Genomic DNA, 144,179 nt, shown 5'->3' with positions numbered 1-144,179 from the left:
TCCAAACCAAAGATTCAGTGCCCCGTTTGCAAGTAGTTTAGTATCCTATATAACCTATATATATATATATATATATACACACACATATATCTAGATCCAAATATACATTCCAGCAAAGACACTGCAAATGAAACTCATTCAAAAGTTAATTAAGGCTTTTCTACACATGGAACTGTTCCTGATTAATTCCATATGGGGCCATTCTTACTACAGAAGTGCCTCATTCCATTTTAGTTAAAATAAACTGGTTTGTTCAGGAATGAGAGTTGCCCATACATGGAATTAATCAGACTAGTTTGTAGACTATTTTAATTTCTTGTGACCAAATGGGATTAAAAAACATAAAAAAAAAATCATTAGGCTTTAATTCACAAGAAGGTTTGTGCTGGCCTAGTGGTCTCTCTTAGGGGATCTCCTTGTAAGAGCATTTAAAAGTAAATATCTGATAAAAAAATATTAATTAGTATGGCGTAATATTTTGACCTTTTTCAATAGGTATAGGAAAAAATTAAAGCAAATACACTGTAGTGGAAATACACACAATTCTGAAGTTTCTGAAGGTCTTTTAGGCTTCAGGCCTTGTAGCTGTTTCACTTCATAAACAACCTAATGTTATTTGAGGCTCGGGACTGTTTTATAGTCCACAATAACTGCATAACAAAGATTACATCAGAAGAAGGCACATGGGATTGGAACCTCTCTCTCTTCCTCTGTCTTGTGCAATAAAGGAATTTGTCTGACAGAGCAGCAGCCTCCCCGGTTTGCTACACACGCATATCACCTTGGCTTTGTCCTGACACAAAGGGTGGAATGAGGTGCTTCAACACTTTGACATTGAAGTGGAATGGGAAAGCAAGAAGATGAAAATGCCCATACAGAACTTTTCCAGGAAGGATTTCAGAGAGCCAGGCCACAGGACTAGTATTGCAAATAACATAATAGTATCATCACCTAGCATTTTTGGCATATGTTTGACTGATAATACATTTCTAAGACTTGTACATAGCCCACTCTCAACACCTGCCATTCCTCTTGTTTCCTTTGATTCAAATGTTTTTGAATGCTGGAAAAGTAACAATTTTGGCTGCCTGTTCAGATGATCAATCATGAAAGGATATTGTAATCCTGGGAAGGAAATAAGAAAAAAAAGAAGTGCACTTTGTTTTTTATAACCCTATGTGAATCAGCTTTGTGAGAGACACACTACAATGATAACCCTTAAGTAGTCAGTACCTTATATATTTCTTATTCATGATTTGAATGTATTATTTTCACCTGACAGATAAAAGATTATGAAAGATTTGGAAAACCACACCTCTCTAACATCAAGTGCAATTTGCAGGCAGTTAATGACTTCCGGCTTAGTGAGTACCGACCTCTGCAAGCCACAAAAAGTGGTGTAACACCAGAAACTATCTGAACATATTTGTTGGCTCCCCTCGGCAAAAGCATGTTTAGGAAGCTACTGTCCATCCTAAAGAATTCCAGATGCTTTAGAAAACAGGCTGAGGTACAAAATTTGCAAAAGATTTTGTAGGATTTACTTACACAACAAGAATTTTTGGCGTAACGTGCTTGCTATAGAGACTGAATAAACTTTTTCTCAGTATATACATGCAACTACGAGTTCTACTGCAAATGCAGTTACACAAAACAAGTAACTTGGATAATATACCCTATTTCTCCTCTAGTGGAACACAGCCGCTTTCAGAAAACGGGCCTTTCTGCCCATTTGTCATGTAGATATGAATTGTGTTTACATCATTAGACTTTGTTGATATGACCAGTACAAGGGCAGCTTTACCAGTAAGCCTGTCAATTGTAGATAGTCATATGTAAATAATCCTCAGCTATTCAGCACTGGGTCTGTAAAAGGTCTGTAGTTACTGGTCTAATAGCTGTTAAAGAGCTCACTCAACCTGCTATTAACTCTCAAATAACCAACGACAACTCAAATATCCTACTGTTGACTGTTTAACTCTTTGTGTAAGAAAGGAGAACACAAGCTAGAAATGCAGTGTTTCCTGTAAATATTTAATTCTGATACTGAAACCAGCAGGTGATCAATAGCAGTCATTGTCCTCTTCCTTCTCACTTCAGTCAGGAAGATGTCAGTCTAATGGCATCCGTAAATAAATCCAAGCAGCCAAATGCTGCTGTTTGGGGACCTGAGAAAGGTTTTGGGTGACTCATTATGTGCCAGGTGGGAGATCATCTTAAGCAAAAGAGAAGCTTTAACCCCTGTTCCAGCTCCTGTAACGAGCTGATGGGGCAATGTTACAAACCCTTTTAGCTTAAGTATGGATCAGCTATTTTTTTTCCAAAAACCATAGTGTGGGTTCTAACCGGCTGTCTGCAAATGCAGCAGTCAGCACAGCTGTGAGGAACTCAGCGTCAGGTATTTGCATCGAGATGCAGTTTTCCTTACATGAGCAAAACCGGCAAAGATCCACTGGTGCTTTCCCATCTTCTTCATAGTGTCAGCACATAGGATGAAAACTTTCAGGGAAGGTAGAATGCAGTTTGCTTGAATTTAAGAGAATAATAAACCCAGCAAGTAGAATTCAGTGCAAGAGGAAGTTAAAACTAGAAATCAGTATCAAGAAATCTGAGACATCACAAGATACAGAAGCCTGTGGACTTTAAGCCATAGATGAAACCAGCCCAAAATCAGAAAGATTTGTCCAAGATTCAAAATAAAAGCAAACATCTGCAGATTCAGTGTACCACGTTTTCTTTTTAGGGTTTCCCAATTCTATACACTAGTGTACGAGAGTCTGGATACACACATAAGACTGCAACCAACTATTTCAATCATGACAAATGCCTATGTGATTTTTAATCTGTTGTCAGAAACAAGCTTAAGAAGCTCAGAGTGTTTATAACATCTACTGTAAATAGCAGTTTTAATTAGAATTTTGTACAACAGAAGGCTTACAAGTACTGTTATCCCTCTCTCGGCTCTATACTTTCTAGTAAACAATTGTTATAAAAATAAAAAATTATAAAAACCAAACTGTCGGGTTTATTTCATCAAATGCAAAATGCACACTTTGTAGAAGTAATTTCTTTGCTGAGGTCTCTCTTGGTTGAAATTTAGGCCATAAAGAATGGGCCCAAATGGTATATGCAAAAAGGTATCTTTAGACTCAGAGGCATAAGAGGAAAAACATTTCAGTTCTCAGAATCACTGAATTGCAGGGGGATTTTTAGTGTTTCTCCAGAAAGAACTATTCACAGTATGCAGTGCACCATGTGAGCACCCATTAGGCTCAGAAGCACACTGAAATCTTTCAGAAGCCAACAGCTGGGCAAAAGATGTGGTACATCAGGGCCAAGGCAGACAGTTGAGAGGGTTCTCTGAGCCCTGGGTGTATGTTTCCGTAAAGGCTGGCATCCCACTATAAAGTATATAGAAAAGCATTAAAGGATGCTGCTTTTCCTCCTCCTCTTTCTTCTACAGCAGATGGAAGAGTGATTCTCTGCAAGGAAGCTACAAGATTACATTAGCAATGCCATCATGCAGTGAAACCTGTGTGACAGACAGTATTTGTTCTATTTGTCTGTTCTAGCTTCTACATCCTGTTCTTCCAACACAAGAGGCACTACAGTGAAACTCCCTGAAAGATGGGACACAGCTCCTGTCATTGTAAGCAACTTGTGCTCCTTACCATGCTCAGGGAAGAAAAGTTTTGAGAGTCTCTAGGGTCAGAGTAAAGGTAGAAGAACGTGCAGCACACCCAAGAAACATTATAATGAGATAAGCAGACATTTCCAAACTCCCCTTGCAACGAAAAAACTTCCTAGAAATTAGAGGCATACAATATGTAACGATTCAGAGCAGCCCTTGCCTATCTACTCTGTTTCAGTGGCTTCTCAGCTCTTAACAAAGTTGATTCTTTATACACAATTTTTATTTCTATTCCATCTTATTTAGTGTTTTTTTTTTCTTTCACTGAAAAAAAAAAACAATGATAATGATAATAATTATATATACATATATATCTTGTCCTGTTTAACTACCAGTGCAAATAAAGTCAACCTTTTGGTGTTTAAGCCTTTTTCACCTTAGGATAACTCATTTCAAGGACAAGACCTAGGGAAACACGCTTCCAAACTCCAGCTCAGTGGTCTCACCACACGTAGGTAATAGTGTTCTGGATTTCTGTTTGGAGGGCAGCACAACACCTTGGGCCTGAAGTGGCCGATCTGTCCTGAGCGTGGCTCCTGCTGCAGCTGAGGCCTTGAGTCAGTGACACAGGCAGGCAAAGCAGATTAAACAAACGCAGGAGCTGCTGCCCTGGGAGAGGCTGAGCAAGCCAAGGCAGCTGCCCACTCACCCATTCTGAAAGCTGTTAACCTGGGAAGAGGGAATATTGTTAAGCCTCTTCAGTCTGAAAGCTAACACAACTGAGGGGTAGCTACTACAGAGGCCTATAAAGTCATGAACGGCATCAAAATGTGACAAAAGCACAAACGTTGGCTTTTAAGACATAAAATAAATGGCTTTAATGAAATTATCAGGAGAAAAGCCAACAAGTACTTTTTCCAAACATCTATTTGCCTTGCAGCACTCAGTGCCAAACTCTGGTGTGCAGGCCTAAGTCTAAGTCGAGTTCGAAAAGTTACCAGATAAATATCCAGGAAAAATCACCAAGTATTATTGAATACATTACCAAAGGGGCCTCAAGGGATGCTTTTGAGGTTGCCAAACACAAGGAGGAAACACAAGCAAGAAAAATCACTCGACATCTGTCCTGTCTTCACATCCTTTCCCTCAGCACTCCTGCTGGCAACTGCGAACAGATCCTGACCCAGAGGGTCTGATCTGAACCACATAGAGCCGTTTTCACATGTTCCTACATACTTGTACAACTCATTCTTGTAAAATGTTTGGATGAAGAATATTACATATCTGGACAATATATTAATTTTTTTTTAATTTTTTTTAATATATTAATTTTTTTCTTTCAGTCATGCCACAGTACAAACTAAAGCTTTCCCACAGTTATTCAGGTAAAGTTATTCAGGTTAAAATTCAATGAATTAGTCAGAATTTCAATGCCTAAGGGCTAATCACAATTAATTGGTAGTGTTAAATATAACTTTGACCACAAAACAATCTCATACAATGATTTCAGCATTGTCCTGGCTTAGATTATAGGTAACTCAAGTAAGTTCAGTTTAGGTGTTAAGTTTTCACTGAATTATTGCCTGTATATTGCATTGAGTTAAATTTATTATCAGAGGAATTAAAGTGTTCTAAAGTAATGCAGTTCCTAGACTAATAAGCTCCCAAAGGAATTCCACTCCTGAAAATCAAGACAGTGGATTAATGTTCAAAATAATACTTATGCAAGTCAAGATAAAAAACAAGTAATTTTATTGGAATTTTATACATGCAGAAATTCACTGTGTCTTTTTAAAATAATTTGTGTTCCATTACTTCTTACAGAGATAGGGGGAAAAATATTTTTTAAAAATCAGTCAGCAAATGATCTACTACATTTCCAAGGATTTCACCATGCCATTAAGAACATTGATTCTGTTTTGCTTACTGAAGTAAATGGAAACTCTGCTAGTGATTTCAATGTGAATTAGAACAGCATGTACGATTTTTTTTGAAGTACAGGTGTTCATAACAAAATCATGGTGTATCCCCTTAAATAGCTCTCCCAATGCAAACAGCAGTAAAGGAAATGTCCAAAATTTAAGTAGATCCAGCATGATCCCTTAAAGCTGACTGCTGTGAAACGCATGTGGCATTTGCTCTTCAGAACGAAATAGGAAACTCAGAAAACACATTCAAATTCTGTCTGGTAACTCAGCATCTTTTTCTTAAGCAAGTTTGCCCAGGTGTCTGAAAACTTCAAACCTTCTGTTGTTCTTAACCTAATAGCTTTTATGTCCCTCTTCATGTCCACATTATTTCCTAAGAGCAATTGGCTCCTTTAGCTTCACAGATTCAACCTGATTCTCAAGAAAAGGTTTCAAAACGGCAGAAGAGTTCCAAGAAATGCCACTAAAATTCAGATACTGTATGATATTTTTGCTATCCAGTTTTACTTCTACATCTAGGAAGACTAACTTGATCTTTAAAGTATGTACTTCTGACTATTAAATTATAAGATGTAGCCACCATTGTTTGTATCATATTGATAAGTTTTCACCAGACTTTTTGTGGAATCCTCACCCTCTGCAGCCTCTGACATCCCAAACCAGAGACACCCCCTGAATTATTTTGATTTACCAGTAACCCTAATGAAAAAAAAAAAAAAGGCAAACAACCTAAAGGCAGAAAGCCAAGCCTTGATTCGCCTTGATTCATCTTTATGGTAACATTGAGACAATCACACTAACTGATCATAGCTCCTGGATTACTTAAAATCATAAGATTCCGGGACAACACAAGTCAGCTAAGATACTCAGTTTTTATTTTCAATGTGTGTTAAAGGGAACTAAATGATATAGAAGATTATAAAATCCGTTTCTTCTTTTGCTACTTAGTGCATTGAACAAATAAAGTTATTTTGCAATAACCCTTCCAGTAGCAATACTAATAAAAGAAACCAAGACAATAATTTCCTGCTCCACTCCTCCTACCTCCTTTGAGATTCGTATATTCACAGCGGAAAATAAATTACTCTCTCCTTTGCTGTAAGCAACAGATGTTCTCCAATTTTAGAAGCTAATACTGAGTTTAGAAAAAAACAGGACAGAATCCCAACCCAAACCCAGTCCACAGCTCAGGATACCATCACAAAACTAGAATCTATAACGCCTTGGTAAGGGTGACTTTTTATAGCAACTACACTGCTCTGCTATTACAATGTAATCATACTAGTTTTGGTAGAAAAGGACAATACTCACCATTTCCATGATAAAAGGTAAAGAATTCTTTTTCTTGGAACAGTATTTGTTTTATCACTTCCAGGACAGTTATTCTCCACTTCACAGCACACAGGGGCTCCTTCTAATTAGGGACATAGAAAGGTAAGGAAGGTAAAAAACCACCCACATCTCACCCTCAGTCTGGCTTCTGCTCTATTTTGGAGTATTAAGACTAGCTTTAGTTTCAAGAGACATTAAAAGGAGAATTACTCTTTTTGCACTTAAAAACCAGTGGTACTAACCTACTGCCACTCTTAAAGCCAAATATGAACTCATTTTATTGAAGAAGATATTATGTAATATTTTCCCTAAATTGTTGGACAATATTTTCAAGGCCTCAGCTATTTTAAATAAAAATGAAAAACTTCTGATATGGTATTGTAGAACATCTATTTTAGTTAAGTAAATGGGCATTAGTTGCATGAAAGCTCACACATACACTTACCTTTAGATAATACAGCAACCCCACTAGCTTTAACAAAACCCCTCGTGCAATTAACACAAATACATCTTCCGTGATGAAAGCTTTGTTATTGCTAATACCTAAACCTGCTCTGGGTCCAGGTATAGTTAGAGCAGCAGTCTACTTTTGACTATTAATATCAGCATCTGAAAAAAGATGAATACTCGGTACATTGTTAAAAAAAACCCAAACAAACCTATGTGTTAAAAGAAATAAAATCTCACAGGAAAAAATAGCTTACTTCTTATATGCACTTCAGTTTATCAATGTAGCTTTGTACTTCCATTTTTCGTCCTAAACAAGCATCATTCGTAGGCCTTTGCCATTCAAAACGAACAAAGAAAAACAACAAAATAAACTCACTGCCCCCAAAACAAAACACAAACCATAAACCAAAAATCTAGTACAGTCGAAGGCTCGGTTTATTTTGGTGAGGCATCATAAAATCATTTAAGTTGGAAAAGACCTTTAAGATCAAATCCAACTGTACATTTCCCCTCTCCTTGAAACTTGTGAAAATCTGTATTTGCTCTGAACATTTGATACCAGTGGCAAGCAACTACTTAAAACTAATTTGCAAAACCCTTTAGAAGCATGTTATTACTGTAGAACCAGAAGGTCTTCCGGAGAGGTTTCCTTCTAGAAAATTCTTGGGAACTGGTGAAGGGAGAGCAGGTTGGTTTCCAGTGCAGGCAGCAGATATGGTGGCAGCAGCTTGCTCCAGAACAGCTGTGTAACAGTGGTTCATGAAAACACTGATGAAAAAGCTTCAGCTTTTGTCTCAAGGTGAGTGAAAGCCTCTTCAACAAAACACCTCTCAAACCTCAACAGAGTGCTAGCTCTCGTCAAAATGACAAGCATGTGCTGCTACCACACAGCACTCAACAGCAAGGCCACAATAATAACAGTCCCACCTAATCTCTTAACAAAGAGAAAAGGCACGGAGCCGTCCAGCCTTTGTCTGCAGACACTGCCAAAACACAGACAGGAGCTGAGCTGAGCGGGGCACAGGCCGGGAGGTGACGAGCCCTCGGAGAGCCCCTCAGGCCGCGCCGGTGCCGGCTGTGAGGGGGCGGGTGTGGCCTCTCCCCGCCCCTTCCACTTGGGGCTACTTAAGGAGACGAGCGGTACCCCACAGCAGCCGCCTTTCTCTAACATAAAAAAAAAAAAAGAAAAAAAAAAAAGAGAAAAACCATAGAGGCCTGTACGGTGTTTATCTTCTCTGAAAAGTTCGTATTGTTTTTGTTTTAAAGGCCTCGTTTATTTTTAAGTGTGTGGGCGCTGCCTCAGCTTCGGTGAATGATGGTGAGTGGAGAAGAGGGGAGGGAAGGGGCGCCGTGGCCGGCCCGGGCGGGGGCAGGGGGGCGCTTGGACGCTGCGTGTGGGGCGGCTTTTGGCTGGGGGCTGCAGTGCTTTGCTCGGGCCCTCCCGCGGAGAGCGGAGGCGAGGGCTGGGCATTAACTTTTTTTGGTTGCTCTCCAGGTGAGGAAGGGGGGGTCCCCACAGCCGCCGTAGTGCCGCTGCCTGTGTTGAACCCCTGAAGGTTTCTGTCGTTTTTAATATCTTGAAAGTTTTAAAGTCTTAAGAGGAGGTGAGGGATTAAGGTCACAGAGGGGATACGGCAAGTAAAAAGCCTAAGGTTTGTGTGAGGGCAGGTGTCACGGCTCGCAGCCATCGGCTCCATGGCCTGGTGCGGACTTGGCGACGGGAAGCGCTTCACACCACGAGCGGCCATTTTGTGGCGGCCCTGCCACATGGCGCCGCTCCGATGGCCGCTTGCTGCCGGCAGGCCGAGGCTGCGCTGGCGCCGGGCGGCGCCGTCTGCCCCCAGCTTGCACTCCCATCCCCACTTGTCGTTAGGCTCTGGCTGTAGAACCCTTGCCCCCGGCGTCGGGGGCTTTCAAACAGCTTCTATTGTTCTCAGAGGGACGCCTTCCCTCGCCCCCGCGTCCCCTCTGGTAACGACGCTGTTACGTTAATGGCGACGTGCGAAGCCCGCATGGACGGGAGGCCGTTAAATGGCTGCGGGGCGGCGGCTCCGTGACGCGCTCGCCTCGAGTTCTCTGTTTTATTTCCACCTGCCAAAAAAAAAAGGCGGCTTCGTGTAGTGCGTTGTGGACTCCATGCGGCAGTGGGAATTACTGCCTGAACCCGCACGTTGCTCCTGCACCATGCGACTTGCTGTTTCTTCAGGATTTTATTTATTTTTTTACCTGAAAAATTTGCGACTGTAACCTAAACTCTTCAACACAAGAGTAGGGTGTTCTCTAAACCAACAGAACAACAAAAGTTAAGCTTTGCCAGTCGCAGGCGTTCCCGTGTTACAGCACTTGCCGATGGCTCCACCTGCTGCCGAGCGGGCAGGCGACGCTGCGCTCCCCCGGCGGGAGTCGTGTTGTGTGGGGAGCGCGCTGCCATGGAAACCGGCTCCTGCGCACAGAAACTGCGCAGCAGGACACATATCGGGGGGTTTAGATGTTTACATTTAAAGGAAGTTTAATACCTGCTTTAAACAAAAGATGTGTGAGGTCGGGGAAAGAGAGGCAGATGCCTGAGAAAGCAGGGACTTGTGTGGCTAAGGGAAAAGTAAAGGTTTTCATCTAATGGTGCGTCAGACTGTGATGTTTGTAACCCACTTGAGTAGCTGGGTGTTCCCACCGTCTGGCCCGAACGGTGACCTTTTCCACTTTTTATTTTTTTTGGTCAAAAGTAACTAGCTTCATTACTGCTGTAATTAAAAGGTTACTCCAGTTTCCTGGCATCAGCTCAGACTTGATGCTGGAATAACGCAAAGAGCAAACTGATGAAATTTATCTCCTGTTAAGAGGAGATAAAGAGGAGTTTTTTCAGTAAACTGAAAAAAAAAAGTAAGCCCTAAGTTCCCTGACATCTAGGAATTTGATTTTGGAGATACTGCATGAGATGGATAGACAAATGAAGCTCACTTCAGGTGTTTTTGAATGGCTGTGTCACTTAGGCTGATGGTAAAATTTCAGTGTAGCAAACTGATAAACTTCAGGACTTTCTGTGTTTTGAAAACTTGTGAGGGGCTTAGGCTTTGTACACTGATTCAGTAGCAGTGTGAGTTCTTTGCTTGTACGGTGCAGAATTACAGTTGTTTACATGATACTACATTAGGTATTACAATTACAGTTTGCACTGGTAAAATAACTTGGTTTTAGATAGGGAAGTACTTTGTTTGAATTGGCAGAAGTTTTGCATTGTAGTACTGAAGACTTGAAAAGTAACTTTCGAAGGAGGAGATTTTGTTTCCTGTCTTTGTACCACAAGACTTTTCCACTGTGCTTTTTTTCAACAACCGTTCCCTTTGAAGTTATAAATACATGTATTAAAAAATCTTAAAGCTTATTTTTTATGTTGACCAGTTCTTAGAATGCCTAAGCAGCCTGTTTACATTGTATTTTAGATATTTGATATGTTAAAGCATTTAATAAAGGTGTTTTTTTTGCATCGTTAGTGTAAGAATCAAGTGCTACACTTCCGTGGCAGCCAGGGCCACCTGCGACTTGTGTGCCAGCAGTATGTCTGCCCACTGTCTTGTGCTGGTTCTGGCACTTGCTGGGTGTTTCTGCTGTGAGCTGTTTAACTTTCCAGGTTGCCGGAGAAATTGTCCAGCAAAGTGGATACTTACGTTTTAGTCTGGTTCACTGAAACAGATCCAGAAGGAGCAGAAGGCAACAGTTAGGTCAGCCTGAGGTTGCTCTGGCGCTGCAGTCTCAAACTTCAGGTGCCCTTCAGCTGGGGGTACAGCCACAGAAGTGGTCTCCTGCTCAGCTCTTGCATCACTTTTGCCCTTGTTGTGTTCTTACTTTAGCACAAGTGTTTATGTAACTGCAGAATGAGGTGGGATCTAAAGTGGATGTGTCTGAAAAGGACTACAAAATTTTTCTCTTGTGAAATGTAGGACTGATTACCTTGTGTGGTGATGTCCTTGTACAATAGGAAAGAAGGGTGATAACTGCCCTTGTGTTTACAGCAGAAATGTTCTATTACACAATTTTTTACCACCATGGAACAATGGAAGTTGTGGTGTCCAGCTTCACTGGGGGATAGAGAGAGTTCTTAAAACATAAAGGGAAAGCAATTACGTGTAACTTTTATTGAAAATTTGCAATAGGAAGCATAGTAATTGAGTAAATTGAGCATAGGCAACAGTATCTGGTGTGATGGAACCTGATTCTAACATGAAGTGGTTTTGAACTGATAACTTAGTGCTTCTCAGAAGAGGCTCAGCCTCCTTCATTTCCTCTTCTGCATCCACTGATCCTGAGGTGGATCCTGCTGCTTGGCTGTTAGCATAGTAAGCTGATACAGTTCTCTACAACAGAAGAATACTAATTGGGTGAAAAACTTCTTTGTGTTAATCTGCCTGCCAAATTGAGTTCAGGCAGTTTAATTTGAACTGATAGGTGTTAAAACTTGTGCAGAGGAGGTGCAGGAGGAGGAAGAGATGGGGCAAACCTTCTCTAACTTTTAGTAATGGTGTGTTGTAAATTAGGTTCAGTCACACTGATACCGTATTTGGAGGGCTGAATTCTAGTTTTGGCTTTGTTTAATTGCTGGGCAAATTGTGCCGCGTGTGTAGTTTGATTCCTGTAGTTTTCACATTCTGTTACTTGGTGTTGAGTTTGAGTGCTCATCGCTCAGAGCTGTGGTTTGAATGTGTATTGAAGATGAAAACTTAAATTGAAAAATTGGATGCCACCTATTGCAAATTATTAGATTTCAAAATACCAACTAAATGACTAAATCAAAGTTTGGGGTGTCTGAAGTAGAGATAAAGCCACATCAGATGAATCAGAAGGAAAAACTTGTTAGTGTTTTGAAGTGCATTAATGTAGAGGCATGAGTAACACTGAACTGGTCAGAGTAGTTCTTACAGCCAGGCAAAGCATGGCACATAGCTAGAACTGTTCATTCAGGAGAAAGAAAGAAGGGATTGAGTTTGTGATGCATGTGTTGCTTATGTTGTGTTTTAGTTCTTGTAATTAACTTTGTTAAACACACTTTGAGCCTTATGGAGAGTATGGAACACATTTTTTTCTACCATCAGTTGCAAGAAAAGGAATTGCGTGTGGTCTGTTCATCTGAACAAAATACTGAATTATTGCTTGTTTATGGAGCATTGTATCTTCCCTGCACTGAATGAATCTATAATCCCTAGATTGTGACAAAAATTTAGAAGGGTGCATCTGCAGCCTGGATGTGCAAAGCACATTGTGACTATAGTTGCTCTATAATCTTAACATTCTTTGCAGTTCTTGTATGTGCAGTGCATGTTTGAGAACCTACTATGGTGCAGACAACTCAGGTCTTCAGTCATTTGTATTCCTGTTGTAGTTAATATGAGTTTTTTTTCCTGAGGAAATGAACGGCATTAATATTCCATCAAGGTCTGATTTTTCCCTTCTTACAACTAACTTGCAGTGTAACCCTGTTACCTGGGCTCTGAGGCTATTTGTAAGCTTACACACATCTCACATATTTAAAGCTTTTGGCCAGGAAGATGATGGAGTTTATTCTGTTGGATAATCAATTTACAGTATCTTTAATGTTATTTATTGATTAAATCTGAAAGGAGTTTGGTAAAGTTCTGAAATTACTTATTTTGGTGTTCTCACTGTGTGTTTAGTAGTAGCAACAATGGTCATGGAGCTTTACGTGGTCAGACAGGGCTACTTAAAGTAGCCTAGGTAGGTTTAATTTTTTTTTTTAAAGCTTCTTAGAATAATCACTTCAACTTTTCTTCCAATGAATGGTCTATTTGCAGCAAGTACTTCCGTTAAGTAGTTGGAAAGGTGCTATTGAAATTCGTTGTCGTATACTATATCGATATGAAGGTGCAGGCACTCTGGTATCTTAAAGTGTACTATAATAATTTTACTGAAATGTCTATATCTGTTTAAATTTTTCAGTCTGCAAATGCAGAGGCCCAGTGTGCAGGTGTCTCCGAGGACAATACCCGTTTGTCAACAACCAGTCAAGGATATGTTTTACCAGAAGGAAAAATCATGCCAAACACAGTCTTTGTTGGTGGAATTGATATAAGGGTATTTATATCTTTTTAATTTTTTTACGTAGGTATATGGCCCTTCAGTGGGAAGGAGATGGGAATTCAACTACTGGGGGTGTGTGGTGTGTCTCTTCTTTCTTTTTTAGTCAAATTACTGATCTTAAGGTATTGCAGTGTCATGAAGGAGTTATGAAACAGTTGAGTAATTTTAGTTCTTACGGTAGAAGATGGGTTTAAAAAATGATATTGGCTGCTTTAAATTAGTTCTGAACAGTTGGAGGTGTTTGAAGACATTGAAGCCTTTGTTTCTTTCAGATGAATGAAGCAGAAATTCGCAGTTTCTTTGAACGATATGGTACTGTGAAAGAGGTGAAAATAATCACTGACAGAACTGGTGTTTCCAAAGGGTAAGTAGAATATAAATAATTCTTTTAAGTTGCTGCTTACATGGATACAATTCTGTCATGAGTAGCTGCTTAGCAACATCCTTGACATGCTTAGGTCTTAACACTAGGTTCAGTTTTCTGTTGTGGTGAATTAACATTGTGAAACCTGTAAATGAAAATTGCTCTTAAATCTGTATAATCTTATTTAAAAAAAGCTTTTTTTTTTTTCTTTTCTGACTTCAGTCTACCTGTTCAGGGAAAAGAGAGTTATTCTCGCTTAGCTGGTGGAAAGAAAGTTTGAAAAGTGTGTGATACTTATGCAGACAGTTTTTCCGTAGAACTTTTCTGATGGCCAGAGTAGTTGTCAGCAATCTGGAGAGAGTTCAGGATGGTTTATTCAGGGCAATGGGACTGCATTCTTCTGGCACTGAGATAAATTACAGAAAAAACAACTAAACTTGTTTGGGTGAAGAGTGAAACTAAGTGAACAAATTCCAAACAAAGGAAATATATAAAAATTCTGAATTGTCTGTGGTGAAGCGTGTAAATTAGGATGTGTAGGACCTCAGCTTGTTGAGTTCTGAGGAAGCTTTCCCAGTTTAAGTTATCCATGCTTTGAGAAGGAGTCTTCACCCTCTGGAGGTTCCTTCTACCCTATTTTTTTTCTAAGATTCCATGAATGGATCGTAAAAAGTCATGTTTTTTACTTTGGGCATATGCAGTAACACATGAGCTGGAAATCTGTTTCCTCATATACCTTGCTGGTCTTCATGGTGAATTTTGATGTGCAATTAGCCAGTGTATATTCTGAGTACCGATAACAAATTGGGATAGTCTATTGATTGATACAACTGCTCTGCTTCATTTTATAGACTAGATAAACTAGGGGGGCGCAGTGAAATAAATTGAAAAACTTCAAGGATCCCTTCCCCCACTAGTGTCAGTGTTCCTGTAATGCATGCTTTGATCAACCTTTGTGGTAAATACAAAATTAGATGATAATTCAGATCTTAACACTTAGAGATTGTTGTTTTCTTAGTAGTATCAACAAAAGTGCTCATTTTGAGTAGCTCAAATAGAAGAATAGCCCTTACTTCTATTTCAAATTATTCTAAAATCTGGCATTCAGTTCTTTTCATGTGGCCCAGTAGTATATGCTGCTGGTTAGCAGTAAATACATTTTCATGCTGAATTCGAAACTAATGCTCTACTTGATACTTTTGACATGCAATATAATGTACCTGGTATATATGCTGTTAACTGGTCTTGTTCAAAATAATTTAGCTAACAAATAAAAATCTGTTTACTGAATAACCTGTTTTTTCTTTTCAGGTATGGATTTGTATCTTTCCTGGACAATGTGGATGTTCAGAAAATAGTAGAAGTAAGCTCTTTGTCTTAAGTTATCTGAAGAAGTTGATATGTGAAGGCTGAAAACCATGTTCAGGGGAAACCAAGTCATGTACCCTGTAGAGTAAATTAAGACAAGGGAATTCTAGGGCTGCCCAGAAAGTAAACTTGCTAAAATCTCTACTGGTGGTAGAATCTCTATATTTCTGTAAGAAACAAAATTAGTATTAGCCTTGGTGTGCTTGAATGTTTCATGTCGTTGAATTTCTGGTTATTGTCACTCATTTGTGTGCTTGAAAGCCTTGTGGGTTTTTTGGCAGCTTGCTTTCTGTATTGGATGATTGTCATAGAACCCTTGTGCTTATGGCAGACACACAGGTCTGTCAGTGTTACTATTGGGAATAACAGTGATATAGAAAACAGCATTTGTTTCTTGCTTAAGTCTCAGCAGTTTAAACGTGGGTTTTTTTCTTGCTATATTTATGCATTTGGATGTCACCTGGAGTGCAAGTATTTTTTTAAGCCTCTTTGACTTTAAGATGCAGCTGTTCACATGTCACTTGGTTTTCCTGTAGTTCACACAGGAGATAAAGGGGCAGAACTGTTTACGGCACTTCTGCTTTTAGAGTTCAGTATCAGAGAAATTTTAAGTCTTTCAAATCTCAACACTTAGAACCAAATCTGTTTGGTTTTGATAGCTAGTCATACAGATGAAACTTTATTGTCCCTTTTTCATGCAAAACTGTCTGCAATGACTGTGAAAATAGCATGTATTGAAATACATTCCTCTGTTAAGTCTTTGTCTCAGAAAATTCCCATGTCTTTGGAAGATGAACACTCTCTGTTGCTTCTGAAGCTCTCAGATAGGGAAGTAGATCTGAAAGACAATTACAGATAAACATGCCATGCACAAATTTAGTGTTCTGTGGTGTGTTCAGATGTGTTCACTGGCTGTCCAGCTCCTTAAGGGGGAAGAGAACATGTTTGAACAAAGTGGAGGGCATGGAAACTGCAGCAGGAGACTCTTGATTCTCACCAAAAGGCTTCAGAAGCTTGCTGTTCTTTTAAGTCTTGTGGTATGCTGACAAAAATACTGCTGTATTGAGCAACAGACTTTATCTGAGAATACTTCTTTTACCATGGGTTGCATTTATTGTACTAGATCAGTGTGGAATACCCACTCTGAGGTGACAATCTCATGTAGAGAGCTCTTGAGTAGCATTGTCATTTGAGCCATGTATGTTGCTGGTTTTCTGTGAGCATTTCTTCAAAACTAAAAGTCTTCAGTATATGTCTATTAATACAGTATTTACTGATGTGGCTTTGTATACCAGAGGTCTTGGAAGACCCAGAAGTACATGGCAGATTATCTTTTTAGTGCAAGTTTCAGGTGTAGAAGCAGTACAAATTACTGTCTTGGTGGGAGGAAGCATCTTCAGATAAAAATCAACTTACAAAGCTGTTGTCTTCAGGAGGGAGTGGAAACAGGGGAATAATTAATATCTGCATTTTAGAACTGGAGTCATAAGCAGAGATACCTCATTAAACCATTTAAGTCATTATCTGTATTGAGTGGTCACAGTGTTTTATGTAAATAAACAAGATAAAGCTTCTCCATTATTAGAATCACTCTTGAAGTCTCTGTTTATCTGCCTATCTCTGTGCAACCTGAAAGTATTTTTCTTCTGATCTAGGTCTGATTCTATTTATAACTGCACTCTGGTCCAGAGTAAATCTGTTTGCAGTTCAGAACAGATATCTACTTTCTGCTTTGAGGGGAGGCCTATCTTCCAAGTGCTCTTGTTGCTCAAGTAGGAGGTGTAGTTGTGGTTCTGGACACAACAGGATTGCAGGATCAATTGAAAAAAGCACCTGTCAAACTCTTGAGGTGTTCTTTTCCACCTGTGTCATACTTTATTTTTATCAGTATATGAAGGTGATGAAATAACGTTACTATTATTCTACTTATTTTTAAAGTTAAGTTGCTGTTACATGTTCAAAGCACTTTCCTTAGCAGAAACAGGAGAAAAAGCTTAGTGAGGTGTCTGCTATAGCTGCAAATTGCATATTTTCTTCTGAAGCAGGCAAGTTTTTAGAGTTGCATGAGGTAGGAACTCTAGATAGACTATGCATCTAATACTTATTTTAATACTTGGTAGTAAATTTGTGTTAATTGGGGTAAGACAAATCTTGCACTTGGGATGTATAAAGTATTTGTAAGCCTCAGGTGTAGCCCTCTGCACTGTAAAACAGAGTACCTACTTTGAGTAGTGTTGTGTGTGCTGAGCCCACCTTCATAGGTAGGGAAACATGTTTCTTGTTACCATCTTGGCAGAGTGCAAGATCAGACCCAAAGGTAAATTCCCTTTATAGAACTTCATGTGGAGAATTTCGTAAGTCCCGAAGTAAACATACCTGCTTAAACGTATTAAAGCAACATTCTATATTCTAGGCTTAAACTGTAATCTTGCAGAGACAAAAATCTTACAGGTAGTCTTCTATAGTCAGTCCAAATAGATCTTGAGGTGTAAGGACATTGTGGTGCCATTTTAGGCTACATCTGTTGGTGAAACTGAGCAGTTTTTGTAAAGAACACAGAATCCAGCTTCTGCAGGGAGGGAGAATGCTTGAAATTTTTCTTCAGTAATTGATCCTTGGAAGTCTGAAATCCTGCCTTCTGTGTGAACAAGCATTTGGGTGGAACTTGAAGAATGAGAAGATACATATGTCTTGAGCATTTGCCGACTGCTGAGGAGTGCTTCCAGCCCTGTTCTGCGAGTCTTTCAGATGCTTGCATTCCTGGGTTTGAGTATTGTAGGAACGTGTGAACCATATTTGAGTTTCATTCTTTCTGGATTAGTCTGTGTGCTGCATAAATGCTTTGGCCAAAGTAGTCAAATACGAGCACATTTCTTGGATGTTCTGAAGGAATGCACATGAATTTCACTAGAGAGAATACAGTAACATGCAGGTAACGGTAGTGCTTATACAGCCTTCTGTTTCCTTTAATATCAGGTGGACAGCTTTAACATGTTATATGAAGCCTGTTAGGAAGTTTGTGGGAAGGAAGGTGAGTTGTGTTGTAATGGGTTTGCCTGGGAATCTAGGCTGTGGTTACTTCACATTAACATTAACAGCCTTCCTGAGGCAAGAACAGCTAAAATCTGTGTGTATAGAACCAAAAGACTGGCAGTCACTGATAGGGTAGTTGCAAACTACTAGTAGTGCTTGTTGCCATTGAGGCAAGTGATACAGAATAGGTTTGTAGAGTTGGTGAGTAGGCAAATGGCTGTAAAGATAAAAGGCATAAGGTGTTGAGGTGGGACAGAAGAATGGTGGCGGCTGAGCCTATGTGTGAGTTGATGATACGTAGTGTAGAAGCAGAGTATGGTTTCTTTAAAATTACGCCACCCACCTCACCGGTTGTCCAGCTTACAGAAAATCTGTCTTTCAGTCACAAATCAACTTCCATGGCAAAAGGCTGAAGCTGGGACCAGCAATTAGGAAGCAACAAAACTTGTGTGAGTAGATATAAACAAATTTGTTCATAGTACAAATATGTATTACATTTTTTCTTAATTATGGGCTAATATCCTCGCTAATCCTTTTTATCTGATGTAATATGTATATTACATGTCTGTATGTTAAACTTTGGTTCTGAATTTTATGACCTCACTACTTGTCTGATGTTGTACAGTTTTGATAATAAAACTGGTGTCAGTAGCACAATCCAATACAGTCGATGTTGAGTTAAACCAGAGTCAAAACACTTCAGTTTTTTTGCAGCTTGAATTCAGATTACTAATGAAATGCATAATGCAAATGCTTTAATACTTTGTTTCTTTGCTTTAAAACAAGGTTCTTATGTGCATCCCAGACCACTAGTCTTCAATCCTCCTGCACCACAGTTCCATAGTGTATGGGGTAATCAAAATACGGAGACATACATGCAACCTCCAGCTGTAATGAGCCCGGTAACGCAGTATGTTCAGGTAAAGCTGTTCCTGCCACTGATTTTTTGAATCATAATTAATTATTTTTGAAGGTGCGAGTACATAAAACATCAGGAATATGTATTGAGATTAGTCTTCTCTTATCTGCTTGTTTTCATGTTACCTTTCCCAATAAGAAGTGCCCAACTTCAAACCACTTAAAAAATGCTGGCAACTTCGAAAAATTACTCAGTGATGTGTACCGTCTTTATAAAACAAAAGACAGGGAGATACTTTTTATTTTGAGAATGAGAACTGTTAGAAGGTGGAGCTAAGATTAAGTTTTATAACAGTTCTTAAGTGATCTTGTTACATTTTGCAGATGCACTTCACATAGCAAATGCATCCAGATATTTAATGTACTGGTGCCCTGTCTCAGAAAAAAAACTCAGAAAAAAATGTGGTGGTTTTGTGTTGTGATGATGCTGTGGTTTGTTAGCTTTCTTTTTCTTGTTAAATCGTGGAAACAGAAGTTGACGGTGGTACTCTTTCTTGTTTCTGAGCTGCTGTTGTGTCCTTTTAAGAGCACCGTGTTACGACACCTGCTGTTAACAGCTGTGACCAGTACAGTATGCCTACAGGATATGACTTTATTGGTACTTCAGATAAGCATTCTTACTGAGGTGTGGGCAGAGTACTTTTGACCTTGTTATGAGTATTACACTGTGAATAGAAGGCTTTCCAGATTACAGCCTCTTCCTGTGTTAACCCTATCTGATATGGCAATACAACAGGGCAATATTAATTGCAAACTGATTCTGTTTTGTATATTTTCTTAAGCAAATGAACAAACTGCAGTGACTTGCAGAAATATTTATTTTTCTAAGGCAGATAGCTTGATAGTATCACTTCTATTGGAAAGTTAAATTGTGTAGGAGAGAGAAACTAATTATCTTAAATGCTGGAATGTACCTTTAAATATTCTCTGAAGAGGCTGAGAAGGTTCCAGGTTAACATGGTGTCAAAATACTTGCAGTGAAGAAATGCTAGGAAATTGTCTAAGCTATAATACTTAGCTTGCTGTTAGCTCCAAGAAACTGGTCTTCAGGCTGTAGTCTGTAATTTCATGGTAGTTGGTCTGTTTCAGATCTACTCTAGAAAGCTTGTGGGATGAGTTGTACTTCTGAAATGACTTAAAAGATCAGCTACAAGCAAATGTTGGATTTTTAGATATGTAATACACATTAGAATCCAAATTGCTAGAGTTTTACCGTGCCTGAAGTGCTGAAGCCCCATGGGAAATCTGTAAGGGTTCTTGAATAATGATGCTGCTTTGAAACAAATTCAAGTAAGAATGTGATTGTATGCTTCTAGAAGTGTGCTCCTGGCTTGATAAATACATCTACAAATATCGTATTTTTATCTTGCTTCAAACTTGAATTTTTAAGAGTTTTCTCTTGCAGACATATCCATACAGTTCACCGGCTTTATTGATACAGCAACAAGTTCCTGTAGGATATCAGCCAGCCTACAACTATCAGGTATGTAATTCTTTAGTAGTAGCAGAAAGGTTGTTTGATACCTGATAAATACTGGAATTAAATGGACAATGTTACCTGGAGTCTGATCTTTCTGTGTTTTGTTTTCTGTGATTTCTATTTCCCTTCAGCTCCTGATTCACAGAAATCAAAAGTAGAAACAAAATTACTGAGGCTTTTGTCCTAATGTGATTAAAACTGTTAAATAAGTTAGCATACTTTTTTTTTTTTGTTAAACACAGGATGCTAAACAACTTCCAAGTTAGCAAAAAGTACATGGATCTGTAGTACTTTTTCTCATGGGAAGGAGCTTAAGTTTTGCATTTCTGCACGCTATACAGTGCAGGTAGTTGATGCTAGTTACCTAGAGTTGCTGAGTCTTGTCAGACTACATGAGCTCTGTATAGAGCTAAAAATGTCTGGGAAGGTGCTTAGCTGATATAGTGACTTTTGAAGTAAAAAATCTGTGGGTAAGTTGTTTTATTGAAACGGAAGTAGAAGTAGTTTAGTAATGGGAGGTTTTTAGTGTGGATGCTCTGATTAGAAATATTTAGAAATATTAATTAAAAAAAAAAACTTGGAATGAGAAGAGGAAGGAGGAGGTAGTTGAATCTGGTGAGGGTGATCTTGTGCTAAACACTACATGAGGTACATGTGAAAAAGCCATGTTGCTGGACAGAAGACTGTAAACTATGGTTTAGTGAAAAATCCAGACATGAAATATTATATAAATGGTGGCTCTTAAAGAGCCGTTGCTTATTTGTATTGGAAATGAATGAGTAAATGCTGATTCTTGTCCAATTATTGTTTAAGGTTCAACCACAGTGGCTTGCTGGGGAGCAAAGAAATTATGTTATGCCTCCGGTAAGTCTACAAAGTTTAACTTACAGAACTTTGTCTTCTCTATTAACTCACTGTTTTGACAGCTTGATATGTAAAAAATATAAAACTGATTGTTGTTGACTGGATCTGCATGTAATCTGATCACGGAATCCTGGAATTTTAACATGAACAGAATTGGTTTTTCATGAACTGTTGAAGGAAAAACAAGTGGTGACCTGATGTACAGTCCTGACTTAAAGGATCTGTATAATATTACTGCTTATTGTTCCACATTTTTCTAAAGCCTAGAAGACCTCAAAATACCTGCTTTGTTAAATAAATACTGATTTTTTTTTTTTTTTTTTTGCTCCTTTCAACAGCTTTTTTTAACTTATTTATCAGGCTGTCACAGGCTGTAGATGGTGTTGATGGCTTCTAAAGAAATTGCTTTCTTTCTGTGACTTTACATAAGTGACATCCACAAAAGAGGAAAAAACATTGTGTACTTCTTTAACAGTGTTGGAACTTAAACTTGTGTCTTAGATATTTTTGTTGTTCGTTGGGTATAATCTTGTATTTGAGTACAATTTCTATTAAGTGTTCAAAAACTGTAATACATAATTTTCTTAAGGATATTTCAGGCTAATTCCAAGCAGATGTCTGTAGAATGTCTGGAAGGTAATTGGGGGAAAAATGAAGAAAATTGTGCATATATATTGCTGCCTGCGCACATCTGACAATTGTCTCTGATCATATTAGAAGAATACTTAATGTGTACTAAGCTTTGCTTTCAGCTTCTCATCAGAGAAGCAGCCTTTTTCTTTTCATGGCAAGTCTGTATTTCTGTTAGTGAGAATTACCTTTGCTTTAAAGGGAGCTGAAACATACTGGAGTTCAGAAGTCGCTGGAATACTGATTACCCTGTAGGCTTGAAATAAGTTTTGTTGAATGATGTCCATGAACATGATACAGCTGCAGTATATCTCTTAAATGGTAGCAAACCAGAGTTTTTTTACTAGGGGTACATGGTGGTTTGAATTAGTGTTGTAAGCTTGATTATATGAACAGACAACTTTTTTACAACTGTCTCAGTTAAGCAACTTAATCTTTACAGACTTAAGAGGACAGGCAGGTAAGGAGATAGGGGACTTCATTGTTCAGTCTGCTGCTTTATACCTGTCTGTTTGTTTGGTGGATAGTCATAATTTCCATTCATAAATGGAATACCTTGGTTGTCATGAGGTCAGATATGATACACCTTTTGATTGTTAGGGATGGTGTTCAGAAAGGAATAGTCTTGCTCACACTTTAGCCTTCTGTATCTCCCGGTATCATCAGCTTGAAATTACAGTTTTGATGTTGAAGGGCTTTTTGGGAGTGTCTTACAGTTGCTGTGTATAATTGCAAATAACATTTTTAAGAATGATGTTGCAGGAAGTTGAAAACTACTGTCAATTCTGGGTGAATATATGACTAATTTGCAGGGGGAGTGTGTCAAGTTTGCCCCCTGAAATTGCTTAACCCTGCCACTGAGATCCTGGGAAAAGTGCTTTTCTAGACTTTTTTTTACATTTTTGGAAAAAAAGTATATTGGCATGAAGGAAAGGAACTGCATAGAGAGAAGTGACTCTAGGAAGGTCAGTGGTAGTAAATGTTTTGCTGCTTCTTCCATTTGACTTTAGTGCTTAATCTCTTGAAGTTCCTTGCTGGTAGTTTCATTCTTACTGAATGCCTTCATTGCTCAATACACTTGATGGCAAAACCCATACATGGAGGAAGTAGGTTGAGGAGCTAACTCTCAAGGGTGATTAGTGGGGAGAGAAGACATTTATTAGAATGTATCCTTCACAGAAGGAAGTTGAACTCTCTTAAACAGGACACAGTATTTACCCCACTCATGAAACTTTTGATGAAGTGTGAAGATAAAGCTGGCATAGCTTATGGGTCAGTGAGGACCAATGACAGCAAAATTGTGCATGTTTTCAGTGTTACTGGAACGGCAATATTTTAAACTCTACAGGTTTATACTTCAGTAAGCTATCACTGCACTGAGGATCCAGAATTTATACAGACAGAATGTGCTGTTCCAGAGCCTACACAGTCATCTACCAACAGTCCACAAAAGGTAAGCACTGTCTCAACATTTTAATGATTACTTTTCTTGTCATACATCCTATTCCCAGAAACTTGCACATGAGTGTTATGTGGTTTGGTGAAGAGGGCTTCTGACCAGTATAATAGAAATTGAGGTTATAGTTGCCACTTTAGCCAGTTGCTCAATCCACTGTATCTGATTTCTGTGTACAACTTCAGAAGGCTCACATGTTTCCTTGAAACTATTAGTGTTTGTCTGGAGTGCTGAGGACTGTTAAAATGTTGTACTTAATGAAGTAGAACACACAAGGATTTTAAGTGTCAGGGCTTTACTTAATCTGCTGAGAATTACGGGGGAAATTGCAGTCACTAAGAAAGCAGGTTTGGGAGTACTGCCTACTGTTTTATGAAGATTTACTTTAAGCTTCAAACACCTGAATTGGTAGTGTTTTACTCCCTTCTGCGCTTTCTTTTGTGGAAGGTCACCCCTGTTTAGAAAACTGAACTCAGAGTTAGATGTTGGCCAAAGGAGACTTCATTTTTGCAGCTCTCAGCCTGTTCCACAACTGAACTGGTATGTCACTGGTCAGAACTGTTATGTTTTTCAAGATTAAGAGACCAAAAGCTCAGGAAACATAATGCAGCTGAGAGGCATACTGAATGCAAAGTAAATCTGTGACACACCCACATTGCTAGTAGCGGGCTAAGAAAATGAGTATTGTTGTAGATGCACCTATAACTGTATTTCAGAAGTCTGTGGACAGGAGCATACAAACAGTTGTATCCTGTCTGTTTAACCCTGAGAACCGGCTGAGGAACACCTTTGTATCACAAGAAGACTACTTCAAGGTACGTTGCGAAAGCAAAATCCCTAAAACACACCTTCATGTTGTTCACTTACAGGCTACCATAAAGATGAAGGGATTCGTATGTGGAATGCCATTTTAATTTCTTTCTTGTGCATGCACTGAGATAATATGTATTTATTTCTCAGTTGCTTAATGCTGGAAACAAGTGCTGAAATTGGATTCAGTGGATTTAATGCAAGACTGCATAAAAATATTGTTGAACAGTCAATTTGCAGACACTTAGAGCATAAGACTGGCTAATAGTTTCTCAATGGCAAATTGCTGAAAGGGCAGTGGGTTATTCCCTAGTTTGGACAGAGGGTGTGTTGAGTTTGAGCCTTGATAATTTTTGTACCAGTTAAGCGCTCAATGTGAGTAGTGGCTCTTTATACCTGTGTAAAATCTCTACTCTTTAAACAGTGAACTGTAGTCCAGGTTGGTAGCTGGTCATCATATTTTTGTTGAATGTCTTCAGTCTTTAGTTAACTGATTACATTTGAAACGGTGTATAACTTGTATTGTTTATTGATGCTATATATGACTTTGCTTGCTTTATTTTTAAAAGGATAGACAGGTGAATTAGGTGCATGTACTTTGAAACCAGAATACAGAAACTGTATTTATCAGTTTTGGAGGGGGGTGGTTAGAGCACAGAATGTCTCAAGATACTTTTCACAAAACTTCAGTTGCTTTATTGTGATAATTATATGTACACACACATATATATAAAAATCCTGTATTTTCTCCTATCCCGTTCCAGGAGAGGAAGGCACATCACTTCAGAAAAGGAAGAGCAGTGCTCAAAAGTGTTTGACCAACAAGGACTTTCTTTAAAATATCTAAATTCATTAACTTGATGTTACTACAGTTCAGTTTAGCGATATATGCAGTATAACCTTGTTCAAGAAGTTGCTTCAAGTTGAAGTTTGTGTTCCTATTCTACCTGTTCCAATACAGTTGTTTTTTTGCTAGAGTAGTTTGAAGTTTAAAGTTGCAAGAGTTGACAGACCTCCAGGTTTTATTAGTCATTTGCATGCTTTCTGTGATAACTAACTGGAATGTTGAAGAGTTTGTTTGCATGGGAGAAACTGTTTGCATGTGGATTTTATTTTGAGCTTTAAGGTACAGTTTGCATGTTACACTTAATTTTTCTTACACCACAATTTAAGTAACTAATACTGACCAGTTACCTCTTGCAGTTAAAAAATGGAAGCAGTTATTTGCCCAAGAAGTTGTATTTTAAAACTGAGCTCTTAATCAGTGGAACAGAAGATGTCAAGTTGTAACTCAACTGAAGCCCTTTAAGTCCTGGTTTTCTTTAGACTACATAATCAATGTGGTTATGTTCATTAATGACAGTTTATGTACCTGCAGTCTTGAGCATCACTATTAGTTTTGGGAAAGTAATGAAGAGAATCCTAAAATTCCTACATGTAACTTAAAATGCAAGAATGTAATTAGCTGTATTGGCTACTCAGTAGAGTATGCTTTTTTTACTTGGAAAAATTTTAGCAATACCTGTATGTTAAAATTGTGAGAAAATACTGCATTTAAAATACAGCTTTGTTATGTGATGCAAACTGTTAATCAAAGAATATCTGTAAGCCTATTTTAATAATTATGTAGATTTTAGTCATACGTTTTGAAATAATTAAAATAAATTTTTATTTTGACTTGGCTTTCCAAACTTCTAATGACATGCTAATACAAGACTAGAGCTAATTTTAAGCTACCTTGAGAAAGACCACATAATGAAGATTTGTTAAAGCTATTGATATTTATTTCCCTGTATGAGAATTCCAGTTACAGTGAATCTGTTGTGACAAACTTAATTTTGTAGTAGTTACTAGCTGCAGTTTTGAAGGAGTGGAACTGAGAACTGCATTCAGTCTCGTGTGTATGTTGGACCCTAGTCTACTTTTCTCCTGCTCAAAGACCTCAGTCTCTCCAGACTAAAAAGGAAATTATGCCTCTTTGAGAATGTATACATACATTCAAACAGCATTGCATGTCGTGCTTTGAATTTCCAAAAGGTTTAGGGCAGAGACTTAACCAGAAAGTAGGTATTAGTGAAACATGTAATGGCAAGGAAACTGAGTTGCTGCAGACCTGGACATGTAAGAGAATATGGTTGCAGCATGAAAAACATCCAAGGGCTGCTTCTCAGGAGTGTTCTGGATGGAATCCTGTTAACCAAGGCGGGTGGTGAGGGAGTAGATTTTGGAGCAACTTTATGCAGAGTTGTTCCAGTGTTCTGACAGCATGAGTTGATCTGAAAAGGCAGAGCTGTTAACCTCTTCTCTGCTTAGGCTGTTACATGTCACTAAAGATACTATGTCAAGTGTTCCCATAAGTTTGCCATGTTTTTCTCAGAATACTGTTGTAAAGATAATAGCTTGATTATACTTCACTTCTGTGTTAGCAGCAGCTTTATGAAGTTTTAAAATCTTACACAGTTAAACTCAGTATTTATTAATAAAATGAATAAACCTAGAGTTTTTTGAATATCAGGACCCTTTCCTTTGCAACTTAAGTACCTAAACAGCCTATTCAGGCTGTTAAAGCTGTGATGTCAGTTTATTGATAAAGGAATTGTTCCTTTGCAAATGCACATTTCATTTTCGATTTGTGTTCTAGTTGGCTTGATTGCCCTGGGATGTATTCCAGGCTTTATGCTGTAGCTGTAAGAAAGCAAAGTGCCTGTGTATTGTTCTCATTCAAAAGTCTCAACACCAAAGGAAGAAATAAAACAGAAGATATCTACATAGAGTGCATATTTTGTTTATTTGTCCAAGTGTTAGCCGTAGGACCATCTGGTGAGCTAGTTGATTGTTCACTATGTTTGAAATGGTGATGTTAGATACGAACTGTTCTTACAAGCATGCTGAGAAGGCTCATCACAGCAAAATGCATAGCCCAGGCCTTATGAGTGCCATTTATTTTCTCTTCCATTAGAGCATGTTGTACTAGTTTTGTTAGCCATTTCTCACCCATAGGAAACTCAATTTTTTTTTTCCCATCTGGGAATTGTGCATTTTGTAGCATATGCCAGTAAAAGTAACAAGTTATAACAAAGAACATGGATTTTTAATGTTCTTTAGGAGTACCCTATAAGCATAATGCGAAAACAGTAGGTAAATCTCTTTTGTGTGCATTCAGAAAGTTGAAACATCTGTTTAATATGACTGTAGCTGAAGGCCTTTCCAAAATAGGTGCACAATTGGAACTTTTTGCAAATTTGTGCCTCTTTATATTATCAAATCCAGTGGCCTATGTTGTTAACTAGTAGGCAGTAGTGAGTTTCTGTGGATCTGTCTGCTTGCAGAGGGCAGGTACATACACATTCTGTGTGGGACAGCTTTTTGTCAGAAGAAACAATTGTTTAGACAAGATAGAAAAATACAGTGCTTGTATGTACTTGGTGTTACAGAACTATGACACTTGTTTTGAGGTGCTTACCTGATGTGTCCCAGTGAGCTGCTTGGTGCTGTGGCCTTTTCATGCTCTTTTTACAAGCTTTGCCACCTGACAGAATTATTCTTGGAATGAGCCAGCCAGCCAGATGGTATTCTTGGATCTCCATTAGAATGATTGTCTGGCACAGACATTAATTCCTTGTCAAAATAGAAATATTTTATCCTTCTAGGTATTTGTGTTCTAAACCAAGATGCTGAATTCTGACTTGCATTAAGATGATTTCATGCTACAAAGAAACAAAAGAATTTTCCCTTGTATTTCACAGGGTTTTTTTCTGCATACCTTAATGGAACAGATACCTGAAGTCCTCTAACAGGTATACAGTCCATATTCTTACCAGGAATGACTTGATAGGCTGGTATTTTAGGACAGACATATAATTTAAAAGCTTTCATGTCTACTTCCAGTGTAGCTGAGAAAATAAAAATTAAGATGATACAGGCTATAAAAAAGTAAGTAGCGGGGTTCTTCAGATGAAACATGCATCTCAAGAAAAAGCTTAAGTAGTTTTGCAACCTAGAATGGATTCTTACTTCAGATTTTTTCATTTATACTCTGAAGTTTGTGAACTTCAAACTTTCTTCTAGGGGGAGTAAAATACACTTTCACTGTGAGTTTTTAAGAATGAAGGTGCTAGCTGAGTTTACAGAGGCCTTTGTATTATCCCAGTGACTGTTCTGGCTTCAGCTACTGTAAATTAATTTGAAGTTTTTTTCCAGTAGTGTGAACGTCTATGTACTTGGTGCTCAAGGCAAAATGAAAAAGGATTTTTCATTCTTTTAGCTTAATGTTGGCAGGCTCTAGTAAGAGTAATGAGGACAAGTTTTTAAATTTAAAAATATGTAACTGTAGAATACGTTGTTGGAGCTGAAAATAAGGAATTATCCATATGGTAACTGGTTTAGGACTAGCAGCATAGTTCAGTTCACAATAACTGTCTGAGGACCCCTGGATACATAGTCCAGTAAAGATGGATGCTGCAGTCAGTGACTATATTTCTGAGATGGTGGAATATTAGAGGTACTGCTTGTGAGACAGTACTCTGCCTATGGGTCTGCAGCACTCCTTTTCTCTTGGGGTGTGTGTTTGTAATTGTGCCCTCAAAGCTTCCAGCTGTTAACCTGTTCCTACTGGTACTTCTGTAAGTCAGGTGTTCAAATTTCAATGTATTGTTTGAACTATGGAGGAGGCTGGTCTCCTTTTCCCCTACCCCATTCAAGATGCATAAATCTGGCTGTATCCTCTGCTTTCTGTCTTGAATTTAGAGGAATAATGTTTGGTGAGTGATGCCTTTTTTGGATAGAGGAATCTTAACCAAATAATTTTCTCCTTTATGTTTTGTTGGTTCCTTCAATACACTATGAATTCAAGGAATTCTTAAACTTCATGTAAAGTCTTCCTAGAACAATTTAGGACTGAACCCATCAGTTAATAGAGGTTGTTCCCTCATTTCCCTGGGGAAAAAACTGGTGCTTAGAAGTGTAAAATGTTTTGGCCTGTAGCAGTTCATAGAGTCATACATGGCTGAGCTGTGCAGCCATCCAGTTTTTGCCATAAGCTGGCTCTGAACTAAATGTAGAGACCAGTTAAATGTTTTAAACAGGATTAATGGCTCCTGTGCATCATAGCAAGCCAAGATGAATGATGCCTTTCTTAAAACATGCAAAGGGAATCCTACAGACACCATGGTAGTCTTTTAGGAATACGCCTGTATCTGGGATGGCTGCACACTTTGGCTTTTAGAAGGGTATTAAGGCAGGTAATGGAATATGAGTTGGTCAGAGGTCAATATACTAAAGCTTTGTGACATACCCTTACTAAAGTATCTTCCTTTCACACACCTCTTAGGATGGAAATCTCTGAAGGTCGTATCTGTAGTTACTGAGAGAAAATCCTCTGCAGACCTGTGGGGGTAGACCCCCTGTGCTGAGCTGCTGCCCTGTGGGCTGTAGGTTGGTTTCCAGGCTGCTGCAGATGGTGTTTCCGCTGCAGCCATTAGAGGGCTCTCACACTCGGTGCTACATACAGAGATCATATGGTAGTTAAGAGATGTCAAACAGTAATTAAGCTGAAAACATTTGTCAAGATATGTATGCATAGCATATAGACAAAACCTTATATTGTGAATACAATTTTCCTTAAACTCTCTTAAGACTGTTAACTACCTTTATTTTGAGCAAACGTGTAATTGATTGCTTACAATACCAGAGTAAATTTTTTAAAAGGAAAAAGCAGAAGGTCTCTGTTAGATGTTTCACTTGAACAGATAAAAGTTGCTGATAGAGCACTAAATGTTAGGAGTGATAATTGAGGTCGCTTGCTTCTGATTCTGCTTTCACTGGAATAGAGATCTTTCTAAATAGCTAACTGACTTATTTGCTCAATCTCTTGTAGGGAAGTGTTGCCTCAACAGATCTTTATTGATGAGACACTTCTGGTTTTGACAGGGAAATACGGCTGTGTGGTCTTTCTACTTGAATGTTACAATAGCTTTCATGTAACTGAACCTGTCAGTTTGGCTTAATCACTGCAACAGTGAGATATTCCCTGACATAGGAGACAGCCAGATACAGAAACTTTGTTTTCTTCAGTGGTCTGTGGTAGTTTCATTAATTAAAAGTGCAGTTCTTTTAGCAGGTTTTAAAACTAGTTGGTGTTTTTTTTTTTTGTTTTTTTTAAGAAGTTTCAGAAGTGATGTTTCAGTGCTGTGTTGCCTGTTAGTAAATAGTGAAATCTGGGTTGATGAGTTTTGTTTTACTGTGTTTTCTGGGGACTTGGTAAGGCGCACAACACTTAAGAATGCTGGGCTACTAGATGATGGGGAGCTGCTGTGCTGTGTGACAGTTCACACCGAGGCATCCTTTCTAATACTGGGGCAATACTAAACATGTCTGCTGGGGAGAAGGAAGCCTGAATATGGATTTCTGACTTCTCTTGATACATGTAACATGATTATATTTGTTCAGGTTTTAATAAGATTTTGCAGTTGATTATATGTGGGAATATCTGCAGTAGGTCCAGGAGGCCTGAACTGTGGAGTTAGTGGATTGAAATAGAAGGTAATCCTTGACTGACGCCTCAGCAAATCCTTGTATCTCCAGGGAAAGAACGTTTTATAGGATGCTGTGGAAGTTCAGAGCCACTGCAGAAACATGTCATGTCTCCCCATAGCTGTTCTTTTGCCTTTTATGAGCTGAATAAGTGTCCATTGACTCCATTTGCCTGAGCTGGGTGGGGTGGGGGGGTGGACATGACAGGCAAGACACATCTGCTTCTGAAAGGTCCCTTATTTACGCATTTTCACATTATTAAGCAGGTCCTGAATTTGGGCCAACACAAACTGCAAGCAGAGCTCCTTCAACGAAGCGAGGTTTGGTTACTAAGTGAGCAGCAGGCAGTACTCATTCTTTAAAATAAGCTAAGCTTTAAAATTGTTATTTCAAACAGCATTCTCAAAAACAAATGAGACTGAAATATTTTTACATTATAAACCTTGACTTTAGTCTCTTCTCCTAGACTCTGATCCATTTTTGAGAAACTGTACCTGAATATGACACAGTCCAGTGTAGTGACTGAGCTAAAGATACATGAGGACTTCACAGGCCTTGCAGTATTTCTTAGGTTCTGTGTTCTAATACTTAAGGGTGATCAGTCTGGATGGATATTAAAACTCTTAGACTAACGTCTGCTTTATAACCATCTAGGTTCTGTGCCTGTATTTTAATCTTCATGCTGTGGTGAACCCAGCTGTGCAGTCCATCTTCTACATAGACTTGTACCAGTTGCCATGACAGCGTAGAGCTACCTACTGGTGACAGAATAATAGGCATGTGACTTCTTTGATGATTTGTCACAATGTAATTTAGTCATCAGCCAGCAGGTGGGGCATTAAGCTAACAAAAACCTACCAAACTGTCATTTAAAAAGTGTTTCTCTTGTGAAATGCTGCAGTCTGTCCTTTTTACAATAAAAACTGGCTGTTGCAGAATGTAGCACTTCTTATTAGGCTAATTAATTTATCCATTTAAAAAGATACAGCTGTAAGAAATGCAATGAAAACAATTACCAAATATTGTTACAGTGTGTGATGGGTTCGGCAGAAAGGCAAGGTTTGCTGGCGGGTTTGGGGCTGATTCTGAATATATTTTCAGGACAATGCTGGGCACTCCATAGGGAAGCAGGACAGAGAAGTTTAAACCACTGATTGTATTCTGTAGCTGAAAAATTCCCGTCAGCTTATTCATAACTCTTTTCAGTTCCTCTCTTCATTTGTACAGTGCTTACAAATCAAGTCCTTAAATGAACTCAACAGGATTTCAAAGGGGTGTAAAGTCAGAAAAGGCTTTGGTTTTCCTTTCTGCTTTCAGCTAAATCTAGTTTATTTTACAGTCGCAAGAATTTGAGAAGTGTCAAAATAGTAAATAAAGCCTATAGTGATACTTAAATCTCAGAATATACTTTCTGAACACACTCATTAGCTGCCTTTCCTATTCCCTTTTTTAGAGGCAGGGTTGAAATGAATAGGAACATGGACCACTTCTTTAAACTCAATGCTTGCTTTGGATCTCTCTGTTCTTGTAAGTGAAACACCATAATTGCCAGTGGATGGGAACTCAGCTATGTGGTTTACTTTTGCTACCAGTACTTAGTGTTACCTGCTGTTTTCAGTGTTTCTTAGGACCAGATTCTTCTGGGTTGGTTGGAGGAGGGGAGTAGGTTATCTGGCAGAAATTGTGGATGACTTAATTTCCAGTTGCTGTGTTTGCTTCCCCATGGGAATTACGAGCTCTTCGAAATGTTTGCTTTCTTAGGTGACATTTTTCCAATATAAAGCGCAATTCATTACAGGATATTATGAAGCCAACAGTGAACAGACTAATAAAAAAGAAAATTATTAATATTCACTTACATATTCACTTACCTTGCTACTACAGGAGCACCACCAAAGAAGCAGAAAATAAAGTATTATTTTGCTGACTTTCTACATTTGGTAACCCTTGAACAATCCTATTTAAGAACTACTATACTTGTCCAGATCAAGGATTGTCTGGTTCAGTATTGTAGCTCATTATTGAAAACCTATCTGTAAATGGTAAAGTAAAAAAAAAAAAAAAGAAGGAAATAGATCCTCAAGAACATGTTCAGCTTCTAGCAGCTTGTGACTCAGGATTTCTGAGCTAGATCCAGGTTGTCTTTATTCGTTCTTTTGGTATTTATTGAATGGAGTAGCTAGACAGAATGCAGTTATAAATAAAAGGGAATTATATTTGCTGATGGATGCAATATGTTTTCATCCTTGTCTTTACAGACTCGATAGTAATTTAACTGGAATATAACAATCCATTAACTTACAACAAAGCTGCTACTTAAAAAAAATGAAACTATGAAGCAAACTTCTTTCGTAGGATTCTTGGAAGACTTTTTCTGTCATCCTCAGTGTTCTGAAAATCATGTAAGTTTTATATTAAAAAAAAAAAAAAAATCAGTGGCTGGTCTTGTTATAGCTACTACAGTGATCTCTTAATCCAAGTGGCCAGGGTCTGTTTTGGCAACAGATGATGTGCTACCTCAGACCTTTTTAGCTTGTAATGTGCAGCTTCAGAAACTACAAAATCCATGTTTCTGTTCCCTCACATACGTGCAAGCTAAGAATGGAACAGGAATTCTGTTATAGTACTGTTAATTATTTTGGAAAGAATGGTTTTCAACTTGCAAAGCAGAGATTTCAAATCTAATTGAAGGCAGAACCGTGTCTTTAAGAGTAGTTAGGAGATTGAAAGAGGTTTGGAGGGTTGTTGGCTGAAATATCTTAAATGCCCCTTGCGAGGGGCACTGGGCTAGAATATGGGTAACAAACATCATCTTTGTATTTATTCAAGAGTAACGTTAACTTTATTTTGCTCTGAATTAAATAACATGGAGGGTTAAACTTAAGTCTCTTTGCCCTGGTAGGTGGTTTAAGTTTGGAAACATTGTTTTTGTGGTATTTACTTCTAAGAATCCTATGACCTGCTCTTTCATCTGCAGAAATTACAGCTTTTTCTCTGACAGTAAGTTATCAACTGAAATATTTGTTTACTGGTGTTAAGTGTACAGATTACATCATACAGGTTACATCCGACAAGCATATGTTTTATTGTGTCTGTATGGAAATGCTGATGAGTATAGAGTCCACATCTACCTTGCTAGTCACTTTAATTTGGTGCGTGTTCAAGCAGCTTCTCTTCAACACTGGCTCTGTCATCACAGATGATTGTTTAAAGTTCTTCATGCTAAAATCACTTTCATGACAGAACTGCCTAGATCAGTATGGTTTTATAGTTTTCAAAATTTGAAACTAATTCATAGCCCCCCCTTACTTCTAATGGGCTCTAGTATAGAAAGCACTTTTTGATAGTCCTTTTTATACTGCTTCTTAAGAGTTTAGGTTAGATGCTGTACTGGTTTTCTCACTAACCAATGGCCCTTGTTCACATTATTTTATAAAGCTTTTATTGGTTATACCTGATCCAGGTAGGCACAAAGATAACTGAAGAGGCTTGTACATTTTGCTGTGGAGGGTAAAGCACTGTTTGAAGACTTTTAGGTCTGGGTAGATTAAAGAAAACTTAGAGGTTGGTAGTTCAGGCCAAGGTGACGCTTCTGTTGTATAAAACCTGCAAATGCACTTAGAATACACAGTTCATGTACAAATGGTGTGAGATTTTAGGTCTGGGAAAAGGATTAATTCATTAAACTTATTTTCTTATTCAGTAAGTGTTGTACCACTTTTTTTTTCTCTCCTCAAACTAGCTTGGAGATGCATCTACTGTGTACGCATGAGTTCAGTTCTCTGTATTCAGCATTGATTTCCTTAGGTGTGGTGTAAGTTAGTTTTCACCTGCAGATCAGGAATCTGTATGTAGTATTTTTTCTTCTGAGCAGGTGAATTTCTAATTTTTGGAGCACTGGCTGTGTATTTAACTGTGGTGCAGCACATACAAAATTTTTCCTCATACTTACTGATTAAATTAATGACTTTAGAAGAGAATTTCTGAAGTTTCTGTGTTTAGATTCTCTTTTGCTACAAATTGATAAATAGTTGCTTGAGATTCTTTAGCCTTTCATCCTGATTGCATTACCTGTGCAGGTAAGGTATTTCTGAGGGTGCTGAATATCAGGGGTGTAGACCGGGGCTGTCAAACTCATTTTCACTGGGGGCCACATCAGCCCTGTAGTTGCCATCAAGGGGCTGAATGTAATGTGGAAATCAAACTACTACATGTATACACTCCTAAAATTACACTTCTTCAAAGCTTGCTCAAATGTCTCAGCAGTACTGCATTTCTGAGATACTAATTCTACTGTAACCAGACTCTACACACTACAGTGTCTTGTGTGGTGTTTTTCATTTTCTTGTAATGCATTCCTTGGGAAATAAGGTTGGATGATCCTACTCATCCATTGAAACTGCTACACATTTCACCTGTTTGTGTCTGAGAAGCCTTTAAGTGTCTTCAGTTAACTTGCAGAAAAGTTGCTGATAACATATGAGAAACTGCCTAGAATTTGATGTCATCCTCCTTTACCACAGCACAGTGAGGCCTGAGGGCCATGTAAAGGATCACTTGCTGTCATGGGATGTATTTTTTTTCAAGGGTCTTAACACTTTTCTTTTAAACTAGTAAAGTGATTTTTTTGAGTTGGGATAACTGTTCCTTGACTAGAAACTCTTGGATTGTGATACTGTTCTTAACTTAATCAACTGGGTCTACTTGACTGATGCAGATTCCACTTTAAGTTCCTACATGAAGCTGCTGTTGCTTCTCCCCATCCACTACCCAGAAATATATTTTTCTGTAGGTGGGGGAAACTGTGCTTACCACCTCTACCAATTTTCAGATCACTGCATTAAGTACTGCATTTTTTGAGACTGTATCTATGTAGTGTTTATTCTGATGGACATGAAGCAAACTCTTTCTACAAGTTATCAACAGGGCTTAGAATTAAGTGCTCGTAAGCTGAAGATAGTGACCTGTTTGGATCTTATACCTGGTCTAGTCACTGTTTCTGCCATTGCAACAGCTGGGTGGCTACAAATTTTTGGAATAGTTTTTCTGGGGTGTAGCTTACCTGTCTATCTACTATAAAGGTAATAGACTGTTTAACACCTAGTAAAAATTTTGTGAATATTTTTGCATTATTTAAAGTGCCTGGTTGTCTAGTCCTTTTTCATATTAGTGAAACGTGTTCAAATGAGAATCTCAGTTGACCTCATTAGTACAGTTGGGCACCAGATACCTGGTGGGTGGAAATCTAAAACATCAAAAGTTCTGAGACTTTTCCTTAGATGTAAATCAGTTAATGCAATTGAGAAAATGAAAAATGCATTGACTGGTTGTAGTGTTCTGTTAAGTTACTGGAATGTTCAAGGAACAGAAATATGTGTGAGTACATACATAATTCCTTACTGATGGTACTGAGTAGTGTTTAGTCTGGATATACAAAGAAAAGAAGCAGCAGATACTCCAGCTCCTTCAGTAACTCAGTGTTTCTTGTTAACATTAAGTTTTACTTGGCCTTCTGCACTGGCTTATTACTAGTTGGACTTCTTATACAGCATTTTCACTTGAAGGCTTTTGAAGCATCTGACAGAAATTAATATAACTTTTTTTTACTTCTGAGAACAGCGATGCAAGAGAAACAACTTGTGTAATGTCCTCTGCAATAGGTCATAGCATCTCTAATGCTTGGTTAGACTGTCCCTTCAGGCAGGGAAAAATTTGGCTGCTGTTTTGATCACCCTGAGCAAGAGCTGCTTTTACTGCCAACTTGATACAGGAGTAAATGTCGCTCTCTGGCCAACAGGCTTTTATATGCAGCCATGTTGGGGCATATCTCTCTTGTTTCTGAAGGTTCTCTTACAACTTGGATGTAACTGAAATTATTAATGAAATGAGAACATGAAATCTGTTTCTCACAGATGTGCACTGACACATGAAAGAAAGCTAAAATAGTGATGAATTTAATAAATTGTCATAATTTTCAAATGTAGCCACAGCTTTCCTCGTACTCTTACAGGGGCATATCCTATCAGATACTGATAAAGTCAGTTATGGGCACATGATGTTCTGTATCTGTAGTTTTCAGAAATCTATGGCTGCAAGAGTATTTTAACTTTAAAGACTATAGAAAGCAGCTTTCAGAAAGAGCTTCCAAAACAAAAAATTGATCCTTAATTATACCTGGCCTCTGCAGCTGAGTAGTTGCCCACAGATGAGCAATAGAAGTACTTAAATAATGAAAAATAAAAAACCTAAAAGTTGTCCTGTGCCACTAAAATACTAATAGTGGTAGGACTCATGTTTAACTTATTCTTCTTTAGGAATAAAATGCGAGCTATTTTTAATAACTAATTGGTCTAAAAGCACGTAAGTGTGCATTAGCTGCTGGCCCACTTTCCCCGTTCTGGAATCCCAGAAAGGCAAAAGTAGCTGCTGCTTCTGAGCCAGAGGTCAGACTGTGTGTTGCTGGCTGAAAGGGTTATACCACCACCACCAAAACCAGCGATGGGTGACTGGTCTGATTAGCAGCAGTAGAGGTCTGATTTCTCTGTAGCTTTCTATTCAGTCTTGGTTCCTTCTGTGATTTGGAAGCGGTTTCCCTGGTATCTCTGAGAAGCTGTGCCTTAGTTCTGAATAACACCCTATGACATAATTTCTTTGCAATAAGAAAAAGAGTTCATCGAAAATTAAAACTTTTAATTTCCACTCAAGCTTATCACTTCTGCATCTTGAGAACTTCAGCCTGTCCATGACTCAGACCTGTTGAGAAACTGCAAGACATTCCAGATCTTGAGAGTGCAAGAGCCTTGGAAGAACAAATCAGAACCAGATGTGGGTCAGACAGCTACAGATCCTTTCTTCGGAGCTGCCATGGTGGCAGATTGTTTGGCGCTAAGGAACTGCGCAGAACTAAAGCCACATTTTTCCCTAGCAATTGTACCAATTTGTACCAACTGAGTTGGAAACAGAAGTGAGTACAGGGGGAATGATAGAAGATTTGGCATTGCTAAGACAGGGGTGCCTTCTACACTGCCCAAAATACAAACTAGAAATCAAAAAGGTGGTTTATCTACACATGGGAAGAATATCTGATTCTTGAAGAGTAATTAAGATGTTTCATAGCAGTTTGCACTGGTAACCTGAAACTAATGGTAACAATAAATGAAAATATGCTGGATGACTTGTCTAGCTCAAATGGAGTCTAGCTTTTCTCATTTTGGCTTTTCTTTCATATTTTTTCTTGTTAATAAAAATCTCAGATGTTAAACATGCTGTTGCAGAGTGGTAGGTAAATAACAAAACTAATTTACTGATATTTTTGTATCTATTTCTGATTAAGTTAATCAGAAGTAATGAAGTTTTGCGTAATCCTGTCCAATATGATGCTGCAGATGTCTGCTTTTTGACAGAGGAAACATTTTATTTTAAATTATCTTTAAATATTTTTCATACTACTGTAAAAACTAAGAAAATGGGATGTGGGATGTGGTTAACTTGAATGCTGGAGTCCACATTTGCGGTGAAAATAACATTAACTGCCATTACACTGAGTTCCATATAAAAAAACCAAAACAAAACAAACTTACATGGATTTTTTCCAATTAGTTGTTCAAATAAGGCTTGAAATAACCGAACGAGGTTACCTAGTGGCATCATTAGAAACACCTTGTATGAGAGAGAAGTGCTGTGCATGGGGTTTCTCGCTGCTTTTCATGATCTGTGATCTTTTCTACCTATGCCAAAATCAGTGCAGATATTTGGCAGAGCAGAACTCATCAATGCCCTACCAGTAGCAATTTACACCTACTTTGAACTTGCCTTACCCGACTGTGCCCAGCACTGTGAAGTGCAAATGGAAAACGTGATCACTCCTGCTTGTGACACAGGAGGTTGTAGAGCCCTGCACAGCCAGATCTGTGGACTGACTAGAGAGATTACACTTCCTAGAAACAGAAATGAAATGTATCAAAGCACTTTTTAACTCCTAAGGTAAACTAATATTCCATAATGGAGTGTCTAGGGGCAATATCTTGCTGTTGATTAAAGTGATAAGGTCCTTCAGTTGTTTATAGTTTAAATAGTAAAATACTGCTTTAACAACCATTTATTACCAAGTCACTTGTGTTTTGCAGTAGTTCATTTTCTGAGGGGGTGTGTGTGTATGTGTATATGTATATATAAGACATCTGAAATGTCTAGGATTTGTGTTCAGACTTTTTAAAGTTCATCAGATTTCTCATGGGAAGAATGTTGCTGATTCTTACAGTACCACATGAAATACCTGTTAAGTCAGAATAAGTTCTAGACCTCACCTTATTAAATCAAAATATGTATAAAAAAATGGTTCTGAAAGAGGCAAATCTCAAAATATAGGAATAGCAGATCTTTTTTTAAAGAATATATGGACACTAACTAGTGAGGCAGTGGGGAGTTCTGGAATTACAGTGGTAGCTCAGAAACAATAGTTCAGATGTGCAGCATCAATGTAGATTGTGAGCTGTGCTTCAACTTGCGTGCCTTGATACTAGGCACTTGAACCATCTTTGTTTTCTTGAATTTCAATGTGGACACACCTAAACAGGTAATAGAGGTATCTTGTCCTGGCAATTAAACTGCTGCTTCTGTAATAGACTCTTGTAGTCGGGGAAAGCACCTGCAAGCCAAAAATCCCATGGAGTAAAATTTTAATTCGAAGTAATCTCTTAAGAAATGCAGAAATGTTTTAATAGGTTGTATATTTAACACTGGAGTAGAGGAACTCCAGGTTGAAATTGGGGCATTAAAACACCTTCTGTCTGGTGGCTCTAGGGTTGCAGACAGTTCCTGACTCTGAAGTGGGCAGTGGAAAGGTGGTTTGTAGTGCTTGCGCCTGTGCTATGTGACCCACTGTAAAAAATTTGAAACACTTTTTATCTATACAGGACTTACTTCATAGCAATCTGTGTTTATCCCAGAATGTTTTCTTCATGTTGATGTCTCTTTCTGTATCCCAGAAGACTTTGCACCACAAAAGTCTTCAATGTTGTCAGACATCCTACCCCTGATCTGCAAATCCAGTGGTGTTGGCAAGGTCTGGTGCCCAGGATGCTCGTTCTGGAGCGGTCTATGACCTGTTGTGTTTATACACAGAGAAAGCTGCACTTCTTCCCATCACACTTGGCAATCATTCCCCATCTGCTTTAACAGTAGTATCAGAAAAACAGCTCAATTACATGGCACCCTGATGAGACTGCGTGCTGCTTTCTCACATAGTTGGAAAGCCGGAGAAACTAATGAGGGAAGAAAAAATGAGGAAGGACAAGGAAAGAGGGAAAAGGGTAAATAATTAAAAGTGGAGAGCAAAAAAACAAAAATACACAAAAGGAAATGGGTAAAGTCACCACACAACATGCACTGCTGGTGTTTGCTTCATAGTTCAGTACTGGTAATTTCATTTCACCGCTGCCCATGTCTTGATGTTATTATGCTTTTGGTTACTGATGACTAGCCAGTGCTGATAGTTGTGCTTTAAGAGAACTTGAATGTGGACAGAGGCCACTCTGGGGAAATCTTCTTGTTCCCTGAGAGCACTCAAGGGAAAAGTGGAGGTAGTACTTTCAAATAGGTTTCATCCATCACAATACCAGCCCTAAGTGCAGAGATATCCTGCAGTTAGGAAGGAACTGAGGTGCTAATGTAGTGCTTGCTTATATGTTTTTACATAATATAATTTGGTTTATGCATCCACACAGTAGGGAGGGGAGATTTGTAAGTGGACAAAGTATAGCAAATATAGTTGTGTCTGGGCGCAAGTGCTTCAAGCAGTTTCAGTATTAATCAAGGGTGTTTTAGGAGTTGCTGAACAGGTTTCTGGCTTAATAAGGGGAAGTACAATGAAGGTGACAGGCAAAGTTCCAAGACTTGGTCCACAGGCGCGGCATTTGGGATGGATACATGTTATTCTGGAGAGACGGGGAAGATGAGGCTGGAGGATTGTCCCTTCTGTAAGAAGAGTAGCTGGAATGTATAGAGCTCCTGGATGGATGACAGGCTGGTTGAGAATGCTGAGGATCAAAGGAGAAGCTACTGAGGGTGAAATGCTGGTGGATTACAGGTTAGCTACTCATGATGAAGGTTGATTTAATTTGCAATTCAATCACATTGTGCATCACAGATCCTGATGCTTTAAGAGGAGTCAATCTTCCTGACAGCTGGAAGGGTAAAATTCTGGGGCGCAAGCAATACAGCAGATTTCATGAAGATTTCTTGGTATGTATACTGAATGGGCCAACTAGGATGTTGCACAAAGGGATGATGGCTAACAAGCGGAATTACAACAACCCTGGCTGTAGTCATGATCATACACTGGGGCTCAAAATCCTGAAGGGAAGGAGGAAGGCAAGTCTTTAGATGTCCAAGAGCAAACTTTGGCTTATTTGGGGAACTGGGAAATGGGATGCCTTGGGATGCAGCTTGGAAAGGTGAAGGCAGCATAGGGAAGCTGGCAGGTTTCTAAGAGGAACCTTTTCCCTATGCAAGAGTAGCACATCTAAATAGCAAAACAAGTCAGTGAATTGGGAATTATTAGAAATGCTGCTAAGGCATGTAGGGATGGTGTTGATGTTGGGCTTGTAGAATCTCATGTTGCTCCCAAAAACTACGAGAGCAGTAAGAGGCTGAACAGGAAACATGTTGGCATGTTGTTGAATGTTTGCACAGGTAAAGACAATGTACTCAGAGCTGCCTTTGCCTCAGTCTTTCTGACCTGTGTGCTTGGAGGTGAGGTTCAAGCAGGTGAAGAACTACCAGCACTGGATAAGGAACAAGACAGGGATTCTTCTGAGAACTTGACCTGTACAAATCTGAGACCAGCTGAGCTGTATCTGAGGGTGCTGGGAAGAGCTGACTGATGCCTTGAGAACAGCTGCTCTCTGTAGTGGGGTGAGGAGGCTCCACAACAACTACAGTAAGGCAAATGTTGCACCCATTCTCAGAAAAGGCCAGGAGGACAATTTGGGGAACAAGGAGGAAATCGGTCCCTGGGAAAATAGAGACCTCTTGGAATAGACTTTCTTATGTGTACTTGGTGTGTCTAGAAAGGGTGCCATAGTGCCTCACCAATTGTTTGCCTTCTATGAAAAAATGGCTGCATTTGTAGGCGTTGGGATGGCAGAGGATGCCATGGCAACTTCAGTAGGGTGGTTGGCACTGGCTTCTGTGCTATTTTTATGTGTGGTTAAAATTCTGTAGTCTGGGTGGGTGGGTGGACAGCTAGATGGCTTAAAAGCTTATTGTGTGGTTGGGCTCAGACAGTTGCAGTTTCATGGGTCATGCTTTGCCTGGAGGGCACTAGCATGTGGAGACTTGTTGTATTTAACATAATTTTTCAAGGACCTGGAGAAGATGACAGGATCCACTGTTGCCATGTTTGCACATGACTCTGTACTGGGGTTGCAGTTGACAAGCTTCAGGGCTGGGCTGCTTTCCAAGAGAACCTGGGCAAGCTCAAGGAAAAGACCAGCATCAAGTCTTGAAATTTAACAAGGAAATTCAACATCCTGCCTCTGGAAAGGGAGGCCAGCTTGCACAGATCCAAATCTCTGCCTGCTTGTCTGGGTAGCAGCTCTGTTGCGAAGGTGTTGGTGGGCAGCAAGCTGACCATAGCCAACAACAGTGTGCCAGTAGCTTGGAAAAGAGTTTATCTTTTATTTGGCACCCAGTAGGGCTCTTGTAGGCTGCCTACTCTGTCCAGGTGTGTCATTCCTGTGACAAGAACGTTGTTGATAGGTTGGGAGTGCTGCCACGGCTGGAGTATGTGTCTTGCCAGGGGAAGCTGAAGGAGCTGGACTTGGTTGACCTATACAAGTCTTGCCACTATCTGAGAATGAGAGAAGAGGCACATTGAAGGGAGAGGTTCAGGCTCTGGGTGTAAGGAGGACGGTTCTATTGTGGTGAGCCCAGGTCTGGCTTGATGGTGTGGGCCTGAAAGCAACTAGCAGAGTCTACCCCGGCCAGGGACGGAGGGGAAGGGGGCGCAGCTGTGCCCGGGGCTGTGCGGGTGGGGTGGGGGCAGTGAGTGAGGGGCTTCCAGCCCTGGCCGGCGGGCGGAGTAGTTCCCGCTTCGAGCCGTGTCAGTGGCGCAGGCGGGAGGCGCCGCTGCCCGTGTCCCTGCCTCGCCGCGGCTGTCGCTGGGCGCGGGGCTCGACCCCGCAGCTCGGAGGAAGAGGAAGTGGCCGCGGCCCCAGGCAGCGGGGCTCGGCTCGGCGCGGAGCGGAGCTGCCCGGCCCGGCCCCGCGGAGGCACCTCCCCGCGCCGTGCCGCCGCCCCCAGGCTGCGCGGCACAAACTTTCTGTCGGGCAGCGGGGCGGTGTGGCGGCGCGGCGCTGCCCCGGCACCACACTGTCGCGGAGCCCACCAGGGGAGCGGCCCCGGAGCGAGGCGGGCGGGCACGGGCGGCAGCCGGAGGAGGAGGAGGAAGCACTGTCAGCGGGGCCGGCCGTCTCCGCCCGCCGGGCATCCTTCAGCACTGCCAGGCTGCGCTTTGCCCGCCGGCTGTCCCAGGTACCGCTCGCCCGGCCCGGCGGGTGAACTTGCTGAGGGGGCAGGAGAGGGGTACGAGGCCGGTCGGGGGTCGGCGCCGGGCAGGGTCGGCGCGGCAGAGCGGGGAAAGCGGCTCCGCGGCTCCGACTCGTCTTGATCCTCTGGCTCCCGAAGTTCGGAGCGGGGCCGGTCTGGCCGGCGTGCCCGGCTTTGGAGGGGCTGCCTGAGGCTTTCCCGGGGCGGGGGGCGGCACTCCCTCCCGCCCTCTCCCCGTGGTGATTTCGGTGTGTGCAGCGCCGGTAAACCGCTGCTCCGGAGGGGGCGGCGGACCCGCCGTTTGCCGAGGGGCCGGTGCGGAGCTCTGCGCTCTCGCTGGCCGTTAGGCCCGGGAAGGCGGCGGGGCAGGCGGGCGGTGCCGCCCTGTCAGGCGGTGAGGAGACCCCCGGGCTCCGCCGGGGCGCTTGCGGGGACCGGAGGCGGCGTTGCTGAAAATCTCTTCCAGCCAGCGCGGTTGTTCGCGTCCGGCCGCCGCCGCGGTGAGGCAGAGCCGGGCAGGGCAGAGAGGTGTGAGGGGAGCCGGGGTGGGTGCCCGCCCGCCTGCGCCCTGCCCGGCGCCGCTCCTCACACGCCGGGCACCTGGAAGCGGCGGTACCGCGACGTGCCATCGTGTGGCTGTGCTGGGGCTTGCGATTGTACAGTTATTTTCAAAGGCTGGGCTGGATCTTGTCTTTTTTAAGTACATGACACCGTTTCATCACGTTTTTGTTATAAAATAAGGAGAGGTAGCGCGACCATGGGTCAGCAGTTGTATATCTGAGCATGAAATACACCTCTTCTCTTGTTTATCTAAATTCTTGTCAGAACACCTACTTCTCACAGCCTCTGTATTTCTGGAAGCGGGGGATACAGCTGGGTGGACTTTCAGAGCTCTTCTATGACTCTTCCAACTCGGACAAGTAATTAATGGGAGGCAATTTGTTCTCTGTCCCGACCGAGCGCACTGGAGCCTCCCCGGGGCTCGGGAGGGGTGGCTGCTGTGCTGCACTCATCGGCAGATGTAAAATAATAAGAAATTAACCATAGCTGACAATACGTTCTTTAACGTCTTCGGCCAAAGTTTGGAAGCTCTGGTATGATTGTGTGCCGCTTCTATTTTTATTCCCATAAACACCCCCCTTTTTTCTTTTCTTTTAAAATTTAGTACGAGAATAACATTGTCAAGACACAACCGATCTCTAGTTTACAAGGAGAAATCTTTCTGTACATCTGCTTTTAGGTTTTATTTTTAATGAATCCAACCCATTTCAGCTTCTGGTATTGAATAACAAGTTATTGGCAATAACCCTCTTTTTCACAACGCTAGTGGTCACACTTGTGTATTTAATTTCTGTTTTTTCTAAGGAAAAAAAAAAGTCTCAGAATGAAGGGTTATTTTAGGAATCTAGCTTAACCTCAAGTTAGTTACATTAGACAAGGGGCTTTCCACTGCTTGAATGCTGGCATTCCCCTGGTCCGAGAGTGAGAATGTAGCATGCAATGAGTATATACAGCTGTGATTAAATGCCTAGGGGAGTTCTGAGCTGTGGTACCAGGAAACACAGATAACATATAGGGCATAATGAATTGGTAATGAAGAGACTTTATAATCTGTGGTGTAAAAGCTGGAGCCACAGCCTTTTGAAGAATAAAAACCAAAATTGATGAAGTGTTTATTTTAAATAAATAAATGATCACCTAACTATTATTCCATCCTCCTACTTCATGGGAGATCCCATAGCTTCATACCTCACTCCAATGCACCACTTTACCTTTTACCCCAAATTGGTTGGCCAGGGTTTTACTCCATGGCAAACTGGCAAAAGACAATAAGCATAGGACTGTCAGGTCTGCCTAGCTTTGTGTTTTGACATGGTTTTACTCACTGTCCTTGAAGCTACTGGGCAGGCATACGTTGCAGTATGCATCTGTTTTTCATGTCTGTTTTCTGTGGGTTCAGAGTGGTGTGAGATGAACTTTAAAGGAAAGTTGGATTCCTGTTTGTGATTCCTATGCATGCGTCTGTCGGGTCTACTCAGTCTTTAATTTGCCAGATAATAAATGTTAGCTCCTGTATTTTACCCTTAAGTTCTTGAGAGGAGTTCTCTAGTCCTTCTTAGCATCTCAGTACTGGCCTGTCTTCACTTGGAGGCACCTTGCTTGAACGTTTGCAGCCATGGTATTTCAGCAGAAATTTTACCAGTACTTTGTCTAGTGATATTAACACTTCTTTATCTTGACCACGTACCTGCCTAAGAGTATTTTGTAGAAATGTGTGTTACCATCTGAATCTTTTTCAGTACCAAAAGACAGCATCATGGTACTACTAAGTATTACATCTTTAGGATGAGCATTATAGGGTGATGTTGGTGGGCTAAAGAGCGAGGGTCTCTCACCAACCCAAGGGTTCCTGAGGTTGCTCCCCAGCACTAGCACAACAGAACTTAGTCCTCCACCAGTTCTCTGGTCCTCTTTGCTTTTCTTCCTCCCACCCTCTTTCCCACGTGCACACACATGCGAAACAGCTTTTTTTCCCCAGAGAGATTTGTGTGCAGCTGGTGGCAGCTCCTGCTCCTGGGCAGGGAGGCCACAGAAGTAGCTCCCCAACCAGGGACAGCACAGAGGAAAGTGTATGCTATGCAGGGCAGCAGAGTTGAGCCCAAGGCTAGTGTTGTGAACACAATAGTAAAAACAATAGCACCTAATAATATTTTGCTGAAATCACGTTATCACCGTGTCGCATTATTTGACCTGCTGCGTTCTAGGGCTCTGTTTTCTTTGTGGCTCGTGAATAAGACCTATCAAGGTAGCCTGTTCCAATTTTGTTGAATCCGTATAATATTTATCTATGTATTATTTAGTTTTCTTCCTAAAGCTTAGCAAACTCTTGAGGCTAGACTTGCAATTGTCTTAATTTGCCAAATTATATTTTCCTCCTTTTTTCACGTAGGCGGTACATTTTCTTGTCTCCCAGGGAGATGGTACCAGAGCCGGTGCAGTTGTTTATTTTTTAATTCTAGGAACTGGGTCTGCAGTTCATCATGACAGGTCTTCCAGAGTTATTGGTGTGTGTCCAAATTAGTCCCCCTGATTTGTGTTCTGCTTCTGTTTGGTTGTGGTATCTTTGGCCTCTCTAACTGGGCTTGACTTCTGGCACATTTCATTTCATGCTGGTGTTTCTTGATCTGAGCCTGTAGTTTCCTCCGCTGAGCTTTTTTTTCCCCCTGTCCCCTGAAAGCTCTCTGCTTGTTCTACCTTTCCTTCTTTATTAGGTAATTCATCTCGCTGCATCTGGAAACCTTCTTATGAATTCTCTTGTCACTTCCTTGGGTTACAAATTCTGCAGATATTCATATTGTAGTTTAAACATGTTCCAGACCTCCCCTGTGCTCACGTCCTCCAACTTTTCATTCCCGTTCATCTCACTAATGAGTTCCCTTAGTTTTTGAGATTTGCCTTTTGAAATTGAAAACCTTAATTGCAGATTTACTTGGGTTGCTCTACCGTTTAATTTAAATAAAATCAATCATAAATAATAAATCCGGGGTTATTCTTTCACCAACCTTTCTATAAGCAGTGATTCAGTTATCAGCTGCAAGTCTAAAATCCTGATAGTTCTAGTCAAATTGGCAAGTATATGGTGAAAAAATTGGTCAGTTGTGACATCCAGCAATAGATAGGACTGATTTACTGTAATTGTTCTTTGTATTTTCAAAATATGTATTTCAGAATCTTTCAAATTATTTGGCTAATTAGTTACAAAACATTAGTTGCTTAAACAACTGATCCCTCCCCACAAATAAAAATTATTAGGGTATTTATTGAATATGTGCTTCCATAGTTACCTGTATGGTGATACTCTTGAAAGACCAAGTAGGTATCTCTTGCTAAGAGTTTCCCTCTTAATGGTGTAATCTCACAAAAAGTCATCGTAGTGGTGAGCCAGGGTGCGAAAAATGGGGATATGTCAGGAGCATGGCGCTTTTCCGGGAACTTCTATTCTGGGATCATCCTAGCACACTATTCTCCTTTTTTTGTTTACCTGTAAACCCACTTTGTCAGGTCTGGTGTTTTTAATCCTTTGCTTTGGTTATGCTGCTCTGCCTGATGGGTTTTTTTTGCATTGTTATGCTGCTTCTGCTTCATTGCATTAACTATGCTAGGAAAGGGACTGGACTGCAATTTACAAGCTCTCTCAGGTCTTGTTTAGAGCTGAATGGGGGACTAAGCACTCTGGTGTTTTGTAGGCTGGGAAGGATGGAAGAATTAAGTGACCACATGCCAGCAAGTGAACTGAGCTGAGCCTGAAGTGCTTATTATTTTGAAAATGGAAAGGTCAGGATTGCAGGAGTGATGGTTTAAGAAAATAAGTGCGTCTCATTACTGCACAACAAACGTGAAGTCCTGTAATTATTTGTAAAAGCCTTCTAGCATCCCTGTGAGGTAGCTAAGTATTACCCAGGGAAGGAAGAACTAGGATGAAAGGACTTAACCAAAATAGAGAGGAAAACCTATTAGTGCATTGCAGTTATCTCGTTTTGCTGCTGCACTTCCCAGTAAGAACACTGTATTCTATAAGTGAGAGGAGCTTTAAGAGTGACTTATGATATGTATTTTAAAAAATAAATTTATTCATGGTAAAGCTCATGAAATGAGGTCACTATTTCTGGACAAGAAAGATTTTAAATGAGTTAATGCAAGCAGGTTTATTCTCACTAGTTACGCTTAAAAACAAGCTGACAGTAACATAATCTGCCTGTACAGCACGTTTTCTCTGGATGCCATTATAAATATTAAAATTACCTTGTTTCTATTTCAGGTGGTAGTGTATTGCACTGACGTGTGTATTAGATGATATTTGAATATTCAGTCCAATGCTATATATTTAGCAATTGGCTCCAATACTATATGTATTTTAAAGAATGGTTTAGGAAGCCTTTTCAGATTATTCCTGTAAGTAGTCATTGACACAACGTTTTCCATAATATTGATATGGTTGAAATAAACTGTTTAGCCAATATATACTTGGTTGATAAACATCCCTTAAATTACTTAGTTGGATAATCTATTCAAGCTTCCATTAGCCATGGGGTTCTGTTACATTTCAGTGTAATTTCCATTATTATTCCTTGGAGATAAATTATTATGGAGTTCCATGAAAGGAGGGGGTGATACATCAGAAAATTAGCTCCGCTTATTCCCAAAAAGAGCCCCAAACAAAAAATTAGATAGAAGGCAGTTTCTTTTTCTTCTCTTTTTGTGCCCTTTTCTTGCTAAAAAGGAATCCTTGGGCCTGAGCCACTATTATCAAGAAAATAAGTTGGTAGGTACATGATGCTATTTTGTGCTTGTTCTTTGCTAATTCTGAACTTGTATTTCATCTATTTTGAACACAAGTTAGTCAAGTGAGAAAGCAAACCAAGCTGCAGGAAGTATTTTAACAAAGCTTAGGTTCAGAGATGATGAGTTGAAAACTTGGCAGATATCTAAAAGACCTATAAAAATTCCTGTATTTTATTCAAGATATGCTCATTTTCGTGGATCATGTTGGTGTTTAAAAATGGAAATCCTGGGGTTTTTTTGTTTGCTGAGTACAATTTGTTGTAACTTTTTGTTTTTCATGGCAGAGGATGGTACCAGTTCCAGTAAAACTTGCGTTGAGGAATGTTCAAGGGCAGGTCATTTGCCCTGCAGGGGTGGCTCTCTTTCCCGTTTCTCCAGATGCTCCTCTACTCTTAAAATATATAACGAAGGACAGTAATGGGAAGGAGGAAGTGGCAGCAAGGCACTTATTCTGTGGCTTGCAAGCTGGGTGTTTGTTTGGGGTGTACAAAACCCAGGTTAAATTTTTGGGCTCAGTTTACAGGAGAAGACTGCGTGTTTCCTAACCAGTCAGGACCTTTGCTGAACTTAGGAACTAGTTGGCTGTAGGCTTTACTGTTCTGCAACTCATCACAGCTTCTATTTTCCGTGTTTCGCAAAATTAAAATGAGATATAGACTAAAAAAAATAATCTGTTGTTAGATCTGGGTTTCAGTTCTAGTTTTATCATCACATGGCTGAACACAAGAACAGTTTTAGAGATTATCAAGATCATAGAGCACGCATAAGATTAATTTGTGATCTAAGTGAGTTTGTGGACAGAATTAGTTTTTCCAGCATGTGTAGCTGTAAGAGCCCATAGCTAAATCTTAATTTTAGTGGTTAATATTCTCCATTAGATATTACTTCTGTCATTCAAAAGGGTGGAACTAGCGAGTTGATAATGAATTTTTACATTAATGAAAAAGTAAAAGTTTGACTTAGAACACACTGCAGAGCAAGACATATTTGAAATATTTGCAATGTTTTTAAGAATAGTTTCTTGATTTATTCTCTACTAAAAAATGAACATTAGTTGTCGTATTTTGGTTTAATACTGAATAAAAAAAGTAGCATTCACATGTGGGTATAGAAAGCCAAGATAAGTATCTGTAGTACAGTAACCTTAAGCATCCCTTATAGCAAAACAATATAGCTGCTGAAAAGGGAGATTGAAGTGGGTTTAGATTACTTTGAATGCATCAGTGATGAACATTTCCTACAGAATTCTTTGATAACTTCAACGTAGAAAATTAAGAAGGTGAATAATGTCCTGTTGACAGCTAGATTAGTAACTGAAAAGCAAGGAGATGTTTTCAGATGAGGATGGAAGGACTTTGAACAGCTGAACTTTGCTGCATAGGAAAGGGAGGAAGAGGGTAATAACTAACGTTAAAAATCCTTGGAAGGTTATAAAGCAAGCTGTCCCAGTGGGAAGTTTGTGGGATAACATTGAGCAGAATCTGGTGATTCAGTGATTACTTGTCATACACACATCATTGGTATATTTGAGAAAACGTTAAGTTTTCATACATCCCTGGATTTTTTTTAATGCTTAGACTCCTGTATTAAAGTAGGAACTTTATTTCTTAAGATTTATTTTATACTGCTGCAGTGCTTGCATCCTAATTGCTGTGGAAAAGATTGTGATGTTGTGAAACTTGTTTTTTCTACTGACACCTCATTTTTATTCAAGTGAAAGCATCATTCTCCATATGTGTGCTTTAGTAACATAAATATAATTGTCTATAATTAACGAAATATTAGGAAGTATTTATCCTCAAGGACACTAATTGTTTAGCCAAGCATGAGGAAGGTGAAAATCAATCTTCTGGTAAGCAGTCACTCATTGAATTGATGCAAAAAATGTATGTTTTCAGGCCAGTCTCGAGTGGGCAGGAATCTCCATGCTGAATGGCTTGTGAGTTGGTGCTGTTCACAGAGATCGCTACTTGTGTGGACGATGAAGGTGAACTGGTTTTCTCAAAGGGAAATGTTTGCTGGAGAAGCACAGGAGAGTGTCCGTGGCTGCCACTGGAAGAGCAGGCTTGTATTTTCTAGCACTTTCACCCCGATTTAGGAAAGAATGCAAAACTCTCCATGATGTGAAATACTGAGTCCCTAGGGCCTCCTTCTGCAACCCTCGCTGTCTGAAGAGTCCTGTGGATTTCAGACTCTTTGTCTAACTAAGGGTTGCAGGCACTGCTGCTTAATGACCTCTGAAATGGAATTTTTTTCCTTACAAAGTGCCATAACATACACTTAAGATGTGTAAGAGTTACTGGGCCATCACTGAGACATGAAATTTGATACACTCTCTACGGTTGCTGTCTGAATTCCTTATTCCACAGTGTGTTCAAGCACAAGTCTACTGCTGGATGTGTTCAATTGCAGACCATGGAAATACTCATTGTATCTTGTTAGGCACATTAATATACAATTTACCTTTATATATTAAAGTAAATAACATTTTAGACTTAAGCAAAAGAAAGAAACTGCTGTATTTATGAAAGAACAATCCCCTTTTTTTTACTTAATAGGAGTAGTTGTCATTTCAAAAAAAAGAAAAAAAAAAAAAGTAGAAAATATTATTTTGGGGAAGAGGAAAAAATCTTCAGGATTTTTAACCTTACATGTAAAAAAAATTCCCAACCTCCTAGCTTTCATTTACAGAAATGGTTAAAATAATGTAGTTTTTACTTTTCTGCCGAAATAAGCAGGGAAGGTTGTTATCTGTTTCATTAATCCCCAAATATTTAAAATCAGGAGTATGTTTGAAACATCATCTATTCTTGATGCTGAAGGTCTTTTTAGTAAATGTTCTTTCTGCTTCCAGCTTCCATGTGATCAAATATTTACTATGGCATTTTTTTTTAAGGTTTAATGTGTTGGTCAGTCCTATTTTGATGTATTTACTAGTGACTTTGTAATAAGCTGTACCTGTTCACTTATGGACTCTGCAGGTGATGTGAAGTTGGGCTCCATTGTTAAGCCCAAAATGAATTCCAGCTCTTACACAGTTGCAGAAGCATGGGATGAGATTGTAACCGAGTAGTGGAAAGGCAATGGAATAGAGCAAAGCTATGGGGTGAGCGAAGACCTGTGTTATAGGTTGGGAACTCCTCAATTAGCTGTGTTACATAAAAATAAAGAGAAATGGGTTCTTTGGCTACTGAGAAGCTGACAGTAAACTCAATGTGTTTCAGCTGTGACTGATTTTAGGTGCACTGGTCATGTTATTTGCAGTAGAGCCAGAGAAGCATTAATGTTGTTTTAATTGGCTTTGTTAAGATCTCATTTTGAGCATATGGTCACCTGTGTTCATGTAGTGAAATGAAACCAGGAGTAATGCAAACGAGAGTGAGTGGGTTGGTGAAGGGAGCAGAGATCTTGTCTTCCAAGTGATGGGAAAGGTCTTGGGCACGTTTATCCTAGCGGAACACTGTGAGGGACAGGGCAAATTCAAAAAAATGACTTCACAAGGAAATATGAGGGAGGGACAAAAATTACAAAAGTTAAAGCACAATAGAAGTATAAATAAATTTCTACAGGTAGATTCCAAATACGTTTGGGCTGGAAATTTTACTGATTTCCGAACCCTTTTGGGGATGAAGTTGCAGCATAAGCTTATAAGTGCATCTTTGTAGACAGAGAACATAGTTTTTCATTCTTCGCTTTAGGTTTATTAACTGCCAAGGTAAAAGCAGCCCTGGTTTGTGACTGACATTTTTCAGGTGCTTGTTGCTGCCTGTTGAAGGTTGCACGGAGGCTGAACAAAAGGTCTTTATGATGCTTCATGCAGCGCATTTACACTGAATGGATCCCATGCCTACAGGACCCCATCTTTGTCACTGGGTGTTTATTTGGTTCTGCGTGTTCTTCTCCGTCCCTGAAGTGAGAGTTTCTCTGTGTAGGCAGACGCAGGATGTTGGGTGGGTTGTGATGAAAAGCCTCAGGTGCCAGCTGGTGTGTCTTTTTATCTTCTTATGCTCACTGCTGGTTGAAATAATTTGCGTCAATCTGACCAACATTGTTGAAGAGGAATGAGAGGATTTGGATCATCTGAGTATTTTCACCATGCAGTTCTTCCATTCTTTCATACTCAGATGAGCTGTAATGTGCAGGATATTGAGAAACATTAAATGTGTAGCAGAAATGGTTGTCAGGAGTAATCCTTTAAAACGCTGTAGGCTGGCAGCTTATTAAAGAGACCTAGATTTATCTAGTCCAGTTCTGCCTCTCCTGGTTTGAAGATGAATTCTGCAAAGTGCTATTATTTCCTGTGGCTTACCTGAAAAAATGAGGTGGAAGGAAGTCAGGTAGTTTTTAGTTCTCTGCAAGCTTGCTTTTTCCATTGAATTACAAGTCTACATATTGATTTGAATGTTACAGAGATCTTTGTAAAAGATAGTACTATCTGCTCTCATAGTAACTGCAAATGTACAAATTGTTATTAAGTTGTCAACCCTTATATTAGCAAGTTATTTTGCATTTTCTGGCACTTTTTATCATGGAATATGTGTCTTCTGGAGTATACTACTGAATACATGTGAAAGATGTAAAACACTTACATTTAACTGTCAGTTTTCCAGTAAAATAAAAGTATGCCTGATGGTTGATATGAGTGGTATATACTTCAGTTACTATCTGAGCATTTAATTATACAATTACATATAGTTTGTAGGTAGCTTGTATCTAAAAATCACCATAATGTACCATTGTGTTGCAAGAAAACAGAAAGAAAAAACCCAAAGTGAGTGGTTTTAATACTTGTTCCTTTTTTCCTTTCCCTACCTTTTTTGTATCAGGAGCTGCTGAAATGGGTTGTGGATTGAACAAACTAGAGAAGCATGATGAAAAACGACCTGGTAATATCTATTCAACTTTGAAGAGGCCCCAGGTAGAAACCAAGATAGATGTTTGCTATGAGTATCGATTCCTGGACTTCACGACACTAAATGATAGTAAGTACACAATATTTTTCTTTAAATTTTTTTTTCCTATCCAATTTAACATGTTAATTGCTCCATAGTGGTTTTCTAATAGTGTGTGTAATAGTTAACCTTTTAAAATATCTTTAGTTTCTTTAAATAAATGCCTTCTTTTCAGTCATAATGCTGACATGCAGAGATCTTACAGAGATCTTATTGAGAATTTTCTGTAAATTTTTGGTCCTTTACACCCTTATCCTCACCCCGCCCCCCCCTTTTTTTTTTTGCTTGCTCTAATGTACATTTTTTTCCCTTCATGTGCATTTTATCCAGGTTTTATATGGTAAAGCAATTCAGGCCTGCCAGGTTGTATACTTTACTGCGCTTTTTCCTTCCTCCCCTTCTGCTCCCTGTGCTCCTTCAGGAGTATTTTGAGAGGTTAAAGTGAGTGTTTTCAGTTTTGATAACTTACCTTAAATAACTCTGATGTGGTTACAAATATTTATAGGTTCACCCATGTGAGTGGTAACAGGATAGTGGAAGACATTGAAGATATAAAACACCAAAGGGGTGAAGGTCCAGTCTCATGCAATTTTTACCTTTTTTTTTTTTTCTATCTGAAATAGTTTTGCTTTAATTCACATAACAGTCCATAGATATTTCTTTGCCTCCTGATTGACATCAGGCATCTCTGCCAGTATCGCTCACACCATCACCTGTGCCCTCTTTCACTTCAAAATTAGCCTGTTCTACAAGCAATTACTCCTCACACCATTTGGAAATCTGAAGCCTGAGCAGAAGGCTGGGACCTGCTCCTTGCTATATATAAAACAACATGGTACCAAAATCTGTTGTAGCTCGTGGGCAGGATGCCAGGTAGAGCCTCTGTGCTTTTTGCCCTGCAGCGCGCTGCTGCTTCTCTTGTTCTGCAAGTTGGGTCAAAGGAAAAGCCAAAGCGGTACGTACATCTCTCACTGTGCGAGACAAAGAGCTGCTGGTGCGTCACTTGATGTGGCACCTCTAGTGCAGTTCAGTATGTTCAGCCCAGACTAATGTGAATTTGTTGGTTTTTAAAACTTGCTGCAAGTGAGTTTGAATTTGGAAAAAGGCGGAGGTTTGGCGTAGGTGGTTGGACAAGGGTGCGCTTTTGTAGGCAATGTGGGAGCTGAGAAATTTTGGCTTTGCAGACTTTTCTTGGTGTTTATCCTCCGTACTCACAGATTCCTATGGGTTTTGTTGCACTAATTGGGATGCACTGCAGTTATTAAGAATATCAGACAAATGGAAGAGGAATTTTTTCATGTTTATGTATTGCAGTTTATACATGTATGTGTTTTTTTTTTAATTCATATGTCCATTGATAGTTTGACAACCTTTACTGAGATGTACTGCACATCATGTCATTAGTGAAAATGAATTGAGGACACACTTCTATGGGTTTTTCTGGGATGCTTGTCACTATTCTGTCTGACTGCCTTACAAGCTTTAGCATGTGCATTCTGGTACCTCATGAAGTCTCATCTTTGTCACCATATGGAGAAAGGACCAGTACATGCAATAGCAACATGACTTGCCTCAGGCACAGAGGCTGTCTGGCACAGAGCAAAAAAGTTAAACCCAGAATTTCCAGGTCTGATTAAATGATAGGTTTATTGTAAAGCACACTCATACGTTTTTCTTACTCATCATAGATCATTTTATTATGGTTTTAGGAGGCATGGTTTTAAAGAGACTGTGAGTAGAACTATTTTTATCAATTTATTTGCCTTATGAAAGGGTGTAAATTATCCAGCTTCCACTGAGTTCTGCTTTGGCATGTTGTATACCCATCACTCCAGTCTCTGATGATGCCAGTGGGTAGGCACACAAGGATGGGATGGAGCTACTGTTCCTGCTCTTTATCCTCAGTATCACCCGTGACTGTGTGCTCTCAGGATTCACAGGGCAACAGCTTGTGGTGATGCAGCTCCCTCCCTGCTCATGTCGTTGGCTGTATGAAGGTGCACATCCCACTGCATAGTGTTACAACATTTCAGGTTTTTCTCAATGGTGACAGCATCCCTGCTTCATGTATTTTTTTGCTCAGAAATAACCTCTGCAGATAACCAAAGTTAAGGATGAGTGTTTCACCTGTGCCTGTGAGGATTCAAAGGCTACTAAAAATGAAATGCTCACAGCTGTGTAAAAAGTAGATTTGGATTGTGAAGTCTGTCTTCTGTGAATCTACTTTAGCCCTTTGACTGTGTCTGTATATCCTGACATATTTTTTTTCCATGGGTTTTCTGTTTCATTAGATTTTTAGAATAAGCCATGCTAAATTATGAGCTGTTGCAGAGTATTTTACGGTATCCTTATTCTAGACCTTATTTACAAGACTAGTGAGCCTGGCTCTGAAGACTTATTTTTCTCTGAGGCTTTTCTGTAACATTTATTGCTCTGAAAACTGTATCTCTCACAAGTGTTTAATCTTAATGGTGAAAAGCATGTGATTATCTCCATGTTGCAAGTGGGAGCTAATACACAGATTACTGCCAGAAGTTTTCCAAGTCCTTAACGTTTCTCCACCTGTTCCAAAAGCAGGTCTCATTGACTTCAGGTGTAAATATGGATGCTGGCCACACTTGCAGTTTGGAACTGCAAGTATTCTCAGATCTGATATGCAGATAATCAGAGATCGCGTCCAGAATGTAGTATATCTTTTTAACTGCAGCTTTACAGGCAGCTAGGTGGACATAAGTTTTCTGCAGCTCTATGTGGGGAGATACTGCTCCCCTCTCTTGCCTCGTATCAGCTCTGTGAATTGATTCACCTCATGGATCTGGCAGAAGGCTATGCAGTCTTTTTGTTTGGTTATTTTCTGCCAAATCAGTGTCTTGTGGAAGGGTCTGAAGAATGCTGGAGCTGGTAGAAGTGGTTGGAGTGTGCAGTCAGGAAAAGGGAAAGGACCTTCTTTAAATCAGCTCACACTGTTACAAACTCATTCCCTTAGCATCACTGTAACAACAGAGATAAAATTCTGTCCTGCTGGTCATTTCTCTACTATGTCAGCCAAAAACTTAACTTTTCTTGTTTACGGTCTTTGGTTACTGTTTACCTTCTGACATACACAGCTTAAGGAATGTATGCTCCTTTATTAAACATTTTTATTCATTTCCAAACTTGTGTCTTGCTCTGCACCGATGTGGATGTCCAACGGAAAGTAGTGTTTCATCACTTATTTCAGTACTGTGTAAATAATGCATAGATGCAAAGCACAGAATCAAGGTTGCAAGTGTAACCTTCATTCTGATGTTTCCCAGTGTTACAGAGTTGATGTTCTTGGAAGTGAAGTGTCTAGAGAAAGATTTCCCAAGCTTTCAAGGAAAGCAGACTGCGAAGAACCCATCAGTTTCCATCGTGTGCCACAAAACTGACAATCTGCATGGTTTTTCAGAACTAAAATGGTTAGATTTGGCACTGCCCTTTACTTTTTGAGCAAGTGTGATAATTGACAGTAGCAAAGGGTTATCATTTAGTGTAGGTTGGCACTTGAGGAATAAGGAGCACTTTGATAAGGCACCTCGAAACCTTGAGGTGTGTATGTTCCTTTTGAGTTGCTGGCTTTATAATGTCTGTTTATGAGCCCTGTCTGTCTTGTTTCAGCTAAGGTGGCCTCTTCCAAGAAATCACAGTCTGTCTTCAGTGCTGTCGCTTGACAGTGTCATCCTATGCTCTGTTCTTTAGTCATCTGTGCTGTCCAAAGCTTGTGGACTGCTGCTCTCCCTCAAGCGAAATCACACCAGATTTCACCTGAATTAAATTGATAAAATAAACACATTTTTTACTTGTCAAGAAGACATGAATAGGTTTGTCAATTGGATGACTCGTTGCTGGGTCAGCAAAACTCCAGGGACAGGATCTTGCCCCTGCTAGCGGCAGTGTGCTGTAAGGTTGCCCTGACTGTAGCTTGTAGCTTCATTCCTGGTTGCTCATCCAGCTCCTGAGCTCAACCTGCCTTGCTGGCCCCTTGTGAGGCTCTTTCCTACACTGTGCAGGTGATGCCTTGGAAAGGGTGCACGTTTTTTTTAACAACTTACTCTCAATAGCTTTATCTGCAGTTTGAGTGCTGTTCTAGCTCTCTGCTGGGTAATCCTCACTTCAGAGTTGCTCAACTGGCTGCCTTCTCACTGACTTTGAGGCAATGCTACTGCTAAGTGGAAATGATTGAATTTTGTAACAGTAAAAATTTTGAGGACAGTAAAACACATTAGATTGATGCTGAAGCAAAGCTTTACGAAGCCAGAAGAGGCAAATCAGGGTCTATATGTATATACTTCAGACCTTTACTGGTCAAAAACCACAAGAAGATTGTGTCACCCCCACTAAAAGGAAAAAATCATTGTTTATTTTGCAACCCTCTCTGTATCAATAAAAAGAGATGGATAATGATCTTGTATCTCTCTTATCTCCAAGTTTTATTGGAAATAAGAGGTAAATGGTGAGCAAACCTGAGGAGGACGTGCGGACAAATGGAATAGTCTTAGTTTAATGCAGCCATGTTTTCAACAATGACTCTATGGGGTAAGCTGGTTTGTTTTGTTTCGGTATTTTGTTTGAAAGAGAAATATTTCAGTAATCTGCAGTTCTTTCCTGCTTTTATCTGATCTACTTATTTTGGAAAACTTCACTTGTGATGACAGGTCATACAAAAACTGAGCTCTCCTTCTTTATTCTTTATTTCTTTTCTTTCACCCCTTTTCAGTTACAATGACCTTCTGAGAGAAACCAGCAATCTGATAGTTATTTATCTCTTCCCTTCTCAGAATACCATAGACTTTTTTGGTGTTTTGGAGTTGTGATGGGGTTTGGTTTTTTTTTTACTGACTTGATTGCAAATTTATTTTTTTCTTTGCTTTACATTCCTATAGTAATTATTTGGCCTGATGAGTTGCAACAAGTTTTGGCCTTGAATAAAGTTGGCATGAAACATATGCTAGCCATGTGATGAAAATGAAATGGGGGTATAATTTTTTTTTAAATGGGGAAAGGCTATACTCTGAACAAGCCATTTGTGCTATAAAACCACTAAAATCCAGATGTTTTGACTGATGGAATGAAAAATAGCAATGCTTCACATTTCCCAAAGAAGTTCTTAAGTTATAATGTGAATACAAGGGCGTATGGTTTTTATCTTTATTGTCAAGAATTTGTTTCTTTAGTTAAAAAAGGTCAAAATGAAGAAAATTATTCTAAAAAGAAGGTTGTTAGTTACATTTCAACGTTTCCACAATTTTTTGCTGAAGTGTTGTAAGTGTCTAAGGACATGTATTTCACCAGGACAATACTTTCAGTATAACAATAGTATAACAAATTTACTACACTCATAAAACCTTCTGATTTGAGGCATTTTGGTATGTGTATGTGTATATATTTATATGTATGCATATATAGATAAAATTTGAAAGTGTATCTATCTTTCGAGTTCTGACAGTCTTCTGGATACTATACAATAATGTTTTGGAACCAGTTATACTGCTCAAAAAACATTTGTGTCTTATTACAGCTGCTATGGCTGGGCTTTTGGTTGATTTTAATTGTTTTTTTTTCCTAATAAAGACACAAATAAAGTGTTAATGAACCTTCATAAAAGACATAATTGTCATATTAAAATTGATAGTCAAACATCTCAGTATGGACATATTCTTAATTTATAATTAAATTTCAGTTGTGTGTAGGCTTACATTAATAAAAACCCCTCAGAGAGGGGAAAGAAGTCATCTAATTGGAACTTGGAAGTGACATACACTGGGAAGTGTGTGAGTTGAGTGTAGAGAAAGCATTTTTCCTTACAGAATATGTGTGCATTGTTTGTCAGGAAGTTCTGTTTGCTGCAGAATGTAATATTTGTTTGTGACTTCAGTGCTTACTGTCTCTTCCTATAGGTATTTTTTATATTATGTTAAACATTTGTGCCTGGCTTCTGCTTTCTGTTCTCTTCACCCTTCACTTAAAAAAATAATTGAAAACAAACAAAAGCCCCTGATTCTCAGAGCAAGTGGCTGTACATCTGAAAAAGAAACAAACCTTGCAACCCTGCATTTGCAGGTGTTATTATTTGATTTAACAGTAGTAAAAGCAATTGTTTCCCCATTGGTGAAGTTATTTAATTTCCTGTTTTCATTTCTGTAAGCAAAAGAACATTAATGAAATTAGCATTTGACTTTTGTATTTCCAGTTGGCCAGGTCTGTTACCACCATTTGGTCCTCTGGAGTCATGAAATTAAGTTAGCAAGGCAAAATATTGTTAGGTTATTAATGTCATGTGATAGCTTGAACCAGACTATGTATAGATCATGTACAACAGACTAAACCATTGCTTCAGAGGGGCTGGATGGGTAACAGGTTCAGAGCAGTGGGCAGAACAGGCCAGTGGGTTACTTCTGTGTAGCCCAGATTCTGCTAATGCTTCCCCTTTGTTTAAACTTTGTCTGTGTCCGTATCCTATTCAACTTCGTTTGATTATATGCACTAAATAATATGCACATGATAAAAAGAGTCAGCATAAGGGATTTGCTGGATCTGGACTTCAGTCCTCTCCGTTAATGCAGACCCAAAGAACTGAAATTTTTTGGCTCCTCTTGGTATTTTGTTTTAAGTGAATTACAGTCTGTAGTAATATGTAACCCTTCAGGACTTGTCACTGGAAGTCACAGCAAAACGAAACGTTCTTGCTGTAGCAGTTTACACAACTTATTTGTGTGTCTTGGGAAACCTGCAGTTGGACATAAAAGGAATGTTCCATATGTTAGTAGTTTAATAAATGCAATAAATTACATCATAAATGTAATTGCTTTAAAGAATATTTAGGAATAATTTGAACTTCTTTACCATGGTTGGCTTTTTAATAAGGATGCATGACTCCAGTAAAATCTGTTAGACATATTCTAGTTTCTAAATACAAGCTTTGCTTTCCATAATTATTGTATATAGATCCTTGTTATGGTAGACTTTATGCACACATTCTCTCTTCTGTATTTATAAGCATATCTGTATCTGTACATCAGTAATATGGGTGTGATGCATATGCACACATATGTATTGTGTATGCATTTATATTATTGAGAGGGTAATTAATGAGAATATGAATATTCAGTCTTTTAGTTTTTGCTTTCTGGCTACACTGTACACAGAACGTGAAAAGAGCTTTATCTAAAGTTGTATCATGACTCTGACAGAACTGGGAAGAGGTCCTGGGCAGTCCAGTGCTCTAGTGGCTGGATCATGGCCTTCAAAACACCCCTCTCGCTGAATCTTAAGCAAGAAGCTGGTCAATATTATGAATTAAGTTTCCTAGCCCATGTCTTAACAGTTATATACCTGCAAAAAAGCTGTATCTTTCACATACTTTCAAATGTATCTTTCACATACTTTCAAGTTGCTGGTATTGTCTGTCTCCTTAACATCCAGCTGAACTGTGGCACTGCTGTTTTGTGTTAGTATAATACATTATAGGCAAGATGGAAGCTTAGATAAACTATGGTATGTGTATTAGAAGTCTCAAATATGTTAAAAACAATGTGTATGGTGTGTTTTGGAATGGTGTTTTCAACTGTGATTGGAAACATAGCTTTCTTTTAGATGCTTTTATGGAATCTCACCCTAAATACATTTAGCAATGTAACAGCCACTTTTACACCTGGATTCTGTATTCTATATATGTTGTTGGACAATGGGTGCATGCAGATGGAAAATGGACTAGGGAGAGAAGGACCATTTGTGGGATGTTTTCTATTTATGTATGTTCCATATTGGGAAAAAATACAGGTGCTGCAATAGTCATATTTATGCTGTCTTTCCTGGCCTGTACCCATTCTTAAACTGAAGACGGGTGGCTGTAATACTCCAGTCTCACCAGGTGGTCATTGATTTGTATCTACTGTGTTAGCTGAAGCTTCTTCTTAACATAGTTATTGAATTCTTCTTACAAGAGATGCATACCATACATCACACATACATGAACATTGCAATTCACTCACATAATGGAAAAATAGTTACAGGTCTGTCTAAAAAGAGGTCTGAACTTCCCAGAAACTTTTTCTTTCTATCAGCAACTCAAGAATTGCACATGATCTTTCTGAGTGACCCTGTATTTTCTTTTGCCTCTGGCTTTGCACGTTTTTCCAATCTTCCTGTGGTTTTCATCCTCCTGATGCTGTTCAGGAGCCAGGGAGCTGGACTTGGCAGTCTACAGGGCTGGTAGACAGGAATTTCTGGTGGAATGGTGAAATTCTTCAATCCACAGAGTCCCAATCCTATTTTCTCAGGAACAAAACTTCCCCTGTGTTTAACTGGAACAGGAGGTCACACAGTGGCCTGTAACTTTGAATAATAAAGGCTTCATGGTTTCATTATGGGAGAGGAGTGATTAGGAGTCACCTCTGTAGTAATCTGCTTAGACCTTTTATGACTTGTTAGTACAAATTACTTGACATCAGCCAGATAAAAAATTATTTACAAAATCTGTGCAATATTTTAATGGAGTTCTTAATAATTTACTTTGTAAATAAGTATTGTTGTTTGGCTAAAATCTCATGCAAATGAAAGGTTTAGAACTGGTTAATCCTGAGAGGAGGATACCACCTTTGAGATAAAAAACCAAATTGTTGGTATCAGCTGCTTGTGACTGTGAGAAGTTGCTTTTCTTAACCATACTGAAAAGAAAATGCTGAGTAGATGTACCTGGACTGTGTGGAATTTTTTTCTGTTTGCATATATTTTTCTGATCTTCATGTACAAAGAATAAAGAGTCTCTATTGTGGTGGAAAGAGTGTGGACATTAAGCTATTTCCCATAACCTAATAACAGTGTCTTGGTGGGTCAGACCAAGGGTCCACATAGCTCAGCGCTGGCTGGTATTGGGCTGTGCGTATCTTGTGTGGTGCAAGAGGATCAGCCAGCTGGACTGGAGGAATTGCTTCTGGGGAGCTTACACTACATTAAATGTATTTTGAGGGTTTTACTTTGAACAAGAGTCAGCGTCTTCTTGTATACTGAACATCCCACTGCATGTGAATCAAAGCAACCTGAAGGAAAAGTATCTGATGAGTGTTTGCTTTCCGGCTTGTGAGCCCTTCTGGGAACCACTTTAGGAGGTGCCATTTTGTCCCCATGCTTGTCTCAGACAAATGACTGTAGCTTGTCATTGTCTCTGCCAGTGATGCTTGTAAAGGGATTTCATATGCAGAAACAAATCTAATTTCTGTTCCTGCTTCTGTTCCTAGTTTGTTTTCTGTTCCTGCTTTTTCATACATGCTACCATTGCACCTGCTGCCTGACAACTTCTCTTGACTTTTTTGTCATGGGCAAAACAAAGATGGAGTTTGGGATGTAATCATAGAATCATATGATGCTTTGGCTTGGAAAGGACCTTCAAAGGTCATCTAGTGCGATAAGCAGTGACATCTTCAACTAGATCAGGTTGCTCAGAGCCTCGTCCAGCCTGGCCTGGAATATCTGGGACATCTACCACCTCTCTGGGCAACCCGTTCTAGACCCCCTCTAGCTGTGGCACTTAACATGTGAGCACATCCCAGGTGAGCCGACTCCCTCCTGTTTCCTCCCTACTTTTGTCTGAGCAGGAGGGCATGGACTGTGCTTTCTCGACATTTCACTCCTCTGTGTGCTCTGCCCTAGATCGCTGGAGTGTACTGTGGGTGTGGGACACAATGTTGGACCGATAGGACTAGTGATTGTCTCTCTGCACTGAGGATAGTGTGGTGGGTTGGAACTTGCTGCTGTTTTTGCTTTGCCATCACTGGATGAAATGTTGGGAGTTAAAACCTGCTCTCATAGGTGTGGCTGTCACCCTGTGGAGTCCCATGATTGCAGTACCTGTTAGTCAGTGGCTAATCAGTTGAGGGAGGGAGGGCAGTATTTGCAGTGGGCAGTCATGATCAAGGTCTCTAACACCATCCTCCAAATGCTTTTTCGAACATTGCTCTTGCAGAGAGGCACAGCAGAGCTGAGTGTCCAGAAGTGAGGAGATTCAGACATTCACTCTTCTCCTGGTGGCATATGGCCATTTATCGTTTTTAGGTGGGCATAGTTATTTTGTCGCTTACCTGGCCTTCAATGCCTGTTTTGACTTTTTCTTTCTGTTGGCAGATGCCTCTGGCTGCTGGATCAGTGGCCCTCAGGAAGCCTAACTGACTTGGGACTGAGTTGCTCGCTAACGAAAAGCAGAGCTGAAAAGTAGCAGCAGCACATCGTGCAGGAGAAGGGAGGGTTGAGGGTGAATCTTGTGTCACTTCTCTTCTGAGAAGTGACTAAGGAGGGAGAACTGACAAAGGGAAGAGTGATAAAGTCTGTTCTTCTGCTCTTCTGGCTTTGAGAGGACAGACTTTTAAGGACAAGGAATGGGAGTAGTACAGGCTGATAAAGGCCTGTAGTATGGAGTTCAGCTCTCCCCTATTATCAACAAGGAAATATGCATCTCTCCTTGGGAAGCATCTGTTCCTTCCCTGTTTTCCTTTCAGCTTGCAGAGGAAATGGCCTGCCAGTCCCGTTCCTTGGCTTTTGGCTGAAGCACCTTGTTCAGAGCAGGACCATGCCCTGTCAGCTGCTTGACAGGCTGTCAACACTCATCTGACATGTCAGCTCATATGAAGCTCCAAAGGGTCTTCATAGCCAGAATCTTTCAATCCTAAAAACTGCCTCCACACTTTCCCACAAAAAAATGCAGCAATCGAGATGTCTGTCAGCCTTGTGATGAGCTATAACATCCCTAGCCCAGGCTTCCTGCCACAGCTTTCCTGCTGCTGCACCCCAGAAAACACGGGTGCTTTAGGCTTCTTGCCTGAAAAAGCAGAGTGGAAGGCACAGATGCAGCTGAACAGCAATGGATCAGCAGAAGAGTTCAAGTAATACCTTTCCCAGCTTTATTCTCAAAGGAGACCAACATGGCCCAGAAGTTATAAGGAAGTGAAAAGGAAAGGAAAGAAAGTGAGATCTGGAGCTTCTGGGGCAGGGACAAAGGGAAAAAGGGTGATTGGGTGCTGATATGGCCTGTACCAGAAACATTCCCCAGTGGACCAGCGTGTCCAGAGGATTAACTGGAGCAAAAACCAAACAGCAGAGCTCAGATGGGGCATCAGGCACTGCACCTACAGTCATGGGGAGAACACGAGAGGTATGTACCCTGTCTGCAGGCTGCATGCCAAAATGGAGAAAAAAAGAAAGTGTGAACCCAACATCATCCCAGTGAACAATCTCCTCCCCCACAATACAATGTGACTTCTCCATGCTCTGGGCTCTACAGAGGATCACCCATGCAGCTGAGAGGACTTCCAGGAGATGCAGGAAGGGTGGGTGTCAAGAGGATGGGACCAGACTCCTTTTAGTGGTGCCCAATGATAGGATGAGGGGCAGTGGGCACAGATTGAAGCACAGGAGGTTCCATCTGAATATGAGGAAAAACTTCTTTACCTTGAGGGTGACAGGGAACTGGAACAGGCTGCCCAGACAGGTTGTGGAGTCTCCTTCTCTGGAGACATTCAAGACCCACCTGCACAAATTCCTGTGTGATCTACTCTAGGTGAACCTGCTTTAGCAGGTGGGTTGGAGTACATGATCTCCAAAGGTCCCTTCCAACCCCAACCATTCTGTGATTCTGTGAGCTGGACCAAGTTGCTGCTGTTGCTCCTCAAAGGGGATATATGACCGGGTCGCTTTTGATGAGTGTGAAAGGGAAGGGCACTGCCCTGACAGCCTTTGCCACCTATTGCTGTCTTCTAGAGAGGCAGAACCACCATGGCCTGGACCAGTGCTGTTGCAGGTCACGGGCATGAAAACCCCAAATGTGCTTAATGCCATTGTTGTGATGTTGGTCACTGTGCTCCTCTGCTCCTCTGTGTTTGGACAGGGAAGGGGCTTCACAGCAGGATCTTTTTGTGTCTGGAGGCCTAAAGGGACTGTCATTGTGACACTTGATATGCTCTACTCACTTTGTTGCCAGGATAGATGTGGGCACTCATGCAAAGTGAGGAGACAAGGTCTTCAGAAATGAGGGGCTATCAAGAGAGAGCAGATAAAATAGGGAACAAATATCAAGGGACAGAAGGAGCTGAGAACACAAACTGAAAAACCTTGAGGGTGATGGCTGACAGTAAAAATGGAGGACAGGTGTCATTTGGCTCGTTAAGTAGGAAGAGAAGACATGGCATTGCATGAGTTTTCAGTGTTTTGGGAGCCTTCCATTGCTGGAGGTGTGCCTTTTTGTTGGGTTGATATCCATGAAGCCCAACTGGGACTGCGGCTGTCATTCTGACAAGATTTTCTATCAATTTCTGCCCAAATAAAACCCGTGATATTGTGCATGGACAGGTACTGAAGAAGACAATTTACATTTCTGGGTTCAGATCCCTTTTGGGTCTTTCATGACAGCATGTTTTGTTTCTTGAATCTGAAAGTGGCATGAAAAACCTCCCCTGAGTGTGTTAGACTTATTTCATTACTGAACAGGAAAAGGTTACTTTAAACCTTAAAATGCTGTCATTTCTAGGAAAGATCAACATTTCATTTAAATTTTATCTTAAAAATAACCTTAGAACATTTACTAGTTTGAATCTATCATGTCTATTGTGCATGGAATCTGAAGGATTTCTCATTTTCTTTGCCCAGTTCTCTAAATAGATAGAATTGTTGCTTTAGCAACAAGCATAATTGTGACTGCAATTTAAATTAAGGTTATGAATATTGTACTCAGCAAAATAATGTAGTTTGCAAACCTTAATGATTGTGTCTCAAGTGTTAACTGTTAGTCTTCAGGCTAGTCTTATGGCATTTGCATAGGTTTGGTGTGCGAATGCCTGACCTGTGTTTTCTTTACCTTGACTTCGGATAGAGGCAGGTGTTGATCCTATGTCTGTGGCAGTGCATTATCTACGTGAGACTTTTGTTTCTGTTTTGTTTTTCAGCGCCTGTATGTATGTGCACAAGTGACATGTAGCTTACTAAGTGTTCTGTTTGTACTAGCTGTAAATGTACTGCCGAGGAAAATCTCAAACTGAGCCTGGTATAATGCACCTTTTTGCATTAGGTCTCAGTTTAATACTGCATTCCAGGTGCTTCAGACACCTGCTTGCTAGTTCATGGCCAGCCAGCAGCAATTTCAGAATTCTTCAATGTAATTTTGTATTGAAATACTGTTTGAACATGACTGTCTTACAGCTATAACATATTTTAAAGCTGATAATGATTGATCCAGGCCTCCAGATTGTGGCCTTCTCTGTAAGTCCTGAGGCAGTCTGGAAAAATGTTCATGGCTTATGTGGAGGGAGAAGAACTTGCATGTGTTGAGCTCTGTGCCAGTCTTGCTTCCAGTTCTCAAGCTTGCGCCTTTGGCACTTGTTCAGGTATCTTGGCAAAACCCTGCTATGTGTTGTATATTTTTGCCCTGTATTTTAAACACTAAACAGAAGACTCAGTGTCTTGGTTTCATCTTATTGCAGTCATACAAATATGTGATATCCTGGATTAAGAGGAGGCCAGGTGACACAATTACTGCATGAAATTGCGACTTGCTTTCTGTGATGTAACTTGCCCACCCAGCAAACTCTTGGTTTGTGTGCAGCTTTTGCAAATGATTTGATACTTGTGGCACACTGTGCTATATGATAATCTTAGGATCAGCAGCAGCGTGAGGGGGTTTCCATATATGAGGTGGCATATGAGAAATATAAGCTGAGTCTGATGCTTATTCAGCTGCTGTAGCTAACTGGTATGGCTCTTACTGGTAAGTGGTAACCCATGCATTGTGATAAGGTCTTGTACAGGAACTGCAACTCTAAGGCTTTCCGGCCAACTGGTTTTAGCAAACCCTGCCGCTTATTTCACATAAATGGAGCTCTATTTAGTTGGAATTGTAAAGAACTCTCAGCATCCTTCCTTTCCTTCTCCTCTCAAATAATCATCCTCTCAACTTGAGGCTTGCACTGATTAGCTACAGATTCTTCTTGAAAGGAACAGTCCTTTCAAGGGGAAAGGAATCTCATTAAGCCTTTGCTGTGAGCTGCAGCTCTTGATCAACACGCAAAAGACAAGCTTGGCAGTCATCAGGTGAGTTAAGAACTGCAAAAATATTACCTGTCTCTGTTAAACAGTCATCAGTTGAAAGAGTTCATCTCGTTCTGATAGTACAGAGGCTTTCGCGTGCTATGTGGCACATAAAAAATTAAAGCCATCAAGGATGTGAGAAGTCTTAAAGTTGCCATGTGTTTCCAAATGAATTGATAAAAGGCCTTAAAGCTGAAAGAGAATGAGGTATGAGGTTTACAAATAAATAGATGGAATTTTGAGAAAGAGATAAGCCAAGACATGGTTACTGGTGAAATATAAATAAACAGCAGTCTACTGCTATGGTTCCTTGGTTGCTAAGCCCTTTATTGGTGTTCTTTTGTTTCAGCAATTGTTTCCTGAATTTCTTAACAACAACTGATATAAGAATTGACAAATAGTGCTAAATTGCATGGGTTAATTCACCAGTAATTATTGTACAGATTATTAGTAAGCAAAAAAAAATTAGCATCTAGTTTTATCTCAAATCACAAAACAAAAGAACAAAAAGAGTGACAGAATAAATGGTCTTTTGTTAAGTTATTGTCTCATAAAGTTTGGAACTGTGTCAGAATTGCTTTTTTGTTTTGTTTTGATTTTGTTGTTTATTTACTAAGGAATGCTCAGCTCAGATGCAGCATCTGTCTTTCTCTGCAGTCCTTCTTCCACCCGATTTTTCCAGCTGGGTTGAATGCCTTGATGAAGCCTTTCAAATGATCAAATAGATAAAATTGTACATATTCTGTGGGATTATTTTCATTGTTCTTCACCACATGTTCACTGAATAAAATACTTCATAATTGTAAGACTTTGTTGTCAAGCTGCACTTTTGCACCTTGCACTACTTGTTGGCTTTGTTGTTTGTTTAGTTTTTTTATTATAGTAAATTTTGGGGAAAAATTGGTCTCCCATCAACAGATACTTCCAGGGAACCCTTCCAGAACCATTGGTGGAAACTCGGGACTATTTTATAAGTGATATTTCATTATTAGCCAGTAGCAGGTCTGGCCCTTCTTGACCTGAAAGGGCGTAGAAATGGTTTTCTGTTTTGCATAATATGCTTGGGAATAGGAAGAAGCAGAAGTGTCTTGAACGTGGGCTGTCATATGATTAGAAGTTAGAGCCACGTGAGGCTGCTTGTGACCTCTCTTTGGGTTGCATTATTAAGAGCGGTGAGAAAACACTATTTGCCAAGGCACAGAGGCGCTGGGCTTCGCACACTTTTCATGGGTTTGCTCCAGAGGTTTTGCCTGTGCCAGCGGTAGCTGACGAGAATAACGGTGAACAGTTCTGTTGTTGTGTGCTGGTTTTGAATACATATCCTCATCATCCACCACTGTGCCACCTATAAGTTGATTTTATATTCCTCGAAAAGGAAACTAAGAAATAGGCTTATTTGCTTCTGTATTTTATTATTTAATCAGAAAGAACATGCATTTATGAAACTATTTTTTTGATGTCACTAACCTGAAAGGGATCCTGTCCAGGGGATAAGGAAAGGCTTAGATATTAAGATCGTCTGCATAATGCTTTTTAATTACCACCTCCCTACCATGAAGGAATTCTGTCCCTGTTGGACAGAACATCTGTTACATCTTTATTGCATATACCTACTACTTTGGGATCAGATTATAATAACTTCATTAACTCATTCTGTGACAGCTTTGAACGTAAGGTGTCTCTGCTTCTTGCCTTTTAATTTCTGATAAATGTTGTAGATGCAGTACTTTTTCTGTCAGAACTACACTGAGAAATAAAGGTAAAATAATGTCTTCTCGTAAATATTTGTAGAAATACTCTACTGGTTTTGCAAACAAAATTGCAACAACAACCATCTTATTGCAAAATAAAAATTAAAAAAAATTAGTCATTCCATTCTAATGATGGTTGAATTTGTGGCCATTTTCCCATGACCCATATTAAACAATATATTTGCATGCTATCAGGATTACTGTGTGGGAATTCTTCACTGGAAAACAGAAACTGGCCACATTTTTCTGAAACTGAGGGAGTAGGAGTTCAAATTCTAAAGAGTGACAGGAAAACTTGCTCTAAGCAAAAAAAAAGCAGGGTTTTTTGCCAAGAAAAGCTTTTTTCTTTAGTAAATCCATCACCCATGCTCTAGCAGACTTGCTTAAAAAAACAAAACAGTACTTTTGGGAAGTGCTTTGTTAACTTCTAACAGCCTTTTCCACTACTCTCTGGCTTTCTATCAAGCGTTCCTGCCAAGTCGAAGTGATGTGGTGTGTTTGGCAATGACATACTTCTTTTAGGTGCCAGTGGTGAACTATTGCTTGCTAGTCGTCTGCAATATTCCGTGAAAGCCTTATCACTGTTAAATACACCGTTAGAGGTGTTGTAGAAGGCAATATCTCATAGTACCTTTTGCAGGATTTTCTTTGCAGGTCCTTATTTTTGTAGGATTTTTTTGTTTTCTTTCAGAGGGTTTGGAGGTTGGTAGTGAGATGGGTTTTTCTGTTTTGTTTCTGAGCCGGTTTCCTAGGGAAACGAGAGTTAAAAAAGGCTCACAGTCTGTCTGTCTCGTTCCTCCAAATAATTATAACCGGACGATTTCAGACCAATTTGCTAGAAATTTTTGAAGGTGATCAGGCTGCTCCTAATTTGGTGAGAGCTGGCGGTTGGGTAGGAGACAGAGACCTGTGTTGCTCAGGGAGAGGTGAGGAGAATTAAGCCACACACCCTCTCCTTGGTGACAGCTCGCTGGCCAGTGAGCCCCTCCATTGCTCCAGCCGAGCCACAGAATCACTGTTTCTCATCAGTTTGAGAAATCCAAAGGGTGGGAAGGAAAGAGAAGAAGGGAAATTTGAGGCTGTGGCAGCAGCGTGGTTGGAGAACAAAAGCCTCATTGGTGGGAATCACTCTTCATTAGCTACGCTAATGGAAAAAGACTTGAGTAGGAATTTGTATAATAGCATTATATTTAGTGATAGAGGTAGCAAAAAGTCAGCAAAAAGTGGTTTATGTAGTACTGGTTTTAATCAGATCTTTAACCACCTTTGTGTACCAATGGAGGTGGCAAATGCAATAATGTATTGACTGTGAAGCAGGTCCTCTGCAGTAGAGCTTTAACTCTCTTGTATCTCATTTCTGAAGGACATAATTGCTCAGTTCTTTGCAAAGTAACTGATCCATTTGGTGGTTCTAGCTTTATATCTTCCAGAATTAGTTTTAGTTTATGTGGTCATTCTAAAAATCATAGATGGGGTAATACATGGCTCTTCCACAAGTCAAATGAATCGGGAACCACTGGAGAAGTTGCTTGGTAGGGATTCCTGCCACCCAGTATTTTCATACATTCCCATGCAAATCTTTGCACTTGTATCATTGGAGAGAGTGTTTCCTGTGACAATTTTAAACCGTGAGGATTTGAATCACAGGATCTTTGTCTTCAGTTCTGTTTTGCAGCGAATATCAGAACAGCTTTAGTTCCAACCGGATCGCTCCCTTCAGTGCTGTGGGGTAGATCTAAGTATAGCTCAATGGTGACATTGAGAGCAAATCTTGGGTGATATGAGTTCTGCTGTGACAGTAAAATTAAATCCTGCTTGTGTACAGACACGGACTCTTCACGTGGAATTCACACTCCCAAACAGAGGTATTCTTACAGTTTGCAGTGATGGGAAAATATTCCTGTTATCAATACAGCAGAACAAAAAGTAGAAGTATGGGGCAGGAGAGCTGAGAGGGATGGTAAATATAATACTTTCTGGAGAATGTTTTGCATTTGGTTTTTCATTGCATTTCCCCAAGCAGGCCTAACATTTGTAAACCAAGACAGATCTAATTTACTTTGTATTCTTTTTTAAAATTTGGAGTTTTCTTGGAAAGTTGGGTGGAGTCAGACGGATCCGTTTTGGTTCTGTTTATAATCCAACAGCTGTTGTGTGTTCTGGGTCTTGTATAAGTGCCCATGGAAGTGTTTGTCTTAGGATCACTGCAGGGTAATGTGTTTAAAAAAAATCCAAACTCGTTATATCTCCCTTTTCTCTGACTTTAATTTACCTGCCACTGAATATCTCCTGTTTATATTGAATTTCATCATGTAGCATTCTCTTACCGAACTTTGTTTTCCAAACAGAACCAAACCTGGGGCCAAAATCTAATTGAGAATGTACCTTCAAGTAACACTGCTTAGTTATACAATCCATGTTACATTTTTGGCTGCTTTAACATTTGTTTAGTTTTGCCAGTAAAGCTGAAAACAATTTAAGAGACATTTATGAAAAATTACAGCATTTCCCAAATAGGGGAACTGGATTTAAAGGAGCACCGAAATAACACCGAAAAGTTACACTTCGTTATCTTCCAAATGAAAAACACACACAATTTGGAAATGTCTTCTCTTTATCTAAAAAGTAAAATATGTCAAGCAGGGAAAAAGATAAAAAGGTGAAAGTCACTATGTTATTTTGCTTATTCTAATCTAAAATATTAAGTGTTTAGTATGTATCACTGCTTTTTTTAAGAAAATAAATAGTATTGGTTGATGCAGTCAAGAAATGAGAACATTTGAAATAGAGTAATATATGGATTTCAGTGACAGGATTGGACAAAAATCCATTTCTAGATTTTAAAAAAATCGAACAAACTTGGCGCATGGTATCATCCTAAATAAGATTTTACAAGAAAGATTGAAAACACCTATTACAACAGAAGGGGAAAATGCATGTGAAACACTGTGGATTTAAAGTGAAAAGAAACAGAAACCAGCAGGTAATATTTGAATAAAGCCTTCAAGCATTTATAAAACTGTGTGTCCTTTTCTATATATACAGTGCGAAGTGCTATGCATGAAATATATACAGGCATGACCTGCCAAGAAGATTTTAGCTTCCCTGGAGACTTCCAGTTCTCTGTTGCACAGGTTGGCTTGGGGAATAAGAGCAATCTTGATAAATCCAAACCTTTCTTCCTGAGGTTATTAGAGACGTCAGTGAATTTTTATGTTGAAGGCTGGATTTATGAAATGCAAACTTTTAAGTGTTCTTTCTAATTTCCCTTTATTTCTCCTGATGTATACTTATGATATGCAGCAATTATCTTGTGAATTGAGGAAAAAAACCCCTTTATTGTAATACTTTGGCAATTTAATCTTCTTGTTTGTCTGAGTTGCGCTGAGTCTTTGATTTTAATAATGGTTTTCAGTGTATCATGAAAAATGTACATCAGATCATAGTGCACGTATTCACCCACAGTTACTACTGTTGACTTCTTTTTCCTCCCTTTTCCTTAAAAGTTTTGAAATCCTCTTCATGTTTTTCAGTTTGGAAACTAGACTTCAGTCAGATTTATATAATACTTATTAACTATCTTGTGAATATGGAAAAAATCCTAATATAATGCCTGCAACCTACTTTGTTCATCTGTGCTTGATTAAGAATAAAACCAGTAATTTTAAGGTCGTTCACAGTTGGTTTGGATGGAAATGTGTAGAATGATGATGTATGAACCTTTCTGCTTTTTAACTCCTTGAAGAGTCAGCACATGCAGTGTTTTATTGACAATAGGATATAACGGTTTGGAAAGCTTAGAAATGCTCCAAATGAAGTTTCAGAGGAGATTTTTATTATCTAGCAAAGTATACCATGAAATGAATAAATTCTGTATAATTTGGAACTTATTAAAGTAGGCAATTTTTTGTACTCTTCTGAGGATATTATCTGTGCGTTTTACAGTACCCTTGCTGCAGTCCAAGTTTGCTTATTGTAAAATTTGCAAAGAACCCAGTGTGGCTTCTTTGTTATATTCTGCAGTTCTAAAATCTGAAATGAAAATTTGGCAGAAATATGGAAAGAACATCAAGGTGAAGGATAAAACAGAGAGGAGCATAGCAAAGGGAAGAGGAATTGATTATGCAAGGAAGAAAAGACATGTAAGTATTAAAAAGTATGAGAGGGAGAGAATGAGAAGATTCTGGAGGCTGCTGGGTTAACTGGGAAACTTGCTGGTGTTCCTGCTAAGAAGAATGGTGAGCACATTAGCTGGAGAAGGGTCAAAGCAAAAAAGGTGCATCAACCCTCCAAATTTCATGATGCCGCCAACTTCTCCGATATCAGAATGTCTCTTCATTAAGTGTTACTTGTTGTTGTCGTCGTGGTTGTGGTTTTTTGGTTGGTTGGTTGGGTTTTGTTTTGTTTTTTCCTTTTCTTTCTCCTTGAGTAGCTCTTCCTTCCCTCCTTTTTAAAGCATTTGATTACTGGCTACTTGCTGTGAGAGGACAGAACTTGCTGCACCACTGGTAGGAGTGATTCGAAGTCCAATTTCACTTGTTCTTAAGCTGTTGAAATGAAGGGCATCCTGTGTTTGACTCTGGCAGCAAAGTATTGCTGTCAGGAGATTAACTTGGTGTCTGAAGGCTTTAGGGCAGGGAACCAGTACTTTTTCTGAGGTTGGAAATAGGTGTGAATTAATATGCTGGCTCTTCCTGTAGTTCAGAATTAACCCCTTCTCTCCTCTGTAATTCAATGTAATAGTCGCCTTTTGGAGTTTACACAGATAACAATTCTGTATGAGTAAAATATTGCAACTTTGAACACTTTTTCCTGTTCGTTAGACATGATTAGAGTTTCTTGGATTTGTGAAATGTAAATTATCTGTCTTTGTTGCCTGTGTTTGTTCTGCATCAATTAAGGAAGTAGAACCAAACAGGAGGGAGGGACAAAAAAGTATCATTTCAAAAAGTTGCTCAAGTACGGAAGGGATAGGATTTGGTTCTTTTTTCTGTGCACAGTTTAAATGAGAAGTCCCTCCCCTTTTCACCTTCTTTTATTTTGCTTTTTGCACTGTCATTAACCCTTCTTGCGTCTAGTAGGTGGTCTTAATTTTGCCCACTTTGCATAGTTCTGCTCATAAGCTAATATATAATATGTAAGCTGTGCGTCATTTAAAAGTGCTTGTCAATTTATTTAGGTAACTAAACTTGTGCTTAGTGGTTGTTTTTCCACTTAGTGGAGGTGATATCCCAGGTGTTCCTTTTTTCTGGAACACGAAAAATGAAACCAACCCATGTATAATCGCATCATGTTTGTGGCAAATGTACCTGGTTCTTAAGATATTTATCTTTATGCTTGCAAGTTACAGAAATTAAACTTTGACTGGACAACGAAGAAGATAACTCAAAGATGCAATGAGATTAGACAACACAATTAGATTCTCTAATTGCATTGCATCTTTGAGTTATCTTAGTACTTTCTTGATTTGACTGATGCATGTATCTACTATTGCCTTAAGGAAAGAAAAGGATGTTGGTGTGTGTCTGTGTGTGTGTACATATACACGTAGGCACAAATACATGTATACACACATACATCTACACTTATCTATATACCACACTTCTATATACACATATTTATATGCATATGTACTTTGAAAGTGGGTAAATGAGGTTTCACAGTCTTTGGTTTTCCCTGCTCTACCTTCTTAAGATACATGACTTTGCTTTTGAATATTTCTAAGTTCCATTATTACATTTTCACTAAAAGTAAACACTAGGAGCTTATTGAACAGTCATCCTTCATTAAAAGTCCGGATTTCTCTGGCATATTCATTTTTTCTTTCTTTGATGGGGACACTTACTGTATTTGCCTTGAAAATTGAAAGAAAAACCATGGAGAACGTCATTTAGCATAAGCAAAAAACCAATGTGATATATTAACAGCCAGTGTCTTGCCTCTGCCGACAGTGTGAATGGTAATGGACCTCAAGTGTGTCTCTTCTTTGAAATTCAGGGACCTCTACACATACCTCATGGAAGCTCTATTAGAAAGGAAAAGAGACTACAGTACAGCTTATATAGTTTTTACTCCAAAAACTTGAGGTTTTAACTCATCTAATTCTAGCATTAGTGTGCTCCAGGTACTTAAGGCTGTGTCATAGTGTCAGAAACACCATATATAATCTGTCACGTTAGTCATACTGGTTTAGCATTTCATTCTGGTAGGTTTTACTTCAGAAATAATTATTTGGCATTCTTTACAGGACTCGCCAGAAATCTGTTTACTGCTTTGTGTTCTCTAAGTTACATTATTAGTGGTTTTACCATTATTTTCATTGGAACTGCTCTGATTCTCTTATGCATTTTTATTGTTGTTGACAAGAAACTATTTGTGGGTTGAACGAGGAAAGAATAGTTGTAGTTAAGCAAGAGTAACGTGACTGCATTGCTTTGCCATGCAAACAATGTGTGCTGCGTAAAACAGAGTTTCCTTAGTGTTTGTAACAAAAATTTGCAATAGATGCCTTTCTGTCCTTTAGTTTGAGACCGACACTGTCTGGAAATAACCATATTCTACCAGGATTGGTCAATAAGTGTTTTAATAATGTTCAAGTAACAGTTTGCTTTCTGTTCTCCAGAGTAACACATTGGCCTTACTGAGCCTTAATAGTTGGAAAGGGTGATGATCTGGATTCCTTCAGCTGTTCCAAACAAACTGCTAAATAAGTCAGTTAAAAGTGACTAAATTTTTCTTTCTTATTTATAGTACAAAGGGAGGATCTTTTCAAGTCTCTGCTTCCTCGTTAGACAAATGCCAACACTTCCCAATAGATTTATACTCTGCACCTTCCTCAGGTGAATTCTGATGTTCACCCCCCTCTCTGCAAGGTGTTGGGGTTCCATTCAGCCCTCAGGGCCTGCACAGATAAACCCAAGGACTTTGGCAAACCAAAAAGAGACCTCAGAAGAAGGTTCTTCATTTGGCAGAAACCAGCTGCTCGGAGTGGCGCTGGTTTGTGTGTGTATACTAATTGTTGTGAGTGTGCACCTTCTGTCACTGCAGTTGTGCCTTCCAAAAAGAAATCGCAGTTCCAGTAATGCAGGTAGTTCAAAAGTTTCAACTGGAGTGGAAATTCACAGAACCACTGAAAAAATGCTGCTTTTGTAATGTAAAACATTAATGCATTGCTTTTATTTAAACTTCTGACTGTTATCAGAATGAAAGAACTTTGTTGCATTTGACACGTTCCTACAAAATATTTTAATGTAGATGAAACTGCATCTTCTGGTGGTGAACTTTCTAGTTAACATTTTTGACTGGCTCTAATGCAAAGACAGTGTTTTGCTCTACTAGAACTTAGTCTGCTGTAGATTTGATTTCTTTAAATTAAATTAAAGTTGCTGGAAAGGAATTAAATTAAGGAACAGCAATCCTCATACTAAGCAGAGGGAGTGTGCTTGCTTTGGTATTCTACAAAATGATCGAGGCTGTTATAAACAGTCATAAACATGCTCTGGAAGTGCCCTGTGTGAAAGCATGGGAAGATTTATGCATTCGCTCACACACGTGCCCAGTGGTATTACTCTCTTCCCACATTATTGTCTTCATTCATTGTTGCTATTTAGTTTCCTGCCAGCAGACATGCAATTACGACCACTGGGGTGGGATGCATGAGGCACAACAGAGCAGGCTAATGCCGTTTTCCACAAGGTGGTCACTAAAGGTGGGAGGGTAAATAGCCAGATCTATTATAAGGCCCTGCAGGATGTCAGTGGGTGGTGTATGGTTACCATACAACCATAATTTTGCTTGTACCTTGTTTTTATCTTGCATGCTCATTGCTAGATCCATTAAGGATCATAGGTACTAACATCTGGCCACTATTCAGTTCCTTTAAAGTGGTCTCTTATGTGCCCTGCATAGTGAGCAAGGGAGACTGAGGTGCTTTAGAAGGACAGCAGTAAAATATCCATGCTGGGTAATGAGCTCCGAGGAAGTAATGAGTAGGAGCAACCAAGTGTGTAGTGTGCTTGAATATTTGCTCCTCTCTAGCTCGCAGGCACAACCCTGCTCAGAGGTGCCTACCTGCCTTTGAGCCCAAACTGGGGGGAGGGAGCTGCACTGTGGTTGCCCTTGCAGCCTTTCTGTCAGCTGCCTCCCTCTTGTTGGAGAATCATAATGTCCTGAGTTGGAAGGGACCCACTAGGATCATAGAGTCCAACTCCTTTCCCTGCATATGACAACCTCAAAATTCACACCATGTGTCTGAGGGTGTTGTTCAGTCTCTTCTTGAACACTGTCAGGCCTGGGGCCGTGACACCTCCCTGGGGAGCCTGTTCCAGTGCTCCACCACCCTCTGGGTGAAGAACCTTTTCCTAATGTCTAACTTAACCTTCCCTGGCACATCTTCCTGGCACTCCCTTGAGTTCTGTCATTGATCCCTACAGAGAAGAGTTCGGCACCTATCCTTCCTCCGCCCCTTGTGAGGAAACTTTAGACCACAATCAGGTCTCCCCTCATTCTCCTCCAGGCTGAACAAACTGAGTGACTTTAGCTGCTCCTCATACGGCTTCCCCTCCAAACCCTTCACCAACTTTGTGGCCTCTCAGGAGGGTTCCATAAGCCCTGAGCTCTCCTGGCAGGGAGACGTGAGGACATTGTCCTTCCCATGAGGAGCTGTAGCTTTGCAGAAGGGCCTGCAAGGTTTGTGGTGCTGATAGGAGGAGGAGCATGAGTGACGCCATAGCTTTGGCTCTGGGCGCCTGGAATGGGAATGGCCCACAGGAACACGCACAGGCCTGGGCACAGCCTCATCCTGCCCTTTGAGAAAGAAAACAGTTATGACTGTATTTCTTGAGGAGTCTGAGCTTGCTGATGAGTGCTAGTCCTGGTCAAATAGTATTGTGCTTGTGGCTACCAGGGAGCTGAGCTGTTCCGTCACTTAATAGTCTGGGTCTGGTGAATTTGTGGTCTTCCTTTTTTTTTGTTTCAGATCCACTATATATTGTATTTTGGGCATGTATTGGTGCAAAGTGCTTTCTGCTATTCCCAGTATAGACAGAGCGTGTATGATCTACATGCATACCAATTTGATCTTTCGTTGTTTTCATGCAAAGGAAAAATACTTATTTAATGTTTCATAATAAATTCAGGAACATTAGTTTGAAAATACAGCTGAACATGAAAAGTTTAAAAAGAAACAGAAACTAGTTAAAAGGAGTCCAAGATTTTTGTGGAACATTTTAATGTGTAATGTGAACTCTTATTAAGGGCTACGAGAGCATTAAAACCTAATCAGGAAAACATGCTAAAAAATGAAGCCCATAAAATACCAAAGTTTAATTTGTTTTGTTTCAATAAGCAAACTAAATAAACACCTAACACAGGATAATACAAATTTAGAGTAGAACAGTGTGTTTGTCCTTTTAAATAAAGTATTACACTAAGGGTAAGCACCAAGAAACTAAAACCTAAATTTGACCCTGAATTTGACCATTTCAGTAAAGAGAAATTAAATAAATGCCATTTTAGCATTTAACATTTTATTTGTGCTGGAGCATAGCTATCATTCAAGTAGAAAGAAATTAAAAACCAATAAAGTTTGTTTTAGGTTTGTCATAAATGTCACTAGCAGGAAGGGAAAACTGCTGCTTATCAAATAGAGTTGAAAGCATCTGATTCTATTGAGTATATACATTATGTAAAGATGTGGTGGATGATTGTCTTTATTGAGCATGGTCTAATAGATGAATCTATGCTTTATTTTATAAAGCGTAATATACCTTTCTTATTTAAAAGTGTTGGGTTGTAGCATCCCGAAGGTATCTATTGTTTTGATCTATTATTATTGTTTAATCTATTGTTTTAATGTAGAAAAATTAGCCTGTTTGTTGTAGACAGTTGCTGTAACTGTCTTTTCTCTTAATTGGGTTACATCTACCTTTTTAGCATGGACCATAGTGCAAATGTCAGAGGTTGTATGAGGTGCTTCAGTTTGAAGCTAGTTGGTGGCTGTTGGATCTCTGTGGTTGCAGCCCCAGATGATCCATCAGGAGGGACCGAGGGACCCCTTAACACAGAAGGAGGAACCAGTTCTTAACACCTGTGTCCCCAGCCATGTTTCTCAGTCTGCCCTCATTCCCTTAGGATGCCAGTGACAGACTGCACCGCCTTCCTCTGTTTCCCATAAATTGCTTTTTGGAGCTGCAGAGATGACTCCTTCAAATATACATGACTCAACCTGTAGAATTTTATGTTAAGTCAATCCTTTTATTGATTTTTTCGGTAGCAAGATGGGGACAGTGTGAGTGTTTGGTCAGGTTTTTCCATTAGCAGCAAAGAAAGCACAAATCCCTAGACTCAGGAAAGTCACCTTATGGATGTCAGTTGTGTAGCACAAACTTTCTTTTCTTTTTGAAGGATGTCTAAACTGTGGTTTTCTGTATGCATCTGAGCATTGCTGAAAGTGTTTTCAGCTTCAATTATCAGTCAGGCAACAAACTAATTTGCCTGGTAATCTGTTCCAAAAGCAGCCAGCACTTGTATTTCCACTTTCAGCCTTTGCAAAATTGAAAAACACAGCATCTGTCATTTACAAGTTTCTTACACACTCATCCAGATGCGGACAGAATAAACAAAGGTGTCTTTTGAGGTCAGGTTATGAAGTGCAACAATAAATAAGGAAACGTGGAGCAGAATATAAAACTTAGAGCTAACTGCATTTCAGGAGCAATATTGTGGCTGCTAAAAGGATTCGGCTTTATCTTTTGGCAAAATAGAGGCTTATAATAAACATTGGAATTATACAGGATTTTATTTGAATTTTCATTTGCTTCTTTATACAAGTCGCTGTTGTACACAATTTTGGTTTTCCTTTTTCTTTTGTAAGTGGCATGATTAGAATTCTCTTTAACAACCAAAACAAAAGTTTTAATGGATTTTATTGGAGGTTGTGTAAAGTTTTCTGAAAATATTAACATCTTCCTAAGGTAAAGTAAGGAAAGACTAGATCAACAACTTGTTTTATAAATGGGCAATTTCAAGTAGGTTGAAACTACAGGTATGCACCTTAGAAGAATTAGCTGAAGAAATAGTTGAGATCTTATCATTTAAGTTTGAAGACTGTTGAAGGGTGAATGACTCTCCAGGAAGGTGTGATATCCTTTTTCAATCTACTTTTAAAGTGAACTGCATCATTGTTAGCCTAACCTGAAGCCCAGAAGGATACTGGAACAAATAACTTACCTGTAAAATATCCAGAGGATGATGAGTAGCAGGGATTTCTGGGGCGGAATCTGCATCACACAAACCCGTCTGTCTTTGGGAGGGTAACATGAACGCACCACACAGGTCTGTAGACCTCGGAAACTCATGTAGGCCTTGTGGGCGACAGAAACTGTCCTTTCTGAAGGGTGTCTACTCCAAGGGGAAATTAATAGTAGTTCAGCATCAAATGAAAAAGATGTATTGACTGTAAGGCTTAAAATTATTCTGTCCAGAGTCTGTTAAAATTCACCCTTTTCGTTAAGTATTCCAGCAAGACACTGCTGAACGTGCTTATTGAGGTTTGCCCATCTGAGAGGTGCCATTTGCTCTGTGGAGGTCAGAATCCAGAATGGCCCTTGAAAAGTGAAAGAAAAAGACCCTAAAACACAGTAAGGCCAAGGACATTTGGCCGCTGTTGGTTGTGGGGAAAAGAATTTCATTTTTTTCCCCACATGATGACATGGGATATATAATAAGCATGAAGGAGCTTTTCTGTTCTACAGAGCAGTGGTGGGGCTCGTGCTGGATCACTGTGGTGGGGCATAGGTGCTATACTTGAAGAAAGCCAGAGGACCCATTGAAGACAATCAGGAGAGAACCATAAAAAATTAGTTAGAAAACACAAGGGAAGAAGAAACATTGAAAGGACAGAGTTTGTAGAGTCTAAACAACGTGAAATTAAGGCATGATGGCTAGTATGAATTGTAAAATGCTAATGCAGAAAATAATTATTGAGCGAGGAAGTAGCAGTCTTGAATTTCAGAGTGGAAAATTTCAGTCAGGTGCTAGGAAAAGGTTGTGAATAGTAAGAACGGAGAAGTACTGAAACATGACTTCTGGGGCTTGTGGAATCTCCATTACTAAAGTTTTAAAAGTAGATGAGAAAAACTCTGAGAATTAGCTAAACTAGAACTGATCCTGCCTCTAGGTGAAAGTATGGACTAGCTGGATGATCCTTCCCCTCTCTGTTTTCTATTACCTTTCTTTTTTAATCAGCAAGTGTACATCCCAAAGCTCCAATTACATCCATTTTCACACTTTCCCCTTGTGTTTAGCTTGAAGGAGGAAGCAATCACTCTCCCATGTTAATGACTAGACTTTCTGCAAGTTTTGCCCAGGCATCCTCAGAATAATCCAGATACTTGGTTCATATGCTAGGCAGGCATCACTTTTCATAGAGGAGTGTTAAAAATGGAAGCACCATTACCAGAATTAACATTACTGAATAGTGTTTAGTCATTCCATTGTTGGGTACAACAATAAATATAGTTGAATAGTAAAACCCTCATTTAGAAATGTATTCTAGCTTTCAAATTCTTTTAATTAATTAAATTATTTGCAGCGTAGTCTCTGAGCCACAAGAGGTAAAAAGTAGTTCGGACTTCTGGGTTTCTTTCCCCATTTTGATCCAAGTAGGGTCCAGTAAGTAACAGTTGGTTTTATTATTTATTATGCATTATTCATTGTGGCATCTCTTTTTATGACTCCGAAGTGATTTGTACGGCATTGTAGAAGGTAGAGCCCTATTGTCTGTCAATGTACATGTTGCTTGGATTTCTCATTTTATTTGCAAAAGTAAAAAAATTCTACAACTTACAGTTCTTGGTCAAAAAGTTCCATTATCCTTTTCTGGAACATGGTCTTATTTGAAGAAAATAATACCAAGCACAGATATTCCATTATTATTTAAATTATTCCTCTTTATTATTGGTTTTGAATATTTATTAGTTTTTTGATAACCTCTTTCATTATTCATAAAGGGTAGCCACACATTTTGATGAAAAAAAGTGGTACAATGAAACCTTATTTTGCATAGCTGGCGTCTTTCATAAAAACTGTTCTCTGGTGCTTGCTTTCGTTTTTACCAAAGGCCTGAAAGGTGCTGGGAATCTCCGTGGTGTTTCTTGCAACTTCCTCTCCCTGCTGGTTTCAGTGGGAGGGGAAACCACCCAGCACCTCAGCACCCTGTATGTTCTGGCGTAGTTGGGGATGAAATAATAAATAGTTCCCAATAGAGATGGCAATGAGGAGGCAAAGGTCAGGGAAGAAAGATGCCTTTTCAAATAAGATGTGAAAAACATATGAAGAATTACTGATGCAGAGAAAGAGAATGGAAGGTTGTTATTTATGGGATTTTCTTTTGAAGCGCACTAGACTCCAAGGAAATAGGGGCAATTGCTGTACTAGCCACAGTGTCTGTGTGGATGCTTCACAGAAAGGCAGAAAACCCCACATTGAGTAGATTGAGGAAGGATTATTTTCATGTGCTAGGTCTCCTCCTCATCTGTAAAGCATATAAGTTTGTTTAAATCCTGAGGTATAAGGTTTAGTGTCTGTTCTAAAAGGTTTCTCATCACTACAGGTGTGAATTGATCTTAGCGTTCTTGTTTACAATATACATACAAAGTACCCTTCAGAAGTATTGGTAAATATTTCGTCTCAACAGAGTTTACCATCAGTGATCTTAGTCTGATAATGCAGCTTTTGTGCAGATGGATGCTTCTGTTTGTTGCTTTCAAATTTAAAATGTTCTACCTTCATTGACTATCCCCTTGCTATCATTTTATATTTTTGACTCATGGCTTGCTCTCCTTAACTTGGATTACTATGACAAGAACTAAAACTTAGAATATCTTTTGACAAACTACCTTGTTTTTGTTAAAACCTCCGCTTCTTCTCTCCCAGAGTATGTAGTGAATTTGGCATTTTAACGTGTCTGACTGCTTCTTTAATTGCACCAGTCTCTTGTGTGATACAAGTCCTTTGCCAAGACAGACTGCTTAAAATCAGAAATACAAAATGGGCCTCAGGAAAGGTCAATTTTTGTGTTAATTTTATAGATCAGTGTGAAGCTTGCTTGACGCTGAAGAGCCTGGATTTTAAAAAACATGATAGTCTGGTGTAGGATTATTGACCAATTTCTTTTTGTTTCCAGCTGAGTTGCCAGGATCATCAGCAATCAAGCTCTCCTCCTTGCACGATCTTCCAGCTCAGCTGCAAGAATTGTACCAGCAGGGCTTCGTCTTGGCTGCTGTCCACCCTTTCGTGCAACCAACTGATGAAAAAGAGAAAACTCCCCAGGAACAAATCTTCAGGGCTGTGCTTATCAAGAAAACAGAAAGGTAAAGCACTTCCAGTGAACTGGGATAAAAATAGACAATGTGATTTCCTGCTGAGTTTTGACCTACATCAGGAAATTATAGCAGAGTTTACTGTGCAAGACTTGGTTTGTTTTTTTTTTTTCCTTTTGTGGGCTTGAATAGGCTTAACATGTTCTTCATGTTTATAATTCATCTGCAGTTTGGCAGATAACTCGGAGAATAACGAGTTGAAATACGCTCTGCATTTCGGGACGTGTTGTCATGAGAGGCAAACAAACAAGCCCTATGCCTGACAATTTGTGAGGATAGTCCCGTTGGTACCCTTTAAGAATTTATTAGATTAAATTAAGAGAGAAGAAGCGTTTGCTTAGAAAAGGCATATTTTGTGTTTAGATGGTTACAGTTAATGCAATTAATTTGAGAACTGTAGTACTAATGCATACTTCTTAAATTTATCTGTAGAGTTTACATCCTTCTTTCCTCTAAACAATACAAGTTATTTTAATTTCTAAATCAGTGCAAACTTTAAATAAAAAGATGACTCTCCTGCATTGTTCGCTCTCTTAAAATGTATTAAGAATGTTTTATGTAATAATAAGTCTGAGGATGAGTAAACAAACAGGAATACTGTTCTTCTGTGTTTTAATCTGATTTAAAAGAATTGGTAGAATGTACTCACAAATAGTCCAGATGAAAATTAAAACGTGAATATTTAAAACACATAGTTATGATTTTTAGTGGTTTAAATGATTTAAAACATAATTTAACATTACCTGACTGCCCACAACTCTGCAGCTGCCTCTGCTGTTGCAGTAATTTTGTGCAGTTTTCCTACATTAGTTGCATTCCTCAGTCTGCCCCTTTTTTGCAGTGACCTGTACTGAAACCTGGGGGATAATCAGGCCTCCATTTGCCAATCCTATGCTCTCTCTTTGTGCTTATGCTTGAAAGAAAGGATGTAACTGTTTTAGATACCTCTTCAAACTAAAGTAATGCACCATTCAGTTTGCTATAGGTTGGTAATCAATGGGTAGCAATTATTATGGGAGTTGAAGTTCAGTGTGTGACCTAAGGAAAAGTTTTGCATTTCATTTATGGCATTAGGTGTCGCAGGCAATTTTAGCTTTGAAAAGAATTCTCAGTTTACCTTGACTTTATTTTACTTCTCTTAGTACAAAACTTCCTGCGGTCTTCCTGATACTATTGTTTAAAGTGTTTCCAGTTTCATGGTCAAAACTGGCTGAACGGTGGCCTTCTTGAGTAATATTGGGCTGAGTTTGCCTGATTTTTGGGCAAGCTTGTTTTCCCTGCCTACAAAATACTCTGCTGCAAATAATCCAAGTATTTACATTCATGAGTTTGCAATGCTGAGTGCTTAAGCACTTCTGCTGGATCTGTGTCCAAGGATTCAGCATCTTCCAGGACTGAGCTGTGAAGACACACGAGGGGAAAGCAGCATCCTTCTCAGCAGAGCTACAGGGTCTTCAAGCCAGAGTGCTCAGCGTTTCGCTGCTGCCTCGTACCGTATCCAGTAGTTTACATCTGTGCAGAGTGATTGTGAAAGAGCACAAAATCTTAATTGCCTGCTCACTCACTTGGATGCCAGTGTTTCACACACTTTAGACAGCTGTAAATGACTGTACAAAATTGAAGACAGTAGAGAGTCTTGAACCAATTATATTTCCTTTTACATTCACACTCCATTTCTTTCCATTGCCTTATCTGTCATTTCTCACTGCCTGGGGAAGCGGAAGAGACTTCGTGCAGCGGGGAAAAAACAGACAAGTACCAGCAAGGGAAATGACATCAGTTTGGTGTTTCATGTAGTTTAAATGTTCCCGAGTTTGCCTGAGAGGATGGGAGAAGCTGCTTGTACAGTGTGTGGGTGCAATGAACATTTGCACTGCCAAACCCGGTGAAGAGAGACAGGTGTTGCACAGATTTCAGGTGACCTTGGCCTGCATGGAGACCAGCTGTGTGTGGATTCCACTAGCAACTTGGAGAGGATGAAATTGGTGACAGTAGGGAAAAAAAAAACCAGACATACTGTTAATTTTTAAAATTAACCATTCTTATTACACTGCTGCTAAAGAATAAATTATCCTTTTTTCACTAAGGACTGTCAGGTCCCTGGCATCTGTAGGCTGTCTATAAAACAGTTGAACTCTTGGGTAGAAGTTAAGTTCTGCTTGGGATATTTATTGACCAGACGAGTGTTAATTTCTGTTGTAAGGTTTTCAGAATGTAAGTAGTCTAGCTAGAGTTGTAGGATCACTAGTAACTTCACGTATGCTCTGAAGTACAAAGTGGTCCCCTGCTGTTTTCTCTAGTGGTGGTACCAGGCATTCACAGGGAGCCAAGGAGTCATAAAAAGCTCTGTACCTTGGTGTGGGGCCCATCTTTGGGCTTCCCAGACATTTTCTGCAAAACACCTGAGGCTGTAGCTCCTTTCTTACTGCAGGTGTTGCACCATGGATGGCTCCAACATCTGCTTCAAGCTGTCAGTTCTACAGCAGATACCAGGTGCTGTTTTTTCACCTTTCTATTTATGTTGCCTGAATGGAAGAGGAAAGAAATTGTTGTATTAGTGCCTTTTTGGTGTGGTAAGGTTAATTCTGTGTATACAGAGATAGAAATTAATATGTTCATCTTTAACCTCTAATACGTTAGTCTTTAGCCAGCGTTGCACCTTTATAAGTTGGTTTTATGTTTAAAAATGAATACTGTTGGCTCACATTTTGAGGCCTGTGTTTGATAGCACTGCCTCTCCAAAGCTAAGAACTGCTGGCAGCAGCTGTTGTGCATCAGGATCTACACACTGCTGCTACCACTGCGATTGGCAGTGCCTTAATTTGTTCAAGAATAAAATGGAAAAGTAATGCTTAGATATGTCTATGCATTAAAACTTATGAAGGAAGTACCTGTCAGCATTACTTCTCCTATTTTGCCACTGTCCCAGGGTTTTAAAACACTCAGTGTGAATTTGCAATGCCATTGTACATTTAAAGTGACTTTTAAGGTTGCTAGGATAGTTTTGTGTTTAATCTGTACTGGTATCTCTGTGACTTCATTATCGTAGCTATCTAATCAGTTCTGATAATTAAGGAAGTAAGAGTCATTCCTGCTCTGGGACATCGGAGGAAATGCATTCTTAACATATACGGAAGCCATAAATGTTCAAAAGCAAAGTTGTTCTCTTGGAAATGTTAGGGAGAATATGAAAGTAAAGGACAGATTTATTTTTTCAAGTCAGCAATATAATTGTTTGCATTGCAAAAAGCGTCATGTTCAATTAAAGTAAATGAAGTAAATATAGGTGCGTATAAGTCTGTAGAGGCACTGGACGTGAAGTAGTCTTACCAAGCAGCTGAAGAACTCTGCCATTGCTCTCATTAAATTTAATACAATAAATATAAATATTTCTGTAGCACTTAATTGTATTGTGCACACTAACCAGTTGGTTGGAAGTGGTTTGTAAGTTCAGTTGTCAGATAGAGGACTAGTAACTTTAATGCTCCTCTGAATACTTTCTCTTGCTAAATTTCAATGGGCTTCTTAATTAAAAAGTAATTGACTGTTTATTGACTGTGCTGAGTTCTGAGATACTTTGGTTTCTTGGAGAATGCATCTCATAAAAAATTTCAAAGTAAAATCTTCAAGCCCAGGTTTTTATAGGTTTATTTTTTATGAATGTAAGGAAGGCTCCAGGGGTGAAGTGTAGCCCCTGGTCTGCTGGTTTGTGTTGATTCATGCTTGAAAAAACTAGATTCACACTGATTTATACTTGAAGACAAGAATCTCAGGAAAAGGGATATATGGTGGTCCCCTGGAATGAGTGACCGTGTGACAATAAACCTCTTCTGGCGGAAGGGACAAGGGAAGGTCTGTGCCTTTGTGAGGTTCTGGCTTACCAAGATAAGGAGAGTAGCATCTATGTCACTTACATTCCTCCAAGGAGCAGAGATTGTTAGTTCTTCATGTGTGTAATAACCTTTATCTCTTTGCCCTTTTATTTTCATACTTGCATTTTTTTAACACAACAATCTCTGTTTAGGTGTCCTGTGCACGTTACTATTTCAGACAGTTTGTGGCTGTTGCAGATAACCTGTTCCATGCAAAGAAATCGCAAAGTCAGCCCCAGCACAGAATAGGAACAAAACCACAGCACAAAGCCACTTTGAGTTATTCCCAGCTCCCTGTAGTGTGACACCTTTGTCTAGTATCTTACAGTTTCAAAATTCGATGGCAATGAAAATGTTTTAATTTCTCTTTCTAAACACTGTGCACCAGAAAGTAAGCTCAATTCTCTTCCACTAGGAAAGATACATGGTCCAGGCTCATAAACTGCTTACAGCAGTTTTGACGTGTTTGCAGATGCTTCACTTCACCACAGTAGAATGAAGGAGGGGATATAAATTGAATTCCAGAGGGGTTTTTTTCTCTGTTGTTCCATCTATGTCTTAGGACATATTCTTCTATAGGTTTTGTCTTCAATCAATAAAGCAATCAGCAGGGAAACATTACCATGCAGAAGTAGACTAAGTAGTATAATTTAAGAATAATATTATTGGAGGAGACTTCTATGTTTGCCTCAAACAACTTTGCAGCTGTTTTCCCTTTCTGTAAAATAATGAGGTGTCAGGTGTCCTAGTGATTCACTTGATGAGATGATTCTGATTCTCTTTCTATAATTTCCCTATATACATTAATCCTGATGAAATGCAAACTTTCATCACTTGGCCAAAATAATTCTATTTATCTGCAAAGGAATTTGACAGACTGAGTTCAAAAGTTTAATAGTAAACCAGGATTTTTACAGTTTATTTTTTTTTTTCCAGTCTGCAATGTTAATTCCAAGTTATTTCAATTACTGGCATCTTCTGATATATAGCTACATTTTTCTGTCCTCTGTGTCTTTTAAAGTTTGGTTTTACGTAGAAAACGGATTTAGAGAAAGTCTGGATTTATAGAAAATGCAAAGTAGCATGATATAAAAGATTGAAATGGCTTAAACAAGACACTGATTGTTGTGTTGTTTCTTTAGGCTATGTTTTCTTTTCCAGTTGTCAGTGTCCACTTTGTATTTGCTTGATTATGTTCATCGAAGGTTTTGGGCAGCTAAGTCAGGGGAAACCCTGATTTTTCACACCTGAAAGATCAGCTCTCTCTCACTGTCTTTTTCTAGTCATACTAAACTCCTCTTTTAATAGCAGTGAACAGCCCTTCCCATGAAAGAAAGGGAAACTCTATTTTACCAAGGAACTTGTGAAATATGAAAAGACATAATTATGTGGGAAGAAGCAGCAGCCCCTGGAAGTGTTACATTTTGTGGAGTCTTGGTTTTGTCCTCTGGCATTTGGATTTGCACATTTGCCCTCTGAAGGCAGAGGAAAATGTTTCTAAAAACATCCAGATGATTAATCAAATTGCTGATTCTGAGCTGTTAGAGACACTCAAGCTCCAAAAAGCTTATCTTCTCTTCCAGCTTTTTTGATAGGTGCTTGAAACAGGGAGTCTTTGGTCTGACTTTCTGTAGAGTTCGGTGGAGAGAGCCTTGAGCCATGACTGGTGCTGCTGCCTGGCAAGCCTCTTGTGGAGCTTCTGCGGATATTTCTTCATTTTCCATGTGAAAACTTCTCATGCCACATTTGACTTTCCGTGGCTCATCACTGTATAAATGATGCACAGTGGTCTCGAGCTTTCTTGGAGCACACACTCTGCCATGTCAGCTGCATCCCCCCTTCCGATGTCATTTGCAAACCTGACGAGTAAACACCATGTCCCCTCCTCCGTGGCACCAATGAAGATGTTAAACACGACAGGTCCCAGGTTGCAGACCCCTGGGTGGGGATTCCGCTTGTCACTGGCCTCCAGACAGGGCATCACCATTGACCATGGAACTGGTTTTTACTCATCTGGTTTTCCAGTCTGTAGTACCCTTGCTTGCATACAAGAGGAATGTGGGGACCAGTGCCAAACCTCCTGCTAAAATTACTGTCAATGACAGTCACTGCCCTCTCCCACTTGCCCACAAATCCACTCATTTTAGTGTCAGAGGTAGTCAGGGTGGTCGAAATTATAATTTCCCCTTGCCACATCCATGCTGACTGTTCCCAGCCCTCTTCTTCATGGACCCTGAAATGTGCTACAAAAGATCTCTGCAGAAATATAGAAAGTGCAGCCGAAGGTGTATCACAATGATACGGTCTGACAGAAAATATCAGTGATCTCCTCCAGTGCTTCTGTGCTTGCTTGACTTCTTGAAAGTAGATACTTTGCACTGGTACAATATATTTTTAGTTTAAATGTAAAAGCGTGTGTGTATGTGCACCTGTTTGGTTTTCTTATAGGATTTAGGCTTGAAGATGGCACATGTCTGACCTTGCCGTCATGAGCATTAGGATCAAACATGTTTTGTGTGCAAATGCAGTGTGTGTGTTGTTGTTCTCAGCAGGCTGATTTCAGCTTGCTGAAAAAATAATATACCCGAGATTCAACAGATATCTTCCTCTAGCTCAAGGGACAATGGCTTGAGTTTTTAAAGCTTGTTATTTGTTTCAAGTTCAAAGCAATACATATTTCCTCACAACAGCTTTTAACATTGACCCAAAATAAATGTTCTTTCATCTGCGTTCTCAAAATTATAAACACTGCACATTAAAGATGCCTATGTATCCATACATGCCTGAACATTTCTCAAGAAACTATATGCTCTCATTGAAAAAAAGTTTTACTAAAAATATATATATATTCTAGTGATAAGGTCTCCTGTATGAGAAAATACCTGGTAAAGGCAATGCTTAGATAACAAAGCTTAAACAGTGTCATGTGGGTTAGGGTTGGGTTTGTTACGATACAATATACCTGGTTTTATTTTTATAAAAAATTGAGTGTGTGTTGGGTGGGCATCATAAAACTATGGGTTTCTAATTGCTGCCGTCTTGGTTTTCAGATGCTGTAGTTTTGCTAGATTTTTAACCTGGAATTACGTAGATAGCAATTGCTCATTTTAATTACCATGACGTGGTTTTACTTTTTCTTAATGTAGATCAGTTTGTTATAAATGTACAGTTATATTTTGAACAGTAGAGCTATTCTTATGTGGTGGAAGGTCTCAAAACTGCACTTATATTCCTGGCATCATCTTAAGCAACTAGTTAGAGTGTCTGTGCAGCTTACAAGTGTGCTTTTGGCTTTCTGAATTCATGAGCATGAGGAACTTCAGGAAGATTAGGACCAAATGCTGGCTCCCTCCTTTCCTTCTAGTATCTGAAAAGGGTTGGAAATAGGGTTTGTAATAGACACAGAGTTGTCAGCTTTAATACTTACTGTATAAGTTACTGGTACTCTACAGCTGGTAATGGTTTATCTACCATGAAATGGCACTTAACTGCAAACAGCTGGGCAGGAAATGACAGCCTACTGAAACAACCCTCGTAAATATATTTTTGGCCAGTGGACTTCCAGTTATAAGTGAAAATCTTATTTATTCTATGTATTTTCTTTTTCTTTAGTGGCACTAGAGGTACTGTGTAGGACTCAAGATGCTATTCTTTTTCAGTCTGTGATCCTCAACCTTTTCCATATCAGTAACAGTTGAGGGTACCCTCTACCCCCAGCCTTGATGTCCCTCTGCACAACACCAGGAAGACTCAAATTCCCTCTCAGCTCTTTGCCTCCCCCAGTTAAGGTTGTCCATGGTGGTCACTGAGGGTATCTGCAGTGATGGAAAAATCCTTCTTCAGGAAAATCGATAAACAAACAATGAGATATGTAACAAAGGAAGAAAAACAAATGAAGGCCCAGGGCGTGTAAGATACAGTGAAATTTTTGTCGATGTCCACAATTAACCAGTGGTTGTCCTCTCCTGGGGCTGTGGGCAGGAGACTGCCCTTCCCCACTGCAGGTAAAGCAGTGGCCTTGGTCACGCTGTTCCTCTTGGGTATCCCAAAATGTCTGATAGTGAGTACGGGGTGTTGTAATGGGTTGGAGTGTCGCAGCTTCTCTGGTTCATCTTACCTTCCAAGAAGGGTACAACCTTACTGTATCCAGGGGTGGTTCTTTTACAGCTGGGCCGTTTTTATTTAACCCAGGGAATTTTTTCTAGGAGGAACAAAGGTAATTAAAAAAACTTGAATGTTTGCAAACAGTGAAGGAAGGAAAATCCAGTTTTCCAACCTAGGAAGAGAAGAGGAAGAAATCACTGACTGTACATCTAGAAGAAAAGGAAGATCTTTCAGACTCTTGGGGCCTACCCATTTTTTTTTTTTTTAATGAACTGATTTCAGCTTTTCTTTTTCGCTTTCTGTTGAGAAATATTTTATGATCGGAAAGTGCAAGTTAACTTTACATAAAACTGTGGCTTTAATTTTAAATAATTTTATACATTGGACTCCCAGCAACTTGCTGTGCTGTAAAACTGATAAGAGACTCTATAGTATGGATTATTTGATTATTTCTCAAATGACTGACATCTGTCCTTCAGAAGAGAACAGGGGAATGCAAGTGCAGGGACAAGACTGAAGTCAGGAGACATGAGCTCTACTTCTGACTTTTCCTCTGACTTTTGTGATCTTGACAGATATACGTATTTGGGGGGTCCTAATTCATAGTCTTTAATGAAAGTGGTTCTAAAAGTAGTCCCATGAAATGAATCAAAGCAAAAATACAATAATTTCTGTTCAGTATGGAATTTACCTGTACCTATATTTAGCTACTTCTCTACAGCTATACTAATAGTATTAAGAGTTTCGTGAGAGAATTTTATGATGTTTATAAAATACTTTGTGATTCATTTATGAAATACATTGGTTATTGTATAGAGGCTGGAAATAACTTCTTGCCCACCTGGATTTGCTCAGAAAATTATTTTTGTGGTCTGTGAAATCTACAGCTACTTATTATTTTCATATGAAAAGCTATGGCTTTTGTTTTCATTTGTTTGTTTTTTGACAGAATAACAGGCTCTTAAATGTTTCCTAAAAAGGTGAAAACTACCAGTATAGACAAAGACTTGCCTTTAACATATATGGACATATTTTACTTGAAAGAATGGAAAAATACATTTTGGTAATATAGAGTACTTCTGTTGGAAGATTTTAACTAAAGATTTTATGGCCTTTAGCAGGATCTGTTACGTGTGTTCTGTGCATAATGTTCCTAGCAGAGTACGATGGTATTTGATGAGATTTTTTTCATGAGCCCTAGTGCCAAGGTAGCCCCCAGACTCTTAGAGGAAGAATTCACTGTCTTCTGTTTGTTTAAATATTTACAAGCAGCAAGCGTATTTCAAAGTAAGTGCTTGTTAAAAGAGTAAAAATAAACAGGTCATTTTAAGCAGCTGCAGTAAGATTCCCTGTATTTTTGTGGATATAATCTGTATCTCAGATACTTGCACTCCTTCCAAAGAAGGAGGAAGCAAGTTCTCCAAAAACTGCACAGAATCAGAGACCAGGGAGCTGTTGAGGGGGAGGAGAGGAATTAGGAGACAGTGATTCAAGGGCAAACTTTCCTCTTCCTTATACCTCTGTGTAAATCTCACCAATACAGGTTGAAAAGAATTCATTTTTACAGGTAGCCAGTGGGTTTAAACATGAAATACAGTCTTTGTCGTTCTTTTGCAAAAGTTAGAATAGTAAGTTTTTATGTCTATCACAGCAAGTATTTACAGCAGCATTGCAGATTGCACAGAGACCTCATGACTGGGTAAGGAACAGGCCTTGGCGAAAGGGTGGATGCAGAAATAGCATGGCACATACTTAATTTCTGGGATTTGATATCTTAACTTTGGATTTGAGCTGTATTATTTCAAAGCCTCTGGACTGGGAGTGTGTCTTCCTCAGCTGGGCTGGAAGGGACCATGATGAGTGCGATGGGTTGTCCCAGCAAGGGAACTGGTAGAGATGTATGGTCCTCATGTTTGTAGAGGTTTAGTGATGTCTCCCCAAACCAGGATTGATTGTCTAAAAGGGGCTTGAATCCCTGCTGCTTGTTCTGAGTAACCCACTTCTGATTGGTAATTATACAACAACCAATGCACTGAGGAACTGTTTGCTTTGTTTGATGTTGCATGGTCTTTGCATTGCAATATTAAGTGGCAGTTTTGAAGGTTTAGTGATTGCTAGAGCATTAGAGAACCCTAACTCATACTTATTTCTATTTGGAACATGGCTAGATAACATCAGGCCTACATTTCCAGTTAGTCATATTCAGATCTTACTAAAAAAAATGTAGGTTGGGTCTTCCAGCAGGAAGACTTTCTTAAGTTTAGATTTATGTTCTCGAATTCACTGAGTTCATTTGTGGCAGAAAATCTGCACAGAATACATTATTATCTGGGACTTTATCTAGAACAGCAAAAATGGTTGTCTGCAGTTCATGTGTTGTCCCTCACAAAGTGATTCCTTTTTTCTTGACAGAGTTGTGCTTTGCTGCTTAAAGTAATTTCTGTGCACCTGTTACAGAGGAGTAGTGGTGGAACACTTTCAGTCCCCCAATAATGATTCTTTAAATCCTATAAAGATGTTTGGAAAGTTGCCATGGACACTGTTCAATGTTCTGTTAACACTTGTGTCCAGAATCAAGGACAGAGTGGGACCACAAGTTATAAGAAGAACCTAGAAGAGAGCAGAAGAACACGTAGGGAATGGATTTCAGTGTTTCAATTCGCAGCCTGGTACTGCCTGTCCCACATATCAGTGAGATGACAGAAACGAAGGGAGAGTGTAGCCTGCGGGAAAGTGGGGGGATCAAATACAGAACACGACGTCGTGTGGTACTTGAGTGAATTTCTGCGCTGTTGTCCAGGAGACACCCGGCCGGTTGGCAGGCAGGAGCTGACACATCCCAGGGCTCTGGGTCACTGTTGGCATCTCAGGAAAGCCACAGGGGCCACCTGCAGCTGAAGCGTGTTGTACGTGTTGCACAGTCTCAGTCCTCTGAACAGGGCTTTTACATGTACTTGCTTTTGCAATCATGGCCACCTGCGAAGCCCTTGTGCTGTTGTTTTACTGCTACCTCAGCATGCTCAGTTCAAACTTCTGTACATTTTTCCCAGTCCTGTAGGTACCCAGCACACCAAGTGACTGCTGGCCAGGGTTAGTTCTTTACATCGAACTAGACCTTTTGATAACTCCATATGGGATGTTAAGATGAACGCTTTGTTATTAATCCTAAGAATTATAGGCTAGCTTTTATTTTTGTGCGTTCCTCCGTGTGTTCTCCTGAAGAACTGATGAATCAAATGATTCTCTAGATTTGCTCTATTGATCAAGTGTATCAGTTTCCTTTCATGGGAGTCAGGAAGAGATGAAAACTGCTTTCAGTAGCACTGCTTTGCAGTCCACACCTACAAACTTTCTCAAGATCATTCAGGATAACTTCCAAACTTTCTCTTGGCATATTTTGACCAATGCCATATTTCCACAGTACCAATTTGTTCAGCAAGGTCTGTGGCCGATGCCATACACTTTGAATTATATCAGGAGTTAGTGGTTTCTGAAAGAGAAGGGATTTCACACATAGCTTTACATTTTTCAATAACAAAGCATAAGGTAAGACTGAAGGATAGACTACGTTGATTAACCCCGTTTTTTAAATGTTGCCTTAAAATGGTGGTAGATAAGAGAAAAGATTCTGTTAATTACTGTCTGTGAAACACACCCTACATGGGGCTGCCCAGAGCATCTCTCAGCCCATTGCATTGGAACCTGCTTTCTGCATATTCTGAGTTACGTCACCTGTGCTTCTCCTTGGCGTTGGCCATGGATGCCAGGCTGACATAGTGTTTCTTGGCCAAATAAAGATATTTGGAAATCCCCAAGGAGTTCCACCATCTGCGGTCATTGGTGTGATTTCCTTCCCTGGCAAGTAGGTGAGATGCTGTAGCTGCTGCTTTTCAGAACTGTGTTGAGCTCAGTGGAGTGAATGTGCTGGAACCGAAGCTCTGTCTGCAGGTTAGCTCTCCATGGGAAATATTTGTAAAGGGGATGATGCCTGGGTATCAAGTGTCAAGAACAGAAATTGATTCTTTATTTCTGTCTGTCTCTTTAGGTCTTCAAAAAGTGATGTCCCTAGTGAACGATACGTCTTGGAGGTGGAGTGCTGCTCCTTTTTAAACCAACTTTCAGATAAAAAGGAGATACCTGATTTTATTAAAAAAGTGAGTAAAAAGAAAAAAAAAGGCAAAACCAAAACACAGTATCTTTTATTTGCACTGTACTTACTGTTTCTAGTTCTGTCAGTCTGACAATAGGAATGTGTGTATATTTTGTGCAGTTGAAACTCTGCACTAGAATTTGATGGTTTGTAATTTTAATATTCTAAAGGACAATTATACTTATTGAGAGAAACAAGTTTGGTCATTATTATGAGAAAATGATTTGTAGTATCACAGAGAGTGACCTCTCACAGATCATATCAACTAAGTTACCAATGTAGAAGACAGTTCTATAATGGTGTAAACATTTTAAGTTGAAACAAGATATGTAATTTCCATTTAAGTGTCAAAATATCTTATTGGATAATACTGTAGCTAAAAGGTTTGGTAACTTCTGGAATCCCCCAAATGATGTGAGTTTTGTTTCAGTGTCACATGATGTTTGGAGTTAGGGATGGTACTGGTAACCTAAATACCTTTGTCATCCAGAATAGTGTTGCTTTCAATAGACTTTTACATATACTGGGAAATTTGAAAAGAACCCTGCAATTCTTTGTTGCCTTTTTAAAAAATTATTTCTGATGCTATAATATCCTGGCAGACTGGAAATTAGCAGGTTATGTCCGTTTTAGTGAAGACAGATTAATCGTGCATGTTTCAAATTTTGCAGCATCTGTTGTGTCCTATTGCATGTTATAAAAATTAGCATTAAATACTATATTTACTTAGCCACATGGTGTAAGAATAGTGTGAATAGGCATACTCCCCTATCTTTAATCCATCTTGCAGTTATGATAGGTAAGAAAATTTTGTAGAACAAATTTCAGCACAGGTTGTATGAGCTTGATAGGGACTCAGCTTGACAGATTGCACTCATGCTCAATCTTTCCTTTTTACTATGAATTATAAAAGCTGAATTAAAAATAATGCAACTATGACTTTCTGATCATCACTATCATACTTTAAGATATATAGATTTTGGTATCAGAACAAACTGAAATTTTCTGAACACTTACTGAGATTCAAACATTTGAATCCAAATACTGTTTCAGGCTTTATTGTGTTATTGCACTTTTATTCTGATACTGTCTTTGATTATTTCAATATACTCACACTTAGGCAAAACTGGTGTAGATCCTGTCTGTCACTTTCAACATGTTTGATTTTGTTCTTTTGAGTCAGAGTAGAAATATAGGCTTATCTGTCACAACTGGTAGCAAAATTTTATATCATTGCAAGAGAAAATTTCTTTGCATTTGTAACTTCAGAAAGAGAATGGCTAACATGAAAACAAAATGACAACCCAGGAGTCAGCTTATTTTCATACATTTCCAATTCCGAGACTCTTTAGAATGTTTTTCTAGACATGGAAATGCTTCTGTTGGTAGAAGCCATTTGATTATGGGGTTATGTAGATGCCTTTTTGAAATATAATAATTTAAATTTCAATAGCTAAAATGTATATTTACTGTTTCTCTGTAGGCTGAGTATGTCACTCCTCCTCAGATGTTATTTGATGTGGAGGAATTTGAAGCTCTTTGAAGTTGTTGCTGTCAAGTGTGTGCTGTGTCACTGTCTCTATCTGATTAAACACGTTGTGAAAGTCTCAACACTTTTATGTAAATCTAACTCAGAAAACAGGACTTGTTTGGGAGTAGGAATTAATTGTCATATTAACTAATTTGTCTGAGCAACAAAAATGTCCATTGCTTTTAAGGGCATATAAAACAGATGTTTACAAACAAAATAAATGAAAAAATAAAGTATTTTCTTCAAAGAAAAGTAACAAAAAGCTGTTAGAAAGGGCAATTGCTTGCTTTCAAAAAAGAACAAGCCTATAATTCTTCTCAAACTGTGGAATACAGTTCAAGTTAATAGAGTGTTGTAATTGAATAGGCAAATCCTTGATCACAGAGCTTTTCATAACAGAGGCTTTTAGCACAGGTTTGCGTTGCATTGCAAATAGTAAAAAAAACCCCCGAACAAATAGAGTAGCCATATTTTTCAAAACAAGTCAAAGTTTTCTCCAGCTATGAATTTACTAGAAAAAATTCTCTAGCCTGACAAAATTAATTTTATTAATTTCATTATGCATTGTTGAACCAGTATTGTTTACGTGGAGTTTGAACAACGATGCAATTTTGCTAACTTCTTTTCTCAACTGATGTTTTCTTTCACTTAAACATTTGTCATATCGCATATTCGCTGCTTTGCTCTTGGCAAACAAAAGACAATTTTGCAATGGCATACAGCACAGGTAATATCTTTTTTTCTTCTTCTGTAACTCCATATAAATGTTTAAGAGTAATGAAGTGGAAACAGGGATGTTATCTCACCTGGAGAATTCTTCTCGCTCACTGCAACAAAGTGCTTCAGTACAACACTTACTATAAAACATTTAAGAAATGTAAAAGAAGACTCTCTGGTCAAACCTGTGTTCTGTTGCTGAGATCCTGCTGTGCTTTGGGACTCTGTCCCAATTCTCTACTCTCTTCTGTACATTTTTGCCATGGCTGTGGGTTCCGACAATGGTGAGAGCCATTGGAGACAGGGATTAAGGACATGTTGCACAAGATTCATTCTTCCTGTATTTTCAACTCACACTGACATTACCATGTTCTGTTTATTCTTTCATATCAATGTGGATCTAGTGCAGCTCAACATGTCCTAAAGAGGTCAAACAGTCCCACGGTGTCTTTGTCATTTAATTCATGGGCAATGAAAGAAGATGTATATGTACTTTACTGCTGTATTGGTACTAGCACTCCTGTCTTTAGCTCTCAGGCAAAACAGAGATTAAAGATTTGCTCATCTGCTTTTTAATGAGCAAAGCTGACTTCTGAACTTCTGATCGCTGTTGCTCAGATCATTCTGAAGTTGTTGCAAGTCAGAGATGTTGCTTCTTAGATACTTCACTTTGTAATACTTTGACTTGTGTCTCATGTAAAATAGGGTAGCTTTTAATTACTTCCTTAGTTGCTCTTTATTTCTGTGTATCCTGTTAGTGTTTTTTTCATCTGAGAGTGTTATCCTGAATCTGCTGAGACAAGTAAGGGAAGGAGAAACTAGGCTGACATCCCAAGAAAAGAGTTATTTTGGATACGCAGTCATATATGAATGCCAAATATGTTTCTCATGACCTTGGTTTTCCACATCAATCTGAATTATGTGCTCTAGAAGAACTGTAACAGGCAGCAGGTTTTACTCGTATGTTCATATCTGTGTGGTGCTGGTGAAAAGTTAGGAAATTTACCTTTTCTTCCCAGTTCTGACATTTTAAAATTTAGGAAGCACATCTTTGTATCCTTGGTTGCCTGCCTCTTTGAGAAGGAAATTCTTGTATATTAACGTTTTTTCAGTTTGACCCCATTGCAGAGGTCGTAGTTCTTGTCCCTGTGGACTCATTACCCTTCCCTGGGGAAGTATGATAAGCGCAGAAGCACGTGGTTCAAAAATGCTGCAGCTTAACTGAAATCCAAGGGCAGGCATCTTCCTTTTGTGTTCTTGATCAGACAAGGACCTCTCCCTGCTGGTCTGTCTTTATTTGACTCAAAAATGAGGACAACTTTTTCCAGCCGTATGGATGAATAATTGGGTTTGCATTTTCAGAAGTGGACCAGTTCAGCTTGGAAAACAACTGCCATCTTGAAACACCTCTGTAATGCTTATCTTACCGTGAAAGTGTTTGTCAAATCTGCTCATTGCTCGTCCCTCTCTTCATACTCTTGGTGAACTTCAGTAAGTGAACAAATGCCAACAGAGGCACTAGCTTGAAAGTCACTAGTAACGTGTCGCTCCAGAGAGTGGTCCTCTGAACAGCTTCTGTAGTCCAAAGTACCCTAGAAACAATTTTGACTCCTGCAGACGGAGTCACTTTGCCCATAAGTTTGTTCACATTTATTTCCTAGTAATAGCATTGCTGGGCCTGTGAAGTGATGGTCCCTCTCAAACCTGAGTGGGACCTCAGGGAGGAGTGTGCCAACAAAACACATTGCAAGGACGCTGCCACCCAGGTGCTTGTTCTAGAGTTGGCATCTGAAACAGTGACCACCAGTTCTCCCTGCTACAAAGGCAAGTTGCGTAGGGAATTGGACTGCTTTGAAGGAGTGGCCACACAGTACTAACACTTGTATAAAGAACTCACAGCCTACATTGCTGAAAGGATCTACCGTATTTGAGCCCGTGTGCCAGTTTTATGGAATATATTGTACAACTGGTATTTGCTGTTGCTGTAATTTTTCTAAATGTTTAAAAAAACCCAACAAAACTATAATGAGGAATGAGTATGTTTCAAGTGTTGGTTTATGTGCTGGAAATTAATACACATTAAACTGTAGCTGAACTCGGTGTACTCCTGAAAGGTGAGACATTTCTCAGAGGGGTTTGATCCTCCCGCCCATCACCTGCCCTCGCTCCTTTGGAGGGAGCAGCAGGCAGGAGACGGGCTGAGCAGTTGGGAAGGAGCCACAACACAGCCCATGCCACCACAGGTCACTCTCACTGCTTGTTTTGCCACATCGATGTTTTTATCAAACTCTCTCCATTTGGTGAAGAATTTTTACGTTAGCGTTGCTGGTCAAAGAGAGGTTAATTTTCCAGCTTCTTTTATGGTGCTAGGTAGAAGCAAGGCTGGAGGACTTCTGTTTCTCCTACAAAATAAAAACTAAATGCCTCTATGAATTCTCAAGAGCTTTTGAAATCTTTCCCATAGATGTTCCCAGTCAAGGGAGTGATTCAGCCCAGACTTGGCTCTTCAGTGATTTCCTACATATTTACCAGACAAATGCTCATTCTGATGTATCATCAAAACAAGGGACTTCCCATATCCATATAGTGTGTGAAAGTGATATTAAATGATTTTTGAACTCCCTACTTCTGAGTTTTAATACTCCCTTCAGCATCTAACTATGAAACAGCAAGAAGATGCAGAATGTGAAAAAATGTGTCATAGGACAAATGTATCCGTAATGTACTTTTGAATATATATAAGTATTTGTGTTTGTAACAGTATGACAAGGAAATGAGAAGACAAAAGTCTAGAATTTCTCAGAAAAATGAATGTGAAAATTACTCATTTTGTATACTTTTTTACTTTTGTTTATAATAGCTAAGAAAAATATTGTTCTTTTCGTAGCCGTTCCAGTATTTCTCACATTCCTGTATGTATCTTTTGTTTGTCATTTCTTGTTCTTCATCTCTAAATCTTTGGATTGAGATTTCTTTTTTAGAAGGAACAAAGAGATACAGCTTATGTGTTCTGAAGAGCACTAGACTGCTGATGGATTTCTTGAGTCTGTTGCAGCCTTACAAGGATCTCTTCTGTGAAGTCTCTGATTGCTCTGCTGGTGCCAGGGTTCGTTAGACAGATATTGTAATCCAAAGCATTATCCTTTACTTCAGATATGTTTTAGTTGGCCTGTTCAGAAATGTCCTGCAGGGTACACAGTCAGAGCAGGTGGCAGTAAAAGACAGAAGAGGGGAAAAATTGAGCCTTTAATATTGCTCAGAGGATTGTTCTTCAAATGATTAAGCAGTTCAAATTTACTTTTGTGGCTAGAAAATGACCCCTCTGGAGTACTGTTTATTACCTAGGATTACTTATCTAGATGTGATCTCAACCTCTTCTAAAATCGTTTCCATCCTTAAAACAAACCAAAAAAATCCCACTCTAAAACCTTGCCTCTCCAGGGTATTTGCAAATGAACAATACAACACTTATTTCTTTAGCACATTGTAATGAAAACCACTGCTGAGTATTTAGCTGACTGCTTTGTTTTCTGCATGTTTTCAGTGCAAACAGAGCCTCTATTTTATTTTTAAGTATTTGGATCTTGGAAGTAGATATGGCCATGAAGCAGAAGTTGAAACTCCACATCAATGGTTCAGCTCTTTGTCATCTGCTGTGATAATATTTATTAAAGTGCATTTTGTTAACATTTTGTAAGTGTATATATAGCAAGAGATGGTAAAAAATAGCATATACTGTATTTTAAACAGACTGGTGTGAAGGGAAACATCTGTTCCTGGTTAAGCTTCTTTCAACTTGTGTTCTTTTGACTAAGCCCTCTAAGAGTGGTGTTGATATATATCTTCCATGAACATTGCAAAACTATTTTCAGGACTCTCCCAGGAGCCTGGTCCTGCTTTTATAATCCTTTGCCCCCAGCAGCTTTCAGAGTCGTCCTCTTGACCAAGATAAAAATAGATGTTATAAAATCAGTAGTCAGTGCTTCTAATGATCCCACTTCAGTCTGGTGGGAAAAATGACTTTTTTAATAACAATAAATATGATAATATTTTATACTGTGCTAAAATAAGACATGAGCAAATCTTTCAAATTGTAATTTTGGCTGCAAGTAACAGATGGCTTGATGAAACAATGCGATTTTAAAGAAACACTCTTGGGTTTGTATGAAGATGAAACAGTTCCCTGCAAATTAATTGTAAAGTCTGTAAATTTGAGACTGAATTATTAATTTTTAAAATATTCCCATTGTCCTGAACCTTTTAGTTCTGGTTTTCATTGCTTAGGACAGAGATGGACTAAACCTGTGTGCCAGTTTTGAACCACTTTAGTGCTAATGACTCTTTTCTCATGTTCCACAAAGAACATTGGATTGTGTTCATCCAGCTAAAATGGTTGTTAGATACAGCACTCAGCCAAATATCTCTAAATCTTTATTCTCCCCTTGCTTGTGTTCACCAATTACTAGAGGAGTTTCTCTCAAAAGGTTCATATACGAGACACGAGCTTCTTTTTGAAAATGCCCGTTCTCTAGAGCAAGCACTTGGGACAGAGTTTCTACAGACTTTTTTCTGACAGTGTATATCGAATATTTGGGATGAGTCAACATAGCTGGCTGCTCCATAGCAGTTTATCCCAGGTCTAAAACAGCTTTTAGGGAATAAATCTTAAATGACGTGGATAAATTCAGGATTTCTTTTCAGAGTGGAAGAACACAGGTACGTTCCATGGCCTTTGGGCAGGTACCGCAGTTGCTGAACCTTTGTAGCCCGTGTGCAGCAATGTTTGCCCTTTGCCAGCTCTGTGGAGGAACAGATGCTAAAATAAGACAATAATTTGAGAAGAATCATCGCACCCAAGACCACAGAGGATGAGCCACTGTAGTTTCCAAGAGCTGTCAGCTAGTGAGATACGCTGAAAGGAACGAGTGTACTTGCACCACGCTGCACTGCATGTTTAGTCTGGTTATATTGTTCTCAGGAATGAACATACTGCCTTGGCTCCAGTAGCAGGAGGCATATAGCTCGCTGTAACTTAATATCTCTTGGCAGCACTGTCCTAAGAGCCTGTCTTCTGTGTTACTCGCCATAGCAGGAGGTTGTAGTAGCTACTTGCTTCACTACATTTCTCCCTCTTCTGCTCACAGGTTTCAGTTCCCTTTTGCAGAGGCTGCTGCCACTGAGCAGGTTGTAAAACTGCAAAGCTTGCTTTCTTTTCCCTGTTCAGTGCCGTGTTGTGCTCTGCCACAAATGCAGCGAGAGCTTCAAAGTGTCGAGTCAATGGTTCTGCTCAATGGGCTGCATACCGCAAAGAGGGATAGGCAGCATACATCTGTTTCTGCAAGAAACTAATTACCTCTTAACTTTTGAATTCGTCTTTGGGCTCTATTATCTTCTCTTGGATCTTCCAACTTATTTCTAGTACTCTTATCTCAAGTTCCTAAATGGTAAAGTTCTGTTCAAGGTTTTAACTGGAAGTGTCAATATAAACACTGTCAACAACACTGCTTAAAGAATGATTCTGTGGTTTGGGATTATGGTAGCACTTTTCAAGGCGTCTCTCCACTGTTTGATCCCTGATGGTCTATTTTTTGTATTTGACAGTGAAAATACATGGTAATATGAAAACTTGAATGCAGACTGGGCCTTGACTTTCTAAAAGCTACATTTATATTTACTTATATTTATGTGAACATCAACTGTCTATCTCAAATTCAGAATTGGTGAGCGTAAACCTGGAAAGGTAACATGGTTTGGAAATCTGCAAGTAGTGAAACAGAGTCTCAGGTTAACAGGACAGAGAAATGATGAGCAGCTGCTGCTCTGCTGTTTGAGTAGAATTATCTTCTTTAGTAGCTCAGTAGCAGAGATGCAGAAATGCCAAAGTCACAAAAGTTTTGAGTCATTTAGAAAGAGCTAAACCCCTCCTTCAAATCATTAGCTAAGCTTAATTGGTTTTAAAATAAGCAGTAAACTCTTGATGACTGCTTGTCTTCTCAGGAGGCAGCATGTGAGACCTACAAACATATCAGAGGCAAACTAAAAGCCTGTCTTAATTTTAAACATCTGTTTTCCCAAATGAACAAACTGGAAGAGGGATGTTCATTCTTTGTGATGAAACATGTACTACTAAATATTAATGAAGGAGGACACAGTTGGAAGACTCTGGTATTGAACATCCTTTTTCCAGTTCCAGCTCCTGGAATGCAGTACATAGCGTTCTTCTCAAATCACAAGATCATGTTCCTTACATGAAGACGCTGGGTGCTATGTCGGTTGTCAAAGGAGATTTGCTTGAATCCTAAAAAGAAGGTAGAAAAATACAGCGGTCTTGTTTCTGCTACGCATTATGAGATCTAATGCCTCTAACATTGTTCTTTTAAAAGCTGCAACCAAATAAACAGACAGACAAGAATTTATTTTATTGGCTAAGGCAGCCTAATGCTTGGCTTAAAGAAAAAGTCTAAGATAGCTCTGAGCAAAATTAACCCAGCTATTGTTTCCAAGGCCATATGTTTTCCCATCAGTAGGACTAAGTAGCAGTCTTTCCCGTAGTTTGCTGCAGAGCTAACTAAATGCAGCTGACCATCAGAAAATCAGTTCATTGCACAGAGGGAATGTTGTCCTTTCTCCAAGCACATTTTTGCTCTGTGTGCTCTTCATAAATTGTTTCTGTTGTTTGTTTTTATATTAGCAGCAATCCCTTTTACTGGGTTTCTGTGGCATTCTTTCAGTACCTTGTTATATCATGAACCGTTTAGCAAACCTGTTGCTGAAATGTTCACTGCTAATGCCTAGGTTTTGAAGGTGGGTTTTTCCCAGATCATCAGGAAGTGTAAGCCTGGAGACCATTTGGGACTGCTATAAACTGGAATGCCCTGATGACATTAATAAAACTGCTTCTCTTCTGGATGCATCCCAAAAATGTCCAGCTCCTGGCATACAAGAGTTAAGAGAAATTCCTAACACTTGTTAAACCATGTGTTTGAAGTTCCTTATCCAAGAGAGAGATCCTCAGTATTAAATTGCTGCGTGTTATTTCCCATGTTTATTGATGTGGGTGGAATACTATCCTGAGGTTGCGGGAAGTTGCTTTGCTGTGTGCCATCCCATGAGAGAAATGTACAGAATCTTCCTGTAAGCAATTACTGAAGCTGGCAAAAGTACATGACGCTGTTCAGCATGGGATCTATATCCCTGAGCTTCTGTATTTATAAGTCGTACTATCATGCTTGCTACGAATACGAGATTATTACAGAGCTGATAATGCAACAAGAAACACAGACTCACAAGGAATATGTGAACTGTACAATGAACTTGCCAAGTGTCTTTATTCTAAATAGGTTTGAAAAGAAAATCTGTATGTGGCTGTTCAAAATGAGCTTCCAACCTGGAATCTCTGCATTTCTTTCATGGTTGTGAGGCCTGTAGTGTTAAAACAAGTAGTTTTCAGAAAAGAGGATTTCATCATAGACTCATTTTGTTTGGAAGAGACACTCATAGAGTGCAACCGTAACCTAAGTCTGGCACTAAACCATGTCCCTAAGAACATAATCTATACATCTTTTAAACACCTCCAGGGATCATTCAGCCGTACTGTTGCCAGGTGTGGTTTTACAGATCTTTAAATTAGACTGTCAGCCATTTTCTGATTAGGTAGGAAGCCTTCAAGAGAACCAGAAGTATTTAAAAAGATAGGACATAAATTTGCTACATCAACATAATGTTTAGTGGTGCTGCTGATGGTTCCTTTTTTCCAAATGAAGTATGAAAATAGCAGTCAGCCAGTTCTGAAATAAACAATAACACTTGACAAATGTTGAGAAATGTTAACACAAGTGCCCTGGCTAAAATTCGGTTAAGGTAGAGACATCAGGGTTGGACACGGTGCTTGTTTCTATTCCTGCTAGGGTTAGTAGGAGATCTGATATTTATTTCACAGATAGCAAAGGCTAAATCTGTCATTTTTTTTCCCTTCAGAGAAAATGCCAGGTTTCTAATCAAGCAAATTATAGGGATGACATTAAGTTCTTTAACTGCCTCGGCCCTCTGTACACATGAAACTTCAGCCCTTCTTCAAGCAGGTTCTATTTTTAAACAGGCATAAGTGCAATTTGTTGCATGCCAGTTATAAACTAATTTGAATGTACCCACTTGGGTGTTTATCCAGATTGAAATAAATGAGTTAAGTTCTGCTTCTGTTGTTGAACAAGAACATCTTTTGTAATGGAGACCTGTTCTTGTATTTGTGGTTAATATAGTCCAACCAGCACTTTATAAGGCAATAAAAATGTTTCTGTTCCTATCTGGGAAAGCACCAAATACATTTTTTTATTTATTGTAAAGTTTGTTGGAATTTCCCTATTAAGAAATTCCCAAGTTGGAAAGAACAAGTATGTAGCATATCTAAAATATGAAAAAGGTCAGTAAACCAGCTGAAATTAGTATGGATCACCTAATGTAAGGGCATTTTTAATCTAGCTTTTTTTCTGATGTGATGAGTGGTAGAGATGTAGTTGTTCTGCTTTTTATGTTTCTTCCTCTTGTTTAGTCCTACAATGTAGTGTGACAAGGACCTTTGTTAGTACTCTTTGTTAGCGCACTAAACTGGCACATAAAGACAAGTAATTGTAGTATTTATCCAACCTAGTATACGTTCTGAGTGACGCTGTCAGAGTAGCATCAATTCTTCCCATTAGGTTCAGCTTTCTCCCTGCTTTCTCCCCTGCGTTGCCCTTGTACTGATTCCCAGCACCACATCTGTTGAGATATTTTCTCAAAAGCTGGAACAGACGCATCTGTCTGTGTGCACCAGTGCAGATGCCCTGACAGGTCCAAAACCCACCAGTGGCTGCTAGAAACAGCCTTTGTGCCCTGTGTACCTCCTGGGAACCGCCTGTCCGGGCACTGAGGGCTTCTTTAGGTCTGAGTTTTTCTTTTTGATAATTCAAATATTCAATAATTCAAATGCAGGAAACAGGAAATGTGAATGTATACTGGATGGCATAATTCATTCTGAATGTGGAGGCAACTAAAATTTTGTACTATTCAAGCTCTCAACAGGATGCTGAAAAATCAAATTCTCTTTGTTTGTAGTCTGAAGATGTTTATAGTTGTCTATAGTTTATACTGTATTTATGATGAGAGCTAGCCCCTTCATGGTTTTGTGGAAAGTTGGAAGGAAAGACTGTTTGCGTCTGCTGATACATCACTTTGCTGTTCTGCTACTTAGATTGCCCTGTTGATGTAACATTTCCTGCTAAATTTGCTTTATTGAAAACAACGGGATGCTTAGTTCTCCCTAGTGTAATTGGAAAAATTTGAAATACAGATTTAAATAAGATTTTGTGTTCTGTATACTGCTGATTAACTTGTTGGGAAAGGACCTTGAAGATACAGTCTCTTTTTCCAATCTTTTTTGCTAAACTATTAGGCTAATATGGCTCAGACTATCATTCAGTCCTTAGTTACTTCTATTTCCATTCTGAGAACAAGAGTTTCAGAAGAAAATCCTCAGGATCAGGTATTCCTTAGGACAAACACTATTTTTTTGAGTGAGCCAAGACTGCAAAACTGTAGAACGGTAGCTTGAAAGCTGTTCTCATCCAAATCACAGCGTGGGAGAGCCTGGTATAGATTGACAAGCAGCCTTTATTGACCAGGACCAATGAAATTACTACATACGTACTGTCCTCAAACTCTTAACAGTTGTGTACTAGTTAAATTTCTATAATTAGCTGCCCTGCAACCTACTAAACAAATGTGGTGTGTCTGTAAATTAGTGATTAGGGATGAACTGAATTTGCAACTCTATCATTAACTGTATAAAAAAAGTATTTGTAAAGTTACAACAGGGAGTCAGGGCCATTAAGCAGATTCTGAATGCATCTATCATTGACATTCACTTAAATCTAGTTTAAAGCTGGTTACGTGCTCGCTTTCTTTGTAGAGAGAGATTCATTTCATCAGGATACTACTTCTAGTAATATTTTTTTTGGAGGTTGTTGTCTTCTTTAGCAATGAGCTTTAGTTAAGTCAACATCCCTTGTTCTCTGGGCTAAGCACCTGTGAAGAGCCTTGGCTTGTTTCTTGGAGGCCTCTGACAAAGTTCCTGTGATCACAAAATCAAGAGTTAATTTAACATGGAAAATATAATCATGGCTTGAAGAGGAAGTTCTCGTTGTTGATCAGGTATCATCTGTAGGTTTGTGTGTTAGAAACAGTAACATGTTACCAGGAAGTAGATGATTCATTTCGGAAAAAAAAAAATTCTGGGTAAGAAAGATGCAGAAATGAACTTCCTCTTATATTAAAGAAAAAAAAGAAAATGAAAAAAAGGTTGTAAGAGATTCTTCCTATTTACTTGCTATTTAAAAAAAGGGCCTGAACTGTTTCACCTAAGTTTCATACTAAGTTGAGCCTTGGGAAAGAATTAAGACACTTTAACTCTCTGGAATTACAAGGTCTGCAGAGAAAGTGAAATTATTTCTCTGTTCTCAAGGCACTTATTTTTATAATATGTGTGCTTAGACTTTGCGTTATATGAAGACTGTTTGTTACTTGGAAACCTATTGTTTCTGGTGGACGATTTTGATAAAGGAATCAGCAGACCCCCATGTTTTCACCAAAGTCTGGCTCTCGCTGCAGCTTCTCCTGGGTCTGAGGGGTTGAGGCTGGTGACTCCAATGGATGGTGCATCTGCAGTGCTGGGTCTGCCTAAAAGAGATTTCTCGGTCTGCTTGGTCTTGAGCCTTCCTTAGCTAACACCAGTTTTACCAGATTGTCATTACTACTAGGCCAGTGCTTTTTTCTTAGGATCTTTTGTGATTTGATTCCTTCATTTTCCTCCTTTACCTAAAGTGTAAAGGATCAATAATAGTGCTCCTTAGTTTCCATTATTCTTTGCTCATCTAACACATTTTCTATTCTGAGTTCTCTATCTTTCCAAAAGCAATGTATTAAAATAGCTTTGCTTTCATATACTCATTATGTGAAAGTTTGCCATTTGTGTCTCAATCCAAAGTAGGAAAAACAACAACTGTTGCTATAAAGGTGCATATAACAGAGGGAATTAATAACCGTTTCCTGGCAATAAATGTCATAATCACATACTTAATGCAGCAGAAGGTGTAATGTTAAGTCACTGACTTCATAAGGTTGATACTAAAACTTTGTGTGCATAATACCACTTCTGATACTTTACCCTTGTGAAGACATATGTAGGCATTTTCTTGTGTTTTGTTTTGGATTTCCCCCTCTCACTTTCACATTATTTCGGATAGTCTAGGGAGCTTTTCATCCTGTTTCTCTAGAATATAACTTTTTATGTAAATGTAACATGACAATTTCCTGTGGTCGTGGACAGAAGTAGCAAAATGACATGCTAGCCATCTTGAAGGATGTTATTTTCTGTATTTCTGTTTAGCTATGACAGCTTGACAGTTAAAAATCCAATCTTCTTTGACTTGTAGATTCAAGATGCTGCAAGTCAAGGCTTGAAATTTGTTGGAATTATACCTCAGTACCACTCCCAAAAGAACTGTCTTGTCAGCACCTCCCTGACACCTGCCAGTAACAACTCTGTGCAATCAAGAGATAATAAAAATGTTTCAAATTACCCCAAGAATCACGCTTCACCGGATGGCGAGAAAATAGATGCCATTAATGGATGCGATACTCCAGCCCTGAGTGAGGAAAGTGCTGACCAACGTGCCACATCCCGGGAGGGCTGCAGGGGTGAAGGTCAGGCTGGTGAAGAGCCGACGCTCAGGTCTGCGGAGGGGAAGGAAGAACTGGCTCAGCACGCGAACCCAAGTGTAACAGAAGCGGCGGACAAGCCAAACGGGCTTGCGGAGAATGAAACGCCAGCACGATGTTTGAAACCACTTACTGGCAGTAAGTATCGTGGTGACCTCCCATACATAAAAGCCAAGTTAAAATTGCCTCAATTATGTTCCTGGCTCCTTTGGTGAGTGGGGATGCAGGGAGGACCTTACCGCTGTAATAGCGAAGGAAAGATGCACAAAATGAGCCACTTAACCTGATTTCAACACGATTACACAGTTCACTACGACTGAGCTAAGTCAGACGGCAAATGAAGAGATGATATAAGCCGGTGCAATTTTTTTATGGCCCGTTCATTTGCCTGAGTGTAAAGACATACTTTTGTCTGCTGTTCAGCTGAATTGGTTCATTTCTGTATTTGTATATTATCTCAATACCCTGAGAGCTCTTGATCTTTGTGTCTTTTTTGTCCATTTGAATGAAAAGCTCTGCCAATGTGCCGTACAAGCTTTTGCAGCAATAGAGGAATAAGTCACAAAGCCTTGTCACAGTTAGCCCCTTTGTAGCAGGTGAACAAATAGTTGAAACCACATCAGGAACAGCAGGAATATATGTGATCTGGACTCCGAAGTCTCCTCGTGTCCTATAGTCAGGCTGGCATCAGTGCTACAGTCAGAACTGTAATTACTAGAAAGCAGCAGTTATTGTTGTTAATGGCTCATGTTTGCTAACTCATTAGAAAGGTCCTCTTGATAATGGTGTTCCTAATAATTTGCCTTCCAATTCTCATTTTTTGTAAGATTATTCTTAGATCAGTTTTCTTTCTTTCTTTAATTTCTTTGACAGATTTCTCCTCAGCTGTGTGTTCCACTTCTAAGTGTCATTTTATGCCATCAAAAACCCAAAGTCTCAGCTGAGGTCTCAAAGTACCCTCTTTATGGTGTTTGTTGCTTGGAGGTTACTTCAGTAGCAGGAATTGTGGTTCGAAATAGGATGCAGACCAGAGTAATTTAGAAAATGAAAAGTCATCAGAAAAAAAAAAAAAAATTCTTGCCCCATTTCTAGTATAAACCTCAAAATATTTGTCTTTCTCATATTTGCTTAAAACCCTAGAAAATGGTGTGTATACTCATTTCTCTTACCACTTTGCTTACATTCCTTACAAGCTACAAATCTTTGTAGGAAATTCCCTCTACATTTCTTTCAGCTGGTACTGTCCTTGACTTTATTACCCCCATTCTTTTTGTCTTACATAGATTCATTCAAACAATCCTACCCCTTTGGGGATTTTGTATACAGGACTGAGAATGACTTTGCGTTGTACCTTCCTTGGACTATTGTCTTGGTTTCCGTTGCATTTTGGTGTAATTAGCTTTTTGCCATCACATTTGGATCACACTGTAGTAACCTTGCACCATACTTTCTTCAACTTTTAGTGGGCAAGGGAGCAGCCAGATTTGATCAAAGCGTAGCTATTATTTGAAAAATTTGTTCCAGTTTACACTAGAATCTTACACATGATAAAACCTCCATTAGCTTTATAGTTCTAAACTAGTTATCTCCAAGTCTAATCAGACCAGTTCTTTCTCTTTTTATATACGCTGTCTTTGCGAGAGTTAACCTAGAGAGTTTAGTAATCTTTTTTCATGCTATTCTTCTCCACACTAAACAGTGGGAATCTTTCACTACAAGTAACCTTGTTATTAATATTTCTGCTTAATGTGAAGCTGATCACCTCCAATCTTCCCAACTTCTATCTGTCTTTAACACCCCAGGATTTAATTACAGCTGCTGATTTGCCAGATAAGAGGTTTTATTTTAAAAATGCCTCTAGTTTCCTTATTTATCTTTCTTTCTCTGAGTACTTTTGGACTTGTTTATTTCTCATACAGTTTTCATTTTAATTGGTGAGTTATGCAGATATTTTCCAAGACTGAAGATCTGAGAAGGCAGTTGAATGTGACAGTTCATCTATAGTAGGATTTTCCCAAATCACTAAAATCTATTGCCTGTACAACACTGCTGATTTCTTTATTACTCTTGTATGAATTTCTGTTATTACAGCACTCCCTTTTCCTCCCATGGAAAATGTGTTTCAGTCTTTGGCACCAGTTCTCCATCCTTCCTTGGGAACATGAAGATGGAATGCATCAGGTGTTCTTGGTGGTTTGTGCTGGGGTTTTTTGTGTGTTTTTTATTCTCTAGTTAGCCTAATTATTCCACCAGAAGTTACTACTCTTGAGCTGCTTCTTCCTTACATAAAACTTCAGAAGAAAATGCAATATTTCTTACTGTTAATGGAATCTTAATTTTGTTCTTAATTTTAGGGTTTGTACTATTCAAATGTTCTTTTTATGCTTCTTCATTTTTTTTCCTGACTATTTTGTAGTGCTCATTCACCTTCCCTTTTATTAAAGGGCTTTTCAAAGCAGTGTTGGAAATTATTTGCCTGTGAACAAGGCACAGAAATTTTAATGGTATGACCAAAAGCACTGTGTTATGTAGGACCAAGCTGAAGGTGTCTTTATCCATGCTTGAGCAGTCAGGTTTGCTGGTGAAAACTGTTGTCAACAGTGACTTGAACAGTGGTTGATACTGGTGTGCTACACAGTCAAGAATGGTGACAAACCAAGTCAGACACTGAAAGACACATTTTAAATGCATGTTGTCAACAGCCCAGTGTCAAATCCAAATTATCATCTCCCTATGGTTTTCCAGTTCCATAATTTGGGGTTGTTAATACGTCTTCATACACCAAGATCTCAGTTTCCAACATGAGCCTGTTTTGGGGGTCAGAATCAAACGATTGTAGATGTTTTCTGTGTATGTCCTGAGGTAGGGTTATCATAATGTTCTTGTTCTGAAACAAGTGGTAAACTGCAAGAAGTTTTGTGTTAACAATTTATTTCTTTCTAATCGATTTGAATCATGGGTCGTGTCTGAGATCATTAGGTTTATTTTTCAAGTTTGGTTGTATTATGAGATTCCTGCTCTCTTCAACTGCTGCCAGCCTGACTCTGAGCATCTCCCTTCTAATACCTTTTTCAATTTACACACTAGTTCTTGCTCAGTGATGTTTGTTAGAGAGAGAGCAATCCTAACATTACTCTTGACATCTCTTTCTTCAATACTTGAGATTAGAACATAATAACTTGGAAACACGAGGAGCTTATTGAATTAATGAAATTCATATAATGTCTTTACCTTTTATTTTGGGAGAATTTTTAGCATTTGGAAGTCAATAGAAATTTTACCATTGATTTCCATGTCCATTAATAAGTAAAATGATAATATAAAATTGTTTTATTGGTAATTTTCTTGATGGTTGTACCCTTCTGAGAATTTGGAAGGTGCATCTGTACTTAAACTTGCTTCCAATTTTAGGGCTGTGAAAGCTCAGCTTTGCTGTCAACAGTGACTATTTTGTAATGGTAAGCCTCCATTAACTTCTGTGATGTACTAGAGGGGATATGGAGCAGAGTCTAGAAAATGTTCTCATTTGTAAGACCCTTCAAAGTTCCACTTTCAAAATTCATTTGCTGTTGTGTTAATGCCTCACCTTGGCTCAGACCCAGAGTAAATCAGTGATCCAGCTAGCATAGTCTCTACATTAATGGTTCATTGCATTTTCTTCAGATGAGACTCCTACTTGCTGTTTCCATGCCACTGCATCATCAAAACTAAGTTACTTAATACTTAAGTTTAATGACTGTGATCTACAGAATGCTCCTAAATTTGCAGTAAGATTTTGTATTTTAACTGTCTTTATTGTCACAGCTCTTTTAATAAGTCATTCAGTAGAAAATTAAAGGTACTCTATGCCTTAATTTTTAGTGATTTTTTGACTGCTGCAGTACTTAAAGCAGTTTGTGGAGCATGTTTTCCTATCCTGGTTTACACTGATAACTTCAGTAGGTGGGTTGTCCATTAGTACTCAGGTACTACTATCTTTACATGTTTTATTATCAACAATGAATCTATTATTAGTAACAAATATCGTAACATCAATCAAAACATCATACTGGGTTTTGGGACCCTACTGTGTTGGACACTGCAGAGATGTATTAAGGAGATAACCACATCCTGAAGTATTTTTTGCAATTGCACGGTGTAATCAGGCAATGGAAAACAGTGGGTTATACATTGTTTTAGCTGAAATATTGTGATAAGGTTGTTGGTTGTTGCATTACTTCATTTTTTTTTATTTTTTTTTACTTTTTGGTAGAAACAGAGATCTTTGTTCTCTTCAACAAGCCAAAAACCCCACAGAGACGCAGCCAGTATTACACAGTGACTATCCCTATGAGGATCTCCAGGAATGGGCAGACTGTCAACAGCTTAGAAGCAAATTGGCTGGAGCACATGACAGATCACTTCAGGAAAGGAGGCTCATTGGTAAACGCCATCTTCAGCCTTGGAATGGTAAATGGTATGGAAATTACAGAAAGCATTATGCTGTGATTATGTTCCTTTCTCCTCTAATAGAGGTCATTATCTTTGAAGAGAAGACATTTGGGAGGTGCTTTAATACAGTCTTGGGGCAGATTTCGATTAGATCAGCCTATTTCAGTGAAATGGAATGAAAGCATAAGAAATATTTTGGCATTTGAATAAGAAAAACAGATCATGTATTGTATTTTATAAACATACTAGAAATGATCCTGTAATTGCAGAAATACACAGCATTAATAAACAATACTGAGTAAAATTAATTAAACTAATAATATTGTAAAGCAGACGACGTAAATGGAAGAGTAGCTTTCTTCTTAACTTTTCGGCCACACACTGCATCTGGGTCTGATTGCAGGTTAGTGTAAGGACCCTCCAGTTTCATCTGGCCAACTTGTAGCAAGTTACTCCCAGTTCTTGGAGAGATCATTTCCATCTCAGTGGCACAGTGTTTTACGGAATTGTCTTCTATGTTTGTATCCTCCTAGCTAGGGTGTTCATATGAGTAATGGATAAACGTCGGTCTTAATTTAAGAAGAAAAGATTAAAAAAACACATTTTTGTCTGTTGTGAAAATGTGGCACTGAATCCACCTTAACACCGTAGCCCATCTGTACAGCACTCGTGACCATCATGGTGTCTCTGAAGGCAAGGCTGCTGTACAAAGAAAGACTTTGGTGCATAGTAGAGATCTGAGAGACAAAACCAAGGGACAGTGAGAACAAACCAAGGGAAGTACTTTAACACAAAAATATTGAAGTTACAGACAGATTAATTTTACTGGAAAATTATGTGACCATGGTTAAAGTGCTTATGGCTGAATCTTTCATCTAATTTTGGTTTGTTTTGCATTCTTCAAAAGGAATGTGGTAGCCCATAGAGTGGGCACTGCTACTAAGATTTGCAGGTTTGTGCCTCAAAATTATAGGGGAACTGCTTCCAGAAAATCTTCTTCCCATTTTGCTGCTGGTCAGAATTCCAGGACCCACGATAAAACACAGTAATATGAGTCGGTTCTGGTAAAAGCCAATCAGGAAATAAACAGGCAATCCTAATTTTTCATTTTGCAAGCAAGTAGCAAAAAAGGAAGGTCTAAAGTTCAGCTGATGGAATGCATTCACACAGCTTCCTGGAAAGCCTTGTAATTGCTAGTTAACTTGCTTAAAAACAAATGGTCATTTACTTTATGTGTATAAATTGCAACTCATAGAGGCAAATCTAATTGGCTTTATCAGGCTCAGTGTTGTCTTTAATAAAACTGCTTATCAGTGCACTCTAAAATGCTTTAAACACAGCATTTTTCTGTTATTTAAACTTCTGAAGTTCATTTACATAGCAGAGGCCTGGGGGAAGTTTGTGTACTTGGATACCAGAGCGAGGAGTGCTGGAAAACTGCCTGCGGACATAGATAAAGTTGGCTTGAGTGACGACAGTAAGGTTTCAATGTAAACAGGACAACGAGATTTATAAAAGTGGGCAGATTCCAGATTAAGTTAGATTATTAATTGTTCATCTTCAGTCTCTAAACATTTTTATTAGCATTTCACACTTATAGGGAGAACAGGTTTAGAAGTCAAGAAGCTCAGAGTTAAGGTTTCTAAATGTGTATTCATTAGAACAGTTACGTTAAAATGCCCTGAACATAAACCGTGCTATTAGAACATTTGCTAAGAGCATCTGTAAGTTGCCACCAGTTGCAGTTAAATGTTTATGATTTAAATTCTAAAATTTTCCCATGCTGCAGCGAAACGAGACAGCTTTTTCACTCGGACACCAAGGCATGTGAAACAACCCAGGGTAGGGAGGAGGGAAGAAAGAGGGGGCTGAGGGCTTCTCAGCTTCTTACTTTTTTTCTCGTCTTCTGTGGCAGCCTATCCAGCTCTTCATAGCTGGTCTCCTTATTCGCTGATTAATACTCTTCCAAATTAAGGTAATATTAGCATAGTTTCTTTAATTGGTTATATCACATTTCTCTGTACAGGGGACTGGCTTTCTCTTTGGCTTTAAGTATGAATTCATTATTTTGCTTATTAGACTTAAAAGCACAGTTGTTATTATCTTCTTCTTTTCCCCCTTGTCCTTGGAATGCCCAATGAAGTGAAGATTTCCAGATTGTCAGTAGTCATAAATCTGTTTCTTCCTTCTGCCAACAGTTTAATAATTAGTCTTTAAAAGAGTTTTAAAGTTCCTTGATAACAATTGTTTCTTTTTGCTTATTGTACCAGATAATTATAAACAGAGATATAACACAATTGCAAATTACAGTATGTAAACCATGCTGAGTTACACGACATATTAAATGTATTAAGATTTTTCTAGTAAGTTAGAAACAACAACATGCTCTGTCCTTGAATGTTCTTATGTTGACATGTGACAGTTATTTAAATTTGGAGTTCAGTTACTTGCTGGTGTTTTTCATCTAACTCATGTTATTGCTGATTCTGCCTGTAGTCCCAGGTGTAAAGTGATCCTGCCTAGTGATCTAAAGTGATCATAGGACTTCACCCTTGCCCTCCTCTAGTGAGAAGTGAAGGCTGTAGCAGCAAGCTACAGATCAGTACCAGTGCAACTAGAAAGGGCTTAACAGGTGGGGCCTCTTTCCTATAGCAGCAAGTCTCCCAACAGCACTGTGAGAGGGAGAAGGGAGGAAGAGTAAAAGCTAAAGTTATATTTCAATGCCTTAACCGAGTAGCCACAAGCCTGTTCATCTTTAGTTGTTTTGAACTGCAGATCTTTAAATGCCTGGCATTTTGTATTTGTTCTACCATTCTGTCTGTGGACATCCTGCCTTTCAAACTTAGAAAAAGCCAGCCAACCAACCAGAAAACATTGTCAGTACTTAAAGAAAAAGCAAATGAAACAAAACGTGAGTTGCTTGGAAGAGGAAAGTAGTCAGATTTTCAGGAGGTTAGATTGATTGTGTCTGTTACATTCACACTGCCTCTGACAGAGATGAACCAATGATGCATTTGGTCAATTATAGTCACCTTATCCACTGAAGTGGCTGGGATTTTTATAATCCATATGCAATTTTTTTTTTCTGCGTGTACTGAAGGTGAAAAGATTTAGGAGGAGGGAGGAATATAAATATGAAGCAAAGGCCAGCGTTCAGCTCACATTCCACATAAAGCCGCAGATAGCTGCTTTTCCTCATTGAGAGCAACAGCAGCCTAAAGGTTAGTTTCTTAGATAAGGGGGATTTGTAGCTGAAAGACAACAGGGGGAAAATTGTTGCCCACTAGGAAAGCTGTCATGGTAAAGTAAGAAATCTTTTCCTGTATACTTCTTGTAAATCAGAAACAAGAACATCAAAATAGCTTTTTGTCAAATGAGCTACATCAAATATTTATACAACCCAGTGAAAATAGCTTTTTGTGCACAGTAGGATGCCTTAATAAAAAATGCAGTGGTAATGGAACATTTTCGGAGAAAGGACAGAGACTGTAACCTTTACATTCAGAGCTTTTTCTTTAAGAAAGAGTGAAGCTATGTCAGTTCAAGAGTAGAGACTGGGAAATTATACCATAAACAGCAAAATCAAAATGGTTTGTTTTATTGGCATTCCTTACTGCCTTATTGTAAATGAACTAGCATTTAAAATTACTAAAGACCTTTTTAATGTAGGCTAAGTTTCCAGAAGCTAAATCTTTTTAGACAAGAGATCACCAAAAGAGAACAGCATACAACTGCATCAGAATCAGGAGATACCTTGCATGAGGAACAATGGAAAATGGGAAGACCAACTCACCATCTGAAGCTTTAGATGGCTGATCTTCGTAGATAGGTTAGGTAAGATTCAGCTGAATAAATGTAGGCAGCGCAGACTCTGCAGGTGTCTGCATGTGAGTTGTCATACAAAATTGTAATTATAATCTCCGTTATAGTCAATGGAGATCTAGGCATAGACCAATATAGTAGGATTTGTGTTGTGATTGATCTCATCCTAAATCAAATATCTGAAAGAGATCAGATAGATTGGAGTGGGTGGTTTGGTGACAGCAGACCTAGATGAGACTGAGATACTCAGTGCCTCCTTCACCTTAGTCTTCACTGACGCAGTCTTCCAGGCCACTGAGCTTAGAGGCAAATTTCATGGAGGTGCGGGACTAGTAGCAGTGGACGAAGATCAAGACAGGGATTGCTTGAGTTCATGGGACCAAATGGTCTGCATGCAAGGGCACTGGGACAGCTGGCTGATGTCATCACAGGGCCACTCATAGTCATCGTTGAAAGGTCATGGAGAGCAGGGGAGTTTTTCGACACTTGAGAAAGGCAAAGGTTGCGCCTGTCTTTAAAAAAAAGCTAAAAGACAATCCAGAGACCTACAGGGAGATTGGTCAGCCTCACTTCATTCCTGGATAAATTGCTGAATGAGTCCTCTTGGAACACATTTCTGGAGATGAAGAAGAAAGTGATTTGGAACCGTCAGCATGGATTTAACCAGAGTAATTCATACTTGATGAAACTGATTGTCTTCTGTGATAAAATGACTGGATTTGTGGATGGAGGGAAATCAGTAGATGTCATTTTGTGTGAATTCATCAAGGAAGCGCAACAGTGTCTCCCACAATATTTTTGTATCCAAGCTAGGACCTTGCTTTCTAGATGGAAGGACAACTAGATGGGTAAAAAACTAGCTACATGGCTAGGCTCAGGGGGTTGTGGTTAGTAGGTCACACCTTACCTGAAGCAACATGTGGAGTACCACAGAGATCTGTCCTGGGACCTGTCATGTTTAACAACTTTATCAGTGATGCAGAGGAGGCAATGGGATTTGCTTTTGTTACATTTGCAGATGATCCCATGCTCAAGGGTGCAGTTGATGTGCTTTAGAACTGGGCTGCTGTGCAGAGGGAACTTGGCAGGCTGGAAGAATGTGCTAACAGGAGCTTTTTGAAATTCCATGAGGACAAATGTTCTGCCTCTGGGAAGAGACCTGCCTTTTCACTAATCCAGGCTGGGGACTGCCTGGCTGGATGGCAGCTCTGTTGAAAAGGTCCTGGGGGATGTTAGTGGGCAGCAAGCTGGAGATGAACCAGCAGTATGCCCTGGCAGTAGAGAAGGCAACAGCATGCCATGCCGTAACGACAAAATACAACCAGTAGATAAAAGATAGTGATTGTCCTCCTCTACTTGGGGCTCATTAGATTGCATCTAGACCACATTCAGTGTCTGGTTTTGGGCCCTCCCCCAAATGGGGCAAGGAAGATGCTGACAAACTGGAGATAGTTTAGCAGAGGGCCAACAAGATAATCAGTGGCTGGAGCACTTGTCCATGAGGAAAGATTGAAGGAGCTGGATTAGTTCAACTTGGAGAAGGGACAGCTTTGGAGGATCTAACAGTGCTGGAAGTACTCATGAGTACTTATCAAGAAGATGGATCCAGGCTCTTGACTGAGGTGTGTGGGAAGAGAATGAGGAAAATGTCCATAAGTTGAAACAAGAGAGGTCCTGGTTGGATATAAAGAAAAACTTTTTCATCATTAAACTGGTCACGCTCTGGAAGAGACTGCCCAGGAACCTGTGCTGTCTCCATCCTTGGAAATTTTCAAGATACAACTAGATAAAGCCCTGAGCAATGTGGTCTGCACTTGTACTGGACCTGCTTTGAGCAGGAGATTGGACTGGAGACCTTCTGACCATCCACCTGAACTATTCTGTGAAACTGGGTCCTGAATGAAATAATGAATATTTCCCTCCATCAGCTGCAAAGGCAGCCTTGGATGACTAACTCAGCTGTAGACCTCTATATCATAAATATCTGATGTTAGATTATGTGAATATAACCTAGTGAGCCAGCTCTAGGACATGTAACTATAGACTTAAGTTGCTTGTAGAGCTAGAGCATCCATGTGATGAAGGAATTGCAGGTAAACTCGGTTGCATGTGGCCATCTCCTTGCCCTTCTACACCTCTGTGTAAGAGTTTCTCTGAAACTCCTGCTGATCCTGACACCACAGCAGGGTTATATGTGCCTTTTCTCCAAAACACGACCCCATTAGTTCTCTTTCTGCTGCTTTCTCCATTCCCTCAGCTATTCTCAGCATCCCAAATGCTTCACATGCAAAGGAATTAATGATCCAATTATTCTTTCCTTTACCTCCCACTTTTCTCTGGAAGAGTCGAGATGACCTGTAAAAGGGAAAATGTATGGCCAAGGTGTGAGAGTTGGCAGACATGCATTCATGGAATGAAAGTTTAAACATTGTGGCAGGACAGGTAGAGAGGAGATTGGTTATGGTTACGGGGGAAAATCTTAATGAGCGTCCTAAATGAGTTTATCTTACAGAATTTTTCACCAGCATCACTCTGTTGAATAGACACCAATGTGCAGCAGCTGTCTCTCCCTTCCAGTTTTTACAATTTCTACAAGTTTCTTTTCTGGCCAAGAAATTAATGGATCTTGGGACTGACTGGATGTAGCATTCAACCGTAATCATTGTACATCCAACAAGGAAGGAAAGTCCTAGAATTATTTAGGCTGGAAAAGACCTTTAAGATCATTAAGTCCAACTGTAAACCTGACACTGCCAAGTTTATCTGCTGCCTGTAGGGTCTCATGAGCCCAGCTATTAGTTTCTAAAACATTACATATGTGCCATAATGTTCACATATGTGGAAGCTGTGAACTGCATGAGTGGAATGCGCAGCAGAGTGAAACATGAAGGATGATTTATGAGCGGGTATGAACACACACATGCTGATTGTGTTTTGATCACTTATTAATTAGCTGGCAAATGCGTGGGGTGAGCTCAAGCTGTATTTGTGCCAACAGTGCGACACTGAATTTCATTAAGAGAATTGACGATACAGGAGCAGTACACTGATGCTGTTTAAAGCTTCTTGACAAGGTCTGGATGTCTGTGTCTAGTAGGGATCTGTGGGTTTCTCCCTGCAGCCTTAGGTGCTGTCCTGTCATCCCTGCTTTGGAAAACGAAAGGGTTATTTGTACATTATGCATCCCAAAATAGATTTGGGTATGGGTTTTGTTGCTGGAATGTGATATATTGCACAAAAGCTGAGTTTGTTCCCGCTTGGCAGTGTAGGGTCTAACAAAGTGCTATTTCTGAATGAAATATGATAATTAAATCTTGCACCCATTTGTATGTGGCAAGCTTGCGGCATCCCTGGAGGTGTTTAAAAGACACGTAGATGAGGTTCTTAGGGAGATGGTTTGGAGGTGGCCTTGTCATTGTTAGATTAACGGTTGGACACAATGATCCTAAAGTTATATTCAAACCAAAATTATTCTATGATTCTGTTGTTTCTAACCTGTAACCCAGCTACTTAGTGATCTGGCATGTTATTTCACAACAAAAATGCACGTTCTCCCCGCTTGGATGAGAAATCTGTCCAGATGATGGGAGTTACTGCTTTGTAGTCCAGCTCATCCTCCTTGGAGCAACGTGTAATACTGCCTTGCTGTAGTGGTGAGGGGTCTTCATTTCTCTCATTCTAAACAGAATTATGGGAAACCTGCCTGGAGGAATAATCAGTGTGAAAGTAGACGGTGTATTTTTCTACTTCAAGTCTCCCGACACAATCCCAAGGAGAGTCCCTAGTAACTGGTTTACAACTTTTTTCCTTCACAAACAAACTCAAAAGAAATATGCTCTGTTAGTTTAGATACAAATATTTGCATCTGCTCACTCACAACTGAATGACTTGACTGAAACGGCAGCAAGAGAGAGTAGTGGACTGTGCAAAAGCAGGGGGGTGTGCAAATGCTTCAGCCCTGTAGCAACAGTCTTACTACAGTGTGTTGGTAGACGTAAGCCTCCAACTGTAGGAGTCTGGTTTGTTGTGGGCTTTGCCCACAACTAATCTATTATTTCCAGATAATAAATTGAATTTAGATTGTATAATCACATAGGAAGATGTTGACTGAGATTGTGTCTGCAAGATGTGAGAAGCCTCTTGATCCTCTTTACTGCCTGTTTTGTGAAAACTGGTTCTAAGTTTGATATGTATTTTCCCTTGGAGGCAGCAATGCCTTCTGGCCGGCTTTTTTTGACCTCGTAACATCCACCAGGGAAAGCAAGATGACCTGATGAAAGAGCTAAACAGACTTATCCAGAAGACTCTGCTGTCAGCTCAGGAATCTGCTGTTTTAGCGTGTGCTGTTGCATTTCAAAAACATGTATCATACCAGCGCAAGGAACATATTTTTCCTAAAAATGTAAAGAAACTGTCTTGCAAAATACAACACTTGCAGAGGGGATGAGCAAGGTCTTTATAATCAGTCATACAGGGTAAATGTAGTATTTAAACTAGAAAGGCTAAAAACACACTTTGTGACAGTTTGAGAGGAGTTTTCTGTGCTCATAAAGAGTACAATACTACCTATTTACAGTGATATAATTCTATTGCTCATCATTTAGCTTATTTTAGCAAAGAAAGGTAAGTAATTTTTTTTTCAGTTATTCTGATTCTGTTCTGTCATGGCACTGACAAAACTGGAGTTCTTGCATATGGGAGTGATTGCTGATTGTGGAGTATACAGCTAAGTTGAAGGAAAAAGTGCTGCTCAAGTAACGTTAATAGTATGTGTTGTCTGAAAAAAAGGCTGAACGTGCTGGGAATGCAAATGAGAACAGAGAGCCACTAAACCAGATGGTCAAAATGCCTTCATAAATTGATTAAATAGTTATGAATGTATCTTTTCTTTCACACCGTTCAGATATGCCAGATCATCCTTATTCCATGTAGTTCACTGTAACTGCAACGGCTGATACATGTGTAGGGTTCTGACTCATGTAAATGAATAGATATGGTCATTAATATCAGTGTACCTTCAAAAGCCATTGAAAAATTGACATAATGTACCATCTTTAGCTCCCAGAGGGTGTGTATAACTTCAAGTAGGTGAGCAGTACTGCTGAACCGGGGACCGAGTTAATTTTGCCTGCTCCAAATGGGAGAGCTGTGTTTTTTGAGGACAAACTCTGGAATAAGAGAACGGACAGTGAGGTTTGCTATGAGAGAGTAGGATTGCTCTTAAAAACTGCTGGAGAGATTAGTCTCATTCACTTAATAGAGCTGGATCATCAGAGGAAGGTTTGTGTATTTCTTTATTAGTATCCTTGGAAGTATTTGTTATTAATACATTTAAATGTATCGCTATATACGAGATGTCTTCCATAAAGTGTACAGATAACCCTCTGTTTTCACAGATTCTTTACATGGGACAATGGATGGAGTATTTCTCTTTGAAGATGTTGCTGTGGGAGACAGTAAAACCACACAGGGCTATGATGCAATTGTAGTAGAGCAGTGGACTGTCCTGAAGGTATGTGTGCAGTTTTACTTCTTTCTTTCTTTTTTTGTAAATCAAAGCAATCCAAGACTGTGAGGCAGACACTCGCATACTGATCTGTGCTTCAGCAATAGCAAAGAGGCAACTGAGGTAGAGCGATGCATCGTAACCATAACGCCAGTTGACAACACTGTAGGTTTGTACGATGCACTTTTTATTTTGGTAATCTCTGTGCTTTATTGGGGGAGGGTAGGAAATGTGAGTGATGGTGAGCAATGAAACTCAGGGCTATCTGTCCCAAAAATACAGATTTCTGCTAGATTAACTGTAAAGAGGATCTCCATTGGTTGTCAGGGCAACGTGATCACACAAGTCACTGTAGCCTCGCAGTTATAAAGGTGGCAGCCCTCTAGGTGGGCTTAGCTGCAGCAGGGCTGCACAGATAACTGCCTTTGCTTCTGTCTGACCTGCTTCATCCGCTGAAATAACTGTAAATTCTGGGTGGGTCCCTATAAACAAACCACGTGTGTCATAGACTGTCTTTTTACTGATCCAAGCGCACACTCCAGTCAGTAGAAACACTGTTTAGATCAGATCGGTCAGTACGGATCTTCCACACCAGATTTGATACACACATAAGTATTTGAAAAGCTGGGCTTAAAATTGTTTGTGACTTGAAGCAAAAAGATCATGGGGGAAAACAAGATACCATTGTGTAACTCTTTCCATTTTTTTTCTTTATTTGAATACTCTAGTCTGCCAGAAATAGATGTTATATATCTATAAAGTCAATGCCTGATCTTTTCACTTGGAATATACTGTAAATGGTGTAAAATCCTAAGAAAGACACGCAAGGCACACACATGCCAAAAGGGTGCATTATGGGAAAATGGGACAGATGCTAGACTAAATGTGTAAAATTACAGGAGACTGGTATTAAGAGTTTGGTTATTAGATTATGACTTTGTAGCATAGCAAGAAATGACCATAATAATAATGGCTAGAAACTTCTTGAAGAACAGTGTAATGCACTAATGGCAGCTTTTCTTGTGTTAATGTGCATCTGAACAGATTATTCCTACACTACATTGAAAGTTATTGTAGTTATTACAGACTTGTTCGTTTTTAGGGTCAGACTGTGGTGTTGCCACTCAGGAGCAAGGTTTTGGTATGATGACAGATGGTTCCATGAGTGCATTAGGTCAGTGCTGATCAAGAAGGCAAACGTTAAGAAGCTTTAATGTTAACCATATGTTAAAAACTGTTAGGAAAGGAATAGCGTGTGAAACAGCAAATATATACTACTACACACTACTGTATAAGCTGGGGTTTGACAGCACCTTATTGCAGAAGGTTATGTTAGCGCTGTAGATGTTCAGAGAAGAGCAGCGCGGATGGCCAGTCATACAGCCAGCTTCCATATGAGGAAGAGTTTACATGGTGTGTTCTTTCAGCCTGGCAAAGAGAAGATTTGCATGGAACGGAATCCCAAATCATGGAAGGTGTGTAAATAGGGATTAGCTGTTGCTCTCTCTTCTTTTCCAGTGTAAGAACTAAGGGTTGTCCAATGGCACTGGCTGGGTCCATGTGCAAAACAAAGAAAAAGGAGGTAATTCAGGTGAGCAGCAGCAGATCTATGGAACTCCTCTCTGGAGAATGCTGTGGGTTCAAGAAGTTTAGATGGGTTCAGGTGGAAGTGATGTTTTTTCCTCTATCTCTGTGTTTATGTGAGCATTTTAATTCAGATCAGAAGTGGGTTTTTGAAGTGAACCCCCTGATCCTCCCCACTTAATATGCCTCACCTCACATCACAGAATGGTCTCGTATTGCACAAACTGGATTTCTTTCAGTAGAAACCAAACCAGACATGCTGAGAGGAATTACACAAAAGCAAAAATGCTGACATGCTTGCCTTGATATATATTATCCTTCCTTAGCTGTTACTTATAACCACATTTGAGGCCACTTTCTGAGTTAAATGGATTCTTGGTCAGAACCAGTGAAAGGTTCTCTGTCTCAGTAGGATATTGCAACAAAGCTATATGCAATGGCCCCTGCACAACTCTTAGTTTGCTCTGTGTGGACACAGGAAAGTTTGTCTTAAGCTATGTGACCAGGACAGCATTTGATAATGGGGATCCTATGACAGCAGACTGGTGACCAGAATACCAGGACACAACAGTAGATTATCTTCTAGCAAGGCATCTTGAAGCAATAGAGCCCTGGTAGGTGAAGTATCATTTGCCTTCAATTCTAGCAATTCCATGCTGGGGGCACATCTGGTCAACAGATTAAGGAATCAACCTCCCAGTGCCATCTGGTGTGTCAAGAGATGCTGTACTGCTGCACACCGTGTCAGTGTGAGGGCTAGCATGGAGAGTCTCTCATTCCAGACATAGGATTTGGTATGTGCAATTTCAGAAACACAGTTGGTCTGATCAGATTATTCTCTGTTGTAATTTCAAATGGAGATGCTGCGTGTTCCCTGGCAATTTTACTCCTCTGAGTTCCAGTGCCCCTCATTATGAATATGTTACCCACCAACCTGGAAGTGGAAGCTTATGGAGAAGAAAAAGCCTGCTGAAGGAAGGATGTTGAGGCATTGGGGAACTCTTGCGAAGATCTTGTCAGTTTAGAGGAAGAGCAGAGCTGACCAGCTCTGTTTTCTTCTGACATTTAAATGACTTCCTGGGTATTTCATGCCTTATGCTTTCTGAGACGTCATAGGCATAAGTAGGGAAAGTCATCAAACAAATGACTGAAAGACTAGAAGCCGAGGGATCTGTAGGCACTTGCCCAATGTTGTACCCAGAAGACTAAGTCACCTCTCTGTTAAGCCCTGTTGGAATTTACCATTTTTTACTATAAACATGGAGTAATGCAGTGGCAGAGGAAGAGATTGTAAACTGGGGGATGTAGAGGGAAGGAGATGGAGTTCGGTAGTGACAGAAGATGTCCAAAAACCAGTAAAGGCTTTGTTTCTGTTATGAGTACTTCAAAGTATAATTATCACAGAGATAATTCTGGAGCAGGGCAATGACTCATTAATGTAGACCTTTTTTTTTTCTTTGCTATAGCTTCAGCTCTGATCTAGATTAACCTTTTCCATTTGTCATTCTCATTTGTACCGAGGCAGTGGAAGAAACACTGATGGGCAGCATGACATAAATGTGTATAATGGACCCTTATTTTAAATTTGTATCAGATTTGATTATCTGGATGAGCTATGGAGTTATTCAGATGTGGTCTGAACTGAACATAAATTTATTGCACTGTATACCAATTAAGAAGAAACAAAGAAAAGAAATCCCAGCCACAACAGAAGAAAGCTGTTGGAAAAGGAAGACATATAGCATGTATTGATGCCCTTAGTAACTACATGCACTAAATGAAAAGGTGAAGTTCTGCTGTTTAACCATAATGGCAAAAGAGCAGGGTTGGCACACCTCTTAGCAGATAAAGTGCTGCCTTTTTAATTGCTAAGGCTAATAGAGAAAACAAGCTGAACAGTGTGATGCGCTGGGTATGTGTGTAAAATGTCAGTTTGTAGAGGATGTAAAGCTGCAGCTGTCACAGTATGTGGTCCCGCCAAGCAGCAGGCAGGATGTAATAGCTCTGAGTCATTTAACTCTTTCTTCTCAAAGCACAGCAGTGGCATCCCCTGCAAATGACCACAGGACTTCTAATGACAAAATGCTACTCTCATCCCTATTGCTTTAACTCTAAAAATGTCAGGGCACATTATTTCCACCGCAGTCTTTGAGATCTAGCACCAAAACTTGTTTGATGGTTTTAATTCTGCTTGTGTAGGCAAATGTAGGTAGACAGTTCTGATTAATCAGAGCCTGCATGATTTCCCTCTCCCCACCTCTAATCTGTCACGTTCTCTTCCCCATTGCCCATGACAAAATAGCTAATACTGTCTTTAAAGTTGAGTGCCATAACATTTATTTTACATTTCTGCATTGGTTCAGCTTCTGAAGCCTTGTTCATCCTGAAAATATTGTCCTTAACTTATGGACATTTTCTCATTTAAAATTTTCAGCTGGTGATTCATCACTTTTTTATTGTCTGCTATATCATGTCTTTGGTGTACTGGCATGAATTAAAATCTCAAATACATCATGGTGTTGCTATTTCCCTGGCAGAACTGAATGGGGTCAGTATCTGCTGTAGACATGTTAAAACCCTTTAAAGTGCAACATATCAAAAGATTTGAAAAATTATCTCTGCTGAGCCTAGGTTACAAGTTGCCTTAATGTAAGCCTTGAAACAAATTCCCTGGAAATGAGGATTTCATTTGTCTGTAGATCTGATTTAGGTCATATGTCAGTTAAGCTCCGTTCTGCTGTCTGTAGCCATGGGAGAAAGGCATGACCAGGTCAGCAAAGGATCTGATGGCGATTGGCAGGAAATGCAGTTGTGTGCATGACCCTCTTGGCCACCCAAAGGACATGTATGTTGCCTGAGCATAATATTTCAGCATTTCGTTGCTCTTCAAGAAAAGCTGAACAAAAACCTTCAGGAGCCTGTTATCTTCAACAATTTTTTCCAGTTCTTGTTTCTTTCTTTCTTTCTTCTACGTAAGATACGAAAGCAGCATATATACCTATGTATTTGTCTACTGAACTCAGCAGAGATATGCTCTATACATGATTAATCTTTTTCTTTGGTTTTCTTGATAAATTTAGTAATAAAATCTACCAATACGAATTCGGAACTTTCCTGAGACTTGCACTGTTGGGTGTCTAACAAAGCCAACACTTCTTCCATGTGAGTAAAAGGCACTTGAACTAAACAGACAGAAGAGCACAGGATTTAAAGTGGTCTGAATTTAAAAAAAAAAAAAATCACTTCCTATCTGTCGTGGTTTGTGACGGGATCAGCAAGAAGAATTAGTTCTCTGGTCACCCATAAAATCTTCCCACTTAAAAATAAGCTGAGAAAAAGCATTTCAGTCCTCTGTGATACTTCCTAAAAAACCACCCAGGGCACAAGGCAGGTTTCTTTTCCCCAGCAGGTCACCTTTGGCCATGCAGTGCTGCCCTGGCTAAGGCAACTCTTTGACCCTGTGCTGCTGCCAGGGTTTGGGAGGGACCCCCCCCATTTTGGGGCACAGGGGATGCAGGTACTGGGACCCCATAAATCTGCGCTAAAGTGAAGGGCAGTGCCAACTTCTGCTCTCCTGCTGCCCGAACCAGTGGCCGTACAGGGTTTTGTGCTTCAGCTGCATTTCTCACATGGAAACAGATTATTAGTTCCATAATGGCAGAACCGTTCACAAAAGCCTTTTTGCAAAGGCCAAATTTTTTTTGAGAATAAATTATAACTGAAGGAAATTACATTGGGGAAGCTGCATGGAGATGACAAAGCTGTGTGTGGCAAGGCACCCTGGAGTATACAAGTTCTCGGGTAGTGTTTTTCTATGCTGTTGGGTTTTTTTCCCAATAACAGTTGATGGACAAACAGCAAAATCAGGGATCAGTTAAAGGCACAGTGCACAAGTATTGCAGGAACTGGAAAACTGAAAATGCCAGAGTTATTTAAAGAGATGTACTGATGGGTTGCTACATTACATGTATTTCTTGTGCTCCATGGCCAGTTAGGTGGAGTTGTCCTATCCCGTTGCCAGTGCATGTAAGTTTAACACATTTCACAAGATGCTTCTGTGCTTCCTTTGTGGGGAAACCTCCATGTCAACACATTCAGCTTCTGGAGCTTTTGCTACCTATCCTGTGCTTCTATAAATGCAAAATTGTGTTGCTGCATGAATGTGCTTCTTTGTTACAACTGCAGGCAATATTAGAAGCACTCAAACATTTTTGTTAGTTTATTCATGTGCTAGAAAGTGGGATTTACATCTGCAGAAGTCACTGAGAGAAGTGGGGTTTGTGGGCACATGAGGGATTTTTGGTTGTTTTTTGTTTAGCCGTAGGCCTGGAGGCAGATGCAGATGCTACTCAGCAGCTGTGTACCTATTGAAAGTGTGACTGGATACATCTGTATCTCAGAAAAACTGTCTTAACAGGATGCTACCCTGTATCATGTTACAGCTTGATTTTATTCTCAAAAATACTTGACCGTGCATGAATCCACGTATGTTATATAATCATAAATAAATCTAAATCACATATGCCCAGAATAATGTGCAAAAAGCCTTTCTGTGCATTTGTTTCTTACTTTTTTTTCTATTAACTTTCTACTACGGTCCCAATTTAGCTGCTGGTTGGTGTTGGTCAGTGACTCATCTGCTGCCAAAAGCCGCTGGTGGTTTCTGAGGGTGCCGGAGCCGTCCCGCACCCTCTGCCTTGCAGCTGATGGTTGTGTAGCCCGTGCCTGCTGGCAACAGGCTGTGGTGAGTTGCACACAGACATTTAGGGGCAGCTCAGTACTGGAGGAGCACAGTCCAACTTTTACTGCTGAAACACTTGGGAAACTTCTGCTTCCAATCAGTGTTTTTCATGGATCAATAATGTTATATTATTAGCAGAAATTACCTTTTGGAAGAAGTTTGAAAAGGAAAAAGGCAAATAATTCAGAATTTTAGAGCTTGGATTTAGCCTCCTTGTCAGCCGTGTTACTGCAAACATAAAACATTTCCAGTATGTTTTACCCGCTCAGTCTCACACAGCCGGTTTATTCAATTTCTCTCCTTTTACTGTCCGTCTTTTCCACTAAGGTGCAGGTTCTGCCTTCTTCGTCCTCCCTTCAGAGCGCTGGGAGAAGCTCTGGCTTTGGCAGCGGTGGGGCTGGTGAGCAGCCCTGGCTGGGGGTGCACGCTGCCGCCCTCCCGGGCTCTCCCTTGTATTTTTCGGAAGGAGCCGGGTTTGAACGTGCTGCCGGTTTTCCTCAACAAACAGCGGGTTACACTTTGAAAGCGACTTGTGTTTTTTTACTTCCATCCTCTTTGCCATCTGTCTGTAGATCTTAGTACGCAGTCTGTTAGGATTTGCCGGTAAAGGTTTTATTAAGATTTATTTAATGGAATTTTCAATCTTCTACTCTTTAATCCGTGTTGGAAAAAAATATTAAATGGTGACAATCCGTAGCTGCCTTGTCACTAAATCACATTCGCTTAACCCAGGAAAGAATGATTTGTGTAGAACTTGTGTCTCACAAGAGCTTAGTAGTTGTCTTGTTTATTATCTTGCTGTGGTTAAAATTGCCGCGGGGGGGGCAAAAGAAAAGAAAAATTGTTAATGCAGTTGTTTGTGTGGCTTGCCCTAGATATTATCGTTATCATTTTTTAATCTTTTTGTTTTTCTAATGAGCAGAAGCAGCTGTGAAAGGAGAAAATGCTGAAAACAAACAGTGCAACTATAAATAAAATAAATTCTTTTCATGTGATGCAAGTCAAGGGAAAAACCTAGCTCAATATGCTCTGGCTTCTTGACACTCAAGGTGTGATCAGAGATTCCTTATCATCCACGGGAGAGTGGGAAGCAAGTTAATTAAAATCTTCCACCCTTTCACTGAATGAAATGTCTCCCGGCTTGAGACGCATTATTTGAACACTTATTTTTCAGTAGAGCTCTGGCACGTACTTTTTACTTCTGGTGTTCAAATCCAATATTTGCCAGCTAGAAAGAGCATTGAAATTTCATTTTAAGAAACTGTATGTTTGAAATTTAATTTCAATTGTCTCAAATAATAATAGGTAAAATAATTTTAATTATCACATTAAATATAGAATGAATATAAGATGACTCTTTTCCTCTGCACCCATCCCCCAGTGTATTGTTTGTTTAGAAGCATTTTTGCTTTGGAAAGCACTTAATATGACACCAATTTAAGGTCTGTACAACTGTGACTCCTGCTGGCACGCAAATTCCAGTTGTGGGGTACGATTACAGCCCGTGATTCAGGAGGGGGGGGAGGGAGAAGCCGTTTCTTGTGGTCTTAAAGAAAGCTTCAATTATCTGTATTTGCAAGTAAAGAGCTTGGAGCCCTTATGAATTACACCTGTTTATTCAGGAGTGGCTCCTTTCTTTTGTCTATCATCTTCGAAGGAGCCAATTATTAGTAGTTCATTGCCTGGGTACCTGTGGCAGAGGTTCCAGCCGAGTGTCCTGCAGAGTCAGGGGAGCTTTTGGAGGAGCCCATGGAGCCCGGAGGAGACGTGTGCCCCTGCGTAAAGCCCACGCTGAATCCTCCAAACAGCCTCACGCGTGGTGGGAGCCAGCACATCTGAAAAATCAGAGGTCACCTCTTTGTAACAGCTGCACAGCACACTTGCAACAGCGTTTTTTACATTTTCAGATTGAAGAAAAAAAAATCTTTGAGCCTAATTGACTTCAGTTTATCTTAAGTTTATATTCGAGTAATGACACTTTTCAATGCACTTACCTGTTCTTTTCCTTTCTGCACCACTGGGGTTGTGAAATACATCATCATCTGCTGCAGATGATGCTTAATCCTGACAAGTGCGCCAGGTCCGGAGCCGGCCTCGTCTCGCCGCTGGGAGCCTGCGGGGACAGCGGGCTGTGGCAGCAGTGACGGCGCGTCCCCGAGACAATTTGGCTTCTGCAGCAGCCAAATGAGCTCTGCGTGGTACCGGTGTCCTTCCTCATTGCCGTAATCCCCCTCTGATTTTTGACGTTTGTTGCACATCCTGATGGAAGGAGAAGGTTCTCCTTGCTAATCGCCAGCCTTGGGCAATTAATTCAAAATAGAAATCCTCTTTGCAACATAAGATGTTGCTTGGGGCACAAACAAGGTCTGCTGTGCCAGTCTTTCCTGACCTGCTAGTCTTCCGCCCTCTAAATGACTGAGCTCCTTCTGGTTTTTCCTCTGCAAACACTGTCTGATGGAGGGAATGTTTTGCTCAGATCATTTTATGAGTTCTTCCAGGCACCTCATGGCAGGCTTGCGATGGTGGATGCTCTGACCTTATTCTTAATCCTCATATTGCGTATTTTCGTCTTTGTTTTTGGGAGGTGTTGTTGACCAATTTCATAAATCTCAGCATGTTGTTGATGTGTTTTCTTGGGACATTAGCTCTTAAAGGCATCTAGCTATGTCATAATTTTCACATTATCCTTGGGCACTATTTTAAATACTGGAAAGAGGGCATCCATCTTACACAGGGAAATGGGAGCCTGAGGAGACTCCGAATCTACCACAGTCACAGCTGTAGGATAAGTCCTGATCATTTTGGAGGATATGAGTCCAAGGCCAGGTGGCCTTGCTCCCCTCTCGCAGGGCATCTCCTTTCTCTCCTGGAGTCAGCAGTTCTGGTCTGTACATGGTGCTGTTGGAAAGTAGAGGAGTGTCTGTAAGTCCCTGAAAGCCTCTATACGGAAATCAGACATAACATTAGCAGCGTGTTCTCTAGCGTGTGCACTTGGACTAGAGCTTTTAAACGTTTTCCTTTTTAAGCAGGAGTGATACGGCTTCTTCAGCTATTTGCATTTGTAGTTTTTAATAGCTACTGTCAGACAGTCATTTAGTTATGAAGATATCAAGTGACCTAAATTACGTTTGTTAGAAGAAAGGAATAGCTGAGATTGGAATTCACAGAAATACCTTGAAATAACTACAGCAGGATTTGGATTATTTCTGATCCAATGGCTATTTTGTTACTGTGGAATAAATGGATTTTTGGAGCTGCAAAACTATTGTGCCTTACCCGGTGTTGAGAATTGGCAATTAAAACTCCTTGCCTGCACATGAAACCAGTGGAGGTGCCTGAGCTTTTTGGCAAATACAATTGTTATTCCGATGGAATATAGTTGTATTTGTAGAGACTAGTAGTTACCATTTGCCTGCTTTGTGTGTATGAAAATTAAAACCCAGTAAATACGCTCCAGCATCTCTTTGTTAAGTTACTGGAAGTCCTGGCGTTTAGACGCCTCACTGGAACAATCTTTGTTGAAACCAACAGTGGTTCTTTCTGTGCGAACTGCAGGGTCTGCCACTTGGTAGAAAGGGAATTAGCAAAGCTCTGCTGGGTAGATCTGTGGCTGGAGCCAAACTTGTGCACTGAAAGGCAACGCTTTTGGGCTCGCCCACAGATTTCCTGATTCAAAATAACAAGGAAGGGATGTGTATCTGGGGGTGATAGAAGGAAAATAGATCTGTGCTTAGATATTAGTTTTTGTTGTTGGCTATTTTGCTCTTGGTCCATCACAGCAGAGTAACCCAAATGATTTTAGTACTAATCTTCAGGATTTACTCTAGCCTAGACAAGTGCAGAATCTGGGCAAAGCAAACTTGTCATTTTAAACTACTTGAATATTTTTTTGCTTTGGAGGAGATAATTGATAAAATGCAGTTAATTTGTCCTGTTCAGATCTGGAATCATCTAAAACTACAGAGATGACTCAGGCAATGAAAAAACAAGATCACAGATGTTTACTATTTTAAACAAACTCATTTAACAGTTTGCGACGTACGGGCGATCAGTCCCATGTCTCACGTTTTCAAACGTTTTCCTTCCTGCCTAGCTGAACACACAAATGACCCCCTTCAGGACAAAACCCATTCTCCCTCCCAAAAAAACTCCACACTTGGGGTTTTTTTTTGTGGTGTTTTTTGTTTGTTTGTGTCAAACCGAATGTCACACTCCACATGATGATGCTAACTGTTGATTTTTTTTCTTCCCTAGGGAGCTGAAGTGCAGACCGATTACGTTCCGCTGCTGAACTCCCTTGCCCTGTACGGCTGGCAGCTGACGTGCGTCCTTCCCACTCCCATTGTGAAGACCAACAGGTAGGGAGGGGGCAGCCGCTGCCTTTCGGCCGGGGAAGTAGCTGTAGGGGCACCACGGTCCCCGCAAGCGATTCTCCGTGCCCCCAGTGTGGATTTCCTTCCATGCCCGCAGCAGCTGCTCTCTGGGTCCTCTGAGCATCACAAGCTGCAGGAAGCACGTGGTTGGTGGGCAAAATACTGCAAGGTGGTGGCAGCGTGGTTTCGGCATGAATTTTCTGGGTATTGTCTCTGCCCCTCTGTAAACTCCTTGATTCTAAAGTTCTTGCTCTGGATCTCCCGGTAACTCCTCTTACCTGTGAGATGTTGCCTATCTGAAGAAAATTCACTTTATTCTTAACGGATGTCTGTCTGATGCTGCTGATACACACGGCCTAGCTGAGAAGAACCGTGTGGAATTGGTGTATCATTAGTAGCTTTGTTTGCATATATAATCATTCTGCAGTCTGCTATTATTAATATTCTGAGTTTTTAAATACAAATGCAAATCACTTAAAAATACTTTTCATAACTGTGGTGAAAAACAGTCATCCCACTTGTTAATCACGAAGATGGCGCTTTCTGAATTTTCACTGGTCAGGAATATATTTATATATACACCAATATAATCATCATGATTTTTTATCTTAAAAAGTAAAAATATGCCCAGTTCTTTATGACATGATGAAGACTACTCCTACACATAAAAAGCTAAAAAGTAAAGGCCATCTGTGCTGGGGGAAAAAATGGTATTTAAGTTTTTCAGATGTGTTTAAATATAGGAATGAATAGAATATCCCAATTATGATTTGTAAGCCTTGTCTCTTAAGGGTATATATGGGTTTCTTCCTCTTCTAGCTTTCTGTATCCTGTTTTAACTTGAGTAACACAGGTCAGGCTGACGGTGCAGAAGGGCACCCACCCAGTCTAACCCCTGGTGGCATTTGGCTGTGCCTGCAGAGCTGCACACAGGCACCCTGCCACTTGCGGTTCTCGCTCTATGTTCCAAACAATTTGTTCTGTGTTTATGTGCTTAAAACATTCAGCAAAAGCCTGTAACAGGCTGACAGACTCTTATCAGGCCAAACAGTTGCTCTTTTTTTCCCCAAAAAATACCAGGCTGCTCAAAGACACTGGGGACAGGGAATGTTTAGGTCACTCTTCATTTTGTTGTTCTTTGACCTGCAGAAATAAATGACTGAGATGGATTTTTGCTTTGAATGATGCTGGATGTAAATTTAATTCATTCTCAGGAGTGTGCATTTGTTTCTTTTCAGGGAGGGGAATTTATCTACAAAGCAAATTGTATTTCTTCAGAGACCTTCTTTGCCCCAGAAAGCAAAGAAGAAAGAATCTAAGGTAAATAACCTTGAGTTCCCAGTTTCTTTGTTTTTTGTTGGTGGTATTTTAACACTATAATTGATTTCACATAGAAGTAAAAATGGCCTATTCAACGTTTCTGTGGTACAGTAGCAAGACACAAGGAATTGAACTGTTCCGATGAAAGAAACAAAAAATGCTCAAATGATGTGCAAACTCTTACGTTTCATTCTCTGTTGAACTCACAGCAGCAGAAGAGACGTAGATTTCTCTTTACATGAACAGGACATAAACCTCTATACGTGACCTAAAATTCTCTGCCCACGTTTCACTGCCTGCAAGGTAGAACCAATGCTGCTCTCTCTCCCCCACTGCCTGTCTTTTCTGTTTAAATTGCCCTCTCTTCCTTGCTCTGTGTGTTTGTAGAGCACAGCACAATGCAGGCCTGATCTTGGCTGGTGCTTCTGTCTACTGTGTCAATGTTCATAAATTCTGCTAGAATTTAACCAAAACCAAAGCCCCCCGAATCCATCTAAACTATCTGAGAACGTAGCTGACAGCTGATGGTGTACCTGTGTGGATGCACGTATGTATTCCCCTTTCCATTTTTAAATGTGTAGCTGTGGGAATCCCTGCCCAAACCCGTCAGGCTGAACAGCCGAGAGGGAAATACAAGGACTGGTTTAAACTGGAAACTGAGGAAGTGCTGACCTTCCTACAGTACTGGGATTTGCCTTGCCCTTTCAGTATGCAAAGGGATCAGAAAAGCCAGGTGAAGTACGGAAAAGATCTCTGAAACCACATGATGAAGAGACTGCTAATTAAAAAGGCTTGTTTAGACTCTGGCTCTGTGCACGTCCCTTAGTGCCGGTGAGCCAGACGTCACCCCGAGGAAGATGAGCCAGAGCAGGAGGTTGGAAACACTAAGCAGAGCTGAGCACTAGGAACATTTTACCCAGCACTTTGGATAACTACAGATAGTTTTAATCTGTAACACCCTGACTGGTTCGGAGCCTGGTTCTGTGAAAATCATCTTTTAGATGCAGTGGAGACCTGGAGAGTGTTTGAACTGACTGAAGCAGGAGAGACCTGCTGGGAGAAGGACTGTGATTTAGGATTTACCTGCTCTCATTAGCAAAGCTGGAACCCTGAGTATTCTGTGAAGGTGTTACAAAGCCCATCTTTCTTTCTTCTCTTTGTTTTCGGGTGATTAAAGGCATCTGGGGATGAGGGTCGGAGTGCCTGTATCTGGTCATTCTTCTCCCACCACTGTGCGTGGTTTTAATGGAAGGGGTGGGAACCTGTAAATGATGGTATGTCTTCAAATAGAGAAATCAGCATGATACTGACTGAGTGCTTGTGTTATAATAACAAATGAATAGCATCCAGATGACTCAAAACGTTTTCATTTGGCCACATAAAAACTTATTTAACAATGTCTGGTTGACAAAACAAAGGATTTAGTTGTTGTCAGTATTAAACATGCAGATGTATTTGAGGGCAAAAATCACAACAGCATATTTTCATACCAAAGGTCAAGGAAAAGTGGGGTACATTGATTATAGTGATATAAAGAAACATAAGATGGTTCAACATCTGTAAGTGGTTGTTGTGAGTCACTTCAAAGATGCCAAACCTGGCATTTGATTAAGTTTCTGAATATTCCACATACCACGTCACAGGCTCTCAGGGTCTGAAATGTTTATAGATGACCCCTCGGAGGAGGGAAATAGGCTGATGAGATTAAAGGGACATCACAGTGTTGGGTGATCCACCCTCTCTACACACACCAACCAGCCGCTGTTCACTTCAGCCAGAGGAACAGAAAAGGCAACATGCAGGGAGTGGGACAACTTATTTTTCTTTTCAGTAAGACAGAAGGACTCTCATTAGTGTGATATTCAGTCAGTGATGAGTTAATCGAGTTCATTCACAATAATGCAAAAGTGATGCTTATTTCAGCAGAAACTGGCTGTATGCGTTCTTGTGAAACACAATATAAATACCTGTCTAAGTATACATACATCTGCACATACACACACAGTCTCCTACAGTTTGATCTTTATCACATTTAGGGCCCTGATCTCACCTTCCGTCAAAGAGAGCTTTGAGTTGAAGGGGAGCTGTGGGTGCCCAGCACTCCTGCACATCAGAGAGGAAAATATTCAGGTGTCTCTGAATTTTAAACATTTGAGCTTTAGAACCGAGATGCTCTATTTCCTCCTTCTCTAAATTATGATGATATTTAAGTGAAAGATTGCCTCCTCCAAGTAAAACCAAGAAGAATCTTGTAAAAGCCAGTTTCCATGTTTGGTTTTTTTTCTCCTTTTTACATTAAGTTCTGGGTAGCAAAAGAAAAGAGCATTGCTGCCTCTTTGTGATCTTATGAACTCAATATATTTTGAATGGCTTTTTGATAAAGGAATAAATAGCTGGATCAAAAATCTATGACATGAGTCCTTCTTTTGACCAGCTTGGACACAGACCTAGTTGCACAGGTAAGAATGGCTTTTGGGACCACAGCTGAATTTGCTGAATGTCCTGATGAGATGTCTTAGGCCATCCCAACATCGCCTCCAAACCTGTCCCTGAGTTTTCATCGACGTGGTCACTGCTGATGAACTGGTTGTGCACATTCACCTGTACTTAGCAAACTTGTGTGGAATGGCTCAGCAGGGGCTTGGAACGTGGTCTGGCTTCCCTTGAGAAGCTCCATTCACTTTTTGACACGTGAAGCAGATATATTAGTAGCATATTTATCAGGCTTTATGTATGTTATACCCATCACATCAGTATTTCAAGGTAGTACTAGTTGTTTTCTTTATTTAATAGTAGTTAAGCAAGTTCTGAAATGGCAGCTGTGGCGAGTCTCATGGCGAGCGCTGCAGGAGGCAGCGTCATGTTTACTCATCAAAAACCATTCATACAAAGGGTGCAGAATATTTTGCTGTTTGGCTGTAGCCTTGGGGGTTGTGTTAGTTCTGCCACTGACGTGGTGAAAAACATTGGGATAACGCCATGGGGTTGCCTCCTCCGCGTGCGCCTGTGCAGCTTCGCACGTTCTTGCGTGTCTGCCGGGGGCTGCGGGCGGCACCACATGTGGAGAGGACCCCACCAGGCACGTGAAGCAGCAGAGGCAGGACGCACCAGTGTCTCTTCTCTCTGTGTAACAGACACATACATGTGGCACAAATGATCTTAAGCCATCTGATACAGTCATGCGATTTTTTTTTTTTTTAATCTTGGGTCTTTTTGGTCAAACTAGTCTTTGAATTAAAACTAAATAATCAAAACGTTTCTATTCTGGAAAGCAAGTGTCCGTGTGAGATTGTCTCTAATGGTCTTTAACGCTTGGATCTCTTACTTGCAGTTTCACTGGAGGTTCTCCAAAGAAGACATGCACAACAAGCAAATGAAGAAATCCGCAAAGGCGAAATTAAGTACGAGAGAGAAACAAACATCAGAGGAGAAGCAGGAATTTGAAGTCACAGAGAACACAAGAAACTTAGAAGCACAAATCTCAGAGGCCAAGCCTGATCCAGAACAGCAGCTGGACAATGTCATAGACTTGGGACATGCGGTAGCAGGGACCGAGGACGGAGATGCCCATCGTGATGGGGGCTCAGAAGAGACAGGTCCTGCCAGTTGCGATACTGATGACAACGCCGTGCAGGTCTGTGTCAGCCAGAGCACGTCTGACTGCTGCGCGGGTCCGGGAACAGAGGCGGGGGACTCTGCTCCGGTGTCAGACGGCTGCGCTGGCAGTGACGGGGCAGGGCTGGACACAGGCTGCTCCTCTGAGTAAGACCTATGCATCAGGTATCCTGTGAGTCGCTGATACTTTGCCGAGAGAGCAGAACAGATTTTGCTGTCACCATCGCTAACTCCTTTGCTCAATTCAGCATTTCTTTGGCATTGTACTTACTTTGCTCCTTAACACACCAATATCTTGGTATTTTAAGTAACTACAGGACCCAGGCTTTTTAACCCACAGAAATTAATTGCCAAATTCCATCTTGTTCACAGAGTGGGATGTGCCCTGGGCTGTCTCCTAGAGCTGCACTTCAAATGAAAACGTAGGGACAGAAAACATACTCGGGTTTTTCTCTCACTGACCTTAGCAAACCAGGTTTGTACCTAGGTCAGGGCAAGCGTTCCCCTTGGTCAGATTTTATTCTGTGACACTTTCTCATCCACATATCTTTGCTGGGGAAGTTACTGTGCCGTATGTTATTTTGTCATTAAGCTTGTAGTGTCATGAAAACGGTATTTGGGCTTAAACAGGCTGAAATCGGAAAGCTTAGAGAAGAGGGCTGTTGTCTGTATTTATCTGAAACAGCACACTTACTGCTGATACTCTCTTCTGAATTTTATTAACTCTTGCAGATCTTTAAGCAATAAGCAAATTATGTACCTATTTTAGACGCACCAGGTAAGCGACCCCATGGTAAATTTGTGTGAGGCAGATGATTCCAATAGAAAATGCAATTTTCTATTCGCTCACGTTTATGTTCTTTGCCAATCAACAGTTCATCGACAGTGGTGGGGGCTTCAGTCAGTAGTTGTGGGGGCTTCAGAAGATAGCAAAACAGAAAAAAACAGGTAAAAATATGTGTCTTTTAGTGGCTGTCTTCACTAAAATTGGAACTAGATGTCACCTCCTGACCGTTGCAGGTGATGCCGTAAAATATGTTGTGAGAAGGAACTGAAATGGCAAAGAGCAGGAGGCAGTGGCCAACAAATGTCACTAAATGACCTTACGAAATGCAAACACCTTAATAAAGGGGCTTTTTTTCATACAAGTAACTGTATGTTGAGACTGATACCTAACGGAATTCTGTAAAATTACCAGCATTTTAATGTTTGGAGCTACATTAAATATTTACAAGTGAATGTACATGTGTAATATAGCTTCGGTGCCAGTGTTCTCCAAGTACTTCAGTGTTCTTAAAACTGTAGGAAGTAGTTGTTTCTGTCTTCTTAACCACCTTCATCCCTGTTTAGAAATGATCTGGGAACAAGGTGGGAAATACATTCTAAATTCCCCCAATTTTAGTTTTTGTAAAAGCAAGAGCTCTGTAAGTGATTTGCTGTTTTTTCCCTTGATTGATTTCTGATAATTTTCCTTAGTCTTCAAATCAAAATGCTGCACAGAGAACTCTGTTCTGTATCAATTGTGCACCTGGAGTGGTTCAAAAGCATTTTCCATGCCTTAAAATTATACAGTTGGCAGAACATGGCAGAGAAGGGGATAAAAATCCCACCACTTCGAATATTCATCTCATTGGGACAGCGGCACTGAGGTTTAAACCGTTCGATTTCACACACATAAAGCACGGTGGTATTTCTTTCATTGCTTAAAGAGTTTTTATTTTGATCTCGGTGGTTTAACCAGAGGACTATAACTAATTTCAGTTTCTGGTGGTATTTTTCAATTATTTCATTCTGTTTCATGAGATTAAACTGAAGTTCCAGTAGCCTCAAAAATAGGTTGTTTCAGTAGTTCTACTTAAATACAAGGTCTCTGCTCTGTACAGCTTTAAGTACCTGTTTGCAAATTTTATTACCGTAAGATCCTTCTGCTGATGGTTTCTATTTCAAGGACTAGCTTTGTACTCATCTTGTTTAAAAATATACTGTATTTAATGAACATTATACTAGTAGGAAAGTGTTGCAGTAGAAAGAACTCTCCAAATACTTTCGAATAGAAATCGTTTCTTGAATTGCAATTTGACCTTGTTTAACTGGATCCCAGCTGCTGACAAAACTAAAAAGAAATAAAGGTCATGAGGAGATTTCTTACTTGTGGTACTTGCACAACTGCCAGTAATTTGTCCCCAAGAGGAGGAACTCGGGGTCTGTAACTGGTGATGAAGGGAAGCTCCTTACTACTAAGTGAGCAGTAGTTACTACTGAATTAGCAGTAGTTACTAGTGCTAGAGAACTGGCTACTAGGTTTTCCATCACCAGTCTGATAGAGCGTGTAACGGTCTATGAGGAAGTTGCACTTGTTTAAGAGCTTGATTTAAAACTTGGTTCCTGTAAATGCCAGAGTGGCTTGGGTTGGGAAGATTCGGTGGGAACGTTCACATTCTTTCAAGTTAAAAAGGGAAAATGGTTCTGGTTTTACAGTTACGTAATTCCAGTTTGTGACTTTGAATTAATCTGAGCTCAGCTGCCTGGAGTTGCGCGTGTGCTTTCACCATAGTCACCTAAGTAAACTGAGCTTAAATCGCCTTGTGGAGGGATGACGGGGATGAGATGAAGGCTGGGGAAGGCAGCTTGGGGTGCTGTAGCGAGGCTCCGCGGATGTTGTGTGTACGATGCATCTCAGCTGCGTTTGATGTTTTGGGCTTGAAAAAGCCAGACCAGCAGAGTGTCCGAGGCAATCAGAGCAAGTAGTCATCACTTTATTTGAAGCCTGAATGGAGAAGGGAAAGGGCTGGGCCAGAGCTTAACTGTGATCTGAAGAAGACCTGACCAATGCAGGGAAATATGCCAAGAGTGGAGAGACTGTAGGTGGGAGGAGCAAGAGATGGGAGTTTGGCTGCAGAGGTACCACCTCCATCTCTCCCCAGGGAAGCCACACTTGAGCCCCCAGCTCCATCTCAGGGTTTGTCACCCCCAGCAGAAGCTGGAGGGAGAAGCCAGGCCCTTGCCTTGCTTGTGAAGAGCCACCTTTTTAAGCCCAGCCTATTTTTTTTTTTCCCAAATCAGATGGAATCTTCCAGTAAGGATGCAAAGTAACCTTTCTGTGCCTCTCTGGTGAGCGAAGCAGACACGGGCACTGCTTGCACATCTGGGGAAGGAGCTGACGGGTTGTGCTACCACGTGTCACCGATGCCGGCAGGTGACAAGGAAGCACCACAGCACACGCAGGTGTATTTTAATGTGACGCTGGTGTATTTTCACATGGACACGTCCTGGTTGAACCAACAAACCCCAGGTCTGTACATCAGTCCCAACAGGCTCCTCTCCTTGGGGGAGGAGTGTGCTGGCCACTCTGTTGGGAGGAGGAATTGCGCATGCTGGTGTTTAGAGCAGGTGGTCACCTGGGCAAGACAATGATCATTAAATGGGATGAGTTCAGAGGAGAGAATCCAACTCAGACAAATAATAAGTGTCAAAGGCTGAAGGAAGATGGCAAAGAGGAACAGCTGAATTTAACGAAGGATGGCAAAGGGGGTTACATGAAAACACAGCGAGGGGCAGGGGTAGATGGGTAGAACTAAGATGAGTAGGAAGTAGAACATGTTGAAACATCATAAATAAAATAGTTTATGTAGATTTTAGGAGGGGTTAAATGCATAAATTATTTGATTGACACTTCATCTTCTGTAATTTCTTTGATTATTGGATCTGTGCACTTGAAAACAGAATCACTGAAATTGCTCAAAGCAGCTTTAACATATGCAGGGAAATGAAGGTAAGTACAAAACAATATACTTTCTTTTTTCCTAATTTGTCCCCTCTGACAGCCTTGGTTTCTGAGGTGAGCAGAGGAAGGGCTCTGCATTTGGATACCCTGCTTTTGCTTTGTAGTTTCCGTGACTCTGTACATTTGCCTCAGGGAGCCAATTATAGGGCAGAAATAAAACACAATCAGCTTTTCATGCAGGAATTTCATCCTCCCTGAACTGAAGAGTACAAGAACAGCAGATACTAATTTCTTGCTGATAAATGCTTCTCGAAAAAATGATGAACGCCAGCTAATGATACCAACGCACCTATGAATGCAGAGTTGTAGATGCAGTTCATACATCTCCCAGGCTGTCAGCGGGGACGTGCTTTGGGCTGTAGGAGGGTGCGGAATATGGCAGGTGACGCTAATCACTGCCTTACCTACACACCAAAGTGGGGGAAAAAGGCTTTTCAATGTAAGTGCTTTATGTTATTCACTCTAAAAGCACCCTACTAACTAAAATGAGGTAATGATAACGGCATAGCCACGCCTTTCCCAGTTAATTAATGCAAATCCTATAGGAATACTTGATGTTCATTGTATCAGATGAGCACGCAGCAAGCTAGCAAAATAAATGTCACAGGAAGAAGAAAAAGATTCTGTCTAAAAAGGCTGTGACACCAGGTAACTCACAATCCATCTCACTAAGCGGAGTGTAAATGTGTAGCTCAACATGTATCTATCTCACTCATATTAAGAAAAGTAACTATCAATCAGCCTACTTTCTCTCCTTAAGTCTCTCCTGATGACACAAACCTAAGAGGAATAAACATTCTAAGATTACATGTTATGATTGGACGATGTGATGATAATATTTCTCCAACTCAGTAGCTACTGAACAGCAGGCATCGCTCTGTGTTTCCGCCACTGGAGCCTAATGGCGCATCTATTTGTTTGTAGAG

General features: G+C 39.8%; 2 protein-coding genes and 1 long non-coding RNA gene across 10 annotated transcripts; 2 read left to right on the top strand and 1 right to left on the bottom strand.

Annotated features, from left to right (window-relative positions):
• The first annotated feature begins 8,047 nt into the window (after positions 1-8,047).
• On the top strand, positions 8,048-26,037 carry DAZL (deleted in azoospermia like). 7 transcript variants are annotated; one of them, XM_021290276.2, is made up of 11 exons: positions 8,048-8,140; positions 13,291-13,425; positions 13,704-13,795; positions 15,107-15,158; positions 18,579-18,645; positions 18,983-19,116; positions 20,505-20,597; positions 21,408-21,458; positions 23,437-23,541; positions 24,261-24,359; positions 25,119-26,037. In XM_021290276.2, exons 2-11 carry the CDS (start codon positions 13,387-13,389, stop codon positions 25,170-25,172), a joined length of 786 nt encoding a protein of 261 aa, XP_021145951.1. In that variant the 5' UTR covers positions 8,048-8,140; positions 13,291-13,386; the 3' UTR covers positions 25,173-26,037. The 7 variants fall into 7 exon arrangements, with proteins under 7 accessions (XP_021145951.1, XP_064907548.1, XP_064907550.1 ...); XM_065051476.1 differs by lacking the exon at positions 8,048-8,140 and adding an exon at positions 8,308-8,659 and having other exon boundaries at positions 20,520-20,597; XM_065051475.1 differs by lacking the exon at positions 8,048-8,140 and adding an exon at positions 8,423-8,659 and having other exon boundaries at positions 24,264-24,359.
• Positions 26,038-43,088: 17,051 nt separating this feature from the next.
• On the top strand, positions 43,089-141,617 carry RFTN1 (raftlin, lipid raft linker 1). Of its 2 annotated transcripts, none has more exons than XM_065051463.1 (10): positions 43,089-43,470; positions 53,604-53,759; positions 83,754-83,940; positions 95,971-96,079; positions 109,792-110,215; positions 114,330-114,533; positions 123,727-123,842; positions 134,416-134,519; positions 135,773-135,854; positions 139,186-141,617. In XM_065051463.1, the coding sequence occupies exons 2-10, from the start codon at positions 53,615-53,617 to the stop codon at positions 139,618-139,620; spliced, it is 1,806 nt and encodes a 601-aa protein (XP_064907535.1). In that variant the 5' UTR covers positions 43,089-43,470; positions 53,604-53,614; the 3' UTR covers positions 139,621-141,617. The 2 variants fall into 2 exon arrangements, with proteins under 2 accessions (XP_064907535.1, XP_064907534.1); XM_065051462.1 differs by having other exon boundaries at positions 43,215-43,419.
• Positions 128,652-133,129, bottom strand: LOC135578465 (uncharacterized). Its single transcript, XR_010470104.1, has 2 exons — positions 132,156-133,129; positions 128,652-131,996 (listed from the first exon to the last, which is right to left on the bottom strand). It is a non-coding gene; the product is annotated as an uncharacterized LOC135578465 (long non-coding RNA).
• Positions 141,618-144,179: the final 2,562 nt, after the last annotated feature.

Source organism: Columba livia, chromosome 2, assembly GCF_036013475.1.
Source record: "Columba livia isolate bColLiv1 breed racing homer chromosome 2, bColLiv1.pat.W.v2, whole genome shotgun sequence".
NCBI lineage: Eukaryota > Metazoa > Chordata > Aves > Columbiformes > Columbidae > Columba > Columba livia.
The sequence above is the reverse complement of the archived record's forward strand: the minus strand, read 5'-3'. Positions and strand labels throughout refer to the sequence as shown.

Bases quoted from the DNA above. Each gene is read 5' to 3' on its own strand.
- DAZL (XM_065051474.1), top strand. The intron at 21,459-23,436 runs GTAAGTCTACAA...TAAACTCTACAG, and splicing joins GAAATTATGTTATGCCTCCG to GTTTATACTTCAGTAAGCTA. The intron at 23,542-24,260 runs GTAAGCACTGTC...ACTGTATTTCAG, and splicing joins CTACCAACAGTCCACAAAAG to AAGTCTGTGGACAGGAGCAT.
- RFTN1 (XM_065051463.1), top strand. From the start codon at position 53,615: ATGGGTTGTGGATTGAACAAACTAGAGAAGCATGATGAAAAACGACCT. The intron at 53,760-83,753 runs GTAAGTACACAA...TTTTGTTTCCAG, and splicing joins CTTCACGACACTAAATGATA to CTGAGTTGCCAGGATCATCA. The intron at 110,216-114,329 runs GTAAGTATCGTG...ACTTTTTGGTAG, and splicing joins TTTGAAACCACTTACTGGCA to AAACAGAGATCTTTGTTCTC.